This window comes from Eptesicus fuscus, chromosome 13 (genome assembly GCF_027574615.1).
Source record: "Eptesicus fuscus isolate TK198812 chromosome 13, DD_ASM_mEF_20220401, whole genome shotgun sequence".
Classification (NCBI taxonomy): Eukaryota; Metazoa; Chordata; class Mammalia; order Chiroptera; family Vespertilionidae; genus Eptesicus; species Eptesicus fuscus.
In genome coordinates, this window is record NC_072485.1 from 79348891 (window position 1) to 79480308 (window position 131418).

Below are 131418 nucleotides of genomic sequence, written 5' to 3' on the forward strand. Positions count from 1 at the left end.
GGTCATTTATATACGCTGAAGGATAGGTATGTGAGGTTAATTATACCATTCTCTTTAATATTGAGTGTGTGTGGCCCTTAGCTCAGTGGATAGAGAGTCAGCCTGTGGACCAAAGGGTCCCCGGTTTGATCCGGTCAAGGGCATGTACCTTGGTCGCAGTCTCCTCCCAGGCGTGGGCCCTGGTCGGGGCTCCTGCAGGAGGCAGCCAATTGATGTGTATCTCTCACATTGATGTTTCTCTCTGTCTTTCCCTCTCTCTTCCACTCTCCACCACCACCCCCTCCCCCCTCGCAAATATCATAATGAAACATTATGTGTTTGAAAATGTTCATAATGATAAAGTTAAAATCTTTCTGCCGAGGAAAACAACAGCTACAGGCAATTTTACTGGTGAGTTTTACAAATCCTTTAAGGAACAGCTCTAGCCAGTTAGGCTCAGTGGATAGAGCGTCGGCCCTCGGACTGAAGGGTCCTGGGTTGGATTCCAGTCAAAGGCAAGTACCTCACTTGTAGGCTCGATCCCTGGTCCTGGTGGTCGGGGTGCATGTGGGAGGCAACCAATCAATGTGCATCTCTCACATCGATGTTTCTCTCCCCCTCCCTTCCACTTTCTCACTCTCTCTAAAAATCAATGGAAAAATATCCTATCCTCGGGTGAGGATTTACAACAACAACAAAATCTTTTAAGGAACAAAGTATTCCAAACTTACGTGGACTTTTCCAGAGAATAGAAAAGGGGGTATTTTTCTTCAAATCATTCTATGAGGCTGATACAACTTTGATACCAAAATTAGACAAGGCCAGGACAAATAAAGGGAAACTACAGCCATTTCATTTACAAAGAGAGTTGCAAAATCCTCTCCTAAATATCAGTGAATCAAATTCAACAATATGATAACACCATGAGCAAGTTAAGTTTATCCCAAAATACAGGATGGTTTACTATTAGGAAATCTATGTCATACTCTACATTAACAGATAAAGGAGAAAAATCTTATGACCTTCTCTATAGATGCAGGAAAAGCATTTGATAAAAACCAACACTGATTTCTCATAACCATTCTTAGTAAATGAAGAGTAGAAAGGAGCTTCCTTTTTTAAAAAAATATATTTTATTGATTTTAGAGAGGAAGGGAGAGGGGGGAGAGAGAGAGAGAAACATCAATGATGAGAGAGAATCGTTCATTGGCTGCCGCTGCCTTCTGCACGCCCCCTACTGGGGATCGAGCCCACAACCCAGGCATGTGCCCTTGGCCAGAATCGAACCTGGGACCCCTCAGCCTGCATACCGACTCTCTATCCATTCAGCCAAACCAGCTAGAGCAGAAAGGAGCTTCCTTAACTTGACAATGGATATGTACCAAAAATTACAAATAGCCTAAGAACAAGAACTGCAAAAATACGTTCTGTTTCAGTAATCACATTATTGGTGATAGAGTTGGTATTGTTATTCCGAGAGTGTTTTGTGTATAGTGTGAGGTAGATCAAATGAATAACTGATTAGTATCACTGATAATTTATATTCTTTGGTAAAGAGTACATAAAATTTACCATTTTAACCACTTTAAGTGTACAGTTCAGTGGCATTAGTACATTCACATTGTTGAGCAACTATCATCATTATCTCCAGAATCTTTTCATTATTCCCCAACATAAACTCGGTATCCATTACACACTAACTCCCCATTCTTGCTATCCTAGCCATCAGTAGCCATTATTCTACTTTCTGCCTCTGTGAATTTGACTCTGTACCTCATATAAGTAGGATATACAATGTCCGCCCATTTGCACCTGGCTTACTGCACTTAGAATGTATTCAAGGTTTGTCCTTGTAGTAGCATGTATCAGAATTTCATTCATTTAAAAAAATATATATTTTTTTATTGATTTCAGAGAGGAAGGGAGAGGAAGAGGAAAAGGTAGAAACATCAATGATGAGAATCATTGATCGGCTGCCTCCTGCATGCCCCTCACTGGGGATTAAGCCCACAACCTGGGCATGTGCCCTGACCAGGAATTGAACCCTGACCTCCCGGTTCATAGATTGATACTCAACCACTGAGCCATGCTGGCCGGGCTCATTCTTTAAAATATATATATTTCAGAGAGGAAGGAAGAGGGAGAGAGAGATAGAAACATCAATGATGAGAGGGAATCATTGACCAGCTGCCTCCTGCACACCCAACCGAGGATGGAGCCTGCAACCCTATTATCTGACCAGGAATTGAACATGACCTCCTGGTTCATAGGTCAAGGCTCAACTACTAAGTCACTCTGGCCAGGATGTTGAGCATTTTTTCATGTGCTTATTTATTGGCCCTTTTATTATCTTCTTTGGAGAAATGTCTACTCAAGTCCATTGCCCATTGTTTGAATTGGGTTATTTGGCTTTTGTTGTTAAGTTTTAGGAGTTACTTATATATTATGAATTTGATCCTTATCAGATATGTGATTTGTAAACATCTTCTACCATTCTGTGGGTGGCTTTTTTACTGTTTAAAGCTTCCTTGATGCAAAAAAGTTTTAAATATTGATGAAGTCCAATTTATTTTGTTAACCCTCATCCGAGGATATTTTTCCCATTGCTTTTCACAGAGAATGGAAAGGAGGGAGGGAGGGGGAAAAAGATAGAAGAGAGAGAGAAACATTGATGGGAGAGAGACATATCAATTGGTTGCCTCCCAAAAGTGCCTGTCAGGGGCCAGGGATGGGTATCAGGGATGGAACCTGCAACCCAGGTATGTGCTTTTGATGGAAATCAAACCCACGACCCTTTGGTTTGCTGTCCCAGACTCTAACCACTGAGTGACACTGGCCAAGGCCACAGGATCTATCTCTCTCTCTTTAAAAACTAACCCTCACCTGAGGATATTTTTCCATTGATTTTCAGAGAATGGAAGAGAGAGGGAAAGAAATATTGATGTGAGAGAAACACAATTGGTTGCCTCCTACAAGCGCCCCTCCCAGGGCCGGGGCCCAGGAGGAGCCTGCTGCTTAAGTGTGTGCCCTGGACTGGAATCTAACCTGGGACTCTTTGAGCCAAACCAGCCAGGGCTCACAGGGTGTCTCTTAATCACACGGCTTATAATAGCAAAAGACTAGAAACCGAAATGGCCATCCTCAGGATGAACAGGTAATCGGTGGCTTATTCACACAACAGCACAGTAAACAGCCATAAAACGTGTATGAACTATGAAACACATGAAACTTAGTAATATGTTGAATTAAAAAAATAAGTAACAAAGACCAAAAATAATATACTCTTCATAAAAGTTCAAAACTAAGCAAAATCAAACAACTTCTTGTGTAGGCATGCATATGTAAGCACGTACAGCAAATACAGACTTCTGGGTGGTGGTGCCCTGGACAGCGGATAAGGAGCGGATGCACAGGTGCAGAGCACATGGTAGCTATACTAGGAAGTCCTGGTGGTATTCTATACCTGTGGTATTCAGCCCTTGGGTTTGGCAGTGGGTACAAGGGAATTCTTTTTTTTTTTTAAATTTCTTTATTGATTAAGGTGTCACATATTTGTCCTCATCCCCCCATTCCCATCCCACACCCCTCCCCACGGATGCCCCAACCCCCTGTTGAACTTAACCATTGGTTAGGCTCAAGGGGAATTCGATTTATTGATTTAAATTCTAAATATATGTTATTTTTTTATTTTTTAAAAATATATTTTATTGATTTCAGAGAGGAAGGGAGAGGGAGAAAGAAATATAAACATCAATGATGAGAGAGAATCATTGATCGGCTGCCGCCTGCACGCCCCCCACCTGGGACTGAGCCCCCAACCCAGGCATGTGCCCGTGACTGGAATTGAACCTGGGACCCTTCAGTCCGCAGGCCACGCTCTATCCACTGAGCCGAACCAGCGAGGGCTTTATGAACTTTTACGGAGGATCATGCAAGGGTCAATGATGATTGCGCGTCATTAAGCAAAGGTTGTAATTAACCTCTTCTGTTCACCTGAAGCCGGCGCCTCAGAAAAGTAAACTGACTTGACTACCCCGGGCCAGCCACGTGAGAAACTGAAACGAGTGGGAGGGTGGTAACTGTTTTCACTTTTCTCTTCCTGTTTTTTCAGGGCCTGAGAAAGCAACTCAGAATTTCCAATCTTTTCCAATTCCCACATGATTCCCTAATTTAGAACGAATTCATAGCAAATAAAGTCTTTTTCCATCTGGGGAAGACTCCGCCGCCCGCCCGGGAGCCTCCTGCCTCCGGGCTGAGGAACGGCCCGGCGCGGCGGCGCTCCCGCGGAGCCTCCACCCGCTCCAGCACTGACGCCGCCGGGGCTCCGGGGAGGACCCCCGTCGGGGTCACATGACAACCACTTAGTGGAGACGCTCCGGCCAACTTCTGTCCCGGACCGGAGGCGCTGGGAGCGGCAGGGGCGGCGGTACCTTGTGGGTCAAGCGGCCCAATTGGGGGTCCCGGCCCTTCTTAGGTGCAGGCGTCGGGCTGCAGTAACGAGGCCCCGGGGATACCCCACCTGGGCGCCTCCGGCCACCCAGTGCCCCGGGGGCTGGCAGTGTGATGTGCCCCAAACCCGTGCTTGAGCGGCGAGGCTACGACCCCTGGGCCCTCGGGGGCGGACGCGGCGCGGAGCTTCGGTCGCCCCTCGCGCGTAGCATCTCCCCGCAACCCCCCATCCGAGCAGGGCCAGGCGGAGAGGCCCCCCCGCCCCCCGCGGCAGCGAGGTCGGGGCGGGGGGGAGGTTAACTGCTTCTGCGGCGGCAGACAGACACCTTCCCGCGGTGAGGTAACCGAGCGGGCTCGGCGCTCGGCTCTGCGGTCGGAGCAGCCTGCGCCTTTCCCTGCAGGGCGGGCGGCCGCAGCCCAGCAACCCTGGCTGGGCTCCAGGCCCGCCCGGCCCGGGGTGACATCATCAACTCCCCGAGCGGCAGGAGGGGGCCCCGAAATCCCCTAAAAACATTGTGAGTAATCGCCGGGCCCGCCCTCCAGGCGGGGCGCAGACCGAGGAGCGAGCCGAACCCGGCCGCCCCGCCAGCGGCCTGCGGACCAGAAGCCCCCGGGCCCCGGCGCGGCGCGCACTCGCCCCGGCCCCGGCGTCGCGCAGCCTCTCGGAGCCGGGCGCGCCGGCGGCCTCCCGCGCGGAGCGGCGGCGGTGGGACGCAGCGCGCAGGCGCGGCCAGTTCCCGGCAGTGACGCGGCGGCGGGCGCGCGCGGCGCATTTCCGCCTCTGGCGAATGGCTCTGCTGTAGCGCGCGCCGCGGGCCCAGCTGCGACCCCGGCCCCGCCCCCGGGCTCCCGGGACCCCGGCCATGGACGGTGAGGGCGCGCCCTGACCCCGGGGGATGGCCGTGCGGAGCCGCGGGGACCGCGGCGGGAACCTCCGCGCCGCCTTCCGCCCCTTCCTGCGCGGAGGGGCCGTGCGGGAGCGGCCGCCGGAGGTGCCGTGGGGCGGGGCAGGCGCTGGGGGGCTGACTCACTTGCCCTCCTGGGTGGACGGGACCTGGACTCAGTAGGTGGCGGAAGGGGGTCTTTGACTCAGTTTCCCCCCAGACTCCGGGGGCAGTTCCGAGTTCGTGTCCCTGTTAGGGGAGAATGTGCCTGACTCAGTTTCCTCTTAGGATCCCGGGTGGGAGGTGCCGCCCCGTCGTTTTCCTTAGGAAAGTAGAAGAGGCCCTGCCTGACTCAGTTTCCCCGAGGAAGGGGAGAACGCCATCCCGGGGTCCCTAGGACACAGGTGTTCCTGGCTCCTTTCCCACCCCTGAGTTTCGCTCAGGTTCCAGGGAGCAGGCCCTGACTCAGTTTCCCTGGGAGGCCCTCCCTGGTGGAGCTGGGAAGGGGCTTGTGCTGACCCTTTTCTCCCTCCCCTTTCAGACCTGTTCCCCCTCATCTTCCCCTCCGGTAAGTGGACCTTCTTTCCTCCCTGAGCTGCCCAGCGTTGGGGCCGGCGGGGCGCCGCCTGATGGGGGCTGTGTGTCCGCAGAGCCCGCCCAGGCCCCCGGCCCCTACGTGGAGATCATCGAGCAGCCCAAGCAGCGGGGCATGCGCTTCCGCTACAAGTGCGAGGGCCGCTCGGCGGGCAGTATCCCCGGCGAGAGGAGCACAGATACCACCAAGACCCACCCCACCATTAAGGTCAGCAGGGCCTGCAGGGCCTGGGTCGGTGGGGAAGGTTTGCCTCCCGGCCCCGTGGAATCCGTGTCTGGCATTCCTGAGCCTCCAGCGTGCTCTCTGTGCTTTGGACAGATCAATGGCTACACGGGGCCAGGGACGGTTCGCATCTCCCTGGTCACCAAGGACCCCCCGCACCGGCCTCACCCCCACGAGCTGGTAGGGAAAGACTGTCGGGATGGCTTCTATGAGGCTGAGCTCTGCCCGGACCGCTGCATCCACAGGTGAGCTCCCCCAGGCCCGCAGGGCTTCAGGGTGAGGTGGGAGGACAAGGGGAGGGCCAGTGTCACTGTTGTTACAGGGTTCCTTCTTTCTGGACACGGGGCAGAATTCTTACTGCTGCTCTGTCCCCAGCTCTGCAGGCAGATTGCCTTTGTCTTGAAATGATGTGTATGTCTACTCTCTGAAGCAGATCAACTTCACTGCAGCGCAAGTGGGAAGCCATATCAGATGGGGCTGGGTCCCTAATTACCTCTGACCCTAACCCGTGTGGCTGGAACCTCTCTTTCTCACTAGAAAGAAAACCACAGAACCAACAGTCTCCCCTGGAGCTTACATACCAGTGGACAGAGACAGGCTGTAAATAAAAATATAAATAATAAGCAAAATACTGTTGGAGAGTAATAATCTAACGATGAAGATGAAACGGGAATAAGTCGGGAGAATAGCCTGGGGTGGGGAGGCGAGGGAGCTGGTCTCATTGCTTTGAACTGGGAGGTCAGGAAGGCCTCCTCCAGGTCAGATGAAGGTGAGCTGGAGCAGGGAGGCACGGAGAGGACCTTCCGCGCAGAATGAACAAGTGCAGAGGCCTTGAAGTGGGAATGAGGTTAGCGTGTTTGGAGAACAGAAAAGCCACTGTGACTGAGGGTAGGGAGCTGGCAGGGGCTGTGGCTAGGGCCAGATCACAGGCAGAGGGTCTTGTCAGCCAGAGTAAGGAGTGGGCTTCATTGCAGCACAGTGGGAAGCCATTCCAGAGGGTTAAGCATGGAGTGGTGGTCTGGTGAGGAGATAGGGAAGGAAGGGACAGACTGGGTGAGGCAGGGTTGCCCAGGCGCTGCTGGAGACAGTGCGACTGATGCCTGGGGGAACTCAGCTTCCAGAACCTGGGGATCCAATGTGTGAAGAAGCGGGACCTGGAGCAGGCCATCAGTCAGCGCATCCAGACCAACAACAACCCCTTCCAAGGTGAGGGCTGAGGGGGTGAAGGCCTGGGCCCGCCTGGTGCACCCCCACCCTCTGTCACCCTCCCAAGGCCACGTCCCTGCATCTCCCTCATTGGCCAAGACTCACAGTACAGATGGAATCTTGCTGGCCATTCGGTCCCTCCCATTTTACCACTGGGGAAACAGACCCAGAGAGGGGACATGACAGCCAGGGTCACACAGGTCAGTGATGGGTCTAGAACCTTCTCTTCCTCCTCTAGGACGCCTCCTGTTTCACACACCCTCAAACAGCCCTTCCTAGCCCAGAGCTCCCTGCCCCCCCCACTGCCCCGGCTCTCCTGACCAGCCGTTTCTCTGGCAGTTCCCATAGAAGAGCAGCGCGGAGACTACGACCTGAACGCTGTGCGGCTCTGCTTCCAGGTGACAGTGCGGGACCCATCAGGCAGGCCCCTCCGCCTGTCACCTGTCCTCTCGCATCCCATCTTTGACAACCGTGAGTGGCCAGGGAGTGCAGGAAGGGAGAGGAATGGGCCTGTGAGGAGAAGGAATTGGTGGTTATGGCCTGCGAGGGGCACTTTGGCTTCGTTCGGTCACCTGGCCTTTTCATCATCTCTCTGTGTCCAGTCCTGCTGGCCCGGGAGACAAGGCAGAGAAGACCCCGCTGCCCTGTTGTGTAGCTTCCCGGCCGGCAGGGAGTTAGATGTAAGGGTGGCGTGCCCAGAACTGTAGTAATGACTCCAGGAAATGAACTCCCAGAAGCAAGACAATGTTAGAAAGTAATAATTCAATGATGAAAGCTGACAGGAAGTTCACAGATCAATTGGGCTGACACTGATTAACTGCAGTCTTTAATTAAATAACCAAAAGGATGAATGAAAACAAATGGGGCTCTTGCCCTGGCCGGTATTGCTCAGTGGTTGGGCATTGTCCCATGCACCAAAAGGTTACCAGTTTGATTGCTGGTCCGGGCACATGCCTGGGTTGCTGGCTTGATTCCCGGTGGGGGGCGTGCAGGAGGCAGCCTATTCATGTTATGTCCTCACATTGATGTTTCTCTCTCCCTCTCTTATCTAAAAATCAACAGAACTATTCTAAAAAAAAAATAAAAGGGCTCTAGGCCCTAAGGACAGGAAACTAGAATGAACGGGGGCGGGGGAGGGGGGCGGTTCAGGAGGGAAGGGTTCATTGCCAAAGTGGGTGTAATAAACTGGGCCTTGAAGTCAGGTGGAGAAAGGAGGTGTGGCCAGACTGGTTCGCACTGGACTGTAAGCTCCATGAGGGCAGACATGCTTTGGTTTGAGTCGTCGCATTCATGCCTAGCAGAGTGCTGGGCACATAGGAGGGGCCAGTGGAGAAATGGGTGCTGAATTGGTTGGGGTGAGGAGCCAGTGGGAATGGTTGAACCGTGGCTGGAAAGGTGTGGTCAGCAAGCTCTGCAGAATCCTGACTTTGGGATGGACCAGGATGTTGCATCCTCTGTAGGCCAGTCCTGGAGACCTCTGTTGGTTCAGGGCTTTCTTTCTTGTTCCCACCCCCCAGGCGCCCCCAACACAGCAGAGCTCAAGATCTGCCGAGTGAACCGAAACTCTGGGAGCTGCCTCGGGGGGGACGAGATCTTCCTGCTGTGTGACAAGGTGCAGAAAGGTACATTCCAGGAAGCAGGGCAAGGCTCTGGAGCAGGGGTGAGGGGCAGGACTGAGCAGAGATGGAAAGTCAGGGAACTGGCTTTAAACGCTCCCCCCACCACCTCGGGGGAGCCTATGAGTATCTCGGGGAACAAGCATCAGCGATGGGGCGGGCGGCGGGCTGTGGGTGAGGCGAGCACACCAGCCCACACTGCCACTCCGTCTCGCGCAGAGGACATCGAAGTGTACTTCACGGGACCAGGCTGGGAGGCCCGCGGCTCCTTTTCACAAGCCGATGTACACCGACAAGTGGCCATTGTGTTCCGGACGCCTCCCTATGCGGACCCCACCCTGCAGGCCCCCGTGCGCGTCTCCATGCAGCTGCGGCGGCCTTCCGATCGGGAGCTCAGCGAGCCCATGGAATTCCAGTACTTGCCAGACACAGGTACACAGACACAGCGGGGGAGGGTGACTCAGCCGAGGAGAGCGAGGCCAGGCTGGATGTGTGGGGCTGTAGTTGAATCTAAAGCTGGAGCTGGGTGGGATTTACACAGTAATCACATTCTCTCTTGCCTTGCTTAATAATAACAATATTCAAGACTATTGAGCTCTTTTTACACTCCTGCCTCTATTTCAAGCATATCAGTGCATCACCTGATTTTATTCTCAGGAACTTTTTGAGGTAGGAGATAGCATCTGATTTGCCTGAGGTCACACAGATAGTGAACCAGAGTCAGCAACTGAACGCAGGCTTCTGGCTCCAGGGTCCTTTTGCCACGCTGTGTCTCTTGTCACTGTCACACAGCCATGGTTTCGTCAAGGCTTTCGTGCATCTCACCACAGTAGGAACAGCCAGAATGATCCTCTCTTCAGTGCCCCTCATCTAGCCTGTTTTCTTCCCTAGGAGCTTGGAAAGCAACCCCCAAACCAGCCAGCAATTCATTCCATAAATAATTATTGAGGGCCCACTTGATGCCAGGGCCTGTGCCAGGTATTGTGAACACAAAGATGGCTAAGACGTGGTCCCTGACCTCAGAGGTTCAGTCACATGAGGAAGACATGCAAACAGAGTGACTTGTGAAACGGAGGGAGGTGTGTGCTGGAGGCAGCAACATGGAGGAGGTGGCACTGAGATTGGAGAAAGACAGAAGCAGCTCCCCAGGCAGGTGGACCAGCGCCGGGAAGGGCAGGTGTTGGAGCATGCGCAGCGTTTGGGGCAGCTTTGTGGTGGGAGGTGACACTGGGCAGCGAGCAGGCCCAGGCAGGAGAGCCTTGAATGCTAGGCTTTAGACATTCACCCAGGGTTTCGTCCTGAAGGCAGTGGGCAGCCACCGAAGGTTTTTAAGCAGAGAAGTGACGTGAGCAGATCTGGAAGCTCACCCTGGCAACAGTGAGGAGAGGATCTGAGAGGGAGAGACTGGAGGATGGAGGCCATGCCGGAAGGTGTCACGGTAGTCCAGGAAGAGAAGACTCGGCGTGAGCCTTGCAGAGGGAATGGCAGCACGCTATCGTACGCTGCTGTCCTCCTCTGTTACCCAGCAGCCCCACGGCCCTTTCTGAGTTTCACACCAAGCTCGTCCCGCCTCAGGACCTTGTTCTCGCTGTTGCCTCCGAAGGGCTTGGCCCCGGATCTTCATGTGATGGGCTTGCCCCAGTGCTTTCCTGCCATCTCTAAGCTAGACTCCCTGACCTCACCTTTGGGACTGTTGACGTCACCCGGTGTCTTCCTTGGTGCTCTTATCACTTGTGTTTGGTTGTTTCCCTGCCTCTCTGTCACCAGGATGTCAACTCGTAGGAGCAGGAACCTTGTCTGGTTACTCAGGGCTATATCCGCAGTGGCTAGGATGGAGCCTGGCACATAGTAGGTGGTTGGTAAATAAATGTCAAGTTAATGAAAGGTGTGAGTGAGTGAGAGGAAGATGTTGAGGATGATTCCAAGATTTCTAGATTTGGTGACAGGGCAGACAGGTGGGGAGGGAACACGGGAGGAGAAAGGTTTCTGAGGAGAGATGATGAGGCTGGCTCTGGACTGATGGTGCTGAGTACTTCGGAGTTACCCAGTTGCTGCTATAGCTAGAAAGACAGTTCTGAAAGCTCTAGACTCAGCTAGCAAGCCAGCAGAGAAGATGCCTCTGGAAGCCGTAAGCAAGCCTGCCATGCCGCAGCTGTCCCAGAGCACAAGGAGGTCACCGCCAGGCCTGGATCGAGGCTGGAGATGAGCTAGGAGTGAGCAGTGCCAGGAAGAGGATAAGCTGAGATTAGGGCCTCATGAGGACCCTGTTCTCCCAGACCGGGGTCCCTTTACTTGGAGGCACTCCTGTGCCCTTCAGAGGAGACAGACGCAGACAGCAGAGACCTCAGAAAGCTGTGGGATTCTTAGAGTCTCTGAGTGTCATGCAGCTTGTCTCACTGACCGGGAAGGTTTGGAGAAAGGGTTTCAGGGAAGCTTGGCTCATCGCCTTCCTCCCAAGGGCCCTTTGAGGGCTTGGGGGTCTAGCTGAGAAGAACAAGACTCATTTCTTCCCGTTACTTTCCCAGACGATCGTCACCGGATTGAGGAGAAACGCAAAAGGACATATGAGACCTTCAAGAGCATCATGAAGAAGAGTCCTTTCAATGGTGAGATGGGGGCTGGGGAGAGTTAGAGAGAAGGCATGGGTGGGGGAGTGGAGACCCTGGGGGCCAAGAACTGACCCAGACTTGCTCCACAGGACCCACCGACCCCCGGCCTCCTCCCCGGCGCATTGCCGTGCCTTCCCGCAGCTCAACTTCCGTCCCTAAGCCAGGTAACGATTTCCTATTGTCGCACTGGAATTAGAGGCTCAAATCTGTTCAGCCTGTGGCTCACACACCCGCTGGGAGAGAACAGAGCGGTCCGCCTCATCCGCAGGTGTCTGAAGACTGCTGTGTGTTGGGCTCATGTTTCTCAGGGCGTGAAGCCTAATTATCTCTGCCAGAGGCATCTGGAGAGGGTAAAGATGCAGATTCCGGGCCGTTACACATCTGGGATCAGAAGCTTTGGAAGTGTGGTCAGGAACCAGCTACTTCCTGGGGACGCTAACGCACAGAGCGGTCTGAGAACCACTGTGCCAGTTAGAAACTCCATATTGGATACCTGGGGATCCAGAGTTAAAAAGCCCACAGTCTCTGCCTTCAGCTCTCAGTTGAATTAGGGAAACAAAAATCACGTCTAAAGTAGCAAAATGTATGTGCTGGTGTGTGGCTCAAAAAAGAGTGGTGTCCTGCTTCAGGCCACACTTACTGGATACTCCTTGGGCCCATGCCTCCTGGGGCTTGGCTTTTCAGCTCTAAGATGACACTTTACCAGCCGACTTCTGAAAGCATCCCTTCCTCTGAAAGGCTGGGAGAGCTTTCAGCTGGAGTGGATAGGGCTCCAAGGAGGTGGGGCTGGAACTGGACCCCCAGCCTAGTCAGATTGGGTGAAGGGTGCTGGCAGTGGGTGAAGGGAGGGGTTGGTCCTGGGCATACTGATGGGCTGGGATACAGGGGACGGGGTGGGTCTCAGGCTTCCTCTGACCCTTGTCTGTCTGTCTCTCTTCCAGCTCCCCAGCCCTATCCCTTTACGCCATCCCTCAGCACCATCAACTTTGAGGAGTTTTCCCCCATGGTCTTCTCTTCTGAGCAGATCCCAAACCAGCCCTCAGCCTTGGCACCAGCCCCTCCCTCAGCCATGGCACCAGCCCCTCCCTCAGCCATGGCACCAGCCCCTCCCTCAGCCATGGCACCAGCTCTGGTTCAGACCCCAGCCCCTGTCCAAATCCTAGGCTCCAGCCTTGCTCAGGCTGTGGCCCCGCCTGCCCCCAAGCACACCCAGGCAGGGGATGGGACACTGACGGAGGCCCTGCTGCAGCTGCAGTTTGATGCTGATGAAGACCTGGGGGCCCTGCTGGGCAATAACACTGACCCAGCCGTGTTCACGGACCTGGCATCCGTCGACAACTCTGAGTTTCAGCAGATGCTGAACCAGGGTGTCTCTATGGCCCCCCACACAGCGGAGCCCATGCTGATGGAGTACCCTGAGGCTATAACACGCCTGATGACAGGGTCTCAGAATCCCCCTGACCCAGCTCCTGCTCCCCTGGGGGCCTCTGGCCTCTCCAACGGCCTCCTCTCAGGGGATGAAGACTTTTCCTCCATCGCAGACATGGACTTCTCAGCCCTACTGAGTCAAATCAGCTCCTAAGTGGGTGACTCCTGCCTTGCCCAGAGCACTGGGTTGCAGGAGATTGAAGCCCTCCCAAAGCAAGCACTTACGGATTCTGGGGGGAGGGGTGTTCCAACTGCCCCCAACTTCTTTGGGTGATGTCTTCGTGGTGGTGGGGGGTTGCATTTTATTCTTTCATTGGCAGTATCTATCTCTCACTTTGGAGGTGCTTAAGCAGAAGCATTAACTTCTCTGGAAATGGAGTTGGGAGGACTCAGACCCTTCCCTTGTCCTGATGTTCAGCTCCTCTCTCTAGGAAATTCTGGAGGCTCCCATCCCCACCCTCCAGCTTCTAGTACTCTCCTAGAGAGAGGGACAGGCTGGAGCTATGCCTTGGAGGCCACAAAGCCTTATTATCAAGTGTCTTCCTCAAATCATGGATTCATTTACACTTGAGCCAAAATGATGCCCCTGTTACCAGCTTTTCTGTGGTGCTGGCATTTCCCTTGTGCCTAACACCAGCATTTGAGGGGCTGGACTTCCTGCCCTGCCAAGGTCTCTGCCGGCTCGTGCTTTGCTCAGCTGTGGCTGAGGAGACTGGTGGGACAGCTCTGGCCCTCTCCTCTCCATGATCCAGGGAGGTTAGGTCTGAGACTTTTCTGTTCCCCTTTTTTTAAGTGCCTTAATAGAAGGGCGAGTTGTTTGGAGAGTGGGGGGGAGGGCAGGCTGGCAGCTCTCCAGTCAACAGGCTCAGTTTTTACTGAAGAATCAAAGCAGTTGGACTCTTGCTTTTACTCTGAACTAATAAATTTGTTGCCAAGCCTATCAGAGGTTTGCCTTCTTTCATCACACTCGTGCTGGTCACGTCAGACCGGGCATTGGTGATACAGACTTGGATGAATATTTAGTCACTGGGGAGCTTGCCCTCTGAGGATGCCCTTGGAAACCCCTAGTCACTGTCCAGTGGATGAAAGGCAGCTAAGATGGGTGGGGTTGTCAGCGTAGTGAAAGCCTCGTAGGGCCTATTGGCTGTGGGGAACTTCAGCTCGTGGATAAACAGGAAGGTGGGTTTCAAAGGGACCAGCCAGCATCTGTAGGTGAGCAGGGTAAGAACGGTGTGGAAAGGCTCAATGGGGCCAGGCTGTAGAAGATCAAGAACGCTGGACTAAGGTATGGCCTTCATCTTTGGGGTGGCCAAGGGAGAGAGCGTATCTGTGGGGGAAGTAAGTGCCAGGTAAAGGTCTGTGGTTTGATAGCCTGTTCTGCTAGGACCAAGGACCTAAGAAATGTTAACTCCGCAGCCCCACGGGGCCTAAACAAAGCCAGGCCACGACCCAAAGGGCTAGAGCACAGGCATTTCCGGTTTGTCCCGACGCATGCGCAGTAAAGCAGAATTCCGGCGCTAGGGGCCCGGCCGCGAGGACCAGCCTTTCTGAGTGCGCACGCGCACATGTAGTAGCCTGTGACCGGAAGCCAGGTAACGCGCTTGGGGAAAATCCCTGTCCTGTAGCAGATGACGTCTGTGTTCCGGGTTTTGCGCTGTTGCAGGAGGGTGAAGGCGGCGGCAAGCGATTTATCAGTGGGACTTGCTACAGCAGCTAGCGAGGCCCGTGGGAACACCGTAGACGCTGGGCGCAGGGGCGGCGGAATGTTGTGAAACCGGAAAATGTCTAGCGTGGACCTCGCTGCAGCCTCTTGGTCAGGGGGCGGGGTCTGCGGCGGGGCCTGAAACTGGGTGAGCTACTCAGGGGTCAGCACCAACTGCACTTCCGTGCGAGGGGCGGGACCTGACCGTAGTGGCCGGGTCAAGACCCGGGCGAACCTGCCAGGCAGCCCTCGGGGAGGCGGGGCCTTGTCTGGTGAGAAGGCTAACCCTAAACTGAGGAAGTGGATGGCGGGGCAGGAGCTGCCCGAAATTTGGCCAACCTGAGGCTTAGAGGGATCCTCCAGCCACGCCTCGTTTCGCTCTTCTTGGCATTCCCAGCGTCCGGCAGTGTCCTCCCGTGACCCCCGGAAACCCTTCCCACACTTCCTGAGTGACCTCATCCTGTTCTGGGCGCACCAGCCCCAAATCCTTATCTCCAGCCTAGACCTCTCTTCTGCGTGCCGGTCCACTGGACATCTCACACCGACGTCCCTCTCCAAAGAGCCTGTTTCAAATGACCAGAGCTGTCCCCAGCCTACTCTCCCCAGCTCAGCGATGCGCCTGTCCTCCTCCAGGGGCTACCACTGCGGATGCTGCATGTTCTCCCCAAGCCCAGGTCCTGGCAAGTCTGCCTACTTCTCCCCATCTCCACCCCTATCACGCCTAGTTTAGGCTTCCACTACCTCCCACCACGGCTGCTGCTACAGCCTCCTCCCTGGCTTTGCTTTCCCTGCAGCCAAATCTCGCCTCATTAGTCTCATTTTGAACATCTGTCAACGACATGGCCAGATCTGTGTTCGGCAGACACACACCCAGAGAGCGACCAGCGCCTTCCACGCGGCCCCGGGAGGGCTGCTCAGTATAGCCCACTCGGGTAAGAGCTGGAAGTGTTGGGAACTGCTAGTCCAGGATCCCTAGTGCACCCTTCACAGCTCTTTCTGGTTCAGCTCCAGCCTCTCGCCCTGACGCCAGTCCGATAGTCCCCAGACTGGTGCTACCCGGAATGCCTTCAGCTCAGCCTTCACAACCCAGCCCTCACATTGCCTTCCCATGAAGCCTGACACCCTGATGCTGTGACTCAAAGCCTCGCCATCAGCCAAAGCCTAGTTAATGGATGGACAGAGCCGGTCTCAGCAGGGTGAGCCTCAGCCAGCCAGCAGGAGCGGGGCAGGCATGTGATACTGGGCAAGTCAGTGCCCTGTTGGGGCCTCAGATCCAGAAAATGGGTTTAGATGAAATTCAAGTTTGGACCTGCTCGTGGGAAAGGGCCTAGGCTGGTGAGGGGGACATCGGCTGGTGAGGAGAGAAGTAGGTCAAGGACTGATTTCCTCCAGGACATAGAAATACCTTCCAGGCAGCTGAGGCACAGACACTGCCACTCTGGAACTGGGCCCTGTACGCTCTGGCCCTTCGGGAGGGGGAGTAGGGAGTGCCAGGCTTGGGAGCTCGGTGACTAGAGAGGAAAGGAGGGGCCTGCATGGGGGAGGTGAGCGGGGGGAGGGCCTTGCAAGGTGAAAAGGGGGTGGTCAGGCTCCTTGACCCCTAAACTCCATCTCTTCCCTGTCCTGCAGATCCACCCTCTGCCCCTGATCGCAGCCCATCAGCTTTGGTTCCAGGGCAGGGACCTGGCTGGGCCTCGTTTGGACAACTGAGCAGAGCAGGTGTGGGGTGTGGCCACGTGCCTCCCCACAGACCAAATGAATGTTCATGGAAGAGAAGCCAAAGATGGCCGCGCATCAGAGACCCCTCAGTGAGCGCCAGCCCAGCCCTGTCCCCTGGGCCTGCCTTTCTGACAGGTCCTGGGAGCTCGGCTGGGGTCTCTGAGGGCAAAACCCCTCCCCCTGTCATGACCATCAAACACAAACAACACAAACTGCAGTGGCTTCTTTAATCCCTGAAGTCCCCTTTTCTCACAGAATATTTACAAACAGGCACGGGGCAGGGGAAACTTCGCCACCAGTACTGGGCTGGGGAGTGGGGGCAGTGCTAAGATGCGCCTGTGCGCAGGGCGAGTTCCTGAGGGGGCCCAGGGCCCGGTGCGGCCCCGCGCCCTGAAGGACCTGGGCGGTGCCGAGCAGGTCCACAGCCAGGCTGAGGCTGGGCCGAGCGGCTCAGGCCAAGTCCGTGGTGGGCGAGCCCAGGTGCTTGGAGGCCAGGAGCAGGCGGTTGTTGTTCCGCAGGCTGCGAACCTCCTCCTCCAGGGCCGCCCTGTCCGCCTTCTCCTAGGGGGGTGGGGCGAGGCCGCCCGAGTCAGAATGGGGGCCCCTTTCCTGTGGCAGCCCTGCGATTTCCCCGCAAACCCAGCCACCCTGTCACCTTCTGCAGGTCCTCCTGCAGCTTCCTGAGCAGGGACTCCAGGTGAGAGACCTTCTCGGACAGGCTCCTGGGTTCTGGCCTGAGGACATGGGGGTCAAGACTCAGCTGGACTGAGGCAGAGGTCAGTACCACAGCTGGCCCCAGGCCCACCGGAGAGGGCCCCCAGTCTCCTCAGACATATGTGTATGCTTAAGTCCACTGAACGGGCACAGATGGTGGTCACATAGACATGGTGAAGGGGCCAGATCAGGGTGGGGAGCCTTACTCAGCATCAGGTTTGGGGGTTCCCCTGGCATCTCCACTCTCTGGGATGGGCTGTCCTGTGGGGAAAGAGGAACAGCAGGTCGGTAAAGGAAGTAAGAGCCCCATCCTGGCTCCTCCCCACAGCACTCACCCTCAGTGGCCTCACCCTCCCGGGACAGCGACTCCAGGATGGTGTTGCAAGTGGAGGCGATCTCCGAGATGGACTGCCACTCGTCCTCCAGAGTCTCCGCGCCCGCCTCCGACATGACTGGGCACAGGAGGCGGGCTCAGCCAGGGAAGCCCAGGCCCGCCGCCCGCCGCCGCCCTGTGCCCGCCGCCGCCCTGTGCCCGCCCTGCTCCACACTCACTTTTGCTGATGGAGTTTCGAAGAGACAAGGTCCGTGGCAGGAAGGAGGCCCTCATCTCTGGGGCCGGGTCGCCTCTGTCCTCATCGCCATTGGGGCTGGCCGGCCCATCCTGAGGGGCAGAAATGGGCATGGACGCAGGGACGCCCACCATCACCACTGTGCCCGCCCCTGCTTGCGGGGCTCCAGCGCCTTGTTTCTGCTCACCTGGGTGGGGGGTGTCTCCCTGCCAGCACCCGGAGGTGACGGCTTGGCCGTGGCTGCCAGGAGGAGGTCTGGGGTGGTGTTGGGCAGGACTGGGGCCTCATCTGACAGGGAGCTGGGGAGAGCAAGGAGAGCTCGGCACTAGAAGCCGCACCCACGGTCCTTGCTGGCAGAGGCCGGCCTGCGCAGCCTCACTGGGCGGGGAGGGAACGAGGGAGGGCAGAGGGGGCGCACCTGCAGGGCGATGGCGAGTGCTGGCTGTGCAGGAACTCGGTCCTCTCCTCGGCTAGGTCTCCGGGCCCCGGCGGGCCGCTGCCGTCACTCAGGCACACGTGCAGCAGCTGCTGCGTGGTGGGCATCAGGGCCACTTCAGGCGCCTCTTCCTGCACTGGCCCTGGGGCCCCGCGCCTGCCGGGCTCCTGCAGAGACAGCCTGTACAGCTCCGAGAAGCTCCTGGGGAGGAGGGGCAGCTTTAGCTAGGAGCACCCCGTCCCCAGCACCCTGCATCCCCAGCCCACCCCTGCCGTCGAGACTCACTTCCAGGAGAGCTCTCCACTCGCCCTCACAAGGAAAAATGTTAGCCTGGCTACAGGCCGTGTTCCCAGACCTAGATTCAACCCGCAGTGCTGCCCCTGAGTATCCAGGGCAAGTCCCTCTGTCCCCCTCTCCACCTGGGAAACGGGATAATAGTCCTGACCTCACACCTTGCTGTGAGGATTTAGATAATAACACAGGTATGCCCGGCTGGTGTTGCTCAGTGGTTGAGCGTCAACCAATGAGCCAAATGAACCAGGAGGTCACGGTTCGACCTCGGTCAGGGCACATGCCTGGTCGCAGGCTGGATCCCCAGTGTGGGGCGTGCAGGAGGCAGACGATCAATGATTCTCATCACTGATGTTTCTCTCTCTCTCTCCCTCTCTGAAATCAATAAAAATATATTTTAAAAAGATAACACAGGTAACTCATTTAGCATAGAGATCCAAAAGCTACTTTGTGGGGACAAACCCGGCCTCGGCCTTTTCTCTTTCAGGTGTGCCTGTTCCTTTACTAATGCAAGCCAAGAAGAGTGGAAAGAAATCAGAACATTTCATGACACGTGAAACTCATAAAGTTCAAATGTCAGTGTCTATAAATAAAGCTTCAGAACTCACTTACTCCCTTCACTCTAGTGACACAAGGCCCCGCGCGGCGGCAGCTGCCCCGCCCTCCCACCTTCCCGCAGCCGTGCCGGCGCCCTGACCTGCGGGGCCGGCCGCTCTCATCCGGGGGCAGGACGGTGATGCAGACCTTGGGCGCGGAGCGCAGCCGCTGAGCCGCGGCCTCGGGGCCAAGGTTGGGCAGCGTCTGGCCGCACACGCGCAGCAGGCGCGCCCCGGGCCGCAGCCCCGCCGTCTCCGCGAACGTGAAGCGCTCCACGTGCGTGACGAAGCCCTCGGCGTCCACTTCGAAGCCCAGGCGGCCCTGGCCGTCGCGGGGCAGCGCGAGCTCGCGGGTCTCGCAGCCGCGGCTCACCAGCTGGGGCGGAGCGAGGCATCACCGGGGCGATCGGAGGAGGGGTCGCCCCAGCGCCAGCCCCGGGAACCTCGTCCAAGGCCACACAGACCTCCCCCGGGGCCCTCCACCCGACAGAGGAGGGCTCGTGGCTCGGAGACTAGGGTCCCCCCGCTAGGACCCCGCAGGTCCGGCGTGGCCAGACGGGGGCCGGGACTGCCCAGAGCCGCTCCCACAGCGGGCTCCGCCCCGACGCGCGGAGGCTGCGGCTGCGAGCGCCCCGGCGCCCCGCCCTTCCCTGGGTCTCACCTGCAGGCGCGCCACCACCTCGCCCACGGCTTGCTCAGGGGGGCCGTCGAACCGCAGGGTGATCGCCTCCCCGCGGCCGTGGTACAGATCGAGCTGCTGCTCGGAGAAGGTCCAGGCCAGCACGTCGCGACAGGCGCAGTTAAAGACGACCCGGCCGTCGCGGGGCGCCACCAGCACCAGCGCCTCGGCCGAGATGCCCAGCAGGCAGGGCACCTCGGGGTGGTCGGGGCTGCCTGCCTGGGCCCCGGCCGCGCCCCGCGCCCCGGGCGCCGCGCGCACTCCCCACACCAGCGCGCCGGCCGCCTGCAGCTCGGCCCCCGCGCCCCGAGGGGACGCCCGCCGCCTCACGCCCAGGGAGGGCAGGCCAAAGCGGGAAGCTGAGTCCAGCGACGTGGTGGTCACCTCATTGGTGGCCAGGTCCTGCAGGTACTGCTGGCGCGTGCGCGTGGCCATGGTGTGGAACTGGCGTGCGTGGCCCGCCGCCTGCTCGCCATTGAGCGCCTTGGCCAGCAGGAAGGCCCGGAAGTCGGCATTGGCCGCGAAAGGGCCTCCACCTAGGGGCAGAACCGGACCAAAGGCTGGGGTGTCCTGGGTGCGGCTCACAGCCACCCTACGGGGAGGAAGACGGTAGTCAGGGGCAACAGGAAGGATCCAGGGAGGCTTGCCCGGGGCAGGACTGGGGCGGCCGGAGCACCCACCTGTAGGAGGTGTGCGGGGTGCAGGGCGCCTGGGCCCGCACCACCAGGAACACGTGCTGGAAGTGCGAGCGGATGGTGCTGGGGCAGAAGGCCTTGCTGCCCGGCTCCTGGAACACGATGGTCACGATGTTGTTGCCGATGTGGCGCTTCCGCAGGAGCTGCGGGTCAGATGGTGGGGGGTGAGGGGGGCCTGTCTGCCCCGTCCCTCCTCATGCAAGCAGGGCAGAGCCTGGGCACCCCCCCCTTAGAGGAGCGTTAGCAGCCGGGAGGGTTGTTGGAGGTCAACAGAGCTCAAGCCAAGGCTCAAAGATTGCCATCCCCACAGCACCCCTCCCTGGCTCCCCGGAAGCCCCTGACACCCCCACCCCAGCCTCTCACACCTGCTGCTGATTATTGGGGGTGTAAGGCAGCATCGTGGACACGTGGAACATGATCTCGTGGTCCTGGTACACGGTGTAGAGCGAGTGCGTGCCTGTGGAGTCGGCTGGGACAGAGGGAGGAAGGGTGATCTGGGCGACGTGCCTACCATCCCTGCCTGGCGTCAGGAGCCTCTGTGCCCCAACCAGCAGGTGGAACCCCTTCATGCCACCAGCCCATGGCCAGGCCACGAGGTTTTCAGCCTTGGCGGCTCCCTTCCCCCTTCCCCTACAGGTTCCAGCCGCCAGCCTGGAGTCAGGTTGGGGTGTTGACAGAATGAAGACAGAAATAAGAAATGGCCCGCGAAGAGGGAGGCAGGACAGATGTCCTAGGAGAGGACAGAGAGAGAATGGAAGGCAGGAGGTGCTCAATAAAAACCCCTCCCGGGGGCCTGGGGGCCCTTCTCGCCAGGAGGCAGGCGCACTCGGAGTGGGATATGCGTGTTTGATGGAGGGGTGGTGCCTCCAGACCACCGTGGCCCCGCTCCGGCAGTGGGCACCAGGGCCTTGGAGACAGTCCCAGCCCCTCCTCCCAGCCCAGGGGTTTGCCTCTGCAGCCCCTGACCCATGTCCCAGCTCCCCAAAGACCCTCCATTCCTGGTCCCACCCCTAGGACAATACAGTGGTTCTCACCAAGGCATCCTGCCCCTCAGCACGCGTCTGCCCCCACCCTCCACCTCCACCCCCAGCTTCCTGGGTCTCAGAGGATATTGTTCCATTGATTTTTTTTTTTTTTTTAGAGAGAGTGGAAGGGAGAGGGAGAAGGAGAGAGAGAGAAACATCGATGTGAGAGAGACACATTGATTGGTTGCCTCCCACATGCCCTCTAACAGGGCCGGGGACTGAGCCTGCAACCGAGGTAGGTGCCCTTGACCAGAGTCAAACCCGGGACCCTTCAGCCCACAGGCTGATGCTCTATCCACTGAGCCAAACTGGCCAGGGCTGGGTCTCACTTTTGGTGTCCAGCTGGGCCCGGTAGCTCTCAAAGCCTTTGAGCCGCACCACGTCGCCCAGCAGGGTGAGGAACTGCATGAAGGCGGGTCCTGCCTCCTGGTTGTTGTACATCTCCTCTTCCGAGCCCTGGCCCGCCCGGCAGTACAGGATGCCCACCTTGCGCTGGAAGCTCAGCTGGGGGGCAGGGAAGGCACAGGCAGAAGACACAGGCCTCAGTCCCTCCCAGTCCCCCCACACCGGGTCTTGGGGAATGGATGGGACGCTGGCCTGGAGGCTGGGCTGCCTTGATGCCCCATCAAGTGGGTTTTGTTTGTCTGCCCCAGCGCTCAGGAGGGTGGAGCAGGTCCCAGGTGGGACAGGTCGGGGAGGGGGTTGGTTCTCCTGTGTCCACAGCGGAGATGATTCATGGAAAGGATCCTAAATACGGTGCCCTCGTCTCGAGATAGATTCACATCCTCCTCATCTCAGAGCTAGCCTGCCCCCTGCTCCCTCAAACCCCAGGCACCCCACCCCAGCCCCTGGAGGCCTTGCGTCCCATACCACCTCTGCTCCTTTCCCTCTGGGGTGAACTGCACAACTCAGGGCACTGTGGCCCCATACGAACAAGACCCGTTCCCCTTCAGCTCTGGCCTCCCCTCTTCATGCTAATCCTGTCTATACCATGGTCCCCACTTTAATTTCACCCCCCAACTCCTGCAGCCCCACTCCCACCCCAGCTCCTAACCCCCAACTCCCTCCCCAATCCATCAGATCTTCAAGCACAGGCTCTCATGTGCTGGGTCTGGGCCGGGCCCAGGTATCTGCATTTCTAACAAGCGCCCAGGTGATGTGGATGCTGCTGGTCTAGATCTGGTGTGTAGAGGCCGGGCCCCAGATGGCCGCTGATAGCCTCTCTGAAAAGCCAGCTTCGCGGGGGTTCCATTCCTGTCCAGGATCAAGGTCAGGGCTAGGTGTATGAGAGCTGGGCAGGCTGGGTTCAGACCAGGTCTAGCGATAGGGCTGGGGGTGCCCGGCCACTCACCACTTGCTCGTCCAGCGTGAGCAGCGTGCGTGGCACCTTCGGTGAGGCTGAGCCCAGGCGCAGGCAGGTCAGGCTCAGCCTGGGCGCCACGTGCTCCAGAAGCTTCCTCGGGGACAGGCCCCTCGGGGGCCCCGGGGGCAGCACCTCCTCCGAGATGGTGCCACGGAGGGTCCGGAGCTGAGGAGGAAGTGCAGGGCGCTCAGGACACATACAGGTTGTTGAGGATGACATCCGCGGTCTGACCCATGACCCTGGCCCACCTGCGTGGTCCGCACGATGATCCGGTAGCTGTGCAGAGTGCCCCCGCCGCTGCCCTCCTTCTCCTCCCGCCGCAGGCTCACTGCCACCGGACCCAGCGCCTCGTCCAGTCCGAAGAAGTTCTGGTGTTCTGAGGGGGCCCAGGCAGTTGGATGACTAGTCCTGCCGCCCGCCCAGCAGTCCCACCCTCGCTGGACCACCCATCACTAAGTCCCTCTTAGGCCCCATCTCACCACCTAGTGCCGACCCTAGACTAAGCCCCCCCCCCCAAGCCCACCCACGTTCTACCAAGCCCAGCGCCTGCCCCTCGACACCAGGCCCTAAGCCCCGCCACCTCTGCATCCCCGTCCTCGCACACCTTGTCTCAGACTGAGGGGCCCAATGCCGGCCTTCTCCTCCTAGAGCCGGCCGTGACCCTGCCCACCACCTCACATTCTCCAGGATGTGAGGGACCCTCCCTTCTGGACACAGACAAGGATCAGGCTCTGGTTTGCGTGTGTTTTCAGGCCTCAGTTTTCACCTCTCAGAAATGTAGATAGGAAATCTCTCCCCAGCCCAGAGGAGGCTGAGGCTGAACCAGATGGAAGCGGAGGGGCGTGCCTGGCTGTGGTGGAGGCTGGGGTTGGCCGGAGGGAGGTGGTTAAAGCCGGGCCCAGCCCAGCGGCCCTGGCCCAGGGGCAGAGCCTAACCCTTCGTCTGGCCAGGGGCTCGACAGGGAAAGGCCAGCTCCCGAGTCTCACGGTGCGCGTCGCAGGGACAGGGAGCGTGCCCGCCCCGCGGCCGGCCCTCACCTTTGTTGTAGAAGTACTTGCGGTAGTAGCCGGCGCCCAGGTCCGCGTGCTCCAGGCTGTAGGCTGAGGTTCGGTTCTGTGGCTCCTCCAGGACCGACACGGCTGCGTTGGGCAGTGCAGGAGGCACAGGCGGGGACACGGGTCCACCCAGGCCCAGCTCACCCTCACCCCCGAGCTCACTCACAAAGCCGGGCGCCTCCAGCAGCAGGTCTGAGCGGGCAGTCCGGTCCTCAGCCGAGGCCAGGGTCCCAGAGCCGGGCTCCGTGTGGCCCCCCGCCCCCCGAGGCCGCGGAGCCCAGTCGAAGAGCAGGCTCTGCACGTCATAGTGGGCGAACCAGCGGGGCTCAGGCACTGGCGGGAAGGAGGGCTCTGGCTCCTCGGCTGGCAGCCCCAGCAGTGCCAGTGGGTCAGTGAAGAGGCGCGTGGGGACCACAGCAGGGCGGCCGGCCTCCTCGTGGCTGTGGGCACGGGCTCGGGGGCTGGCCGGCGTGGGGGGCCGGGCCTCGCCTGCGTCACTGCCGCTGCGCAGGAGGGGGCCCCGGGTTGGCCTTGGCTCGAAGGTATGTGGTGTCAGCGGCGGCCGTGCTGGCTGGCGCAGCTTCCGGGCGAAGAGGTCATCGGTGGGTGCAGGGGCCGTGCCCCGCCGAGGGCTCCCAGCGCCGCCGGCCCACATGGGCATGCAGCGGGCCTGGCTTTCCCGGGGCCCGGCCGCATTGGCGGGCACGGCGATGCTGGATGCTGGGTTCCCAGCCGGCAGGCCGGTTCCTGCCCTGAGGGAGGAGGGGGCTGCTCAGACGGGACTGGGGAGAAAACAGGAACCCAGGTTTCCAGCCTGGTCCTCCACCACGCGGGTTGGCTTCCGGCCCCCTCTGAGACCATCAAAGCCGCTTCCGCTTTCCTGGCCACTTCCTCTGCCTTGGGCTAAGGTTTCCAGCCCCCTCCTCCAGCTTAGTGCTGGGCAGGGCCAGGGCTGGGCTGTCGGGGCCTTGGCCCTGAGGATTGGGAGCCTGGGTAGCCCCGAGGCTGCCAGTGCGCCCCAGTTCCCACTCACACACCTCGGCTTTGGCCTGGGCCCAGACCGAGGTCCCCACCAAGGCCTGGCCCAACTGGACAGATGATTTGTCTCGGCCGGGACGGGAAACCCATGCGGCCAGTGGTGTCTGGGTCCTGCCCACTTGACAAAGGGAGGACGTCCTGTCCCCAGAGACTTTCCTCCCTGCCCTTCCCACTTCCTCTGGGGTCCCTGAGGAGGTGAGCACCCAGAGGCCAGGTCTCAGTGCCCTGGCCCTCACGGCCTCAAAACCTCAAGGATACAGGGGTCCCCAGGGGCACTGGCAGGGCAGCAGGAACGACAAGAGGACTTCCTTTGGCACAGGAAGTGGCCCCAACTCTGGGCCCAGCCCCCTGCCCAGCCCCACATCCTGAGGAAGGTGGTGGGGTCACACCAGCTCAGTCATGGGACCCAAGTCACACTGGCCTGAAGGACAGGCCTGGCTCAACCTCTTGCAGGCTACTGTGGCCATGCCTGGGGCAGGGGAGTGAGTCACAATGACTGGGCCCCTTTTCTGGAACTGAGACCCTTGGGGATCTCTGCCTGCCTGGCCTCACTGACGCTGACAGGGAGGTCTGAACCCAGGTGACAGAGTCCAACTGAAGTCCCGATAAGGGGATGCTCTTGCCTGAAGCAATTTCGTGTCAGAGCTAGGATTTGAGCCTGGGTCTGTCCACTTCCAGGGCCTAAACAGTGCCGTACCCGCCCACTCCTGTCCCTGTGTGTATAGTGTGGGGCAGATGGGGGGTTGGGCCGAGGCTCAAGATCTCACAGGATGTCAGACTGAGACACCCCAGGCCCCAGGGACCTGCTAGGTGCGGAAATGTGTGGAGGCCAGGGGCAGGTGCAAAGGGCGGTGTGTGAACCCAGGATGGAGGTGGCCACTAGAAGTGCAGGCATCTGCTAGCGCTGTGGTCGGCAAACTGCGGCTCGCGAGCCACATGCGGCTCTTTGGCCCCTTGACTGTGGCTCTTCCACAAAATACCACGGCCTGGGCGAGTCTATTTTGAAGAAGTGGTGTTAGAAGAAGTTTAAGTTTTAAAAATTTGGCTCTCAAAAGAAATTTCAGCCCTGACCGGTTTGGCTCAGTGGACAGAGCGTTGGCCTTCGGACTGAAGGGTCCTGGGTTCGATTCTGGTCCAGGGAATGTACCTTGGTTGCGGGCACATCCCCAGTAGGGGATGTGCAGGAGGCAGCTGATTGATGTTTCTCTCTCATCGATGTTTCTAACTCTCTATCCCTTTCCCTTCCTCTCTGTAAAAATCAATAAAATATATATATTTTTTTAAAAATTTCAATTGTTGTACTGTTGATATTTGGCTCTGTTGATTAATGAGTTTGCCGACCGCTGTGCTAGTGGGTCTGTATACATCATCCAATAACATTGTGTGGGACTGGGCGAGGGGAGGGTTGGGGCAGGGGCTCTGTGCACCCCTCAGCTAGTTCCAAAACCAAGCCAGGGGAGGTCTCCAAGGCTGAGTGTCTCCCTCCTTCTAAGACAAGCTCTGACGCTGACCCTGAGCCTGTTCTCCAATCCCTAAAATGGGGTTAACCAATCCCATCCCTTTTCAACACTTTGGGGAGACTGGAGGGTGAAGAAAGTAAAGCTGGCCATGTGTTAGGTGTGCAGAGGCAGATGCAGGCCCGGCTCCATGTGCCAAGCTCTTGGGCCTGGACTGTGTTGTGTGGTGAGAGCGAGGGGACAGAGGGAGGGGTCGGTGCAAGCCCTGCTCTGTGTGAGCTGAGCTCCGGGTGTACAAGCCATGGGCTGCTCTCGCTCTGGCCCAGTGCCAGGCTCTGGCCGTGCCTTGGGGGGTGTTCTTGGGCTCTGCCCCCCACCCAGCAGCTTCACACAGGGTCCATTGAGGCCGGGACATTCCTCCCCGCCTGTGTCACTGGGGAAGGGGGGCTGGCCCCGCCCCCACAGATCCGGAAGGCCCGGCTGCCCCAGGAGAAGGCGCTGGATGCTTCCCAGCACATCTGGAGGTCACGACCCTACTTCTGCTGCCAGGGGGTGCGACAGATGTTTCCTCCCAGGCCTGGCCCTGGACTCGGGGCGGTGTGCAAAGGCTAGGGAGGAGGCCACCCAGGGAGAAGGGGAGCCCCAAAACAGGGGAGCCCTGCAGACAGCCAGCAGCAGGGGCAGCTGCAAGTGCCACCGAGAGAAGTCAGGGGGCGGCCGCATCCACTCCTTCGCATACTCGCACACTGGCCGGTGAGGCAGTCAAGCAGAGGTCAGAGTGGGGACCTGGGAGCCGGAGGCAAGGGACTAGACATGCCGACTCGGGACTGGAGCTGGAGCCCAGAGGGAGGTTGGGAAGCTACAGGCAGCCAAGGCGGCGAGGGCCCCCCTCCCACACACACAGCACCCGAGCCCACGCCAGTCCACGTTCTTCCCTCCAGCCCGACCGCGGTGACTCCATTCCCCCGCGCCCGCTGGTACCTCTGGGGCTCCCGCCCTGCGGCCGCCTCCCGCGCTGGGGTCCCACTGCCGGCTCTCCAGCTACCGCTCCAGGCGCCGGCTCCGCCTGGGGGCGGGGCCACACAGGGGGCGGGGCCACACGCGGGGGCGGGGCCGGCCCAGGAGCTGGCTGGGGAGGGACGCGCTGGCCAGAGCTAGGCCCAGCCCAGCAAGCTGCCCGGTTCTCCAGGCCCGGGCTAAGCCGCACAAGCAAGTATACCTGCCCCCAGGCCAACTGGGAGGGCTAGGGCAGGACACCTGGTGTGCAGCTCTCCCAGGCACAAAACAGGTGCCCAGGAACAGACTACTGCTGCCCGAGCACTTGCTAAGCGCAGGGTCCTGCTCTACACACACTCATTTGTCCTTAAAACACCGTAGACAGGTGTCATCTTCTTTATAGCGGGAGAAATTTAGTTCAGAGGAAGGTCTTGGCCACATAAGGCCAATTATCAGGGCTGATAATTGTAGGAGCCAGCCCCTGTAACGAAGTCTTCAAATGTCATTCAGGTGAGAAGAAATGAAATGAAACGGATTTTAGATCAGGCTTGAAAAGGGAATAGGCTTGTAAGGAGGGGACCCAGGCCTACTTGAACCCCACCTTGGTCTTCTGAACTTTCTCACCCGCCAGCCTTTATACTCCTCTTCATGCTCACTCGCTCTGACCTGGTCAACTCTACCTTCCACCCAACCATTCCCAGACAGAAGCAGAAACCACCAACCAAAATCAAAAATAGTGTTATTAATTCTGGTGTCTCCGAAGCACGGAAGAAAAAAAAAGAGAAAGAAACCACCCTTCCCACATTTCAGCCCCAGGTCCAGGCCACGGGGCTGCCCCTGCAGGCAGTGCAGGCCCAGAGGCCGAGTCAGTCCTGGCCACAGGCTTGAAGCGGGACCAGCCCATGGGTTTGGCTCTTAGGGCCTGGCTGGGAGGCTGCCTGCCTCAGTTTGGGGAGTCCAGGCCCTGGACGAGGGATGAGAGGTCAGGGGTCAAGGTAAGAGTTCTGGGCCACTTAGTTCTGGTGCTCTGGCTAAGGCAACCAGAGGTCAGGGTTCAGATGTGGATGGAAGCCAAAACCATTCAGTCCTGTGGTCCAGCAGAGAGGGCCAGAGGCCATGGTCCAAGTTACTGAATCCTGGGCGGGGATCCAGAGAAGAGTGGGGCATTCAGTATTGATGGTCCAGCAGGGGCTGGGCGGCTGGGCTCTCACGCTCCTCGGAAGGGGCAGGCCAGTCACCCGGGGCCCCCGTGGGTGTGCCACTCTCAGGAGCACTGCTGTCCAAGCAAGGAATGTCCTGCGCTGCTCTGGGGGGTGAGGCATCGGTGCTGACATCCAGGCTGAAGCTGAGGTCTAGGGGCGCCTGCGGGAGGGGAGATAGGTTGGTAGAAGACCTGAGCTGCCCAGAACCCACCCCTCCCACAGGATCCTTACCTGAGATTTGGGGGTGCCTCCTTTGGGGCTCCCTGAGGCTGGCTCCCCCTCGGATCCCCCTAGCCCCTTCCGACCTCCCAAGCTCCACTTCCCACTGGGACCTTCAGAATAGAGGAGACCAGGGCCAGGGGGCCTTGAGGGCCGGGGACCCTCAGTGGGGGCAGGTGAAGCGGGGGGCTGTCCAGGGAGCCGAGGGGGTGGCCATTGCAGCAGAGGAGGGGGGCGGCCATCACCAGAACTGCTAAGGGAGGGCCTCGGGCCCCAGCCAGCACCTGGTGGGAGGAGTTGGTCGCCACTGCCTGTGGAAGACAGATAAGAGGGCAGAGGCTCAGCTAGGCTGTCCCCTCACTTACTGGTTCAGCCTGGCCTCGCTGGCTCACCTGCTGTGTTCTCAGGTGTGGGGTGTGCCAAGGGGGGGTTATTGCTGAGGGAGGTCAAGCCACCGCCTCCACCACAGTCTGAGTCGTCTACGTTTCCGCCACTATTGCAGCCGGCACCACAGCCCTTATGAAGCCTGGAGGGGGGAGGCGAAGAAGTTGGTGGAAAGGCCAGAGACCTCACAAACGGAAGTTCTCAGTTCAGGACAAGTCTCCTAACATTCCTGAGCCCTGGGGTGCTGTCTCTAAGAGATTTTGCCATCTGCTTTACAGGATCTTTTCAGGAAGGCATTACCAATGGCTCTTAAGGCTAAAGGCCGCCTTCAGCTGGGGGTAGGGTGGAGCCAAGTCAGCTCTGGGAAGGGTCAGCTCTCGGCTCCATCCTGGCTCCAGCACTTCCTCCCGAGACCCTGGAGGAAGTGGCTTCATCTCTCTGAGCCTCAGCTTCCTGCCCCATGAACCCAGCCTCCCAGGCTGGGGCGGCGGTGAGGGCTCACCTTTCCCAGCTTTGCAGAAGCCAGCGGGCAATGGCGCCCAGGCTGACGGGGCCACCCCACAGCGCCCGCAGCTGGGGGTGGCTGCCAGCCAGTGAGGTGGTGAGGGGCGACACGTAGATGGGGTAGCCGAGTGGTTGGTCGCAGGAGGAATTGATCATGTTGCGGAGCGCCTGTTTGGCGTTCTGGATGCTGCCGCGCTCCGGGTTGCGGTTGCGCAGGAACACCAGCTCCTGCTGCTGCCCAGCCCACAGGCCGCGCACACACTCTCGGTTCACCTGCGGGCGGCCACAGGGAGGGTCAGGGGGCTGCGGCAGGACAGGGCGGGGCGGGTGGGCGGGCGATCCCCACCTTGATGACGCGGAAGCTGAGGTGGCGCCGGTTGAGCATGATGATCTTGTACTCGTCAGAGGCGTCATCCAGGACGTGGCGCAGCGCCAGCAGCGAGGGCGTGTTGCTTAGGATGGCGCTGCGCCAGGCCGGGTCGCCCTCATGCGAGATGACCAGCCGCTCCTCGTTGGCTGCGATGGCGTCATACAGGGCAGCGGGCTCCTCATACTCATCTGGGGACGTGAAGTGGTCCTGGGGGAGGACCAGAGGGCTGGGGTCAGGGGCCCCTGACCTGAGGGGCTTCACCCCCACCTGCCCACTCTGCCTGGGCACGCCTCTCCCCACCTGGTGAAGCTTGAGGGCCATGCGAACCCCAGGTGCCACCACGCGGTGGAGCAGGTCCATGTCCGCAAAGACCCACTCGTCTCTCGGGGAGGTGATGCGGAAGTCCCCCTTGAACAGGGCGTGCAGGCCGTAGAGGAAGGGCTCCAGGCTGGAAAGGAGCGAGGAGGTGAGCGCCCAGGTTTCTTAGCTCCGGCTCCACGCGCAGCGGTCTAAGCTGAGGCCGTTCTTCACGCTGGGCCTCAGTTTCCTCGTCTGGACAAGGAGGTCAGTTTCTGCCCAGGCCCCTCACAGGGTGGTGAGGAACAGACAGGTCACGACTATGGGGTGCCTTGCCCACAAGAGAGCCACACTGAAGGAAGACCAGAGGGGATTCCTGGTGGCCTCTGGCCTGGAACTCTTCATGGATGGGGTGGAGGGGAGTGACAGACCCCCCGGACCTGTGGGCACTCACCTGGCAGACATGCTGTGAGAGGCTGTCCCCAGGGCCCGGCGGCCCAGCACACAGAGGCCAAAACACAGAGTGACCAGCGGCGAGTTCCAATCCTGATCCACGGGCTGTGGCACAAGGACCCCCATCCCCAGAGCCCAGCTCAGACCTGGGACAGGGAACCTGGGTTGGGGTTGGGGCTGGGACCCAGGCCAAGGGAGGCTGAGGGTGAGAGGAAGCCCCCGGAGCGGAGAAGGCAGCCCAGGGTAGGGGTGGCCAGACCTGGCTGCGCCGGGAGGCGCAGTACTGGATCCACTCCAGGTGCACCGCGCAGAAGGAGGGCAGCGAGAGGCCGGAGAGGCGCAGGTCATAGTCCTCGTCCACGCTCAGGGAGAAGGTGGGGTCCGAGTCAGCATAGCCGGGCGCCCGCACAGGCCGCAGGGCTGCCGAGATGCCCTCATGGCTCAGCCACGCCTCCAGCTTGGGCGAGCGGCTCACGTAGTAGATGATGCTCTGAGAGGAGACGCAGGCGTCAGGGCTGGGCCAGTGTCGGGGCAGTGCCTTAGCCCTGGCCGGGCACTGCTGCAGGAGAGTCGGGGTACAGGGGCTTCTCCCGGACACTGAGCCGGGGCCTGCGTCCTGGGACGCTCATCCATGTCCCACCCCAGCTTCCTGAAGCCACACGGGCAAGTCTGCTCTCCCCTGGGCCACGGAGGGGCTCGAGAAAGCGGACGGCAAGCACCCCTCCTTAGAGCGGCCCTGGAGGGTCCTGCACTGTGGCAAATGCTTCAGAAGATGCCCCATCTGTGAGGGAAACTGAGGCTCGGACAAACCACAGACCTGCCTAAGTTTACACAGCAGGGCTGACTGAGGTGTGATGGGATCCCAGGACCTTTAATCTCACGATGCCATGGGGTCCAGATCTCAGAAGCCTGGGAAGGCCAGGCTGAGTTAGGGGGGCTGCCTACAGGCCAGTGGGGCCGGCGCAGGTCTCTTAGGCAGCTGAAGCGTGACAGCCATAGGACCTACCCTCAGAAAAAAATCATCCTGTAAGGAACTGGTGGACATTGAAATTGGGTCTCAAAAGAACTGTTGGTCCAGAAAGAAACTCACTACAGACTGATTCATTTGCCTGTCAGCATAACTATTATTGTTCGTCTCACATTCAGTTCTTATAAGTACATCTCTAGTGACACATGATCTCGCTCATCTAGGGGAAATGATGAACAACACAGACTGAGGAACAAGAACAGAACCAGAAACAAGGAGGCATCGATCGGACTATCGGGCCTCAGAGGGAGGATAGGGGAGGGTGGGGGGAGGGGGGAGAGATCAACCAAAGGACTTATGTGCATGCATATGAGCCTAACCAATGGTTAAGTTCAACAGGAGGTTGGGGCATCTGTGGGGAGGGGTGTGGGATGGGAATGGGGGGATGAGGACAAATATGTGACACCTTAATCAATAAAGAAATTTTAAAAAAAGAAAAAAAGAAAAAAAAATCATCCTGGGCCCAAAGTCAGGGCCTGCCGGACCCCTCAAGAGACTGCTGGCTTCTAAGCAGGGTTTGGGCAAATGGAGAGGAGCTTTTGGAAGCCACGGCTATGAGTGGGGCCCCATCAGCTCCCAGTACATGGCAGCTGGAATGGAAGCAGCGCCAGGTCACTGGGCTGTGGGGGAGAGGTGGGGCAGTCTGGAGAGGGCTGGGCTGCCCCCTTCGCAAGAGGAAGGGCTACCAGGAGCCTAATGGGTGAGCAGGGGCAGCATGGCGAGGAGGTCACTTTGGGCTCCAGGCAGACCAGTTCCTGACTGACCATCTCCACAGTCTAGGCCACCACAGCCTCCAAGAACCAAAACACGGAGCCCTTGGGAATGCGGGGAGGGGCTGGCCGGGCACAGTAAGTGCTGCCCACCTGCCCTCAATGCTACTGCCCCAGGCGAGCCTTCCGAAGGAGGGTGCTGGGGCTGGCATCCAGCCTGCACACACTCGGGAGGCCTCTGCTTCCCTCGAGCACAACAGGCTCCCCACAATCCGGAACCGGTACCGGGGTGCTCCCGGCCAGTGAGCAGCCTCTGGGCAGCACCGCGGCTGTACCTTGACATAGTAGGTGATGAGGATCTTGCGGAGGTCGAAGACCTGCAGCATGGAGGCTGCGTTGTTGTCGCTGATGCTGTAGCCCTCCAGGACGTACTTGCTGGCTGTCACCTCCCAGGCCAGCCAGCGCTGCCCGAAGGCAGCATTGAAGGACAGGACCCGTGGCAGGTGGCCAGGCTCACAGCAGCAGCAGCCCTCGTCCTCCTCCACGCCCTCTGTGATGGCCTCCACCTCACGCTGCTGGCAGTATGTACCTGTGGGGAGAGGTGCCCCTTCAGAGGACCCCCAGGCACCCTGCCTGCCTCCTCCCCAGCGAGTGCGCAGGTGTGGCCCCAATCACCCTCCAAACGGGGATGCTGTGTGCGTAAGTTAACAAATAGGCCCCTTTCTCCTGACTCCAAGGGCCACAGTGGGGTGGGAGTGGAGGGCACAGGGCCCTGGTCCCTCATTTAGAGACAGACTGAAGCTCAAAGAGAAGTGGCTTTGCTCAGGTTCATGAGCTGTGCTGAGAGCCCTGTGCACCGTTAGGGTATCCAGTGTGGACGTCCTACTGTGGGTAAGCTAGTTCACCCACAGGGGTTATGTGTGGCACCCAACCTGGGCCAAGCCCACGGCCATGGAGCAGGCCAGCAGGCACTGGCAGGAGAACTCAGAGCTCCAGGCCCAAGCCTTCACCACGCAGCCCATTCAGTCACGACAGCCCCAAAGTCCAGGCAGGGCCAGAGCTTGGCCAAAGGAGACCCTGCCACCCCACTGCTCAGACTGGCAAAGCCAGGAAGGAAGAGTGCCTTGCTCAAGGTCACCCGGAAAACCAGGGCAGAGCTGGACTGGCATCCAGCCTGCACACACTATGAAATGGCATCCTGCGTCAGGCCAGGCCCAGCAGCTCACCCCGGAACTCAAGGCCACGCAGCTGGAAGGTGACGAGGCCATTGCCAACCTCGATGAGGTGCACCAGGGCATTGAGGTAGTCGGAGGCCAGGACGAAGCAGTCGCCGGGGCCGTAGTTGCCCCAGCGGCCCAGCACCAGGTCCCCACACAGCGTGTGCTGCAGCGAGCGTGTCAAGTGCTCATAGAAGATGGAGTTGAGGTTGTTGTCGTCAGCGCCTGGGACCCAGGACAGACAGACAAGTGGACAAAGTGACAGGTAAGCGAGGCTCCTCCTCAGGAGACCCATCGGAAAGCCCCCTGAATGGCTGAGTACACACCGGGGTTCCGGTCCAGCTGTGTGACCAGGCGGGTGTTGGAATGATCCACACGTTTAGTGCTGTTCGGAGAGAGCGACAACACAGTGGGCGCAGAGGCGGCGGCTCGGATGGCAATCCCCATCGGCCCACCCTCACGTCCCGCTGAGCCCACCCCCCATGCCTGGGCAGAGGCCATGACAGCACCGTTACTCAGGAGGAGGCTGAGATTCAGGGGCAGGAGAACTCACCCAGGACCACACGCCAAGAAGCCCAGGGTGTGAGCCCGAGGCCTTGGCGTGGCCTGGGTTTTGCCCTCATCGGACCAACCACCTGAAGCCCACTATGCCCGGGCACTCAGCCCCGCTGCAGGGCCCCAGCTGGCCTCCCTCCCAGAAACCTGCCCTGTCTCGGGCAGCAGCCCCTTCCTCCCAGGGGCCCCCTGAGTAAGGTGCCGGTCTCCCTGGAGACTCACTTGTAGTCGCGCTCCCAGAACTTCAGGGGCCGCGCATAGGACATGATGAAGACAGCGCTGCCCAGCAGGGGGTTAAGGGGCGTGGAGAAGAGCGCTGAGAGCAGGGCCTGAACGAACAGCATGGCCGAGTCTGGGCACGAGTCAAGGAGGTGGCCAGGACATTGGACCCTCCCCGCCCCCCTCACCCCCCCTTAACCCCTGCCAATCCATCCTGTACACCCCCATCCTAAGCCATGGTCTTCTCTGCACACCCCCACCCAGGCAGCGGGCGGTAGGCCGGGTACGTGGCACGGCGAAGGGCTGGGCAAAAGCGTGGAAAGCCGAGCCCCAGGTGATCTGCCAGGGTGCGATGTAGGTCAGCACAAAGCGCAGCTTGTACAGCAGGTCCCACAGCTGGCAGGGTCAGAGGGGAGAAGGTCAAACATGAGGTCACTCACAGAGCGGGGTCTACCAAGTGCCCACTCAGAGCCTCGGGGCACCCCACTGGCTGCCCACATGGTCGTCAAGCTCAAGTTCACTCCCAGCCCTTTCTCTCTGGACCTGGCTCCAAGCACTTGTTACCATTAGCAACCACACTGAGGGGCATTTAATTCGTCCAACCACTCGAGGAGCTTTCCATTGCAGGCTCCCTTCACAGATGGGAGAGCTGAGGTTCAGAGGACGAAGAGCAGGTACAGGACTAGCTCAGGCCATCCCTCTGTCAGTGATGAGCTGGGCCTCGACTATGGTACCAAAAGGCAAGACACAGGCCCAGGCCTGCCCTCAGAGGAGACAGGCTGGCTCTCCGTTACCATGGGCCAGACCAGAAAACCAGATCAGAACGCCCAGTGAGCGAGAAAAGGCTCGGGCCTACGGGGCGGCACGACTGCAGGACCCAGGGCAGAGCCAGGACCAGTCCGTTGTTCACTGTGAGCCCAACCCACTGGGGAGTCCTGCAGCTGGCAGAGAGGGTTTTTTTGTTGTTGTTTTGTTCTAATTCTTCTTTAAAAAAATATATTTTTATTGATTTTAGAGAGGAAGGGAGAGGAATAGAGAGACAGAAACATCAATGATGAAAGAGAATCATGGATTGGCTGCCTCCTGCACGCCCCCCACTGGGGATCGAGCCCACAACCCAGGCATGTGCCCCTGGCCGGAATCGAACCCAGGACTCTTCAGTCTGCAGGCTGATGCTCTATCCACTGAGCCAAACCGGCCAGGGCTAGAGAGAGGTTTATACACATCCAGGTCCTAGGGGCTTCTGCAACTCAGCTCTTACGCTCTATCCACTGAGCCAAACCGGTCAGGGCTACAACTCAGCTCTTAACTGGGCTCCAGGACTGTTGCTGGCCAAGGGGCAGAGCTCAGAGGTTGGTGTCCTGAGAACAAGGCCAAGACCTATCTACTGCTTACAAGGAAGGTGGTCAAGTATCGTGATTCAGAGAAAGACCGGGATTCAAATCCTGGGTGGTGCCCAGCCAGTGTGGCTCAGTGGTTGAGCATTGACCTATGAACCAAGAGGTCTTGGGTTCGATTTCCAGTCAGGGCATATGCCCAGGTTGCAGGCTCAATCCCTAGTGTGGGGCGTGCAGGAGACAGCCAGTCAACGCTACTCTCTTTCTATCCCTCTCCCTTTCTCTCCAAAATCAATAAAATATATATATATATATAAATATGAAACACAAATCCTAGTTGGCCACCAATTCTCTTGGGGACCTGAAGCAAGTCACTTAACCTCTGTAGACCATACCTTCCTCTCTGCCCCTCAAGAAGCTCCGGGGAAGGCCCGCAGCGGGGCTGATGTGGGACAGCAGCTAGAGGGGCGCAGGCCCCTGGGGAGTCGCCGCCCAACCCCGCCCTGAGGCAGAAGAGCTCTGCTCCTGCCGCACAGCCGAGCCCGCAGTGCAGCCACTGGCTCACCTTGCTGCAGAGCAGGGACATGAGGAAGTAGTCGAGCAGAAAGCCCTGGGAGAGGCGCGGGTAGTCAAAGTGGAAGAGCAGGACGGTGAAGGCCAGGGTCAGGTACTGCTGGGGCGGACAGCAGAAGGCAGAGCGCAGCAACTTCAGCCCAGCCACGGTCATCAGCAGCGCCCGGCAGCTATGGGTGAGGGGCAGGCACTGTATTAGCTGCCTGGCGGGGTTGGGGTCGGGGTGGGGGGGGGGGGGAGGCTCAGGAGACAGTGGCTGTGCTGCCTGGGCTCTGTTGGGCTGGCCCTGCTCTTTTGGGCCAATGACACCCAGTCTCTTCCCTCTTAGGGTCCCCCTCTTTAGACCTATTTGGGAGACACACTGCTTTCCAGGAGGCTGCTGCTCATCGGACAGCGAGTGAGGAGCTGGGTCCCCTTTAGCTTGCTGGGCACTGAGTAGGTCTCATTTCCTCTCTGGGCTTCGGTTTCCCGTGCATCACATGGGACTGCGGGTGGTGGGATGGGGCGTCCTCACTAGAGGCAGAACTTGTCCGGGTGGCTGACCACCGTGTGGGCGTCCACCGTGAGGGCGTTGAGCACCACGGCGGGGTAAAGCAGGTACTTCTCCACACACTGCAGGCCGGCGTACAGCTTCTCAAACCACATCACCTGGGCAGCGCCTGCAACGAGGCGCCATCGTCAGCACCCGGCCCTCCACCCTTCCCTCCCGCCGCACGGCCAGGACCGGTGTGCCTCGGAGGAAACCCGGGGGAGGAAGACCGTAGGATGTGGTGTTCCGGGTCCCTAGAGACTCAGTGGGGGAGGCGGGTGATCTTGGGCACGCCAACAGAGGTGAGGCGGCCTGGGCAGGGCGCACCTGAGGGGAGGTGCTCTAAGGCCTGACAAGGGCTTCCCAGATGCCCACTACAGCCAGGGCAGGTGGGTGAGGCCAAGTACACAGTGACCCTGAGCTCTAGGGCCCTTCTGAAGGGGCACTGCCACTTGGCTCGAGCTAATTATAGCCACATGGAAATGCTGGCCCAGGGCTAAATCTCCCATCGTTTTATAAAAACAAGGCCCGTGGACCTTTGTAGAACAAATCCAGACGTTTAAATACAGGCTCCAGAGAGTTTGTTGCCCCGCCCAAGTGAAAACGTGCACCAGGCAGATTTAGTCCGCTGGTAAGCAGCTGGTGATTCTGGACAAGAGATCTCTTCAAGGCCCTGGACTTCTCCCATCTCCTTGGAGAGCAGGCAGGGGAGGGCACAGCCGGGCCAAGCGGGGCCCAGCGGCAGGAGAGGGCACCAGGAGAGGGCACCGAGGGCCGTGAAGCAGACGGGCAGCCCAGGAGGAGGCTGCCCCCTGCCGGCACTCTGAGCCGAGAGGACCACACTGGGATCAGCCAGGAAGTCAGGGCAGGGGTGGGGGTGGGGTGGAGGGGTCCCAGCACAAAGGCGGGCACTCACCCCGCACTTCGTACTGGCTGTACTCCAGCGGCTTCAGCACAGGCTGCGACAGGCAGAACCAGGGCAGCTGTTTGCGGAGTTGTGGCAGCAGGTAATGTGTGAAGAAGCCCACGGCCCCAGCCAGTGCATACAGCACGAACCCCAGCACTGACTGCAAGAGGGAGAGGCCAGCAGCTCAGCCAAGGGGAGTGAGGCGAGGGGCCACAGGGGGCCTTGGGCACAGGCTGGGTAGGGGCCGAGGGGACGTGAGGCCACGGCTGCTCAGGGCCCTCAGGTCAAGTGGGCTCCTGCAAGAACCAAGGGGGAGGGGGTGGCCTCGCCACACAAACCTTCAGGGCAATGAAGACGGTGCTGGCGCTGATGGCAAAGGTGAGCACGGCGATCACCACACACATCACCAGGTCAGAGTGCAGGACCTCGCGCTGCAGGGCCAGGAGAAACCAGCTTGGGTGCCCGCCACCCAGTGGCTGACAACACCCTCTCTCAGCCCCCTGCCCCAATACTAGAGCCCTACACTCGGGCCCCTCACCACGGACTGGCGCATCTTGTCTGGCAGTGGGTCTGGGGGCTCGGCCCGGGCTGTCTCCAAGCTCCGCTCCTCCAGCTCAGGGAAGAGCTTGCTTCGGATCAGAGACCTGGGGGGTGAGAAGAATCAGGTACCCAGGTCTGGAGAGAGCCCCCTCCTCCCACAGGCCCCAAGGTCAGTAGGTGACAGGCACATGCACAGACCCACAGACCGCCCCCCAACCCTTGCCATGCAGACACACATACAAACACACATGTGTGCACATAGACTGCACATGCAGGCACCCACCAGAGCACGGTGGGGTCACTGCTCTGTCGGCTCAGGTGGTAGGACAGTGCCACCAGGAGGCCACAGAAGACCGAGAAGAGGACTGGGACGTGCTGCTCTGGCCAAGGAGTCTGGGGAGAGAAGGCATGCTGGTCAGGGGCGGGGGGGAGGAGGTGAGGTGGGAGGAGGGGATGCCACCCCCCACGGGAGAAGCCATTGCTGAGCTAAGCCCAATACACAGCCCTGTCCCGACAACACCTGGGCCTCAGCGTGCCCTCCGCCCCACAGTCATCGCTACCTTGATGGCCCCGAGGCAGAAGCCGTAGAGCAGGGCAGCCGCCAGCAGGCTGCGGGAGAGGCTGAAGACTGCAGTGAGTGGGCTGGTGGCGGCTGCGAGGTAAGAAACAGCAGCTAAAGCCCTACTCCCACCTGCTGGCACCCCACCTCACCCTCGCCCCGCTGCCCCTCAACTCCCGGAGGCTAACCTCCCTGGGACTCCATCCCTACCCCCTTCTGTCCCCCCAGCCCTGAGAGGCCTCCAGAGCTTCTGGCATTTTTAGGTTTAAACCACTTGCCTGGGGAGGGGAGGGGAGGGGAGAGGAGGGGAGGGGAGGGGAGGGAAGGGGAACAGACAGGCTCTTCGAACCCATGGTGCCTTCCTGGGCCCCACCCTGCCCCCCAACCTCCAAGCCACCTGTGGGCACCGTACCTGTGCCCCCAAAGCCGTGCATATCTATCTGCTCCAGCAGGTACATGAGGCAGGTGTTGACTTGGGGCAGGAGGCCCAGGAGAAAGACGAATGGGAAGCACAAGGTGAACACTGGTGGGAGGGGAAGTGAGGACCAGTCAGCCTGGAGGCTGGCCCTAGGTCCACCCTTGAGGCTTTGCTCCCCGGGACCACTGCACCCAGTCTCACCAGTGGCCACGTCACGGGCACAGAAGAAGAAGGAGGCGGAGAAGAGCGTGAGGCCGTAGAGGGAGACGGGCGGGAAGGGCTGAGCCGAGCCGAGGGCGTCCAGCAGCCAGATGAGCAGACAGCAGATGCAGAAGTAGACGGGCCGGCTGTATGCGATCACCCAGTTGTGGCCCTGGGAAGTGGGCCTGTGAGGAGCTGGGCTTCCCCCACTGACCACCCTGCACGCATGTGCACACATCATGCACGTACATGCACTCTCAGGTGCCCCAGGCCTGGCCCTGGACCAAAGACAGAAAGCCTGGCAGGGGAGGGGCAGAAGGACGGGGGATCTGGGGCTAGCCGAACCCGCCCCACCCGGTCTCAGCCCCGCCCAGGACCAGCCTCCTGGCACAGGGGCTGCTCCTCCAGGACTCACGTGCATGGGAGATGCCGCATCAGGCTGGACACTCTGGAAGAGATGGGAGTGACATTGCATCGAGAGCCAGCACCCTTAGGGGGACAGAGGCCCCAGGAGCCGCTGGGTTCTACCACTGGGCTGTTATGAGTGACCAGGGAAGGACCCTAAACTGAGCCCCAGTTCTCCCATTTGTAAGATGGGGGCTGGCTATAGGGGATTTAGGCATCTTGCCTTCTAGCTAGCTCACCTCCCTCAAGACAGGCCATGGGAAGGAGGTGCTGGGAAGGAGGTGCCGGGAAGAGGGGGGAAGGAGCCGGCCTGACCTTCAGCAGGGAGTACTGGCAGGAGGCGATGACCAGGCAGAACTGGAAGACCCAGATGTCGGTGAAGAAGCCCTTGAGCAGCAGCAGGTAGCCTAGGAAGGCGACCAGGCTGCTCAGGCCGACACCAAGGACGTTCTCCAGCAGCCCCCGGGTCCTGGGGAGACAGCGGGTCAGGTCACACAACCTCCTCACCTCTAATGGGGCAACAAGGGCGGGGGGCGCCGAACCTGACCACAAAGGCCCCTCTCTGGGCCCGTGCCCATGCCAGTCCTCATCCTCTGACCTCTGAGGGCCGTGGCCAGGTTGCACCTGCTCCGGGAAGCCACCTTGTGTCCCAATCTGTGTCCCCTCTAGAGACTGAGGGCTCCAGGTGCCACCACTCGTGGGACCTGCCCATCTCCCGCTAAGGCATGCCACACTGACACAGGCAGTGCCCAGCACACACTGGTCACAGCCTGGGGAAACCCAGAACACAGGAAGCCAGGACGTGGGTCCGAGGCCGAAATTGTCCACACAGACAACAAAAGTCATCTGACTTTCTGGGCCTGTTTCCCCTGAGAAATGGGGTGACAAATAGTTTGTCAGCTTTTTTAGGCAACAGGACTCAACTTACCCAAATATACTATAGAAACAAATAAAACAAGAGACTAAAGAGGAAGTTTGTTTTGAGCAGAGCTTTGGGAGAGAGTATTACCCACTTGGCCATCCCTTTGTGTCCCAGGGGAACCCAAAGAAACCCCACTGCAGACTCGTCTTCGGTGCCCCCTCAGTGACCCCCAGCAGTCAGGTTCTCTGATGCCATGACAGCCTCCACATGTACAAGGTCTGGAAGAGACTGGGGGCTAACCGGCGGGCACTCACCGGTCCAGCAGGGCCAGCAGGGCGAGACGCTCGTAGCGCACAGACGTCCAGTGGCCAGGAAAAAGCCAGTACTTATAGCTGTGCTGGGCTCGGGGCGGTGCCTCCTCCATCAGTGTCTGCTCCTGGGATTCGTGCAGGGAGTCCTGGTCCAGCAGGTCAAACTGCAGTCCCCACAGCCGCGGCCATCAGCCCCTCGCCCTCTACATGGTCCATCCCCCCTCCACCCCTCCACCTCCCACTGGGCACACTGTACTGGTCGACCATTTCCTCCAGCACAGAAAGTCCCCAACTTCTAGCAGCCCCGTGACCTGCCCTGACTCTCCACTGCAAGGGCCTCCTCGTTGCTCCAGGTTCCCAGGACATGGCTCCCTGCCTGCCCGGGACTAGCTCCTGTATCTGTCTGTCTCCTCCACTCGGGCAGCAGCTCCTGCCTCTTCCTGGGCTCAATGAAATTCACCTTGTCCTTCAGGACCCGGTGTGAATGCTGCTCATCTCCCAGACAGAGCCATCGAGGTCACTTTGACTAGCCACCCTGGCGCACACAGAACACCGGCCTCGGACAGACCTGGCGCCAATGTCACTGCTATCACCTCTTTGACTTGTGTTCTTCATTCAACAAGTACGTATAGGGCACAGCTTTGGGCCTGGCTCCGTGCTGGGCCCGGGACGTAACGGAGAGCCAGGAACACACAGCCCGCCCTTGGAGGTGCCTGTCGGCTGTGCAAGGACAACGCTGCTACCGCAATGGAAGTGAAGGAGAACGTGTGCCTCACGTAGAGGCACCTGGGGCTTCTGCGCGATGCCCATGGTCTACCCGTGGGCCTGGCTGTTAGAGGCCTGGGTGCTCCTTTTTTTTTCTTTTTTAAAAAAATATATTTTATTGATTTTTTTACAGAGAGGAAGGAAGAGGGATAGAGAGTTAGAAATATCAATGAGAGAGAAACATCGATCAGCTGCCTCCTGCACATCCCCTACTGGGGATGTGCCCACAACCCAAGGTACATGCCCTTGACCGGAATCGAACCCGGGACCCCTCAGTCCACAGGTCGACGCTCTATCCACTGAGCCAAACCAGCCAGGGTTGGGTGCTCCTTTTATCACTACTCTTTAAACTCTGAATCTATGTTCCACGCATGCTTAGTACTTCCAGCACTGGCTGACCCTGCAAATTACTGTCCTAATCAGGACACTTTTAGGAGTAAAAGAGAGCACTGTAACTGCCGAGATGACAAGCAGGAACAGTGTCCCCAAGCTATCCCACGTGTCAGGTGCCCAGGCAGGGAGCAGCAGTTACCGTCTAGTAAGTTAGTTAAACTGCCCCTTCTGTAGGTATCACTGCTAACACCCGTCATCTCCACTCACTATGGGTCCCTCCAGGATTAAGAAGATACTCCATGCCCAGCCGGCGTGGCACAATGGTTGAGCATCAACCTATGAACCAGGAGGTCATGGTTCGATTCCCGGTCAAGGCATATGCCTGGGTTGTGGGCTCAATCCCCAGTGTGGGGCATGCAGGAGGCAGCTGATCAATGATTCTCTCTCATCATTGGTGTTTCTCTCTCTCTCTCTCTCTCCCTCCTTTCCTCTCTGAAATCAGTAAAAATATATTTAAAAAAAAAAAAAAGAAGATACTCCAGCTGCATTTGCTGAATAAGCAGCTCCCTGAACCATTCAGATTAAGGCAAATCCTGTGCCAGCCACCAAAGGCCAGAACAGACACCTCAAGGCCCCTGGACCCCTAACTCAGCCGCCTGTCCCTCCTGGTAGCTGGGGGAGGGCTTGGTGGTCTCCCCAACCCCACTGCCCCCTCCTACAGGTCCTTGACCGATCCTGATAGCTCACCTCCGGGATCTCCAGGGGCACTCGGCGCACCTGCATGCCCTGCAGAACCACGGGCCTCGGCTGCAGCAGGTTCAGGCCACCGGCCACCTCGGGGACATCAGCCGAGTGGAAGCTGGAGGAATGTGAGTGGCGGTCCCTGTGGAAACCACAGCCATGTGGGTCAGGGCCATTGGCACAGGGCGGGGTTGAGGCCAACACCAGGCCATAACTGGAGGGGCTGCTCAGATCAGAAAAAGAACAGAATAGGGGGTTCCGGAGGGGGCAGGTGGCCCTGGGTTCCTGGAAGACCCTGGGAGCCTCCTGCTTAGAAGTATCACAGTCAGGGACCCAATAGATCCTTGTAGGCCTGCCCTTCACTGCCCCCACCTGGAGGTTCTGAACTGCCCCTTCCCCAACCCAGTGAACGGAGACATGGGGAGACACGCAGAGCCACCTCCACCCCCCACCTGGGCCTCCAGTTCAGCCTTGGAGAGAACACTTCCCAGAAAGGGCAGCCCAGCTGCGGGCCCAGGAGAGCTCACACTTGGGAGACTCACCAGGTCCCATTGGCTGCCTGATCGCCCTGCTGCCCTACGGGGTTTTCGTAGCCGCCTCCAGCCAGCCCGAAGGTGTAGGAACGCCGCACGCCTGGAGCAGGGGTGTGGGGCATTTGACAACATGTCAGAGATAGGAGCACCAAGGCCTTCGAGAACTCTGTGCTATGTCCCTCTACCCAGCCCCTGAGGACAAGAGCAGGAGAAGGGAGGGCCTGCCGGTCAAGAGCCTGGGCCCTGCACTCAGGCACCCGGGTGTGGATCCCAGTCTACCACTGACTTCGCCTCTGACTTCAGGCTGCGCCTCAGTTTCCTCATCAGCAGACCGGGCATAAGGAGACCATCCACACCTCAGAGAGGCCGCAGGTGGCGATGCAGGTAAGGCGCTCAGCAGAGGGCCAGAGGTTAGGAGGTGCCTGACAGCGAACACTGCTGCTGGGCTGACAAGACCCTCAGCAGGAGAAAGAGGGGGCACTGGGCTGGCTGGAGTCAGAGGCTGGGCCTACAGGGCTCTCAGGACTCAGGGAGGGGCTCACCGCTCTCATCGTAGAAGTAGTGCACAGCCCCCTCCGAGGTGTCATCGAAGGTGCAGGCCTCGTGCACGTTGGCGCCAGCCCGAGTGAGCAGCAACGACGAAGCGAAGTGCAGGGCGGAGGGCAGCGTCAGGGCCCGGGAGTGGGAGGAAGCCCGGCCCCGCTGAGCCTCGTGCAGGCTGCTGGGGAGGGCCAGCCGGGGGTCAGCACCACCCAGAGCCAGCTGGCCCCTGGCCCCACCGCCCTCCGACCAGTGGCAGGTGCTCACCTCGGGGGCGAGCCCATGACAGATGCTGGAGGAGTGGGGTTACTGCCTGCGTTGTGGCGCCTCCGGATCGCCTGGGTCCGCCTCACATTGCTCGAGTGGTCCCGCTTTCCAGTCTCCTCAGCTGCTGCCAAGAGAGACCCCCGAGCATAAGTGACAGTGGCTTAGACAGAGCTGGGGGGGTGGGGGGGCAGGCACTCCTGCCTGGAGATAAGGTCAGGCCTAGTCCAACCATGCCCTGGCTCTAGGCCCCAGTGAGGTCACCAACCACTCATGCCGTTTCCCCATCTGAAAGGAAGGACAGTATGTCTGCCCTGCCCCACTGGTGGCCCCGGATGACGGATGTGATGCCGAGTCCTCAGGGGCAGAGGTTTCAGGTACGAACCGCAGCACCGAGGGCAAGGTGCCGAGGTCTCTGCCTGTCTCCTCATGGCTGCAGCCCTGCTTACCTGAGGGGTTTGGCAGACAATGTCACTCAAGCGCTGAGTTCACGTCCATCTGCTGCCTGAGACAGGCTGAGCTGCTGACCAGGCCCACTCCAGCCTGCCCCTCGCCCGAACCCAAGCCTCTAGCTGGCTCACCTCCCGCCCCGCCCTGGAGCTGACACTCACCGCCGCCCACAGCGCCTTCCTCCTGCAGCTCCCCCCGCCAACCAGGTTGGTTGGCAGCAGGTCCCCGGTGGGCCTCAGCAGACAGCACAGTGGGCTCCCCAGCAGCCAGCTCCACCCCTGCCTGGGCCTCCAGCTCAGCCTTGGAGCCAGCCAGGGGGGCCCTCAAGACATCACCCCCCGCCCCATCCATGCTCAGCACACGGGCATGTGTTTTGGCGCTGGCAGTACTAGGCGTCCGCTGGGTCCCATAGGGCCGCTTCGGGGGCACAGCAGTCCCTTCCTCAGCCCCGTGAGGGGCCCGTCGCTTCCGGGGACCCCCTGCCGCGCCCCGGGAGCTCTCCGGGGAATAGCAGGAAGAAGAGGAGCTGTCGGTACTGTAGCGGCGCTGAGATCTGAGACTGGAGGCCGGGCTCAGTTCACTGCCCTCGCTGGTGTCTTCATCTTCAAAGAAGCCCCCACCTTCCAGCAGGGGCCTCCGAGGGGCGTGGCCAGGTGGGGAGTGTCTTCGCACCGGCGGCCGCCGTTTGCTAGGCCGCAGCAGGGCCAGGTCCTTGGGCCGCACAACCAGGAGCGGCTCAGCTGGGCCCGGCGGTGTCCCTGCTCCTATGACTGTGTCAAAAGAACGCAGTGTGTCATCTGAGGGGACTCCAGCATCTGGTGAGGCTGGCAGCTCAGCTTCAGAGGGTGGGTCTGTGTCGCTGCCCTCAGGGGCTTGCCCACCAGGGGGGCTGTCCAGGTGGGTGGAGTTGGTCTTCTCACTCTTAAAGCTGCTCAACGTCTCCCTGTCGGTGCCACTAAAGCAGGAATCTGAGGAGCCAGCTTTCTGGGTCATGGGCTCCCCTGAGCCCCGCCGGTCCAGGGGCTGGTAGCCACCCACTCCCCGACATTGTTCTCGTCGACTGCTGGTCCTCACCAGGGCCCGGTCAGGCCGAGACAGGGTCAGGAAGCTCTTGCTCAGCTCCTGGCTGAGGCTCCCCTTCAGTAGGGGACTCATGGGAGTGTCAGCAACACTGCTCCCACTCCAGGGGGCTCCATCTCCAGCCAGGGGAGAGCGTTCCGAAGAATCCGTACTGGGGAAAGAGGGGTCTGGGGCAGCCCCCAAGGGCGTCTGGGGAAGGTCTCCAACTGTCAAAAGAAAGGAAGGCAGAAGGTGAGTGAAGGACACATTGCAAAAGGAACTGGTGGCTAAGGGATCTAGGGCCCGTGCTTTCTCTGAGAGCCCAGCAGGGGTAGGACCCTGAGGAGGCCCCATCCAGAACAAAGAAAGCACCAGGGAAGCAAAGTTGGGGTGACCCGAAGACAAGGTAGTCTTCCCCCAAGCCCCTGCCACACCAAGCCCACTCACTCAGTTTCTCCTGTGAGCTTAACTTTAGCATCTCTCGGTCGGCCGAGGTCACGATCACGTTGTTGCTGCCCTGCTCCCGCACCAGCTCCTTGATGTCTGCAACCGGGGCCCCAAAGGCGTCAGCAGGACCCCAGGGCAGCTGCCTGCCATCCCGTCCCACACCACCACCTTCAGCCCCGAGCAGCAGCCACCTACCTCTGAGGGGCCCAGAGTCCTCCATCCGGGGAAGCAACTCCTGAGCAGATGGAGAAAGATGTGAAGGAGCAAACAGGACAGGAAGTAAGCCCAGGACACACCCATGGTGGGGAGGGCTCCCAGGAGAGGAGCAGAGCCTGAAGGCTGGGATCACTCACCGAGACCTGGTTGAAGCCAAACACGGAATGCTGGGAGCTACAACGTACTGGGGGGGTGGAACTCACTTTCCGAAACACTGTCATCTCCACTCCAGGGTCCCTGAAAGTGGAAAAGAGCGTCCGCTATGAGCTAACCTACCCTCTTCACACAGCACTTCGTCTGCCATCGCCATCTCTTCTCCAGCACTCCCTCACAATTCCAGGCCAACCACAGAGCCAGTGCTGCCCACTCACGGAGCCAATGTTCCCTAGGCCCCTCCTCCATCCTCCAATGCTCAGGCCCAGGCACCAAGAAGCCTTCAATCCCCGACAGCGCCCCGCCCCGCCCACCTGAGCAGATTGCTGTCCCCCTGGGCAGGCTCCTCCTCCTGCTCCCCCATGGTAGAGTTGCGCTTCTCCACAATCTCGCCCTGGTCGAACATGGCATGCAGCCGATAGTTCACAGTCTTGATGGTAGTGAAGATGACAGCCACCACGAGGCAGTACACACCGGCCACCATCAAGCTGGGGGGCAGGACCTGGAGATGTCAGCAGGAGCAAGTCAGGTCCCTTCTCAACAGCCCGACCACCACAGCATGGCTAGGATCCACAAATTCCCAAGAAGCTCTGCCATCCCTCAGTGAAACAAGCGAAATACCTCACCAGGGGTCCTGTCTCCTAACTCAAGAAATTACATGAGGTGCTCAAGGTCACCCAGCCCAGCAAAGGAAGAATTTGACTCCTTCTCCACACGATCCGGAGATTCCTCTGTCCGCACCCCGGCACCCAGGGCGCAGTCCCGAATCCCTGCCAGGCTGCCACCCTCGGTGACATCTGCCTTCACTTTTGACGGCGGGAGTTACAGGTAGGTGGTGGCAGTGTCTCACCATGTACAGCAGGAAGGGGAAGGTAAGCAGGAAGATCCAGACGTAGAGGTGGAAGCAGTTGGAGAAGGTGCTCTGGTGCGGGTCGAAGAACCAACCGCCGGTGAGCGAGGCCCACACCCCCTGGCGCAGTATCTGTAACACCTGCGACCCCATGGCCCCGCCACTGCTGCGCGCGCCCCCCTCCTGGGACCCTCATGGGGGCGGCCCCCGGCCCATGCCCCGCCTGGCGCCCGAAGGCCCCGGGGCTGGCCGCGCTCACGCCATGGCCTCCCCCGGCAAGGAAGAGGGGTCCGCGAGGCGAGGTTGCGGGCAGGGGGCGGGGCCGGTCGGGGCAGTCAGCGGAGCCAGGCCAGGGCGCGGCGGGGGAGCCGCATCAGGGGCGGGGCCTGGGCCCCCACCCCCGACCCAGAACTGCTCCGAGAGGCCGAACCGGCGAGCAGGCGCGGGGTACGGGCCGGGCACCCGTCGGCGGCATCCAGAGGTGGGCGTGGGGTGGGTGCTCCGGAGATGCAGACGACGGCTCCCCGGCTCCGGTCCGGGAGAGCCCCGGGACCCTGAGGTCCACTTCCGGGGTCACAGGTCACTCGCTTCGGGATCCACACTCGCCCCGCTCCGGCAGGCGCCGGCCCAAGGGGGAGGCCGGAAGAAGGTGCCGCGAGCCGCCAGCCTGCAGTGGCGCATGCGCCCGACAGGCCCAGTTGGGACCCGGAAAAGGAAAATCTGACGGCATGAATGCGCAAGCGCGAGAAGTCGTTGGAGCGCCGAGAAGCCGGGAGCCCTTTGGGCGTGCGCAGAGTCCAAGTCTAAGGGCGGAGAATCCAAAGGGTAGAAGCGCTTGGGCGCATGCGCACACCTAGGCGTTGTCAACCAAGCGAAAACCACCACTGATGGAACTACAGGTGCTCTGGTGTGGGTCAAAGAACCAACCGGCAGTGAGCGAGACCCGTCCCCCCGGCGCAGGATCTGTTAATTGGCGCAAAGCTCTCCCAATGCCCTTTGGCTCAGTGGATAGAGCGTCGGCCTGCGGACTGAAGGGTCCCAGTTCCAATTCTGGCCAAGGGCACATGCCTGAGTTGCGGGCTCCATCCCCAGTAGGAGATGTTTCTCTCTCCCTCTCCCTTCCTCTCTGAAATCAGTAAAGAAATATATTTTTTAAAAAGCTCTTCCAATGAAGGAGGTAGGGAAATGGATGGAGGCGTGGACTCCTCAGGGCTACAGCGATATTTCAGCTCCACTGGAGCACCTCCCTCTAGGTCAGCCCCTTTCAGGGCTGGACCTCAAACGTCAAAAGCATCTGTGGACTGGAGCTGCCTCTACTTCCGGGTCAGAGCTCAGATTTGGAGTGTAGAGAGCGACACTCCAGAGCAGGCGGGAGTAGTCGAAATAGGATAGCGTCGTTTTTCTTAAAGTGACAGGCTTGATCAAGGCAATTGGGGTCAACACTGTGGCGGAGGGCGACTTAACGATTCTGACTCCAATCACTGGGCTAAGTTCAGGACAGGTCTCAGGTTTCTGCCTACTTGGGAAGAGGCATGAAGAAGCGAATAGCTTCCCTGGTGAGGGGAAGACGAGCGCCTTAGACAACCCGTTCCAAGAATTTGAGGTGCAGCCAGTTCTGTCCTCCTCCAACCTCCCCCACCCCCGCCCCACTAGCTCTGCAGAGCTAGCCCCCGTTTCAGACATGAGAATGAGGCGCAGAGAGGATGGGTCACAACGTCGGAGCCGAGACCAGACTCGGGTTTACTCCACTTCCAAGCCAGGTTCTTAACTGACGCTGATGCAGAGGGCGGGGTGGCCCATCCTTATCAGACACAGCTTCGACCGGGGTCGGGTCTACCCTTCCCTCCTCCTGTCTCTTCTCCACCGCGACCCGGGAACTCCCCTGCTTCGTCTCCCACAGCCTCCGGTCCGGGAGCGGTGCTACCAGCTCGCGTCATCTGATGCTGTTTCCTGCAGGAGGGAGAAGAGCGGAAAAAAGTGAAACTCCACCCTCCACCTCTGCCTCCCGCCCCCGGGGCCAAAGTACAAAGGGAGGAGGAAGAAGGGAACGGGGGTTGGAGCCGTCGGGCCGAGGGAGCTGGGCCAGGAAGGGGCAGCTCGGCCCAGCTAGGGACGCTCCAGCCACCCCTGCGCGAAAAGACCCAACCGGAGTCCGGCCGCTGCCCCGCACCGGCTCCTCCTTCCACTTGGCGGGCGCCGGAGCCAGGCTCCCGGGACTGCTGAGGGACGCCCAGGCCCTTCTGAGCTGGCAATGGTGAGACGCCGGAGACCCCGGGGTCCCACCCCCCGAGCCTGACCACACCGCCTCGGCTGGCCCTCCTCAGCAAGCCCGAGATGCGGCGGGCCAGGAGGCGACACTCCTGGCTCCCCAGAGAGGCGTGGGTCTGGGGCTGAGGGCCAGGGCCCGCATGCCCAGGTTCCAGGACTAGGGCCTCCGCAGCCAGCAGGGGTGGAGACCAGGGGCACCCAGGGAAGGTCCCCCACACGCCCCGACGCCAGCTCCCAGCCATGGAGCCCTTGAAGAACCTCTTCCTCAAGAGCCCGCTGGGTTCGTGGAACGGCGGTGGCAGTGGGGGCGGCGGTGGCGGCGGCGGAAGCTGGCCAGAGGGGTCCCCGAAAGCGGCGGCGTATGCCAACCCCGTGTGGACAGCCTTGTTTGACTACGAGCCCAATGGGCAGGACGAGCTGGCCCTGCGGAAGGGTGACCGTGTGGAGGTGCTGTCCCGGGATGCAGCTATCTCCGGCGACGAGGGCTGGTGGGCGGGCCAGGTAGGCGGCCAGGTAGGCATCTTCCCGTCCAACTATGTGTCTCGGGGCGGCCCGCCCCCCTGTGAGGTGGCCAGCTTCCAGGAGCTGCGGCTAGAGGAGGTGATCGGCATTGGTGGCTTCGGCAAGGTCTACCGCGGGAGCTGGCGAGGTGAGCTGGTGGCTGTGAAGGCAGCTCGACAGGACCCCGATGAGGACATCAGTGTGACAGCTGAGAGTGTGCGCCAGGAGGCCCGGCTTTTCGCCATGCTGGCACACCCCAACATCATTGCCCTCAAGGCGGTGTGCCTTGAGGAGCCCAACCTGTGCCTGGTGATGGAGTACGCCGCTGGTGGTCCCCTCAGCCGGGCCCTGGCTGGGCGGCGTGTACCCCCCCACGTGCTGGTCAACTGGGCCGTGCAAATTGCCCGTGGGATGCACTACCTGCATTGTGAGGCCCTGGTGCCCGTCATCCACCGAGACCTCAAGTCCAACAACAGTGAGTTTTGGGGAGCAGGGTTGGAGGGGGGCATGGCCCAAGCACACACATACTGCCACCTCTCGGCTGAACCCGCCTGGGGTTACCTGGCCTCTGAAGGGAACCCGGCTCCCAGCCCTCTCCCGGATGGCTCTGTGGTACTAGAGGCGGGAGCTCTTGCCCGAGGGGAGTCCCAGTTGACTGGGATGCCCACTGCCCCCATGCAGGAGCACCAGGCACCAGAGCCCCTCAGGCCCCAGCCGAGAAGTGCTTGACCCCAGATTCCAGCAGCTAAAACACTGGGACCGCTCAGGTGGGCCACAATGATCCTGCCTAACGATGGCGCCTCAAGGTAGCAGATCACTGGCTGCGGGCACTCACCTTCCTGTCCCCTAAAATTCACACTGGCGCTGTTGGCTCTCTCCTCTCCCCTCCTCTTGTGATGGGCAGGTACTCCAGCACAGAGATCTCCGAGGGGAGAGCCTGGTGGTCGTGGGCTGCAGTTCCGGCCCTCCCCCTCCCCCTGGCTGCATGGCCTCTAGGTGGTTATTTCAACTCAGAGCCTCAATTTCAGACTCTGTAAAAAGGGAGTAACGGGGAGGGGAAAATGGCTTAACAGTCTTGGCAAGCCCTGGTGTCTGCTGCCAGCACACAGTAGGTCCTCAGTCGTGGACATTTGGGGATTGGATCACCAACGGGGCCTCGCCTGGAATCAGCCCTTGGGGTGGGTGTGGTGGGACTAGGCCTCCATCCTCAGCCATTTGGGATTGCACACTGCTCAGCAGGGACCCAAAACAAGGAGTGACAAGCTCAGAGCGCTTCAAGCAGGCAAGCTTCACACCGGCCAAAGGCAGTCAGCATTCAGAGAGGCGCCCCATTGAATGTCCAGCAGGGCCTGACAAGAGCAAAGGCCAGGAGGCAGTACCCAGCACAATAGTGGGGGGACACAGGGCTGGGCCTGGGGAGGCCCAGGGTGTAGGCTGTAGAGCAAAAGGAAGCGCAGGAGGGGCAGTGGGATTACTGGAGAGGCATGGGCAGCTCTCGCAGGGGTGAGATGTATATTTTGAGCCTCCTGGCCTGGGTGGACCATGGACAAGGGACCTGGAGGGAGAACGCCAGGCCCTGGGGATATCCAAGTCCTTGCCAGGGCCAGAGGGGGGCAGGGGATGTCTGCCAGCCACCCACCCCCTCCTGTCATCTGTAGTAGGGGGCAGTTCCCACCTCTCGGCCTCGCTTCTCGGTTCTAGCCATCTAGGACCCCCCACTCCCAGCCCAGCCTGAGGGGGATTCCCCGAAGGCCCCAGGGGGAGGGGACTCCATCTTCTGTTTTTCCTCCAGTTTTCTTTCCAGAAAAAATGGAACAATAGCCCAGGCCCCTGCTCCCCACCCTCCCCACCGCTTCCTGCATTTCCTGCTGCCCCTGAGCCAGCTTCCTGCCCCTGCTCCAGCCTCTGCTCCCTCCCCAGTCCAGCTGCCTACAGGGGAGGAAAGAGCTGGGGGTGGGGGGCTTGTGGGAGAGGAAGGAGCCAGGGATTGCACCCCCACTCCCCTCCAGTTCCCCTGCTTCTCTCTCAGAGTCTGGGTGGTGGTGGTAAAGGGCAGGCAGGGTGCCCTCAGCCTCCCTGAGCCTGGCCTCCCACCTTGCAGACCCCAGTCCTAGGCCTGAGGTACTGTCTGCGGGATTGGGGCGGGGGAGTCCCTGAACTGGGGGGGCGCAGGCAGGAAACAATGGCGTGATTTTCCTGGACAATAGGGGCCTTGTGAGGAAGCCTGGCGGGGAGTGGAGGGGGAATTCTCCAGGCCCACGAGTCACAGGACTGACCAGCCAGCCCGGCCTGGGGCTGACCTCCCCCAATTCTCCCCCAAAGGACCCCCCCAGTTGGAGACCTGTGCCAGGCCCCCAGAAAGGAGAAGTAGAGACCATGGGAGGGAAGCGGAAGAGGTGTGAGCGGCCTAGGCCACTCCCGAGCCCCACAGAGGCCAGCCTGGGAGGGGGCTGGGGCCAGGGAGCCCTAAGAGGGCACTGAGAGGGGGGTCTCTAGCTCTCTCTCTTCCGGATGGCCCCTGACCACCCGTTCCCAAGGTCTACATCAGACATCAGAAGAGCAACTCGGGTTGGGACAAATTCAAAGCACTTGGAGAAAAACAGGAGGTGCCGGGGAGAGGACGAGACATTGAAGTTGTCAGGTCAAGCCGGGGGTGGGAGGTGGCAGACAGGCCGCCCGTACAAAGAAGTCCTGAGACTTTGGGTGAATTATCCGCGTCTCAGATTAGCTGGCTGACAAGGAGCGGCTGGCCTGCCGGCCTGAGACACTGGTACAGAAGGTGCTTCACTGGTCTGTGAGGCCTCACCTGTGGCTAGAGACTCAGCCAGGAAGCAGCAAGGGCTGGTCTTCAAGAGGATGGGTGGGTCCTGGCACCAGAGGAGACAGGAGTCCCTTCCCAACCCCGGCACACAGACCCTTTGGCTGGTCCCACTCCAGCCACCTGCCCCCAGCCTGTTGCAGTCCTTGGGAATGAGCTCCTGGAGGGTTTACTAAATGGTCCAGTTCTGAGCCTCCAGCAGCCAAGCCAGAGTAATAGAGGGTGGAGAAGAGAGAGTCTGCAGAGAGATGTGAGTGAGTGACAGAGGCTTCAGCACAACTGGCATTCAGCATGTTCATGCTGGGGGCCAGACCCTGTGCTAAGGCTTTCAAAAGTGGGATCTCATGACAACCCTCCTCGGCTTTATTAACTGCTCAGGACTCAGCCCCAGGCGGGCTCAGAGGAGAGGGGAGATTGTAGGACTTTCTCTGAATTAGGAGAAATGGCAAGAAGATTTGCCGGGCCTGCTGGGATGATGAAGGTGGTTGTTGAGGGGCTGTGGACCTCAGGTAGGCCAGCTGATGGGCAGCTGAACTGACTTCTGGCCTAGAGGTCAAATGTGGGAGATGCCAATGGGTGGCTGGCACCTGGGAGAGCCAGAACAGTCTGAGAGCAGTGGGCAGAGAGGCCAGGCCCTGAGGGAACACCTGCACTGAGAGGGCTGAGGGCAGGGGAGGCCCTGAAGGAAACACAAGCTGTCAGAGGCCCCAGGAGTCAAGGACATTGGGGAAGGGTTGGGGAGCCAGATGCCCCACAAGGCCCAGAGAGCTCGGCCAGAGCAGGATCAGGAGTTGTGGCTTTTAGGCCTGGAAAAGTGAGTACCCTGGTTCTGCCACCTTTTCTGAGAAGTCTCCTCTGACTCACTGGGCTGCGTTAGGTGCTGGGGCCCGCCCCTGACCGAGGGCACGCTGGCACTCCACCCCAAGTACCCTGTGCTGCCCCCGTTATGAAGCTGCCACCTGGGCAGGAGAGCGGAGGTGTGCTCTGGAAGGACACAGACTCAGAAATGTCGTGGCTTGGAGGGCACTCCTCTGCAGTGCAGTTTTCTACAACCAGGAGAGCAGAGAGGCCCTTCCAGAGCCGGGGTGGTTCTGTTACTTTGTCCTCTAAAACGCCTCTCGTTTGAGCCATGTTTTTCCTGATGAGAGGTTTGCAAGTTGCTGCTTCTCTCTGTACAGATATGGTGGCCCCATTTGGGTCAAAGCCATGAGCCCCTGCCAAGTCTAACCATCCACTCCTACATTTATCCCAAGCTCCTCCTTTCTGGGCAAGAACCATCATCTTCTCAGACCCCTCCCTTTCTCTCCACATCCAGCTGCGTTAGGAGTTATCTTTTGGAGTCTCGCTCCCTTGGGAGTGGCTGCACCGGCCACACTGCGATACGGGCACCAGGGGTCTGTGGCGCCTGTTGGGCTTCCTTTCTCTCCCAAGGGCTCCCTCCTGCTCCCCACCCCAAGGGAGGTTCTGATTCACACTCCTGCTTTAGCAAAATGATAAGACACAGGTTTCTCTTGAAATTAAGGCCATCGGGGCTAAGAGGCTGCTATATTGCTAGTTTCCATTCAATGCAGTATTAGGAGAAAGTTATAGGCCTGGCTTTGGAACCACACAGACTAGGTTGGAATCTCTGTTTAATTTGTTTAGGACCTTAGCCGAGTCATTGCCTTGCTCAGTTTCTTCATCTGTAACATGGGGATAATGATGCCTACCTCGCAACGTTTTTGTGTGTGACTGCTAGAACTGAGTGTAAAATGCATGGCTTATCCTGGGGAACATTTCCCAGTATTGTTATTTTTGTCTGATTCCATCCCAGCCCCAGCAGCGAGCTCTCCTTCCTGGGCAAGATCACCCCCATGCCCCCAGTACCCAGCTAGATGTCTGTCAGAGGGCAGTTAGCTCCTCCCTTGTCCCTCCCACCTGAGCCTGGAGCAACCACAGTCCTGCCTCTCTCTTCCCCAGTTCTGCTGCTGCAGCCCATTGAGGGTGATGACATGGAGCACAAGACCCTGAAGATCACGGACTTCGGCCTGGCCCGAGAGTGGCACAAAACCACACAAATGAGTGCCGCCGGCACCTATGCCTGGATGGCTCCTGAGGTCATCAAGGCTTCCACCTTCTCTAAGGGCAGCGATGTCTGGAGGTGCGGCCTGGATGGAGGCTGGACAGGGCCAGCTGTGGGGCTGCAGCGGGGAGATGTGGCTGCCAAGATCTAGGGCTGGGCAGACAGGTGGAGCTCAGGGGGAGGGACCCAAGCCATTTAGTTCCTGGTTGCTTTGGGGTGAAATAGCAATGAGGAGAGAGGACACACCCTTCTCTCTCCCACAGCTTTGGGGTGCTACTGTGGGAATTGCTGACTGGAGAGGTGCCCTACCGTGGCATCGACTGCCTTGCTGTAGCCTACGGAGTGGCTGTTAACAAGCTCACACTGCCCATCCCATCCACCTGCCCCGAGCCCTTCGCACAGCTCATGGCCGGTAAGGGGACGGTGCGGGAGGGTGAGGGACAGCCCCTCCACCCACAGACCTCTTCTTATTCTGTCCCCCCTCCATGCTGTGTCCCCAGATTGTTGGGCGCAGGACCCGCACCGCAGGCCCGACTTCGCCTCCATCCTGCAGCAGTTGGAGGCGCTGGAGGCCCAGGTCCTGCGGGAAATGCCGCGGGACTCCTTCCATTCCATGCAGGAAGGCTGGAAGCGTGAGATCCAAGGCCTTTTCGACGAGCTGCGGGCCAAGGAAAAGGTGGGAGGAGTCAGTGTCCCGGGGTTGGAAGGAGACACTCGGGTCTCCTTTGGGCGGAGAGTTGGGGCGGGCGCCAGGGCCCTACCGGCCTGACCCCACCGTCCCCACTGTCCCGGGCACAGGAACTACTGAGCCGCGAGGAGGAGCTGACCCGCGCGGCGCGTGAGCAGCGTTCCCAGGCCGAGCAGCTGCGGCGGCGCGAACACCTGCTGGCTCAGTGGGAGCTGGAGGTGTTCGAGCGCGAGCTGACGCTGCTGTTGCAGCAGGTGGACCGCGAGCGGCCGCACGTGCGCCGCCGCCGCGGCACCTTCAAGCGCAGCAAGCTCCGCGCGCGCGACGGCGGCGAGCGCATCAGTATGCCACTCGGTAAGGGGCGGGTCCGGCGGCGGGGGCGGGGTCAGGCCTTCGCGCTGATTGGTTCGGGGAGTTAGTGGGTGGGCCCGTGAGCTGAAGGCTGGTCGGGGTTGGAACTCGGCGTGTTTGTGGGCGGGTCCTGGCGGGAATATTTGCATGTCGGCCTGAGAGTGGCTGCAGCGGGGAAGGGGCAGGAATCCTGGAAGTTCGGGAAGGCCGAGGGGCGGGGCGGGGCGGCGGCCGCCTCTGGGAAGCTCGGGCTCTGTCGCTCTCCTCCGGGTGCTGGAGTCCAGGCAGGCGATCCGCTTTCCCTACTGAGAGCCCGGGGCCCAGGAGGGCAGTAAACCGGCCCCAGTCACATTCCCATCGCGCCAGGCCCGGTCCCCGCACTGCCTACGAGCTGGTTGGGATCTTGGCTCTCCTTCACCACGAACTGGCCCTGCTTCCTTCCCAAACCCAGACTTCAAACACCGAATCACTGTGCAGGCCTCGCCCGGCCTGGACCGGAGGAGAAACGTCTTCGAGGTCGGAGCTGGGGACTCCCCCACCTTTCCCCGGTTTCGGGCCATCCAGTGTAAGAAACCTCACCTCTTTCTGTCCTTGCTCCACCTCTTCTCTTTCTGTCAAACCTGATCCTCGGCCGTGGGTCCCGGCCCCAGTCTCCCTCCCCTGTCAGTCTAGACTGGCACCTTCGAGTTCCCCAAGCAGCATTTGTTTTACTAACTTTTAAAACGTCAAACAGTTGTATGATACTAGAATTTTCTAATTTTATGAGTCCGCATTTTTCTAAACATTTTGCTAATATTGACTTAATTCCTCGCAATAACTTTGTGAGGGAGCTGTCCTTTTAAGTTTTATAAGTAAGGGAAGTGAAAAAAGTAACGTGCCTAACATTACACAGCTAATAATAGAGCAGAATTCAAACCCAGGTCGATTTCTGCGGTGACTGTAGGACTAGATGAGATGCCCCCCAACCCCTGCTGCCTACCCCAGGACCCAAACCCACCTACGAAGCCCCAATTCTATTAAGTTCTCTGTGGCCCAAAGCCCACCCAGGGATGGATTGGAGCCGGCCTGCTCCATCCTCTAACATGTTACCCCGGAGCCCGGTTCTTATGATGGGAGAGCACAAGGATCAGAGCCTTGCCCTCAGCTCAGACTCCATTGGTTTTCCCTCCACAGTGGAGCCTGCAGAACCAGGCCAGGCATGGGGCCGCCAGTCCCCCCGACGTCAGGAGGACTCAAGCAATGGAGAACGCCGAGCATGCTGGGCCTGGGGTCCCAGTTCCCCCAAGCCTGGGGAAGCCCAGAATGGAAGGTGAGTGCCTGAGTGCCCCCAACTCCAGTATTATCTGCCTTCCAACAGTCCTGAGACTCACAAAGCACAACTCCCTTCCCTTCCTGTAACCAGGAGAAGGTCCCGCATGGACGAAGCCACCTGGTACCTGGATTCAGATGATTCCTCCCCCTTAGGATCTCCTTCCACACCCCCAACACTCAATGGTGAGTGGCCTTGTTGCCCAGCAGAAGGCTTTTTGCTGTACTCTCTACCGTGGGGAGACTATCAGAAGCCAGCAGGCACAGCAAAGCGAGCCCTAGAACCCAGTTTTGAACTGTAGGCCCACAACTGAGCTGGATAAAGCCCAACCTCAGGGAGCCCAGAGTCTGAAGAGGGCTCTTTCCTGGCTCTCTGGTCCCCCTGGCAGGCCTGGCCTGGAAGAGGGCACTTCCCTGGCCCCAAGGCAGTCACTGTGCCCTCAGCAGGCTCTAGGGAGGGCGGGAAGATGGAATGGTTACCTGAAAGGACATCACCTGCCCCAGCCCAGCCACCGGCTGAGCACTGGGTTCCCCTAGCCAAGCCGCACTCCAGTCGCCCACAAGAGTACATGACCTTAACCTCCCAGCCCCTGCAAGAATGTCTTTCCACTCCAGTTCAGTTCATTTCTGACACTGTTTGCCTGGAATGAGTTACCTGGACCCCACAGGTTAAGGGCTCAGTCCCTCAAGACTGCTCCCACTTCCGATGCCACTGGCAAGTCCAGGTTGTCACCTGTGTTTCTGACCGACTGGCTATCCATTGGAGGTTCCCACAAGCCCTCCTCGGGTTTGATAATTTGCTAGAGCATCTCACAGAACTCGGGAAAAGGTTACTTCCTGGATTACCGGTTTATTATAAAGGATCAGCTCAAGAACAGCCAGATGAAAGAGATGCATAGGGCAAGGGACATGGGCAGGGGCGTGGGCACCAACACCCTCTCCGCATGCACCACTTTCCCTGGAAGTTCTCCGAGCCCCTTCCGCCGGGGTTTTTATAGAGGCTTCATGAAGTGGATATGATGGATCGATGAAAACATCGTGACTGAACTCAATCTCCAGCCCCTCCCCTCTCCTCCCTGGAAAGTTCCAACTCTAATGATGTGGCTGGTTCCTCTGGCGACCAGACCCCTATCCCTAAGGGCTTTCCAAAAGTCACCCCATCAATGTGAACTCAGGAGTGGGCAAAGGGGCTTGTTATGGATTTTAAAAGGTGCTCCTTTTACCTTTGTCACTCTGTCACTTAGAAAATTCCCAGGGTTTTAGGAGCTCTGTGCCTGGAATGAGAGGAAGACCAAGTATATATTTCTTATTACAAATCACAATGCCAGCGTCACAGAGGAGGCGACATCTGAGCTGGGTCTTGATGGGTGGGAAAGGTGTGCTGGGCAGAGGGAATGGTGTGTGCGCAGACGTGGGGCTCACCAGACCTGAGCAAAGGAAGTCTGGCTGGAACTCAGAGCAGGGCTGAGAGCCAGGCAGTGACAGGAGAGCACTAGGCCTGCACTTCCTGGGTCTGTGAAGCCCAGTGCAGCCCTGACAATGGAAGTTTATCAGCAGAAGTTTGTTGAGTGAATGAGTGAGCAAAGCTGGAAAAATAAGCAGGCACCCGTTAAGGAAGAGCCTGAAAATGATGGGAGTTTTTATGCAACTGAGACCTGTCTTCAGAGGCAGAGAGACTGGGTAAGGGTTGTGGCTGAGAACAGGGACACTCCCCCCCCCCCCCAAAAAAAAAATACCACCAAGGTCTGATTCAAAGTAGAAGCTCATTTCCCCCAGTTTTATTCTTTCTCTTGACACCCGCCCAGTGCTCCACTCCAGGCAGGCCCACGGTACGCTTGGCCCAAAGAGAAAGGGGAGGTGGAGGGGCAAGGCTGGGAAGACTTTGAAAGCCCAGCCAAGGAGCCTGGACTTCCTTCTAGGGGCCATGGAGAGCCATGGCAGGTTCTAGAGCCAAGGAGGGCCGGACAGAATTGGGGTTGGACAGGTCCCCGAGGCCCACGCCTAGGACACAGATGTCCTGAAACCCAGAGCAGAAAGGTTGGGAAGTGGTGGAGAGCAAAGGCTCTGTTGCCCCTGCCTAGAGTGAGGCCTGCTCCACCCCATGGTGGCTGTGCAGCCTTAGACAAGCCCTTAACCTCTCTGATCCTGGGACTCTTTCGGAATGAGATCAGTCAACGTCATTCCCTAAACCAGTGATGGGCAACCTTTTGAGCTTGGTGTGTCAAACTTGGCCAAAAAACTGAGCATAACTCGGGTAGTGTGTCACTTTGAGGAAAAACACATTATTTCGCAAATGTTTCATCCTCGGCATGCAGCCGCCTCAGTGGCCGCGTGTCATCAGAAATGGCTACGCGTGTCAGTGCTGACACGCGTGTCATAGGTTCGCCATCACTGCCCTAAACCATTCAGCTGGGGCCTGGCACAAACAGCGGGCCTCTCTGAACCTGTTTCCTCATTCCTGGAAGAGGGACAGTGATGCGTGTCTCTTGGGGCTGTTGTGCACATTGGAGTTCACCTGCTGCCCCAGATAAGCTACCCCCGAAGTGGGGACAGGCAGGCAGAAGGACCAGGCTCTGCCCATCCAGGAAGAATGTGGGCGGAGGGCTCAGGCCCTAATCCTGTCCCCGGGGCCCTGCAGGTGCTCCTGGCGGCCATTGAGGATCTGGCCAATGCTTGCCTCCTGGTGACCCCTTTTCCTCCTCCTACACCCCCATCTCTGGCTCCAGGGCACCTGGCTGCCTCCCAGGCTTTGCCCTTGCTGCTGCTTTGGCCCGCACAGCCTCCCCCGCCCCCACTTCTGAAAGACCTGGATGTGTGCGATGGGGGAGGCACAATGGGCGGGGTCAGGGGAGATGTTAACTCAGTCCTCACACCAGGGCCAAGGAGGGATCCCAGAGCACCCCACCTGAAGATCCCCTAACTATGCCCCTCCCTCGCCACCAGGTAACCCCCCACGGCCGAGCCCAGAGCCTGAGGAGCCCCGGCGGCCGGCCCCGGCTGAACGCAGCAGCGGCTCTGGGACCCCCAAGCTGATCCAGCGTGCACTGCTGCGCGGCACTGCCCTGCTCGCCTCGCTGGGCCTCGGCCGTGACCTGCAGCCGCGTGGGGAGCCCCAGCCAACGCCCCCCACCCTGTCTCCCAGCCCTTCCTCACTCCCCTCCCGGCTCATCCGCTCTTCCCCCAAGACGCCTGAAGCCCCCACTTCCCGGTTGAGCCCCGACGCCCCAGGCCCACCCACCCCTGCGCCCCTGCTGCTGGAGCTGGGTGTCCCTGCAGGCCAGCCTTCGGCCAAGAGTCCCAGACGCGAGGAAGGGAGGCGCGGTGAGTGGCCCCGTGCAGGCCTCCTGCCCGGTGACGGAGGGAGGGAGGGCTGGTGGGGACATGCAGGGCAGTAGGGCCAGGCCCCCTAGTCTCCACGGGGCCCCACACTTGGGCGCTGGGCCCCACACCTGGGCTCTGGGCACGCTTGAAAGGAACTGAATTCCAAGTTCAGTCACCAGTGCTCAGGAGTGGAGCGGGGCCCGCCAGGCTGGTTGTGGAATAAAAGGAATAATGGTGACAACAGTGATGGCAGACGCCTGCTAGTTGCCTGCGTGCGCCAGGTCACAGAGGTTGTCTCAGGTGGGGACAAGGAACCCTGTGAATAGCTGCTCCTGTTAGACCCATCTTTTTTTTTTTTTTTTTAATATATTTTATTGACTTTTTACAGAGAAGAAAGGAGAGGGACAGAGAGCTAGAAACATCGATGAGAGAGAAACATCGACCAGCTGCCTCTTGCACACCCCCTACCAGAGATGTGCCCGCAACCAATGTACATGCCCTTGACCGGAATTGAACCTGGGACCTTTCAGTCCGCAGACCGATGCTCTATCCACTGAGCCAAACCGGTTTCGGCTAGACCCATCTTTAAGTGAGGAAATTGAAGGCACAGGGAGAGCAAGGGACTTGCGGCTCCCACTACCCAGCGGAAGGGCTGGGATCCAGGCCCAGGCCGCCTGCTCCAGAGGCCTGGCTCCTCACTGCATTACAAACAGGCTCCATGGAGCATGAGGGGCCGTGAAGTGATGAGTCAGGGAGCTCGCTGTGCAGATGGGAGAACAGGCCCAGAGCAGGGCATGCCTCCTGGGAACCCAAGAGTAGGTGCTGCCTGACCCCCTGCTCCTCTCCCACTCTTCACAGGAAGCACTGTTTCACCCCCGCCAGGGATATCCCGCTCTGCTCCTGGCACCCCCGGTACCCCACGCTCACCGCCCCTGGGCCTCATCAGCCGACCTCGGCCCTCACCCCTTCGCAGCCGCATTGACCCATGGAGCTTCGTGTCAGCTGGACCGCGGCCTTCGCCCCTGCCCTCGCCACAGCCTGCGCCCCGCCGGGCGCCCTGGACCTTGTTCCCAGACTCAGACCCTTTCTGGGACTCTCCACCTGCCAACCCCTTCCGGGGGGGGCCTCAGGACTGTAGGGCGCAGACCAAAGACATGGGTGCCCAGGCCCCATGGATGCCGGAGGCGGGGCCATGAGTGGACCGGCTGCTCCCCACGCTCCAGCTGCCCCCGAGGAGCCACAGCATACACTGGAACAGGAGCCGGGCCAGCCCCTGTCGCTGCCCTGGCTTCCCCCAGGGACCCGCCCCCTTTGGGGGTCAGGAACACTACACTGCACAGGAAGCCTTCACACTGGATGGGGGGCCTGCACCCCCCGCATACCTGCAACCTGTGGGTCCCCCGACTTAACCTGCCCCACTGGGGCCTGACACTGTACCCAGCTGGTTGGGAGGACCATAGCCTGTCTCAGGGAATTGCCCCCAGGGGTAGCGCAGGGAGGAGGGGAGGTGCGAGGGAGAGGGGCCGGCCTCAGCTGTCACCAGCACTTTTGACCAAGTCCTGCTACTGTGGCCCCTGCCCCAGGGCTTAGTGCCTGAATCCCCCTGCCCTGGGGGTCATCTAGGGCCAGGGTTCTCTAGGTGCCTTCCTGCTGCCCCGGCCAGGGTTGGGGCCTTGGCCTCAGGATCCAATGAAGCCAAATAAACTCCCCAAGCTATCTCCCCAAGCACAGCCTGTCACCGTTCTTGGAAGTAACCAGGGATCCAACCCATCACACGATGCTGGGGACTCCATGCCCCCAGCAGACGGGCAGTCGGCCTGGGCCTGGGCTGGTGCCGTGCACCACACCCCTCTCCTGGGATCAGGTCCACCGGCTTCAGTCAGGCATTCAAGGCCCTTGTCAGCCTCCCTGGCACCCACACAGACTGGCCTCACCCACCTCCTCACCCTTGCCAGGCTCTTCCCGCCATTGCAGGTGACCACAGAGAGGTCCTGCTGCCGGAAGGCCCCTGCCTAGCCTCTGCGGCCAGTTCGTGTGCCCTCCCCTGGGGCTCGGCCATGCTGCTCCCAACCCGGGCAGCTCGCTGACCTCAGAAACACAGCCCTCCGGGCAGCATTTTGGAGGTTTGTCCTGACTGTCTGACTGTCTATCCCGGGGTCTGGACACAGGAGTGACCTACCCTGGCACCTGGTTCCACTCACACTTTCCTTACTACCATGGGGTTCTGAGGTTTATGGGAGTCCCAGTCTGGGCTCCCCTCCCCTTCATGGTCCATGGCAGCCAGGCTCACTGTCCACTCTCTCCAGTGTTCGGGGTCGGGGGGTGGTTACCAGGAAGGACTTGGAATGGAGACCTGACAGCACCATCTGTCCCAAGTGCTCTGTGTCCTCAACGCCTTGCCACCCTCGTCCCCACCAGACCCCTCCCAATCCCATATTCCTGTCCCACTCGGCTGCCCAGGCCACTACCTTCCGTCCAGGATGCATACAGTAATGCCCCCCTCGGTCTCCGGGCCACATGTGTCCTCAAGGCCCTGTGTCCTTACCCTCACAGCCCGTCCTCTCTCACCCCAGCTCTCCCACCTTGACCAGCCTCTTCTATCCCCAGCTGAACGGTCGCTCCTACAGGAACCTTCCCAGCGGGAGCCCCTGCCTGCCCCAGAGCTCCCGCCCATTGCCCAGGGGTTTCCTTCAGGGAGCGGAGGACCATGTGAACCGCATGCTTCCTTGCCAACAGGTTTCTTGTGTGAACACCAGGAAGGAAGGGACGTGTGTCTGTCCTCTCCCGCTGTGTCCTCGGGATCCAAGCCAGGGCTGAGTGGACGGGGGGTGTGTGACCGAGTGGTCGTGCCCCTGGGTAAGCCACTGCCATGTGGTTTTAAGCCAGTCATTTACCTCTCCGGGCCTCGCCTTCCTCCACCTGGTCCTCGCCACCCAGCTTTGGGGAACTGGGCAAATAATGGCCGTAGAAACTGGGAGGAGTGATCCAGCTCATCTCCGAGCCTGGGCTGCCTCCTCCCTCCCATTCACTCACCCCAGCGGGTCCCAGGCTTCCCTCACTCTCAGCCACCCACACAGCACCTCCTCCCGGCCCCACCTGCCTCCCTCCCAGTTGCCTGAGGTGGAGCAGCCAGCCTCCAGGACACCTCAGACGCCCAGGCAGCACACCATGGGGGCGCTGCGGCCCTGGGCTCGATATGGGCTGCTGATGGCGGCTCACCTGCTGGCTCTGGGCCTTGGGGCTGCGGTGCTCCAGGCCCTGGAGGGGCCCCCAGCACGCCGGCTCCAGGCCCAGCTCAGGGCCGAGCTGGCCACTTTCCAGGCGGAGTACGGGGCATGCTTGCCAACCGGGGCCCTGGAGGAGCTGCTGGGCACCGCCCTGGCAGCCCAGGCCCATGGGATCTCCAGCCTGGGCAATGTCTCAAAGGCTGGGAACTGGGATCTGCCCTCAGCCCTGCTCTTCACCGCCAGCATCCTCACCACCACGGGTAAGGCTGCCAGGTGGCTGGGCAGAAGGGCGCCTCCTAATTCCTGGGGTCCCTGGGGGTACAACCCTTCCCCCAGCTCCAAAGTGCCAGACAGAGCCCAGGCCCTATTAGGCCTGACATCACAGCTGGGTTTCTCCACACCAACACACCCCAACTGGTGCCTCAACTTCAGCTGCCAGGAGGGGTGTGGCCTCCCCAGCCCCACCCCAAGGCACACTTTGAGACCCAGGAGAGGTGCCCAGACCCCATGGACCTGCAGCAAGGCAGGGAACCCATCACGGGATGGACTCTTGGGTGGAGGGAAGTGGAGTGGACCTGGGAGTACAGATGAGCAGCAATGACTCCGGAGGGAACGTGAGGGAAGGCTCCTTGGTGAGAAGTCTTGACGGGATGTTAGCCAAGGCACAGATCTGAGGGATGGAGGAGTTCCTGGCAGAGGGAACAGCATGTGCGAGGGGCTGAAGAAATAAAGCCACGGGACACACAGCCCTGGCTTTTTTGGTTGGTGTTTTTTTGTCAGCAAAGTCTCTAAATATTTTTTTTATTCATCAGTTTTCCAACTTCGGTTGGAAAAATCAGGAAACCTATTTGCATTGAGCCAGGATTCCTGCGGGGCACAGCTGGCAGGAGCGGAACGGGCCTGCCCTTCTGGGCAGAGCACAGGCTCTCCAGGGCACCTGTCCCCACCACTCCCTTTTGTCTCCTGGTCCCACCACTGCCTGGCTCCTCCAAGCTCTGGACTAGCTGGTCCTGTCCTCCCGCTCTCTCATCTCCCTGCTTTCCACACGCTGTTCTGGCGCTGAGGCCCTTTCTCAGGCAGCGGCCTCTTCTGCAGCTCTTCCTAGGGAGAGCCTTGACAGATTTCCCTGCCTGTCTCCCCCAGCGCATGGCAGGGCCTGAGCAGACCCAGATTCCAGCGCAAGGCCCAGCACGCAGGATAACGCGAAACCCCTTTGGGGAATGAAAGGGTGGGTGATGCCCTGCCCAGTGGGTGCAGAAGTATCGGTCAAGGGCAGAGCTGAGGTTCTTAGAAAGCCAGGCTCCCTCTGGGGCAGGACAGCAATTCTCAGAATTGTCGCAGCTACAAGAGGGCAGATGTCTCTTAATTTTCCATTTTCCAGAAAATAAAAGAGTAGTCCAAAGAGGTGAAGGGACTTGCCCAAGGCTCTCCGGTTGATGAGGAGCAGAGCCAGAGCCTGAGCCGGAGCGGTTCCAGCAGTTTCAGCCACTAGAGGGCAGCCTTCCACTGAGGCTTGTTGGGGGAAGTGGGGACCCTAGCAGGCGTTGCACACAAGGACTCATTGCCCACCATCTTTCTCCTGTTCAGGTTATGGCCACATGGCCCCACTATCAGCAGGTGGAAAGGCCTTCTGTGTGGTCTACGCGGCCCTGGGGCTGCCAGCTTCCCTAGCCCTTGTGGCCACACTGCGCCACGGCCTGCTGCCTCTGCTCAGCTGCCCGGTGGCCTGGGCAGCTGTCCGCTGGCAGCTGACCCCAGCCGGGGCCGCGTTGCTGCAGGCACTTGGACTGGGCCTGCTAGTGGCTGGTACCTTCGTGCTGCTGCCAGCGCTGTTGCTATGGGGTCTGCAGGGCAGCTACAGCCTGCTGGAGGCCATCTACTTCTGCTTCGGCTCACTCAGCACCATCGGCCTGGGGGACCTGCTGCCTGGTCGTGGCCGTGACCTGAATCCAGTGCTTTACCACCTTGGCCAGATCGCACTTCTTGGTGAGTTCAGCTGCCAAGAAGCACCCAGTGGGAGGAGAGGAGCCTGGACTACAACTCCCATACACCACTGGGGGAGGCTGAGCCTCACAGGTGTAGGGAATTGTGAGTGGCATCAGGTACCAGGGTGGGTCACCAGGCTAGAGCAGTGGTCGGCAAACTCATTAGTCAACAGAGTGGCAAACCTCAGCTCGCGAGCCACATGTGGCTCGCGAGCCGCAGTTTGCCGACCACTGGTCTAGAGGGTGGGCAGAGAGCATCGTCGGCATCCCCAAAGCTGCCCCAGAACCTTTTCTCCCCAGGTTACTTGCTCCTGGGGCTCCTGGCCATGCTGCTGGCAGTGGAGACGTTCTCGGAGCTGCCCCAGGTCCGTGCCTTGGTGAAGTTCTTTGGGTCCAGTGGCCCTTTGACTGCTGAGGACCAGGGTGGCATCCTGGGTCAGGATGAACTGGCTCTGAGCACCCTGCCCCCCTCAGCTGCAGCCCCAGAACAGGCCCCGCCTGCTGACAGGTGTTAGGTGATGGAGTTAACTCCTTTCAGGTGAAGCCCGAGGAGGACTCTAGAGGTGAAGGGGAAGCGTGGATGTGGGAACTTCAGAGAATAAAATGTTAACAAAAAATAAAATGGCTGCCCTAGCTGCTTTGGCTCGGTGATAGAGCGTCAGCCTTTGGACTGAAGGGTCCCAGGTTCGATTCCAGTCAAGGGCACATGCCGGGTTGTGGGCCCAATCCCCAATGGGACGTGCAGGAGGCGGCCGATCGATGAGTCTCTCTCATCATTGATGTTTCTATCTCTCTCTCTCTCTCCCTCTCCTTCCTCTCTGAAATCAATAAAAATATATTTTTAAAAAAGAGTGAGACTTTAAAAAAATAAAATGGTCAACAATCCCAACTGTGTTTGTCTCTTCTTTGGAAATGGTTGTTGCCCACAGTCACCCCAAAGCCCCATCAGCCTTGGAAGGTCCCGCCTCCAATTGGCATCAGCGAAGCTCCAAGTCCGCACAGCCCCGTTTAGGATCGCAGACAACCTTATCGGCCTAAGCGCCAACCCCTTCCGTCCATTGAAAACCCCAGCTGCCCCGAGAGAGAGAACGAGGCGGTGCTGTGTGGCCTTGTCCAACTTTATTGCTCACCGGGAACAGGAAGCAGAGGAGGGCGGGCGCGGCAGTTCACAACCACCCCGCTCCCCTGGGGCTGGCCACCCGGGCCCTGCCGTCGAGGAGGGGCTCTGCGCGGCGCCCCGGGGACCCCCAGCCCCCGCGAACACACACACACACACACTCACACACACACAGACAAATAAATACGGCCCGAGGGCGCGCCGCTCCAGCCCCGCGGCACCCAAGGGCCGCCCGAGCCTCCCGGTAAAGGAGCGACAGCGGCCCCTACAGGCCGCGCGCGGCAGCCGAGAGGGCCGGGTCGTCGGGAGCGCACGGCGACCGGCCAGCGAGGGCTCCGGCGGCGGCTCAGCTCAGCACGCAGCGTTCGCGCCGGCTCAGCTGCCGGCTCAGCTTGCGGCGCCGCTGCTCCAGGCCGCGCTCCAGGCGCTCGTCCTCCTCCAGGGCGCTGGGCGGGGCGGGGGCGCGTCAGCCCGCGGGGCCATGCCCAGCGCCCGGGGTGCGTTCCCGGCCCTCCCCGCTCCCCCCGGCCACACTCACATCCGCTCCTTGTGGTCCAAGTCCCGGACCAGCTCGTCGCGCTGGTTCACCAGCGACACCAACTCCTCCAGCAAGAGCTGCTCTCGGTGCTGCTGCGCCGCCGTCTTCAGCCAGTCTGAGGGCGGAAGAGGCGGAGGGTCAGGAGGCACCGGCCGCGGCCCCGTCCTCGACCCCGGCCCCTCCGGCCCCGTCTCCCACCTTCGATGGCCAGCATGGCCCGTAGCTCCCGGCTCAGCAGCTCGAACCTCCGCTCCAAGTCCTGCTCCTCGATGCTGGGAGGCGAAGGTGACCGGTCAGGGGAAGGGGAACGGAGAGCCACTCCCTGGCCCCCATCCACCTCACCACCAGGTCTCCCGAGGACTGGGCCGAGGGCAGAGCTATCTCCTGGAGTCAGCCATCTCTTTTGTTCCAACTGTTCCCCAGTTGTTGGAAGTTTATATTGTCTCCTCCCATCCCCCACCCCTTTTATTTTATTTTTAATTATTGATTTGAGAGAGAGAGAAACATTGATATTTGTTGTTCCACTTACATATGCATTCATCGTTTGCTTCTTGTATGTGCCCTGACCAGAGATCAAACTTGCAACCTTGGCCTACGGGGATGACTTTCTAACCACTGCGCTACCCGGCCAGGGTGCCCCACCCCTTTTAAAAATATAAAACAGCCTTGTGTGTTGCTCAGTGGGTTAGAGCATCGCTCCCTGTACTGAATGGTCGTGGGTTCAATCCCAGTTGGGAGACATATGGGAGGCAACCGATGGATGTATCTCCCTCTCTCTCTCTCTCTCTCCCCCTTCCTCTCTTTCTCTAGAATCAATGAAAAAAAACAAACATTTCCTCTGGTGAGGATTTAAAAATAAATAAAATAATAAGCAACCCAGTGGGATTATTTGCATGAACATTACTCATAAACAGCAAGTATTAAATTAAGATTATTCTGAAAAATGATCCAAAATGCAGGACTCCAAAGGCGATTATTGCCAGAGTGGCTTCTCTGATGCCACTGGGGGAACCAGCTCAGGTCTCTCTGGGCCTCAGTTTTCCTGAAGGTAAAGGAACAGGGTCAAACTAGGGCCTCAGCCCCCCCCCCCCCGGTCTGTCTGCACCACATTTTTCTCTCATTAGTAAAATTAGCACCAATTTAAGAGGTACACACTTTAAACAGGAAATTGGGGGGCGGAGAGAGAATAAGATGGCTGAGCAATTTTTCACAAAGATCTTCATAGAAAGAAGAAAGCAGTGAGTCGCTCTAATCAAAGTAGCGAAGCTTCTCTGCTCTGTGGGCCGTGGGTGGGGTGGGGCCTGGAGCGAGGGGCCAGCACTCACAGCAGCTGCAGCTGGTCCTGCCGCCGGATGAGAGCGTTCTTCTTGTTGACCAGTGTGAACCACTCCTGGATCAGCACCTCCTCCTGCAGCTTGTTGGCACCTGAGCCCGGCCTGACAGTCACCAGGCTGCCCCTGAACCCGGGGGGGGGGGGGCGCTCCCTTATGGCATCCCAGAAGCCAGAGTGTGTGTCTCCAGCAAGCTGCTTCTGCTTCCCTGCTCAGGGCCTCAGGGTGCCCAGCTGTAAACGGGGTTGATGAACCCAGTCTTGCCTCCCCCCCACTCCTCCCCAGGTCAGGAAGGGCCGCAGGACTGGGCAGATCTGGTGGCATGTGTTGGGGAGTGGACTCTAGGTGCCTGGCCCACCTGATGCCATAAGGCTCCTCAGCTGCGTCTCCACCTCAGCTGCCCGCCCATCTATCTGCCTCTGCTCCTGTTCCAGGGCCTGCAGCTCTGCGCACACGTACTGACTTGTGTCCTGGAACCGTTGCTGGGGAAAAAGGGAGGGGGAACAGGGTGGATTCCGCCCAGGCCCTGCCTAGGAAGTGCCCACTCGTCAGCTCCTCCCCCCTCAGCCCACCTTACCAGCCCAGCCTCTTCCCCTGGGTTTGGGGATGGCTCCTCCAAGGGGGGACTGCCGCCTGCGGACAGAGACCAGACTAAGGCACCTCCAGCGGACACCTGCCCCCAAGAGGTCCCCAGTGCAGGATCAATGAGCAGCTTGGGTTGAGCTGGGTCCACCCCTTCAAAACTACTCACCAGAGGGCTGCTGTGGGGCTGGGGCTGGGGCTGTGGGTTGGCTGGGGGCAGGGCTCAGGCCTTCCTGTGGAGGAAGGGGACAGTGACGGCTTGGAGGGGTCCCCAACAATCCCACCCTGGACCCAGCCAGAGCCTTACACACGTAGGGAAGGACCCGCAATTCCATACCCTGCCCACCCAGCTGTGTCTCCAGTCCTGCCCACAGCGCCCCAACCTCTAGCTCCTCTAGGAAGAACGCCTCCTCAAAGGAAGGCGGCCTCCACCCCTGGCCCTGAGGCTCAGTCGATTCCCACTCTCTGAGCCTCACCTGGGTCCTCACAGAGTACTGGTGAGAGTCAGGGGTGAGAGGCTGTGAAGCGGCCAACTGGAGCCTCTCCTTCCCCCATTGCCCCCTCTTCCATGGCGCTCCCTCTCTCAGACCACCTCTGACTCCTGCCACCTAGTGCTGGCATCCCATCGTGGCCAGGGCCCAACACAGCGACAGAGCTGGCCTGATGTGGCCATCCTGAGCCAGCACCTCCACCTACTGACCAAAAGGGGGTGCTCTCCTGTTACCAATTTCTATGCCTAGAGCCAGCCCCACTTCACATATCACTCAGAACAGGAAAGCTGCCTGGAACTACCATTTTAGACTGGAAGGGCAGGACTGGCCCCTGATGTGCCCCGCCCCTGGCGACTCCCGGGGACTGACCTGGGGGCCCCCAACTTTCAGCTCAGCTGACAGCCAGGCTCCATTGATGGCTCCTGCTCTAAGTCACCCCACTGTCCACCCCTCTGAGAGGGAGCCCTAGACACCCCTTGCTCAGGTGCCATCCCTCTGGCCTGAGTCAGAGGTGGACTCCTCACCAGCCACTGCCCGTGCCCTGCCTGCTAACCACCCTAAGGCCACAACTGAAGGGTCTTCCTAACCCTCCACCTCTCCAGCCCCAGCCTCGTTGCCAAGGCCTTCCGGCAGCTGCAGCCTCAACTCCCACTACCCTGAACCCCACCCAGTCGCCACCCTCCCACCACCCTGCAGTCGTGGACTTCACTTCCCCAAGTAGCTTCCTCAGCCTGGAGTCAACTTGACTTTCATGACCGGGCTCATCCACCTCCTCCAGAAGCCCCTTCGGGCTGCCATACCGCTTTCTGCTTCCCTCTTTGCCCTTCATGCCTCCGGAAGCGCCCCCTGAGCCCCAGGCTGGGCCGATGCTTCCTCCATGGCCTCCTGGGCCTCCCCCATCATAGCCCCACCCCCCACCCCATCATGGCTGTTAGTTACCCAGGTCTCCCTGGCCAGAGGTAGCCCCTGCAGACAGGGTGGGGCCCAGAGAATGCACTCAGAGTACACTGATTAACATAAAACATTATTATTACATTATCATTAAAGAATAGCTGACATTGATTCAGCATTCTTACGCTGGGCACTGTGCATGTATTAGCTCCTTTAGTTCTCCCAACAACCCTGAGAGGCAGGGACGACTACTATCCCCACTTTACAGATGAGGAAACTGAGGGTCATAGATGAGGCTCATACGGAGCCTGGCCTAGGGCCCAGGGATGTCTAATCCAAAGGTTTGTTCCCAGCTTGGCCACTGATTTGCTGCTTGCCTCTAGGCTGGACAGAACCCCTGGGCCTGTCTGTGTTCTTGAATGTCAAATGGGAGGAAATCCCAGCCCTGTGTAACCTGGAGTTGCAGGCTCCAGACAGACACTGAGGGAAAACACAGGTCCCTTTTCAGAAAGCACCCTGCAGTGGGTTCCCAGGCCGCTCTGCAAAGAACTTCCATGCCTTTGCCTCTCATCGTCAGGAGAGCACAGAGGGGAGGTGGCTTTACCGGGGTCACACACCAGTCAATAGTGCTGGGCCCAAAAGAGGCCACCATGTAGGCCAGTGATGGCGAACCTATGACACGCGTGTCAGCACTGACACGCGTAGCCATTTCTGATGACACGCGGCCGCATGCCGAGGATGAAACGTTTGCTGCTCCTGAGGATGAAACATTTGCGACTAGAGTCTTGGAGTTAGTTTTTTCCTCAAAGTGACACACTACCCGAGTTATGCTCAGTTTTTTGGCGAAGTTTGACACACCAAGCTCAAAAGGTTGCCCATCACTGGGGTAGGAGTTCAGGCTCAGAAGCTGGGTTCACACCCTTTGCCTCTTTCCTCATCTCCCTGAGCCTCAATGTTCTCACCTGCAAAATGGGATCGTCATTCCTCCCTGGAAGGGGCATTGTGAGGAGTCAGTATGGGTGTGGAGGCAAGCCAGGCACACAGCAAGAGCTCAACCACCAGGCAGGCAGAGGCAGGGCAGTGGAGAAACCCCAACCTCAGCAGCAACTGAGCTTACTCACACCAGCCCTGGTGGGAATTCCAATACTTCCTCATGTCTGGCCCCAATTCCCCTTCCTGCACCCTTACGTACGGCCCCTGCTCCAGGAAGCCTTGCTGAACTGCCCCCGAGGCATGCTGCCCTCCTCACGGCATCGCTTCAGCCCCACCCCAGCTCCAAGGTGCCTGACTTCATCCTCCAGGACACTGGGAGTGCCCAAGGGTGAGGCCAGGCCTGGCATTCTCCCCCTGCACACAGAAGCACGGGGGATGGGAGCGGCCAATGAGGAGAAGTCCTCTCCAGTCCCACTGGTCCAATATCTCCTGTGGGACAAGAACAGGAAGAGGCCTGGCTTGGAAGGACCGGGTACTGAACTTGGGCCCAGAAGACTGTAGGATGACGTCTCCCCTTTATTTACTTTTTTATATTTTGATTAATTTCGGAGAGGAAGGGAGAGGGAGAGAGGATAGAAACATCACTGATGAGAGAGAATCACTGATTGGCTGCCTCCTGGTCCTTAGATAGACGCTCAACCACTGAGCTACGCCACTGGGAAGCCACTGACACTCACAAGGCTGTGTCCAGAGGCCAGCAGACTGGCTAGGCCGGGTGGCCGTGGCCCTCTGACTTCTGTCTATCACACCTCCTGTGGGTGCCTTTGGGCCCTCCCTGGCTCTCATCACGGGCTCAGTGCTGTGCCTCTGACCCTGCCCTCAAGGCTTCTGCTCCCCGGGCGGCCTCACCACCACCTGCAGACCTGACCCGAGAGGCCTGGCAGTTCCCCACACGAGACCTGAGCTTCCCTGCTGCCATGTTTTGGCTTGTGCGGGCCCCTCCACTTTAGAGCCACCCCTCCCATCCCACCCCCCAACCCCTCCACCCCGGGAAACCTGGCTGTCCTATCGGCCTGGCTCAGAAAAGGCTTCCCAGTGTATTCCCTCCTTTCCTTAGAACTCAGGAGCCATCCCCGGGCAGCTGGAGGCTGGAGTGGTCTGACCGCTGCTCCTGCCGTCACAGGCAGGAAAATGGAGTGGGCAGACCCCAGCTGGAAAGCCCACGGCCTGGACTTCAGTGGCTCGGAGTCCTTGTGCAAACCCCTGCCCTCTCTGGGACCATCTCCCCTTTAAGATCTGTAGTGACCACATGACACCCCGGCAGACTCTGACCTGAGACCTGCAGGGGATGAGAGTACAGGGGTGCCCAGCAGGGTCTCCAATCTCCAACCTCCCATTATCACAGAAAGGAGGAAATTGGTTTCCAGCATCTGGAGTTAAAGACCCAAGTAAGTCCGAGACTCTTGGTGTTGGGAGGCCCTGAATGGCCCTCTTGGGTATGGGAACCTTGCCCCCAGCTTGCAAGGCAGCGATGGATCGCTACGGGTTAACCCTGGGCCACCTGCAGGGGAAGAAAGGCCCAGCCCACTCTAAAGGCCACATGGCGCGCTGCCCTGCGTGCGGACAACGGAGCCTTCTGGGCCTTCCCTCTACAGCCCATGATTCCCCGAGCTGGGTGCCAAGACTTAAAGATCCACAGCATGTACCTAAGGCTGGCAGCCGGCCAGGGCTCTTCCCCGCAGTCGCTGTGGGCCGGGCGGTCCCTCTGATCAGAGAGTGCCTCCCCCAGCCCCGCTGAGTCCCCCACCCCCAAACCCCTCCCTCAAGCCAGCTCTGCCCTCGGGGCACCTCGGGATCCGCCCCTTAGCTCCCCATGACCCACACCGCGGGGAGCACTCACCGCAGCCGGGGCTCCGGAGTCGGGGTCCTCCACGGAGAAGGAGTTGCTGTTCCGCAGCCGCGAGCGCCTCTTCTTCAGCAGGTCGGCGTCCCGCACGTGGGAGAAGGAGCCGTGCGCGCGGGGCGGGGGCACCGGCCCGGCCTCCCCGTTCACCGATGACCGCCGCAGCCGCACGCCGCCTCCCGCGCCCGGGGCTCCGGCCCCGTTCACCAGCCCCTCGGCCGCGGGCACCGACGCTCGGGCTCCGGGGCCCTCAGCCGGGGCCTCCGCAGAGCGCGCCTCCTGGGCGGCCTCGGCCCCTCGGTCCTTGGAAGCCCCCTCGGGGGCTGCCCCTTCCCCGCGGCTCGCAGCCTCCTTGGGCTCCTCGGGCGACTCTGCCCGGTGCTCCCGCAGCCTCTGTGCCAGGCCACTGGCGTCCAGGTCGTCGGGCGGGCTGGACTGGGTGCTGGCTACGCGGTACGTGCCAGCCCGGCCACCGCCCTCCAGCTGCACCAGCTGCAGCTCCTGCCCCGTGCAGAAGGCGCGGATCTGGCACAGGTAAGTCATGACGATGAGCTTGTCGGGCACCGACAGCAGCACCATGTCCGCGGGCTCCAGCAGCCGCGACACGCCCAGGGCTGCGAAGCCATCGAAGGCCTAGGAACGGAGCGCTTGGGGTCAGCGGTGGCAGCCCGGTTGGCGGTGGTTGCCCAGCTACGCTGTGGCACCACCCTGGACCGCCCAGGGTCCCCACGACCCGCATGCCAAGGTTTGCCTAGCAACGCCTTCGCTCTCCTATTGGAGGAAGCGTAGCAACAGTGCAACGCTCGTGTAACTCAGCAACTGCACACGAAGGAGTGGTTTTGGAAAAACCAACTAGTGGAAATATGCTTTAAAACCCACACAGCTAAACTGTGGAAAATGAGCAATTTAAATGTTAAAAGACCAAAAGGGTAAAAGGTGGCAGAACTTCCAAAAGCCAAGGCTGGGGCCGCCAGCCCAGATTCCTCTCCTGCAGACATTGGGACCGCAATCTGGGACCCTCCTTCCCGCCAGGCCCTGCTCCCTCCCCGTCTCACCTGCTTGTTGTTCTGCTTGATGTTGAGTGGGTCAAGGGAGGCATAGTCACTGTGGAGAGAGCGCTGGTCAGAGGCTGGTTCACACTGCCCTCCCGGCAGGCTCCCCAGTGCATTCCTACCCCCTTTGGTGGCTCACATCTTGTCTGGGTAGAATCGGTGCAGGATGGCGCAGAAAGCCAAACCATTGCGCCAGGATGTAGTAAAGTTGGTGACTCGGACGCCACGGTAGCCGGCGGTGACTTCCTGGCACCACTCCAGCAGGGACTGGCTGGAGCTGACCAGGGCAGGTAGTGCCTGGGGACACGGGGATGGGCTTAGGGGATGTGAACATGTGCCCTCTGCCCTTGGGCATAAAACAGCCCCAGCTCTGGGTTTGTAGGAGTCACCAGAGACCACCGGCCACAGCCTTGGAGCCAGGCAAGAGTTTCCAGCTCTGGGGTTATCTACCAAAGTCACCTAAAAGATCAGTGGCCCCCAGGCAAGGTCAGAGGTCACAGCAGCCACACCTCAAGGTCAGCCCAGAAAAACCAGCTTAAGGATGTCCCACTCCATGCAGCCCAGGGAAGACAGGGTGGGGGAGCCAGGCTATCCTGAGAGAGGAAGGGGTGAGGGGGCTCCTTGAAGCTGAGCCCGCGCCACCCCACCCCAGTCGACCAGGTGGGTCCATGCAGAGCCGCCGTTAGCTCAGCCCCAGGTTAGTGGGAAGCAGAAGACTGGGCCCTCGGCAGCCCCCATCCCTACCTGGCTGCCGGGCAGCCTCCTGTCCTCTTCAGGCTCCTCTGGGGAAGAGGCCCCTGAGGGCCTGGGCACCCCAGCCCCTGCCCCACTGGCCACCTGCGTCTCAATCAGGCTGGCCTCAGCTTCTCTCCCCTTCTCGGTTCCCAAGACCCCAGCCTCTGCTTCCTGGGCCTCAAAAATACCAGATTGGTTCTCTGGAGAACCTAAAACTTCCATCTCTGCTTCACAGGCTCCCCAAACCCCAGGCTTGGCCTCTGAAATCCCCGAAACCCCAGCCTCCAACTCCTGGACCCTCAAAACTGCAGGCTCTGCCTCTGATCCCTGGGACCTTAAAACTCCATGCTTAGGAACTGGGGCCTTTAACGCCTCATACATGAAGCTCCCGCAGAGCCCAGTCTCTGCCTCCAGGACCCCAGGGACCTTTGAGTTCTCAGCTTCCAAAATGGTTCTTTCTGTCTGTTGAGTCCCCAGTCCCTCAGCCTCTGACATCCCAACCTCTGGCCCTGAGACCCCTGAATCCCCCACCTCTGTCTCCTGAGTCCCTGCTGTCTCAGTCCCCACCCCTGCGACCCCTGAACCTCCGGCTGCTACCTCCTGTGTCCCCAATATCTCAGCTTCTGTCTCAGTCTCCACCCCTGCGACCCCTGAACCTCCGGCTGCTACCTCCTGTGTCCCCAATATCGCAGCTTCTGTCTCAGCCATCACCCCTGGGACCCCTGAATCCCCAGCTGCTACCTCCTGGGTCCCCAATATCTCAGCTTCTGCTGTCTCAGTCCCCATCCCTGGGACCCCTGAACCCCCAGCTGCTACCTCTTGGGCCCCCAATATCTCAGCTTCTGTCTCAGCCACCACCCCTGGGACCCCTGAACCCCCAGCTGCTACCTCCTGGGCCCCCAATATCTCAGCTTCTGTCTCAGTCTGCATCCCTGGGACCCCTGAACCCTCTACCTCTGTTTCTATCTCGGGGATCCTTGAGCCCTCAGCTGTTTTCTCCTGGGTCCCCAGTATCTTTGCCTTTGTTGTCTCAGTCTCAAACCCTGGAACCTCAGAACCTCCTACTTCTGTTTCCTGGGTCCCTGATACCTCAGATTTTATTGCTGAGACCCCTGATCCTCCCACCTCTGTCTCCTTAGCCCCCAGTATTGCAGGCTCTGCTATCTCCGCTTCTATTCTCAGTACCCCTGAGCCCCCTGTTATCACCTGGGCCCCCAATATCTCAGTCTCTGCCATCCCAGTCTCTGTTCTCAGAACTCCTGAAGCCCCAGCCTCTGTTTTCTGGGTCTCCAGTTCCTCAGACTCTGCCATCCCAGCGGCTTCTGACTCAAGGACCCCTGAGCTTGCTGCCTCTGTCTCCTGGGCCTCTAACATCTCAGCTTCTGCTGTCCCGCTCTCTATCTTTGGGAACCCTGATCCCTCTGCTTCTGTCTCCTGGGTCCCCAGAACCTCTGATTCTGTCATCCCCAGCTCTGTTCCCAGGGCGCTCAAGACCCCAGTTTCTGCCTCCCAGACCCCCAGATCCCTAGACACTGCCCCCTGATCAGCTGTGGGTGGGGCTTCCTGGGACCTGCTCACCTGGGGCCTAGTGCTTGCTGCTCCAACAGAGGGGCCATGCTCCAGACCTGTCCCCCCAACACCAGAGGCCCCGCCCCTCACCTCTGCACCCTCTCTCTCCTGGCCTGCAGCAGCCCTGGACCCCTTGGAGTCACTGAGATGCCTGGAATGCCCTGCAGGTTCTGCTGGGGGTGAGCTCTGGACAGTAGGAGCCTCATCCTGGGTGCTGACCCCTGTCCTCCCCAGAGAGGCCCTCAGAGGAGCCTCAGGAGTTCCCTGCACCCTTGCCTCAGACATCGCCCCTGTAGCCTCTGGTCCCTTAGTGTCCACATGTCTCATGTTTGACCTCTGCTCAGCACCCACTTGACTAACTTCTGAACTCTCTTCAGCCTCCCCAGTTCTGACCTCTGACCTCTTAGTGTTCACTCCTCTGGGTCCTGACCCCTGCTCAGTGTCCACCCCACTGGCCTCTGGCCTGTCCCCAATGGTGCCTTCCTCAACCTTGACTTTCTGCTCTCCCAAAGAGTTTCTGCAGCCTCCATCCTCAATGCCTGAGCTTGGCCTGGCTCCCTGGGCCTCTGTCCCTTCCTGAGGGCTTGCCTGGGCCTGGGTCTCCCCAGCAGAACCCACTCCTGCTGGGGGAGCCTCTGAGGCTTTGGGGGCCTCATCTTTCCCTTGGGGGACTGAGGGCCAGGGGGCATCAGAGCCTTTCCGGAGCCGAGGGGCCGGGATGGGGGCCAAATCCTGGCCTGAATGTCTTGAGGACCTGAGGAGAGAGCAGGAGGGGGTGTTGGAGGAGTCATTTGGCCCCCCCACTCTCAGCCCCACCCCTCTTCCCCTCAGATTGCTGGGGTGCTGGAGAGGCAGGTTGGTAGAAAGAGTGCAGCTTCCTAATTGGTCAAGGCACAGGGGTGGGGCTGGTTCCAAAGCTCACCTTGTCTCCAGTGGGGTTCCGGGGGGCCTTGGGGCTTCAGGCCCCACCTGGCCCCCGACTACAGTAGCTGGTTCTGACCCCTGGCCCCGGGAGGCCCTGGCTGGGGGCGCAGGGACACTCACAGGGGCTGGGCCGGCATCCGCAGTACTAGGAGGGCTGGAAGCTGGGGAAGAAGGAAGGAGGGCGGTGCTGAGGCCTGGGCCCCCGTGACTGAGGTCCAGGCCCCATCCAGCCCCAGTCTGGGCCTCACCTGCCTGCCGGGGCTGTGCGCGGCCCTCCTCCTCCTCACAAAGCGTCTTCAGCTCTCGAGGGGGATCTGGGGAAGGGTTTGGAGGGGCAGGTTCAGCTCAAGGCAGAGCCCTGAAGGTGTGACCCCCTCCCTCCAACTAGAGCGCTGGGCCTACCTGGGAGCCGCCCCGGCCTCAGGGCGCCGCCCCTGCCTGCGAGAAGAGACAGGCCCGAGAATGCAGAGAAAAAGAGAGAACCAGGAGGACAGACAGAAAAAAAGCCTTAATAAGCTAAAGGGAGGGATAAGGAAGCTGGTGACGGGCAGAAGCGTGGGTGGTGAGGGTGGGCTGCAGCCCCTCTCTGCACCTTGGGCACAGTTATAGGACAAGTACAAGGTGGGGGAGGCACCTACTCAGGGGTGGAGAGGGCCAGGGGCACGGGGAACCCTGGGAACGCATCCTGCAGGACTCAGCCAAGGACCCAGGCCACCACAGGACCGGGGGCCACGTTTGGACAACCAGGGTTGCAGGGCAGGGCAGAGCTGCCTGGGCAATTGTGAGCTCCCGTCACCGGGCGGGCACAAGCTGCCCCTGCCCCACAGGGCAAGTGGCTACTATGGCCCACCCTCCCTCCGTCTTGGGGGTCAGTCCGCGGCCACGGCTGTCAGCCCACCTGGCTGGGGGGCATGAGCCCGAGCCTCGGGGGCCCCTGGACCATTAGCCTCCTCCTCGTCACTCTCAGCAAAGTCGTCCAAGTTGCCCACGTCACTAGGCTTCACGCTCATAAGGCTCGCCAGACTCTGCATGTCATCGTCCCTGGGGGTCAGAGGTCAGGAGTAAGGGTTGGCATCAGAGATTGAAAACTAGGGCCAAGGAGGGCGGGCAGACACTCACGTGGCGCGGCCCTCCCGCAGCAGCACCCCCGAGAGGGTGAGGCTCAACTCCGCATGTACCACCTTCACCGACTTGGCCTTCAGCCGCAGCCGCAGCGGGACCTGGGCAGGCACGGGCCCCGCGTGGCGGGCCAGGTCCACCTCGGCCGAGGCCAGCACCTTCCGCTGCCCCTTGGACTCCTGTGGGCCAGGGGGAGGGGCCGGAGGAATGAGTACAGCGCTGCCCCGGAGCCCCCAAGACCCCAGCCCCCAGCCCACCACTGGCACTCACATTTTCAATAACAAATGTCCACTCTTTGGCCTCATACTGGTCCACGTGGGGGTCCTGGGGAAAGGGGGCCCTGGTGAGCACAGGGGCTGCTGGGTAGGGGCAGGGCCGGGAGAAGAGCCTGTGCCGGCTCAGGGGGGGTTTGGTTGGGGCCTCCCCACGTGCTGGTCCATCCCGCCTGGGCTGCCCCCAGCACCTCCTGATCCCAGCTGTCTCTCCTCCTGCCTGTGGCAGGTCAACGTGATCTCCTCCAAGGAGACCGCCTGGCCACTCCTATTCTTGGTCTCACCAGTCTTTCCTGTTTGGAGTGACAGCCCAGCAGGGGACCCCCTGGCTGGACTCGCCAGCCCAGTCCCTCTATGTGGGGGAGACTCACCCGGTACAGGGTCACGGAGATGTCCACGTTCTCCGGCACCATCCACACCACGGTGCCCCGGTATGGGTTCTGGATGCCCGGCTGCCAGCTGTGGGCCTGCGACGAGCAGTCTGAGTCCTCCCCCAACCTTCACGCTTCCCCTCCCCCTTTGCCCTTGTCTTCGACCTTGACCGCATCTTTCTCTCCATTCTGTGGATTCTGATCCGAACCGGCGTCCACGACCCCATCCGCCCTCTCCCACTTTACCCACGCCCCCTCACTGGCCCCACCCCTAACCTGTATCCCCAGCTACCATCTCCCCCACCTTGGAGCAGATGCGTCGGTTCCGCCGGGTCCACACCACCACCAACTTATCCGGCTGCCTGGGAGGGGTGGGGGAGGGGAGGGGGGATGCTCAGTCAGGCTGACCTGCTTCTCCATCTCCTCCAGGGTCTTCCCTCTGCCCACATTCCCCTCCCCCAGGAGAGGGCATGGACAGCCCCTTATCTGAAGCCACAGGGAGCAGGGCGGGGCTGCTGAGGCAGGGTGGGGCCCAGGGCAGAAGGGCAAAGGCCCAGCGCAGGTCAGCGGGGATTATGAAGGCAGGGAGAAAGGGACCGGCACAGACAGATACAGAGAAACTCAGCGAGGGCCCTGCCGGAGGCACAGACCAGGCTCAGAGAAGCCCTTCACTCACACGCTGTTGCATCTTAGGGTCAGAGCAGATCAAAGCAGAACAACGAAGGTGGGGGAAGAGTGTGCATCGAGAAGAAAAAGACATTAACTGACTTCAGAGGCGGGAGAGGGGCGCGCAAGCACGTCGTGCCTGCACAGGGTCTCCTTAAGATTGGATGTGGGAGCAGAGGCATGAGTGGGGGAGGGATGGGCAGTGTGAGGGCTCCAGGTAGATTGGCAAGTGCAAGGTCCAAGTTTGGGGGGAGGCCCTGAGTCAGAGGAGGGGGCAGGGGTGAGAGGTGGTCAGAGGGTCAGAGGGTCCGCTTGTTTTCAGGCACCCTCCCGGGCCTTCTATGCCCAGCCCTTTGCTGGGCCCCGGGACCGGCCCGGAGCGTCAGCGTGCGTCCCACCTCTCACACCCAGAGCCCCGCCCCCAGCTTTGCAGGTGCCTGGCTCCTGTGAGGGGCCTCCAGGAAGACCTGCAGGTTCTATGTAAGCTGGCAGCACGTGCAGTGCAGACTCAGAGGGCGGGCAGAGATGTGAGGAGACAGACAAATGAAGAGGAGAGTCGCCGGTGCAGGCCCAGTCCCCGCACGGAGCTAACATGGCTGGGCCTTGGAGGAAGGGGCCCTGTGGGTTAGAGGGTCCAGCTGCTGCCCAGGAGGGTGGGGATGGTCGAGGGCAGCACGAGAGCCCACGCCAGGGCACTGGAGTTCACCCAGTTCACTGCCCCTCTGGAGCCGGAGCCAAGATAAATGGCTCACTCGTCAAACCCTGAGGATGCTGAGGCCTGGAGAGATTGGGGGGCCGGGAAAGGTCACGCAGTTGACCCTGGAGGCCTCTGGCCTGGAGCCAAGCTCCTTTCCCCAGCCCCAAACAGCAGGTGAGGCCGAGCAGGGGTATCCATGGGGCCTTCCCAGAAAGGGGAAGTGGACAGGGGTGCCTGGGGAGGGCGGGGCCTGGCCACACAGCCTGACTCAGGCTGGGCACGCCCTCCTGGGAGCTTGGACCTGGGCAGGGGCAGCTCCTAACCTGGCTCAGAAGCCCAGGGGCCCTGACTGCCCGCTGTGACTCACCTGCGCTGACACTGCCCACACCTTTGGCCTGCTCTCCGGGGCCACGTCTAGTATCCTCGGACCTTGCCCAGGGTGGCGGGTACAAGGCAGAAGCCAGAGGCCAGAGTTCCCTCCCCAGCCAGCCCCTGTCTGCTCTGGGCCTCGCTGAACGGGCTGGCCCAGCAAGACCAGGAATATGGCAGCTACCTAAGGGACCCCAAGTCCCTTCCTACCCCAGCAGCCCTTCCTCTTGGGAGCCTAAATTTAGCCTGGCGGGTAAGATCCCCTCAGCTGTGCCCTAATCCAGCCAAGGGAAGCTGACACCAGTGAACACATATATTTAGGGTGTGACGCAGGGGCCTAGGCAGCTGTGGAGAATGAGTTACCCCTGGGTCCTCTGGCAGTCCAGGCCGGGTCCTGCTCCCCCACATGTCTCCCCCACCCCACTACCTTGCCCTCTCCAGGCCTTCTCTTCCCCGACCCAGACCCACAACCTCCGAGGCCCCTTTAAGCCACTCCCGCCTCCCTCCTCATCCCTCCCAGTGCTCAGTTTCCCCTTTTAAGGACATTGTGGAGATGAATCCAGCCTCCCCGAGCCCAGTCTGGCTGGGGGGGGGGAGGGTGTTCTCTGGCTCAACAAGTGGGCAGGGAGGAGGGGACAGCATCCTTGTTCTGAGCTGGACTGAGGCCCATGAAGGCTGCGCCCCAGCCTGGCGCCGGCACCTCAAAGCTGGCCACCTTGAACCATCCTCCGGCCAAAAACATGAGGCTTCCCTTCCCCCAGCCCCGAGCGCAGCTGAGGGAAGTGTGGGCACAGACAGTCTCAGGCGGAAGTCCTGACTCCGCTCCCTCAAAGCTCCCACACCCCCCAACTCTAGGGGTCCCACAAGCTGCAAGGGTCCTTCTCAGTGTCTGTGCCTGGACAGCAGGGGCCGAGCCCGGGGGGGGGGGGGAGGGGGGGGAAGGGCCGGGGGGCACGTTGGTCCTTGCGCTGGGGACGGGGTTCTCTCAGGCTCCAAAGGCTGGATGGGGTCCCAGGCAGCCCGGGGTCCGGGCCCCCGTCCACTCACCATTTCTTGGTGCACTCCACCACCAGCTCGTGGTAACAGGCCACGAAATGGAACTTGGCGGCCCGTTTGCCCACGCGCTGCAGGCGCTTCCACACCGAGGTCATGGCCCCGCCGGCCGCTCCTCAGAACCCGGGCTCCCGCTGGCCCGCGACCGCTGGCCCCGCCCAGGTCCCCATGGCTCCCGGGGCTCCTAGCCGCGCCGCCCGCCCCGTCGGTGCGGAGGTCTGAGGCTCGGACCCGGGCCGCGGGCCGGCCTGCCGCCTGTGGGTCTGGCTGAGACGGCGGGGCCGGGGCGCGTCGGGTCCCTGGAGCGCGGAGCGGAGAGCGCGCCGTTTCCTGGAGCCGCACCCCCGTCGGAAGGCGGGCGGGGCTCCGGCGGGCGCGGGCGCGGGGCGGGGCGGCCGGGCTTCCGGGGCTTTTCACCGCGACCGGGCGGGGGGGGGGGGGGGGGGGGCGGGACTGCAGCGCCCGCTCGTTGCGCTCCGAGGCGGTGTGGACGCGCTTGCGGGGGAGCGGGTAACGGCACCCCGGCCCGAGCGCTGCCAGGGCCGCCGCCCACAGCCTGCGGGGTACGCACCGGCAGCCCCATTTCACAGGCTGGGAGACAGAGGCCCAGAAAAGGGAAGAGACTTGCTCAGGGTCACAGTGCGAGCCTGGACCAGAGCCGACGGTACTCGACGCCGGGGTGGCAGGAGGGGGAGTCAGGCGCCAGCCTGGGGGGCTCTGCCTGGGGGCGGCATCCACTTGCCAGGCAGAGCCTGCCTTCAGCCGTCAGTAGGAAGCCAGTCCCAACCCCCAACAAGCAGAGCTGGAGAGTCAAACCCCGACCTCCAAAAAGTGCGGGGCCCTGGGCAAAGCACTCCTCTCTGAGCCTCAGCGCCCCCCTGTTAAATAGGAGTAATTACAGTTCCGCCTTTCCCGGTGATTGAGAGGATGAAGCCTTGGACATTGGTTTGTGCTTGGAAACCTTACATTTCGTGAGATTTCAGTAAGGAGAATCCGTTATCGCTAACGGGAGTGTGTTTACTCTCCCGCCCCCAGGAAGTCGGCCTTGGGTGTCAGCCGCTGTTCACACCCAGATTAGAGCCGCATGGCCTACCGGTCCGCCCAGTATGGTAATGAGCCGCAGGTGTCAAGCCGAGTTAGAGAACTGTCCCGGGCAGCGCTCCCACCCTGCCAGGCCCGGAGCTCGGCCTGGCTTGTGCACGGACAGAGAGGCCTGGTGCTTGGTAAACACTCCGTTTACACAGGAGGCCTCGTCTGCCAGGAGTACCAGCTGAGCTGTCTCCAGGAGGCAAGAAACTGGGCGTGGGTCTGCGCAACCCCAAAGCCTAAGTGTGCGACTTTGAGGTCCTGTTCTCTCTTCTTGGCTCCGAAGTTGTGGGGTGATGCCCAGCCGGCATGGCTCAGTGGCTGAGCGTCAACCTATGAACCAGGAGGTCAGGGCACATGCCTGAGTTGTGGGCTCGATCCCCAATGTGGGGCGTGCAAGAGGCAACCGGTCAATATTTCTCATTTATGTTTCTCCTTCCTCTCTGAAATCAATAATATATATGTGTGTGTGTGTGTGTATATATATAAAGTTGTGGGGTGTTTGTGTGTGCATGAAGGCATGAGTACCAACTGTCCCCAAGTGTGCAGGCTCCTCTGGTGGGTTTGGCTCCCAGTCCCAGCAGAGTGGTCCTCCATTTCCTCTGTAAGTCTTTTAACTTACAACCTTCAAGGTCCCAAGTGCTGTGGGGCGGGGCCAGGCTGTCTGTATGAGACTGAGGAATGGGGGTGTCTGGGACCTTGTCTTATGCTCCAAAGCCTGGGGCACTGACCGCCATCTCTCCTTCAGGGCTTGCTTGGCTTCTGGGAGACCTGGGATGGCAACTTCACCCCCTTCTACCTCTGCAGCTCTTTCCTCCCACCCATAGGGCACTCACTAGATCCCAGGCTCTTCCCAGAAGCGCCTTCCCCTCTCCCTCCGAGGGGCCCCTTGGCCTGCGAGCTCTGGCCCACCCATTTCCTGTGCTGCTGCTGCTCCAACCCCGCCCCCACTCGACTCGGGGTGGAAAATTTCTCCTTAAGATGGGCGGCTCCTTCTCCTCCCCTCCAGGCCGGCCAGGAAGGCCCAAAGTGAGCGGGGGAAGGAGGTTGGGCTCCCAGGCCTCTGGCCAGAGAGGGGAAGTGACTCGCCCGCAGACACACAACCGCGAGGCCAGGCTGGGCCAACTTGGAAAGCGCCACAATCCGTCTGGGGGAGGATTCGCACCCCGCCGCCGCCAAACCTTTCTCACCCAGGCTCCCGGCGCCACCTGCCGGCGGAGCACGGGACCGCACTTGCCAAAAACACCGCTATCTTCCCGCCCCAGAACCAAGCAGTCAGAACACTGGAACGCTGAGAGTATTTATTTATCTATGCGCCCAGGGGGCTGGCCCCTAAACTTAAATATCCTGCACAGAGTCTTGGCCCTCCAGGCTGTGGGCGGGTGCAAGATTGGGTCCTGGAGCCCTTGTCGAGGGCAGTGGAACCAGGGACCAGAGGTGGCATGCCCCTGAGCCAGCAGCTGCCAACAGCAGCAGCAGGTGAAAAGGAGATGGGGGCCAGACACGCATCCCAATCCCAGAGATACCGAGGGAGAGCGACGTGCTTTGGGCCCGCTGACAGACGAAGGCTGGCTAAGCTGAGGTGCATACATGTGCCAAGGGCAGAGGCTGTAGCCCAGGCGCCTGCCCCAGTGCCAGCACCTCCAGGGGACCCAGGCCTTGCCCTCCTGTGGAGTGAGGTGGTATGGGGGAAAGCAGGCACTATAGTCTGAGTACTTGTGGAGGGTAAGTTTCTGAGCCTTTTGCATGGGTACATGCCCCCCGCCCCCCAGCTCTTCAGAGGTTGATATGGAAGGCATCTTGCAGCCACTGGTCACGGGCATTGTGCGTCTGGGGCACAGTGAGGGGAGGTGGGTCTGGGGGCAGGCTGGCATCAGGCGGTTCGTCGTCATCAGATAGGCCAGCATCAGGCGGGTAGGAGCTGTCCGAATGCAGGGACGATGACAGGTCCTGGCACAGGCTCAAGTCTTGGCACAGGTGCTTGTAGTCCTGGATAGACTCGTACAGGCCCCACAGCTGGCACAGCAGGGACATGTCCAACTGCCGCAACCCCACCTGCAAAAGACTGAGGGTGGGCTGGGGTTGGGGTCCAGGCCACCCTCAGCCCCGCCACAGCCCTCGCCATCTTCCCACACTTTCTAAGTACTCATGTCTGTGGACATAGACACCACCTGCAAGCTGTGACTCTAGCAAGTCACTAACCCTTCTCTGTAAGGACGGAATGAAATACGAGTAAAGCGTTTAAAAACACATGGAACTACTGCCATAAACGGTAACTGTAATTACTGTTACCATATCCCTTCTGACCCAGCCGGCTCCTGCTTGTCCTCTGAGACCCAGGCCGCGCTGGTTCCGCGCTCTGCACCCCACCCCACCTCGGGACCCTCCTATTCGGCAGCAGCACCCACCCTCTCCCACCCAAACCCCCTGGCCCGGGCCCAGCCACTCACCATCTCTTTGCGCAGCGCCGCTAAAGCCGAGTCGAGGTTGACAGGGCGCCGCGGGCCGGGGGCACCGGCGGCAGGTCCGGCGTTGGCAGCGCTCGTGGCGCCGCGGGGCCCTTCAGGGACACGGGCCGCTCGGCTCAGCTCGTCGTGGATGCGGCTGCGCTGGCTGTAGACGCGCTCCAGCTCCCGCCACGAGCCGCCGCTCGCGTTAAGGAGACCGCTGAGGCCGCGCGGCAGCGGCGGGAGTCCGGCCAGGGCGCAGCCCGTGCCGCCCGGCGCCTCGGCCGAAGGCAACCCATTCATGGCTGGGCCGGCGCGGACGACGAGGCCGACTCCTACCCTCCAACGTTCCGCCCGGGCTGCCGCCCTCGGGGCCCGCACCCCGGGGCCCCACCGGCCGAGCCCAGCCGCCGCCCGCAGGCCGCGCTTTGTTCCTACCCAGACGCCCCGACTCCGCCCCTGGCCCACCCCCTCCGCATGGGCGGGGCCTCTCTTAAAAGGGCAACGGCGGCGGGCCCAACCCCTCCCCCTGTGCCGGAAAGCTGAGTAAAGGGAATGGGTGACAGGGGAGACAGGAAAGTGGGGAGGGAAGAGACCAGAAGCGGCGGCCACGGTTCATTCACAGTCCTTCATGCCCCCCCAACACTGTTTAATGATCCTGTCCAATTACACTCCCAAGGAAAAGGATCTAAAAGGGGGGGTCCGGAGGCTGGGGTCCTGATGCCTTGTGAGTGTCTGAGTACCCGGGCTGGGCAGGGAAGAAGCTACCAAGGGGACTGGGATCCCTGTCTCACTGAAGGGTGGAGGAGGAGCACTGGGTGGCTCAGAGGCCCACCCCTCCTGTTCCTGACTTTGAGGAGGCAACTATCAGAGTCCTCTCCCTCCCCATCACCCCCCCCCCCCCACCCCGAGTGGGGAAACTGAGCAGAAACAAGCCCAACTCATGTCTCGGGACAGCAAGGAGATTAGATGGTGGGAGGGAGCGAGACCAAAAGCAGGAAAAAGGTGCGTGCCGCTGGGGCTAACATGCACACTCGGAACCACGGGAAGAACAAACCACACGAGAGGAACAGCTGTTTTTCTGCGGGTTTTTCTCAAGCGGGTCTCAGTGTTGCAGCTGCTGCAGGCTTTGCAGGGCTTCAGCACAAGCCCGGATGAGGCTGCACAGCTGGATGCTGGCCTCCAGGGAGGTGCTAGAGCCCAGTTCGGCGGAGGCCCAGGTCAGCTTCCGCAGGAGGGCCTCCTGTGTGCTGGCCATGACGTCTGCATTTGGGGGCACAGCAGGAGGGGCCGGCCCCTGGGCTGCCTTGAGCCCTGCTGCGGCTCCCTCACAGTGCTCTGGACGGGGTACTGGGGGCTGAGGGGCGGGCCGAGAGCCTGAGCGGGGGTCCAGGGCAGAGGTGAGCTGGTGCTCCCGAGCTTGGGAGAGGGCAGCCTGGGCATTCAGAGCTAAAAGAGGAGAAACCGAGTAGAATGGTCAGGATGCCTGGCCCACCTCGGCCCTGAGCCACCTCCTAACTCTCTACTGCTCTGCTCTTCATGTGCTTCAGAGGTGTTCCCTGCCACTCTACAGGGCATCTCATTCCTTTTCTTTTCCTATCCTATTTACTTATGTCCTGGAGTCATCTGTCTCTTCAGGACTATGCCTCATGGAGCTGGGGCCCTCCCTGTGTCTGGCACACAGGAAGTGCTCATCGCTCTTACTGAATGAATGCTCCTTTATAGAGCTAAGAGGAGAAAGCGCCTCACCTCCGTCCCACTCAAGGACGCCACTGTCACCTCCCAGCCCACTGTCCCCAGGGTTCTAGCATCACGCTTGTCCACCAAGCACGCGCAGCCCCTCACCCGGATTATCTTTATCCACGTCCGAATCCAGCTCCTGACAAGCCACGCAGTAGATCTGCCGCTGTTTGTTTTGGAGGAGGATCGTCTATGGGTCAGAAAGCACAGGGGCTGGGGTGAGACGCCAGGCCACAGGGACCGGAGAGGAGAGGCTGGGGAAGGGCCGTGCGGCCTGGTCTGTGCCCCACCCCTGCTCCCACATTCCGAGTCCCTCCTCACCCCACAGTCCGCGCACGTGTCGCCCAGCATGCGGTAGCCACGCAGCAGGTAATCGCCCATGAGCGAGGAGATGCGATTCTGCCGCTCCCGCCGAGCTTGCAGCACCTTCGTTTCCGCTTCGGTCGGAGGCTCCCAGGAGAAATCGTCGACTTCTGGGGAAAGAAAGGCACAAGGGACCTGGTGCTGTCGCCGAACAGGTGGCCTCCCGGACCCCGCAGCCGCGGACCCCGCAGCTCAAGTCCTCACCTGCACCGTTCAGGGCCATGTTGCCGTTGTCGCCGCTCGGCTCAATGGAAGTGACGCACAGGCGGAGCGCCTGTCTCCGGCTCCTCCCCCTCCGGGTGGGGCGGGGGACGAGGGCGGAAATGACGCCCAGAGGCTTCCCGGACGTCGCGACGCCCCGAGTGAGGCGTGTCTGCCGCAGCCCACCCAGCGCCGCTCGGGACCCAGCGGGACCCAGGAGGAGGGACTCCGCTCCGCTCGCAGCGCACGGGAGTGACTGCGCAGGCGCCGTTCTGCGCGCCGGCCCCGCCTCCCCGGGGGGTTCCCTTTCCGCACCGGCCGGACCCTTGACGGGCGCGGCCGTGGCGTCGTCACTACGACACCCTCGCTAATGGCACACGGGCCCTGGCTCGCGCGTGGAGCCTTTTCAGGCCTCAGTACTGATCACTTCAACCTGCAAGGCGGGCCAGCAAGACCATCCTCACTTTCTACACCGTTCAGCCTGTTTGCATGTTTGGTGCCTCCGTCTCTCCAGCCCCTACCGACCCTAAGGCCTGGGACTGATAACAGAGTCAGCTCCTAACTTTTTTGGAAGTTAAGCCCTCAAAAAGCCTGGTGCTTAAAAACACTGCACTGGGCATGCGCAGTTCCGGGAGCGGCCACAGCTGAGGAATGCTTGCTGGAGAGGGAGGGTGAAGGGCTTGTTTTTTCGGTAACCATTATGCTTTTCTTGGGTGGGTTGCTATTAAAATGACTCGTGCTCCCTAACATTGGTCTTGGGGATTGTTTGCTATTTTCTCTGTCCTTTTCCATACACATCCTCTCCCTTTTTAGGTTTGGCGAAGCCAGATGGGGCAGGCAGTGGACTCCAGATGCACAGCCCGTCCCATAATCTCATCTGCAACCTCCTCCTTTGGTTAGACAGCACATGCTTCTGCAATATAACCTGAAGGTTGAGTGCCCTCCCAGCTTCATCTTCTTAGACTCTTTGGAGCAGCCATTTTGCCCTAGCCAGTTGCTCAGTGGTTAGAGCATTGACTTGTGTACTGAAGGGTCCCTGGTTCGATTCCTGTCAAGAGCACGTACCTCAGTTGCAGGCTGCATCCTGGCCCCCACACCCTGCATTCAGGAGGCGAACAACTGATGTGTTTCTCTCATACTGATGTTTCTCTTTGTCTCCCTTCCACTCTCTCCAAGAATCAATGGAAAAATATCCTCAGGTGAGGATTAACAAAAATAAAAAAATGGAACTGCCATTTTCTGGTCCTTGCTGCCTCTTGCTTACTTGGAGAGCCTGAGCCCTCTTCACTCTCTCCCTCTCCTGGCAGCGTCCCTGACTCGGGACCTGGCCTCTCGTCAGTCCTGCCAAGCTGACTAGACGGATTCTTGGATTCTAACCTGTATGCATAGACCTTCCAGGTCCTCGCTGTCTTCGGCTCCCAGCCTCACCCTGAATTCTTCAATGCACCTTCTGTGTCATCGTCATGGCCAATATCCATTCAACAGCCTGTCTGCCTGGCACCAACGAAGACCCTTACACTCATCCTCCCACTTAGTCCCTTTCATTTCCTCCTTATGGGGTGGTACTACAGTTATCCCCATTTTACAGAGCAGGAAACTGTAATTCTTTTAAAATAGAAATCAAATCATGTCACTATTTTGCTTAAAACCTTCTGGCATCTCCCTATCACATTTAGATGAAAATCCAAAGTCCTTACTATGGTCTCCAAGGTCCTACAAACCTGGCCCTCAGCCCTCTCATCTCCCACCCTCCCTGCATTCTTTCTCTCCCACCACTCGAGGGGGTTCCCATCCCCTTTCTCCATTGAGGGCCCCTCCCTGCCTCAAGTTCTACAGGAGCTGGACCAGGCACAGGCCTAGAAGCAGGCAGGCCCAGGTTTGATCCTGCATCTGCTGCTTCCTGGCTGTCACCTGGAGTGGTTGACCTCACCTCTCTGGACTTCAATTCCTCAATCTGCCAAACAGGCATTGTACCGGCTGAGCAGGGCAGCTCCAGCTGGAAGGCAGTGTGGCTGAGGCTGCTGAGTCATGAAGTCCCAAATGTGAAATAGATAATGTCAGTAATAGCCCTGCCGCCATAGAGGGCTTTGCACGGCAATGTTTTCCGCTAACTGGGGAAACAGATCACAGCTGATCAAACCATGTAGCGACTCTAGAGCGCTCTGCAGATGTCCGGAATCAAGCTGTTGATCGACCTTGCACTGCCCAGATGGTCTCCATCATTGTACCAGGCATGGCAGCATGCCAACCATCACTGAGTGGGCACAAAGTAAAGGACTCTATACTTCTGAGTCCTTCCCAGTCCTTGACGGGTGGGCACATTAAAGGTCCCAGAAGTGCTGGTGTTAAAGCCAACTTACAGCAGTCACGCTCGGCAGACCAGTTGCCTGGGAAGCAGTGAACTTGGGCTCGTTCATACCCTTCCCTCACCGAATAATTTAGCACACCCTCTTGTGAGCAGCCCAACACCTGTGGCACTGTTGCCATGGCAGTGGTGAGGCCCGTTCCTGAGTGACAGCACACACAATGGTGGCATTTTCACACACAGCTCAATACAGTCCCCCCTTCACTGCCTCACATGGCAGCAAGTGGCTTACGCTGCATAGCTGTGGCTCTGAAAAATCCTAACTTACGTTGTTGTATTTTCACACCAACAGTTTCTGAAAAGGGGTCGAGTTTCCTTTTGTTTTGTCACTGCAACGTGAATTGATATGACATCGCTGTGAAACAGGCAAGGGCCAGATGATGCAGTGATAAAAATAATAATACTCGCCGAAACCGGTTTGGCTCAGTGGATAGAGCGTCAGCCTGTGGACTCAAGGGTCCCAGGTTTGATTCAGGTCAAAGGCATGTACCTTGGTTGCGGGCACATGCCCAGTAGGGGGTGTGCAAGAGGCAGCTGATCGATGTTTCTCTCTCATCGATGTTTCTAACTCTCTATCCTCTCTCTTCCTCTCTGTAAAAAATCAATAAAATATATTTTTTAAAAATATATATAAAAATAATAATAATACTCAACTTTTGGTGTATTTTTCTTTGGGCTGGGCACTGTGCTAAGAGTTTTTCATGAATTCTCTCATTTAATCCTTAGGACAATGCTATGAGTTAGATCTTATCATTATCCCCAATTTGCAGGTGGGGAAGCTGAGGCTTGGATGGGTTAAGCAATTTATCCACGGGCACCCTGCTGGGACGTGGCAGGGCTGGGCTCCACCCAGGCAGCCCACGCCTGCAGCCTAATTCTCACCAGTGGGCTTTGCCTGCATTTGAAAGGTGGAGACGAGGGTCGGGGCTGAAGATCCTCTCTGATTTATCAGGAGTGAAGATAGCCCGCCGGCATGGCTCAGTGGTTGAGCGTCGACCTATGAACCAGGGTGTTACGGGCTCAATCCCCAGTGTGGGGCGTGCAGGAGGCAGCCAATCAATGATTCTCTCTCATCATTTTTTTTTAATATATTTTATTGATTTTTTACAGAGAGGAAGAGAGAAGGATAGAGAGTTAGAAACATAGATGAGAGAGAAACATCGATCAGCTGCCTCTTGCACACCCCCTACTGGGATGTGCCAGCAACCAAGGTACATGCCCTTGACCGGAATCGAACCCGGGACCTTTGAGTCCGAAGGCCGACGCTCTATCCACTGAGCCAAACCGGTTTCGGCTCATCATTGATGTTTCTATCTCTCTCTCCCTCTCCCTTCCTCTCTGAAATCAATAAAAAAAATATTTTTTTAAAAGAGTGAAGATAGGTTCATTTCATTTCCCAAGCCCATCGCTCAGTGCCCTTCATCACAGTATCTGGCACATCAGACGGACTCAGTGACAGCCACGTTCAGAGAAGTGTCATGGGAGACACAGGTGAAAGGACAGAGCAGGACAGCACAAAATGTACTGTACCCTCCATAACACAGGCTTCACGGGCAGCCTGTCCCCTGCGGCCTCTGACATTTCCAGCCCTCATCTTCAGAACGGATGTGCAGTCCCCAGCTACCCACCCCCAGTGCCTAGAAGCTTCCTCAAATCATTCAGAAATCAGAGAAGAGGCACAGAGCCGGCAACGGTCAGCTCTTTTAACGGTACAGCTCCTCCCGCCGCCAGCCCATCCTGGCTCCCAGGCCCAGATAACAGTGAAAAGAATGTGCGTGCTGAGTACTCATTATGTGGCCGGCATCTACTGGGGACTTCCTAAATGTAAGCGCATTTGATTCTCTGCTTTTAAAATGAGGAAATGGAGGCATAGAGAAGTTGAGAGATGTTCCCAGTTCACATAGCTGGTACAGGATGCAGCCAGGAAAAATCAGTGCCAGAAAACAACCGCTGTGCTATGCCGCCTCCTGAAACCTAACTTCCCTTACGCAGGCGGCGGCTGCCCTGTCCAGCCAACTCCCCTACCGAGGCTTTGGGAGCCTGGGTTTGAGTCCTGGCTCTCCAGGTGACCAACTGGGTCACTTCAGCCAAGTCCCTTGCCTCTCCTGGGCTTCAAGAACCCCTCTGCATAAGGAACCCTTCCCTCACATTTAAGCAGTCCAATCCGCCCCTGGGCCCTTTGTCCCACGCCAGCAAAGCCCTTCATTGCCCTCGGGCCCACGCACCTAATTGAGGACATACGTGGGACCCCCTCAGGAGCCCTGTGTAGGTTTTGGGTCAGGAAGACCTGAGCTCAGGCCCCACATCTTTTTTTTAAATATATATATATACAGCTGCACACCCCGCATCGGGAATGTGCCCGCAACCAAGGCACATGCTCTTGACCGGAATCAAACCTGGGACCCTTCAGTCTGCAGGCCGACGCTCTATCCACTGAGCCAAACCGGTTTCGGCAAGGCCCCACATCTTATCACCCAATGGCCTGCGTCTGATGGTTGCATCTCGAAGAGCCACGGTTTCCCGTGTAGAGCGGCTGGGAGGATGAGACACGGTGACCGTGTGAAATACACAGCAAATGCTGGGTGCTCCTGTGGCCTCGCTCCGTTCAGTCAGCAAACCTCAGCAGCCTCTGGGTGCGGCCCTGCGCTAAGATCTGGAGTTCGGGAGGCCATCGTGGGAGGTCAGGGGGACAGACAGTGAGCAAGCAGTCAAACTCATAACGTTTCAAGCTGTGACCCAGACGGCCAGCATGGCTGTTTTAGAAAAAGACACACAGAGACACCCCCCAAAGGCAGAAAGCCAACAGCAATCACTCCGGCAAAGGACTGAGCTCAGCACCTTTTTTAATTTTTTTTAAATCCTCACCCGAGGATATTTTTCCATTGATTTTTAGAGAGAGTGGAAGGAAGAGGGAAAGACAGAGAGAAATATCAATGTGAGAGAAACAGGATTGGTTGCCTCCTGTAGGAGCCCAGAACAGGGCCCGGGCCGGGGAGGAGCCTGCAACTGAGGTACGTGCCCTTGACAGGAATGGAACCTGGGACCCTTCAGTCTGCAGGCCGACACTCTATCCACTGAGCCAAACTTTGTAGGTACAGGTGAGCAATGAGAAGCCATTGGAGGTTTGTTTTTTTAATATATATATATATATATATATATATATTATATATATATATTGATTGATTGATTGATTTTAGAGAGGAAGGGAGAGGCAGGGAGAGATAGAAACATCCATGCTGAGAGAGAATCATGGATTGGCTGCCTCCTGCACTCCCCTCACTGGGGATTGAGCCCGCAACCCAGGCATGTGCCCTGACCAGGAATCGAACCATGGACCTCCTGGTTCATAGGTCGACGCTAAACCACTGAGCCGTGCTAGCCGGGCCGTGGGAGGTTTTTAAATCAGAGTAGTAGTATGGCTGGAATCAAGGCAACTCTGGCACCAGGTGGAGGAGGGACAGACCGGAGCAGGTGGACGTGGTGGAGGGGAGACCTGTGAGGCAGCAGAAAGGATCTGGATGACCACAGAGGTCATGGTCTCCTTGGACTTAGAGGAGAACATACATCTTGGAGGCATGACAACGTGCCGTAGATTCTAGGAAGGTGGGGTGGCTGGGGGGTGGCACAGATGAGGATAGAAAAGGTGGCTGAGCCAAAGACAGCATGTGTGGACTGTCGCAGTCTGCCTGCAGATCCACGGTGCATCCTGGTCTCCCTGCTCCGTGCACAGGCTAGTGTGTGCTGTATCCACCCAGGCCCTCCTGGGAGGCCCGACTGGCCAGGCGCAGACTAGGTAATGCCACCTCCCCAGCTCCCTCCCTGCGGCTGCAGGGCACAGGCACTGCGGTCTCTGCTGGGGGTCTCTGGTGCGGGTCTCTCTCTGCTGATCCCCAGTAGGGGGTGTGCAGGAGGCTCTCTCACCCATGTTTCTATCTCTCTATCCATCTCCCTTACTTTCTCTTTAAAATCAACAAAAGCAGCCCTGGCTGGTTTGGCTCAGTGGATAGAGCGTCTGCCTGTGGACTGAAGGGTCCCGGGTTCGATTCCGGTCAAGGGCATGTACCTTGGTTGTGGGCACATCCCCAGTAAGGAGTGTGCAGGAGGCAGCTGATCGATGTTTCTCTCTCATCGATGTTTCTAACTCTCTATCCCTTTCCCTTCCTCTCTGTAAAAAAACAATAAAATATATTTAAAAATAAAATCAATAAAAACATATTTTTAAAATGTTCAGCCATACACCTGGCAGGTGGTAAGCACTCAGTATTACTCCTGCCTCAGTGTGTGACCCGAGCCCTGGGGGCAGGTGGGGCTGCCCCTCCCACCCTCTCCTGCCCTGGGGACAGGGACAGCTCCTGTCCCTCCCCTGCAACACCAGCCTGAGCAGTTCAGGCAGGGACTCCAGGAAAGGTTTCCCTCCGTCCTCCCAAAACAACCCGAGTAAGTCTACCCTCACCGTGAAGGCCTGGGGCTCCTGGGACAGGTGTGCCGATCCCGAACCCCCGTCCTCAGTCACACTGCCATCCCTGCTGCCCAGCAGGAGAGGTTTGGTGCCACCCTGACTGGGTAGTGTCTTGCTCTGGATATACCCTGGTCACACCCACCCCCTGCTGAGTTCTGTGAGTCAGAGGCTGAATCCTGGGGTGCCCTGGCCAGGCCTTCCTCCTTATGGCCTGGGCCCCAGGACGCTGTAGCCCTCCAGGCCTCCCTTCCAGACCGGTGGACAGGCCTGGCTCCTCTCCAGCCTTGACCAAACTCAAGGCCTTGCCCCAGCCCCTGCCAACCCCTGCCCTGGGGCCCCTGGGCCCTCAGGCAGCACCCCCCTCCTCCCGGCTGTTAGCCTGGGAAGGGGGCCAGACCCTGAGCTCAGACCTTGGCGATTCCAGAGTGTCTGAGGCCCAGAGCCAGCCCCGCCAGCCCGGCCAGACATGCAGAAGGGGGAGGGGGTACAGGGTGGGCACCAGAAGCCATTTAAAGGGGGGGGGGGCTGGGTACTCTCCCTCCCTCCCGGAGCACACCCGACCCTCCCCCCTTCCCCTTCTGTCCTCATCCCCCGGTCTTGTTCCTTACTGGTCCATCCTCACTCCCTAGGTCCCTATTAAAAAAAAAGGGGGGGGGGGGTGCTGACAGGAAAGCTGGTTTCCAGCTTTGTTCTTCCAGCTCCTTTTCAGGGACCCCTCACCGAGCCCCTGGCCAAAGGAGAGTGCACCAGTGCAGCGGGGAAGCGGCGGGGTGACAGGACCCCCACACGTGCGAGGGGCTGGCGTGAGGCCTGGGCTCCAGCCGCACCTGGACTCCCCTCCGCGCAGGACCCGGGCCACGCGGCTCCTCCGCCCCAGCCTCGGTTTCCCGCTTCGAAGGGGCGGGCAGCGGTCTGGGCCGGCCCCCCGCCCCGCCCCGCCCCGAGGAATCCGGTGGCCCGGCCGCCGGCCCAGGTGAGGGCCCTCTGGACCGGGCCCAGCGCGGCGGTTCCGGCGGGGCGGGCATCTGGGGTGGGGACCGCCCCCAGCCTCCACTCGCCCGCACCTCCTCGCTCCTCCAGGCGGGAGCGGCGACGCTTTAAGCCGAAGAAAAAACTGTCTCCCTGGCCGGGGGCCAGCGCCCCAGCCCCCTCGCCGCGCGCAGCCGGGAAAACAACTGCTCACTTCTCCCCGCGCCCTGCCCGCCGCCCTGCCCGCCGCCCGGACTCCAGCCGCCCGGGAGGCGCGGAGCGGGCCGGCCGCCCTCGCTCCTCCTCCCGCCGCTCCTCGCCGCGGCCTCCTCGCGCCTGCCTCCGTCCAGGGCCTTCGCGGGCTCGGGCCCGGCTCGTGGCGGGGCTGCTGGCCGGGCGGTGGAAGTGTGGGGCTCCCCGCGTCCAGCCTCCATCTCCCGGCCCCTCCCGGCCCCCGCCGCGCCTGCCGTCCGCTCCCAGCGCGCTTCCTCCCGGCCCTCTCCCCGGGCTCCGGGCCGGCTGCCCGCCTCGGGGGCCGGGACCATCGCCCCCGTCCAGGCGCGCCGCCCGGGTCCTGCGGCCCCGGATGCCCGGGCCCCGAGGGGCTGCTGGCGGCTTGGCCCGTGAGATGCGCGGGGCGGGGGCGGGGGCGGCGGGGCTGCTGGCGCTGCTCCTGCTGCTGCTGCTGGGCCCCGGCGGCGGGGCCGAGGGGGGGCCGGCGGGAGAGCGGGGCGCCGGCGGGGGCGGGGCGCTGGCCCGCGAGCGCTTCAAGGTGGTCTTCGCGCCGGTGATCTGCAAGCGGACCTGCCTCAAGGGCCAGTGCCGGGACAGCTGTCAGCAGGGCTCCAACATGACGCTCATCGGAGAGAACGGCCACAGCACCGACACGCTCACGGGCTCCGGATTCCGCGTGGGTGAGGACCGGGCACGGGCTGGGGAGGCGGGCGAGGCCGGCCCGGGACACATGCGGGATACGTGGCAGAGGAGGCCGCAGTCACCGGGGCCGAGGGTGCAGAGAGCAGCTCTCTGGGGACCTGGGCCCCGGGGGCGGCAGGGGGCTGGGGGTGCCGGGGCCGGGGGCCGGGGCCAGAGTTGGGAGGGCTGCTTGGCTGCGGGACTTCGCAGCGCTGGGTTGGGGCCGAGGCCTGCGTAAGGTGTGGGGTCCTGGATGGCACAGACTCCAGGAAGGTGCTGGGTTCTGAGGAGTCAGGTCAGCACACGGGCTTTGACGGATGTGAGCTGGGGGCAGGAGACCTCAGAGAAGGGTAAATACGCCCCCAAGAAGCAGACTTGCTGGAGGAAACAGGAAAAGTCATTAAAAATGCCTCAAGTCAGGCCGCCAGGGGTAGGCACCTGCATTCTCGGGGGGAGGAGCTAAGGTCAGGGCTGGGCCGAGAGACTTAGGCCCCACAAGTGGGCTGCGGGGCTGGAGCAGGGGCTGCTTTGGTCCTCATCCCTGCTCTTCCTGGTGTCCCATCCGTGCCATTATGGAGGACATAAGCTCTAACCGCTCTGCCTCGAGGCCCTCGGTCTCCCTGCCAACCAAGCCCTCATGACCCCCCAGTTCCGCCTGCAGCCCACCCCTTCCCCAGCATCTCTCTTCAAAGGCCAGGCCTGGGGCTCAGCTCTCCTCCCCCGGGGCCTGCGGGCCAGGCGGAGGGAGGTGTCCCGGCAGTAATTACCTCCTGGACAGGGTAATTAGGCTGGGCCCAGGATGGCACTAGCAAAACAGCCCCTCTTACACATGCCTGTACTCAGACCACTCGCTGAGGGGGTTCACAGTTCTCACGAGGTGTGTGCATGCGTGTGCGTGCACATGGCAGACAGGCGCACACCTGAGCTTTGGTGTGGCGCACTGTGATTAAGTGCGTATTTCTTTGTGCTGTCCTCCTGGGTGCGTGTCTCAGTCACCGTGGGAGTGTCCATGTGAACCTGTGTTGGTGTCAGAACGAGTCTGAGACTGTGTGAGACAAGATGACTGTGCATGAGTGTATGTGGGCCAGACCTCCCAGGCCCCCTGGCCTTCCTGCCCAAGCTGCTGTCTCCATCCCTGCTGCCCACATCCCCCAGGCTTGGTGCCCAGGCCACAGTGGGCGGGTGTCACTGGGAGGTCACCCTCACCGCTATGGGTGACTCACTGGGAGGCAGGAAGGAGAGGATCCTGCCTCCCCCGGCCCCAGACACACCCCTTCTGCCCCGAAAGTCCCGGCCCCAAGAGACCAGGCAGGATGGCCTGGGCTGGGATGCTCTTGGCCAGGCCCTGATGGCCATGGACGTGAGCTGATCCTCTGAGGTCCTTCAGGTGTCCAGGAGAGCCGCACCCCACCTTCCCATCTGGAGAGTGAGGGCATCATGGGGTAGGCAGGAGAGGGGCTGGGTCCAGTGCGTGAGCTCAGGGCCCCAAGGCTGGATGTCGGGCTGGGATGTGAGTGTGTGTGATAGAGAGACCGAGGTCCCGTCCTCTCACTCAGTCACTCCGTCCATTCCCCCTGCACCTCGTCTGGAGCCCAGAGCTGAGGCAGACCTGGCCCCGCACTTCAAAGCACCTTTATTGTGTGGGAGACAGACATGACTGTAATGGCCAAGTCAAGTGCCAGGCAGAGCTGGAGCAGAGGGCGATAACTCAGGAGAGGGCACAGGGGGGGCTGGGATGTGAGGAGGAGAAATTGACACGGGAAGGATAAGATGGGAACGTACAGAGATGGGGGACCGGCTCTGAAGTGGAGGGAATAGCATGAATAAGTCCCTGGAGGCAGAGGATGTGGCTTCTTTGTAGTGGGAGTGAGTCCTGCGGAATGGGGTGGGTACGCATGGAAAATGCAGAGGGGATGGGCTGAAGGAGAGTTCGCTCTGGGTCAGCGAGAGCCTTAAATGTCCCAGCAAGGAAGCCAGCCTCGAGCAGGGGTGTGACTGTGCCAGGGCTTTGCTTGAGGTGGGGGAGGGGTAGGAGAGGGGTGCTGGGATGTGAACAGGCAGGAAAGAAGCAGGGAGCCAAGGAGTCTGTGGCAAGGCTCAAAGCAAGGGAGAGGCAGAGGGCGTGGGGAGGAGGGAAGATGGACTCATGAGGCTGCGCAGAGGCCAGAACTGCGGGGGGTGGGAGCAGGAGAGATGGGCCTCCAGGCTCGGCTATGAGTGGCCAGGGCAGGCAGGGCGTCCTGTGGTCTGAGGTCAGAAGAGGGGGCTGTCAGGATGATGATTTCTGACCGTGTCCCCTGGGGTGCAGGTGCCCAAGAGAGGTCCCAGGGAGCTGTAGCTACAGGTGTGGGCATTGCTGGCAGTGGTGAGGGGTGGGCCGGGGATGGCAAGGCAGAGGGAGGGAGAGGGACAGGCAGAGCCCAGGGAGGGCTGAGGCCTGAATCAAAGGAGACTGTAGGAGAGGAAGTGCCAGGTAGAGATCGCATCCCAGGAAAGGCAGAGGAAAGCCAGAGAGGGAAAGGCTGTTCCGTCACCATTTGCTACTACTGACTAAGTACCCTGTGTCAGGCACTGTGCTAAGCATTAAAAATAATAATTTTTTTTAAATTGATTTCAGAGAGGAAGGGAGAGGGAGAGATAGAAACATCAATGACGAGAATCATTGATGGGCTGCCTCCTGCACGCCCCCTACTGGGATTGAGCCCACAGCCTGAGCATGTGCCCTTGACCCTTCAGTCCACAGACTGACGCTCTATCCACTGAGCAGACCAGCTAGGGCTGTGCTAGCATTTGTTCAGGCATCACCTAATGTAATAGACACACATGCCTACAGATGAGGACACAGGCATAGGGAGAGGACGTAAGTTCTTAGGGCCACATAGCGGCACATGGCCTCCTAGCTAGGATTTACGTCCAAGACTTAAGGCTCAGAAGCCAACGTGGGTAGAAGGATGTTGGGGAACCTAGAGAGCGGTTTCTGTGTGTTTCTGATGTGTTACAAAAACCATGGATGTGGGTTCCCAAGGAGGACAGAGCCAGTGGGTGGCAAGGAAGTAGGAATGAGGGGGGAGACAGGATGTGGGTGAGGGACTGGGCCTGGGTGCGGGGTGCTGGGTGCTGGGGTGGGGCTGACTGAGCCCTGACCCATCTCCCTCCCCAGTGGTGTGCCCTCTGCCCTGCATGAATGGCGGCCAGTGCTCCTCCCGAAACCAGTGCCTGTGCCCTCCGGACTTCACGGGTCGCTTCTGCCAGGTGCCTGCCGGAGGAGCTGGCGGAGGCACGGGGGGCTCAGGCCCTGGCCTGGGCAGGACCGGAGCCCTGTCCACAGGCGCGCTGCCGCCCCTGGCTCCAGAGAGCGAGTCTGTGGCCAGCAAGCACGCCATCTACGCAGTCCAGGTGATCGCTGACCCGCCCGGGCCCGGGGAGGGGCCCCCTGCCCAGCATGCGGCCTTCCTGGTGCCCCTAGGGCCGGGACAGATCTCTGCAGAAGGTACCGGTGACAGGCAGACCCGGGAGGCCTGAGTGGGCGGGCGCTAGGGTGGCGGACCGGCAGAGGCTAGCCCTGGAGGGGCTCCTGGCTGCCCACCCCGAGGTGCTGTGCGGGGCAGTCCTGAGGCCACTGTGCCTCGCCCCCAGTGCAGGCCCCGCCCCCCGTGGTGAACGTGCGTGTCCACCACCCGCCTGAGGCCTCCGTCCAAGTTCACCGCATCGAGGGGCTGAATGCCGAGGGCCCAGGCCCCTCCCAGCACCTGCTGCCGCACCCCAAGCCCCAGCACCCCCGGCCACCCACCCAGAAGCCCCTAGGCCGCTGCTTCCAGGACACGCTGCCCAAGCAGCTCGTGAGTCTCTGCGGTCTCTCAGGCTGCCCTGACCCAACCCAAGGGGATTGCTCAAAACTGGGGGGTCTGCGGGGTGAGGGGGGAGGAAAAGAGCCTCAGGAGGGAGGGTGGTGGGGCTAGGCGCCCTGTGACCGGTCCATACCCCCCCCCCCCCAGTGTGGCAGCAATCCCCTCCCAGGCCTCACCAAGCAGGAGGACTGCTGCGGGAGCATCGGCACTGCCTGGGGCCAGAGCAAGTGCCACAAGTGCCCCCAGCTGCAGTGTGAGTGCTGGGCTCAGGCACGGGGCACACACACTCCTCCCCCCCCTCCCCACCCTCTGCCCCTGCAGCTTTGGTCACACCACCCATCCAATTCCTCTGCCCCTCCCTCTCCCCTCCCAGCAGTCCCTCAGTGCCCTCCCCTGCCACTCTCTCCTCTCTCTGCAGACACAGGGGTGCAGAAGCCAGGGCCTGTGCGTGGGGAAGTGGGCGCTGACTGCCCCCAGGGCTACAAGAGACTCAACAGCACCCACTGCCAGGGTAGGGCCGGCCAGGAGATTCTGTGGGCTGGAGGGCAGGCCAGTTGTCCCTGGGGGAGGTCCCAAGGTGCTGGAGGGAGGGGGTGGGGCTGGGCAGGACCTTGAGGTTCTTGGAGCAGCTTGCTGTCACCCTATGGCCCCAGACCAGAGGGACCAAACTCCCACTTACCACAGACATCAATGAGTGTGCAATGCCGGGCATGTGTCGCCATGGTGACTGCCTCAACAACCCTGGCTCCTATCGCTGCGTCTGCCCACCGGGCCATAGCTTGGGCCCCTCCCGCACACAGTGCATTGGTGAGACTGGGGGCTTGGGTTCCTGGGAGGTCACAAGGCATGGGCTAGAGGGGTAAGGCTACAAGCAGCAGGGTCAGAGGTCAGAATGGAGAAACAAGGCACAGAGAAGCGGCTAAGAATCATCTGAGATCTGGGGTTAGAGGTCACATGGGATCAGGGACTATATGGAGTCAGGGTCATATGAGACCATGGACTCGAGTAGGAGGGATAAAGTCTAGAGCAGCTAGAATTGGGTCAGCGGGTTCAGCAGTGGTCACAGAGGTTTCAGGAGTCACATGAGGTCAGAGTAACAGGTCCAGGGGTCACGTATATTCAGGGTCAAATGGGGTCAGGGGCCACATGAGGATCAAGCTGGCCAGAGAGGCAAAGTCTGGAGCGGCTGGGAGGAGGGATGTGGGCAGTGTTCAGGCCCAGATGCCCATGCCCATCACTCGCCCCTGCAGCAGACAAGCCAGAGGAGAAGAGCCTGTGTTTCCGCCTGGTGAGCCCCGAGCACCAGTGCCAGCACCCGCTGACCACGCGCCTCACCCGCCAGCTCTGCTGCTGCAGTGTGGGCAAGGCCTGGGGGGCGAGGTGCCAGCGCTGCCCAGCGGATGGCACCGGTGAGCCTGGGGGTCTGGGCTAGGGGGCTGCCCAGCTGTGTGCCTGTCCAGGAAATGCTCACTTCTCTGCCCCTTCTCTGGCCACAGCTGCCTTCAAGGAGATCTGTCCAGCTGGAAAGGGCTACCACATCCTCACTTCCCACCAGACACTCACCATTCAGGGCGAAAGCGACTTCTCCCTTTTCCTGCACCCCGACGGGCCCCCCAAGCCCCAGCAGCTGCCTGAGGGCCCCAGCCGGGGGCCTCCACCTGAGAACGCAGAGGAAGAGCGAGGTTTGGCTTGACCCTTTCTATCCTCTGACAGACACCGAACCCCTAGACCTGATCCCCTGACTCCTGATCCATGGACATGACCTCACAGTGTAACTTCCAACACCGAATCGCTGTCCTAACCACTGACCTCCAGAGCTGACCCTCTCACCCTAAGCAAGATTGTAATCCCAGGACTTAACCCCCGATCGACAGGACCTGAGGATCCATTGCCCTCCAGATCTAATCCTCTAACCCCACAACTCCTTTGATTTCCAGACCAGGCCATTGATTCAGCCCAAATGCTGACCCTGATCTGACCTTCTGACCCCTGACCTAGGGATCTGACCCTAGCTATAACCTCCTAAACCTTATTCTATAACCCAAGGACCTTGACCAACCAATCACTCTCCCTCTCTGTTCCCCTGACCTGTGCTGCAAGCACTCCATGACCCCAGGATCTAACCCTTGACCCAGAGACATGATTGTTGAACTCTTAGCGCCGTAACTACAAATACCCAACTTTGACCCCAGACTTGACTCCCTTCTCCAGCCCAGCACTTAATGGCCCCGTCTTCTTCCCTTTTAGGGGTGAGCACCGACTCAGTGAGTATGAGAACCTAGGCGGGAGGGACAGGGAGGCAAAGAAGACACAGCGGGCTCATGCTGCTGTCACCCGCAGCCAGGGATCGAGGAGCAGTCTGCACAGCAGAGCCACCCGACCGCCACCACATCTCCTGCCAGGCCCTACCCTGGTGAGACGGGCACTGAGGGGGCCAGTCCTCAAGGGCTGTCACTGCAGGGGGAAGGTCACAGCCTAGGTACCAGGGGGCGGTGAAGCTGGGTGTGAAGTCTCCAGCTGATGGCTATGGAGAGCGGGGCCCCTCTCCCCGCTCCTCCCCTCTGATGGCTGTGGAGAGCGGGGCCCTCTCCCCCCTCCTCCCCTCTGATGGCTGTGGAGAGCGGGGCTCTCTCCCCCCTCCTCCCCTCTGATGGCTGTGTGTCGCTGCCCCCAGAGCTCATCTCCCGGCCCTCGCCCTCCACCGTGCGCTGGTTCCTGCCCGACTTGCCCCCGTTAGAGATCGCCCCTACTCAGGTCACAGGTAAGACCCGTCCGCCTAGTCCATGCCCTGGGTAAGCCCTGCCCCTAGCTTAGTTCACCTCTGTTCCGCCCTCCCTCGGGCCAATCTGGAGCTATAACACTTATCTGGGGCTTACTGTGCACCAGGCATGGGGAACCCTCCAGGTGCAGCAGAGACCCCACTCTGCCATCAAATGATCTGGGTATTATGGTGACCAACCCAGTCTGAAAGCCTTTGTTCCTTCATTCAACAGATATTTATTAAGCACCTACTATGCGCCAGGCACTGTTTAAGTGCTGGGATACAGTAATAACCAAAACAGACCAAAATTCCCTGTCCTTGCAGAGGAGGCAGACAACAAACAGATTAATGAATAAAAATCTAGTCTGTCTCATAAATGCTATGGAAAAACAAATAAACCAGAGAAGAAGAAAGGAAATGTGGGGGTTGTGATAATATGTGGCAAGGAGAGATGACTTTCTGAGCAGGGCTTTAAAGATTGTTAGAAGTTAAAGAGGAGAAGGTTGGTGAAAAAACATTCCAAGTGAAGTGAAGTTTGGGCAAAGCCAATGGAAACATGAAGCTGGTGGAAGAGGGAGAAACCACACACAGATCAGTGTTTCTGAGCCAGAGCAGGGCCGGTACATGGAGCCTTGCTAAGAGGCTTGGGTTTGATCCCAAAGGCTGTGGGAAGTGTCTGCAGGGCTTTGGGCATCATAATTGCTAGCTATAGCTGAGCAATCGCCCTGGGCCGGGCACTGACTGAAGAGTTCTACATGCTAAATATCCTCTAGCCTCTCCTACTCTGTGAAGTGGGCACTGTTGGCCTCGTTTTCCAATGAGAAAGCTGAGGCTCAGAGAGGTTCAGTAACTTGCCCCAGGTCACACAGCTGAGCTAGATTCAAGCCCATGTTTTTGTGGATTCCAAAGCCAGAGGAGAGCTGTCAGCCTGATTGAAACCTGGAGGCTAGATTTGCTCCAGGGTGAGGGCTTGTGTGGATGATGGATGCCCCGGAGGCCTGCACTGACCAGGACAACCCAGTGACAGCCCTGGGACTCTGAGGAAGAGGCACCTGGGAGGGTTCTCAGAGGAGGGGATGTTAAGAACGCTTAGGAGCCCTGACCGGTTTGGCTCAGTGGATGGATCGTCGGCCTGTGGACTCAAGGGTCCCGGGTTCGATTCTGGCCGGGGGCATGTACCTTGGTTGCTAGCACATCCCCGGTGGGGGGGCTGCAGGAGGCGGCTGATCTATGTTTCTCTCTCATCGATGTTTCTAACTCTCTCTCTCTCTCTCCCTCTCCCCTTCTCTCTGTAAAAAATCAATGGAATATATTTAAAAAAAAACACGCTTAGGAGAGGCACAGCCTGCAAGAGCCCACTGGCCAGGTGTGTTTGGGGTAGGGCAGGGTTCAGCATCAAGGCCTGGGCTGCGTGGAGATGGGTACGGGGAAGGGTGTTAGGGGTAGGACCTGAAGGAGGAGGAGGAGGTGGGAGGTGGAAGTCCTGGGACTGGTGACAACGAGGGTGAGAGGGGTTCCTGGATCTGGCCCCTTATGCACAACATGGGGCAAGCCACAATTCCCAGGAACCCGAGCCTGCCTGCTTGGGAGGGGGAGGACATCAACCAGTGGGGGGCTAAGGTCCCTGAGGTAATGGGGGCTGAGGGTCACTGGGCTGGAGGATTTTGGTGTGACTAGGCTGCAGGGTTTAAAATATTGAGGTAACGGGGTCAGGGTACAGTGAGTGGGACAGGATATCAAAGGTTCTGAGTTGAGGAGATAGGGACGTCAGGGGCTGGGGTCGTGGTTTGGGGTTATCTGGGAAGGAGGTGTAGGAAATCCTAAGACTTGGAGTATGGGTGTGCAGGGACCGAGGTCACGCTGTGACCAGGCTCAGGTTCCCCAATCATTAGGAATGGGGGGGGGGGCGGGGGTGTATATCAAGGTCCCTACCGGGGACGCGGCAGAAAGTGAGAGCCCCTCCCCCACCCGCCCGCAGAGACCGACGACTGCCGGCTGAACCAGAACATCTGCGGCCACGGGGAGTGCATCCAGGGCCCCTCCGGCTACTCCTGCCATTGCAACCCGGGCTACCGGGCGCACCCGCAGCACCACTACTGCGTGGGTGAGCGGGGCGGGCGGGCGGCCGCGGGCGGCCCTGGCTCCCGACGCGGCTTTGACGCCTCTCCGCCCTTCTCAGACGTGAACGAGTGCGAGTCGGAGCCGTGCGGCACCGGCCGGGGCATCTGCATGAACACCGGCGGCTCCTACAACTGCCACTGCAACCGCGGCTACCGCCTGCACGTGGGCGCCGGGGGGCGCTCGTGCGTGGGTGAGGAAGGCGGGCGGCGGGGGGCGTGCACGGGGCGGGGGCTCCTCCCGACCCCGCCACCGCCGGTGCACTCAGCTCGCGCCCCCTTCCTTCCGCGCAGACCTGAACGAGTGCGCCAAGCCCCACCTGTGCGGCGACGGCGGCTTCTGCATCAACTTCCCGGGTCACTACAAGTGCAACTGCTACCCCGGCTACCGGCTCAAAGCCGCCCGCCCGCCTGTGTGCGAAGGTGGGGGAGCCGCCGTCAGGCCGGCCGGGCCCTCAGCTGCCCCGCGACCTGGGGTGGGAGCCTCTCTGAGGTCGGGGTCCGGGAGCCCCGAGGGGCCGGTGCGCCTTGTTGATCTGTGACGGACGGAGGAGGCCCCGAGCGCCCAGCCGGCCAGGTGGTTCCCACACGGCCCTCCTCTCTCCCCGCAGACATCGACGAGTGCCGAGATCCCAGCTCCTGCCCCGACGGCAAATGCGAGAACAAACCCGGGAGCTTCAAGTGCATCGCCTGCCAGCCGGGCTACCGCAGCCAGGGGGGCGGGGCCTGCCGCGGTGAGGGCGGGATCGGGCCGCCTTTTCGGGGAGAGGGCGGGGCTTCGAAGGCAATTGTGAGGGGGCCGTCTCGGAGCTGCTCCCGCGAGGGTCCGCGCTGGCTCCGGACGGGGCGGGGGCGGGGCTCGCGGCGGTGAGCGCCTCCTCCAGGGCGGGGCCTCCCGGGATCAGATGGTCCCCACCCCCACCCCCGGCGGCGGGGACCCCACGCCCGCACGATGCAGCGCGCCGTGGGGCGGGGTCCGAGACAAGCCTTCTTTGCCGCAGACGTGAACGAGTGCGCCGAGGGCAGCCCCTGCTCGCCCGGCTGGTGCGAGAACCTCCCGGGCTCCTTCCGCTGCACGTGCGCCCAGGGCTACGCGCCCGCCCCCGACGGCCGCAGTTGCCTGGGTGAGCCACAGCCCTGCCCGCGGCGCCGCCTGCCACCCACGCACGCGCCGAGGGCGGGGACTGGGTCACTGGGTCTCGGACGGGTGGGCAGGAGGTAACGAGTTCACCCCTCCGTTCACTGATCTGTTCGCTCGTTTCCTCGGAGAACCTGGCCGGGGAAGGGCCACCAGAATTTCCACGTAGGGAGGGTCTTAGGAGCGGCATTTGCAAAACACGTTCCTTAAATTAGAAGAAAAGAGATAAAAGAATGGAGGGGGTGGATAACTAATAGCCCCCATTGCACTAGTGTTTCTTACGCCCCAAGAAGCCGTTGGGGGACAGGAGGCACAGACAGCAGAGCACAGGGCTGCGGGCCTGGAAGGAGTGGGGGTGCTCTCGGGAAAGAGCAGGGGGCTGGGAGCAGGGGAGGCCTGAACCGTCTTAACAGATCCTAGGAATTAGCCAATAAAGGGGGTGAGGGGTAAAGCACTCCAGGCACAGGGACTCGGGGGTGGAAAACAGGGCAGCGTGCCGGGAGCTGTAAGGTACAAGCAGGAGCAGGGCTGAGGCTGGCTGGTGAGGGGCAGGTCCCCATCCCTTGCACCCCATCCCCCTGAGGCTGAGTCTCATCCTGAGGGTGAGAGGCACCTGGAGCATTTAAGGGAAGAATGGCAGGTTCACTAGTTGCTTCAGCGAGTTCCCTGACGCCCGTGGCTGGGCCGCGGGAACAGAGATGCTGGTGGCCGTGAGGAGAGTGGTGGCCTAGATGGTCATGAGCTGGTGCGATGTTAGAGGAAGGTTAACTGGATGTCCAGGTGAGGGAGAGGAGGGAGGGAGAGGAGGGAGGGAGGGGCCCTCCGGATTTCTAGTTGGGGTGACTCAGTGGGCGGTGCTTCTCACTGGGAGAGGGTCCCCAGGAGTGGGGCATGTTGGACGAGCTGAGTGGGTGGTCCCTGTGGGCCTCTCAGCTGGAGATGCCAGCAGAGGGTGGCCCTGCGGACTGGAAGCCTTGGGCCAGACACACCCACCCGGAACGGGGGCCGTGGGGGCTGTGGGGGCTGTGGGACTTGAGGGTGTGCATGCTCAGCCAAGGAGGGTGGGTCCCGTGAGGGGAGCTTGGCGGAGCCTGGGGGACACTGCCGCGTCGCTGGCAGGCAGGGGAATGGGAGCGGGGAGTGGGGGAGGAGGGGTGGTGGGATGGCCCAGGAGCACAGCTGAGAAGCTGGGTAGGGGAGGCTTCCAGGGAGAGGAGGGGGAGGAGCTAAATGCAAGAGAGGATCTTGTGAAGTTACTAACTGGTGACATAAGGTCCCTGTGGCCTTGGCAGAGGGCCTCTGTGGCATGATGGGAATCGGGAGATGCAGGTGGCACCAAGGAAGAGCAGGAGCTGGGGTCGCTGGGTGGGGTGCAGGGCTGGGGTGCAGGAAGGTGGGCCACGGGACAACAGGGGCAGCTGGGAGAGGAGCCATGGGTAGGAGGATCATCTCTTGCTCGGAGGGGAGCAAGAAGGAATGGATGGAGATAATGACTTTGGGAGGTTCAGAATCACCCTTCATTCCCCCAAGTAAACGTGAAGGGCCAGAGTTGAGTAGGGGACTTGGGAACAGTCAAGGTTTGGAACTGCCCTTGGGGCTTTCCGGAAGTCAAGGCTGGAGAGGAGGGGAGAGGGTGGCCATAGCCACACAGGACCCGGCCAGGGGGGAGGGCCATGGCCCCGTGTGCCCAGCTTGGTGGCTGGCTCGAGCCCCACTCAGCACTCAGATCCGGAGGCGGAGGGGCAGGCCGTGGCTCTGTCTTTGCCAGACCAGTGAAGCGAGGAGAGGTGGCCATGGGCCCCTGGGAAAGGGTGTAGGAGACCTGGAATGGCCGAGGCAGAGGGAAGGAAGCAGCCTCTGAGACAGATGCCCAAGGCGGGGCAGGTCCCAGCCTCTCGTCCCAAGAGTGAGCGGCTGCCTTTGAGGTGGTTACAAACCGAGGGATCAAGGTCAGAGGCTGGGCCTGGCCGTCCACATGGATGCTGGAAGCTTCCAGGATGAGGAGGAAGACAGAGGGAGAGGGACTAGGAAGGTGGGTGCTGACGGCCATAGAATAGAGAATGGAGGGTGGCATGGGGCCCGGGCACCTCCATGGCTGGAAGGAGTCTGGGGTGTGGGCAACATCATCTCCTACCGGAGAGGACTGGGGAGAAGCATGTTCCCAGGGGGGAGCCAGGTTCCCTAACTTACTGTGAGAAGGACAGACACACAGGAAGCATCACTGACATGGGGAGAAAGGGAGCCATGGCAGGTGGAGGAAAGGTAAGAGCAGAAGTGAGAGGAAGGCCGGGGCGGTATGGGAAGAGGGGCTGCAGGAAGATGCCTCTTGATGGTGAGGATGAGCGAAGGAGAGGAAGACCCACACTTTTCGGAACCAGACAGGGCCAGGGTCCCTGGCAGCACCTGACCTGGGCCCCAGGGCACGGGGTCCCGCTTGGAAGTGGGGTGAGGGTCCCATGCTTCTCTTGAGCTCTGCTGGCCTCAGCTCTTATCTCCAGGCCAAGGGCAGGAGTGGGAAAGGGTAGGAGAGGCCTGCGACACTGCCTCCATCCTGGCCCTCTAACCGCCGCCCCCCCCCCCCCATGCCCTGCAGATGTGGATGAGTGTGAGGCCGGGGACGTGTGTGACAATGGCATCTGTACCAACACGCCAGGCTCCTTTCAGTGTCAGTGTCTCTCTGGCTATCATCTGTCAAGGGACAGGAGCCGCTGTGAGGGTAAGGGGCGCCTACAGCTGGGGGGCTGGCCTGTTCCTCCCTCCCCCAGAACCTCCACTGCCCAGGCCCCAAGTCCAGGAGCTAACCATTCCCTGGCCTGGCCCCATCCTCATCCAAGGTGGGACGTGGCGTGTGGGCCACACCTGGGGTCTGCGGGAAGCCTAGGCAGCCTCGGGCTGTGTGAGGAGGCAGCCCCTGAGATTCCCCACCTCTTTGATCCCCTACAGACATTGATGAGTGTGACTTCCCTGCAGCCTGCATTGGGGGTGATTGCATCAACACCAATGGCTCCTACCGATGTCTCTGTCCCCAGGGGCACCGGCTGGTAGGCGGCAGGAAGTGCCAAGGTACGGGGGATTGGGTGTGAGCTGAGGAGGAATGGCAGGGAGCAGTGATCTCCTAGACACACTGTTGATCTGTCTGTCTTTTCGTCTATCCATCCACTCAGGCATCCTTCCACTCTTTTACTTAGAATAACAGTAACAATGACAGTAATTACGTGGTGCCTACCATGTGTCAAATCACCTTGACATGTATTCATCCAACAAGAGTTTACTGAGAACCTACTATTTCTTGAGCAATGGCCCAGGGCTCCCAGCTCGGGGAGGCTGACGTGTAAACTGATTCTTACCGTTCAGGGTGCTGGGTGCCAAAAGTGGTCTGAACTAGTGATTCATTGCAACGGAGTGCTGACATTGAATCAGAACCCGAAGCATGAATAGGACTCCCTAAAGCATAACTATGTTTCCTCTCTCTCCTCAGCAGAGAGAGAAGCATGGGATGGTATTCCAGACCCAAAGACCAGTGTTTGCAAAGCACAGAGATCTGGAAGGAGCTGGTTGTGTTTTCAGGAGAGAGTAGACCCCAGTACCCTAAACACAGAGTAGAGGTGTTGGTGGTTTTAAGGGTGATGGGACTTTAAGATATTGGGAGACCAAAATGAAAAGTTCTCAAATGCTGACCTGAGAGTTAGGACTTCATTCTGTTGTGAGTGGGACTGACCACCTGCTCACAATAGTTGCAAATTCTCTTTAGGATTCATAAAGTCTGTCTATGTTCACACATCTACCCACATGCAAACAGACGGGACAGGGCTTCCTGTTGTGTGTACTTTGAAATCAAAGTGGAAATTCAGGTTCTGAACTTGTGTGAGGCCCTTGAGGCACACCCCCAGGGGAAGGGGCTGGTTTCCCCCTGAGCTGCTCTTCCTGTCCCCCTCACTCCCTGAAGACATAGATGAGTGCAGCCAGGACCCGGGCCTGTGCCTTCCCCACGGGGCCTGTGAGAACCTGCAGGGCTCCTATGTCTGCGTCTGTGATGAGGGCTTCACGCCCACCCAGGACCAGCACGGCTGTGAGGGTGAGTGCCTCCCAGGTCCCTCTTCTGTCTGACCAGATGACTCCCCTGAGCTGCAGCTGGGGTTCAGAGATGCATCCTGGTCCCAGCCTCTGGAATTTGGGGAACAGGGAGACATTTCTTTTGCCTGGAAGAATCCAGTGGGGCCAGACCTGGCTTGAGGATGGAGGGTGGCCATCACTGGGTGGCTCTGGGGAGGCAGGGAGTGTGGGGGAGCAGAGGGATGAGGCTGGAGGGCCGTGTGGACAGGAAAATACAGCGTCCGCACCCTGAGCTGCCCGTTCCTCCCCTCAGAGGTGGAGCAGCCCCACCACAAGAAGGAGTGCTACCTTAACTTCGATGACACGGTGTTCTGCGACAGTGTGCTGGCCACCAACGTCACCCAGCAAGAGTGCTGCTGCTCGCTGGGGGCTGGCTGGGGAGACCACTGTGAGATCTATCCCTGCCCAGTCTACAGCTCAGGTCAGGAGCCAGCAGGCCCTTCCCCTTCCTAGACCCTGTTTCTTCGTTAGGAAAAGGATGGGGGGGAATGAAGCTGAGAGCTCCGAGGTGAAACGCAGACAGCACGCATGTGCTGCTCAATCCTGCCCCCTTCCTTCCGCTCTCATTCCGCAGCTGAGTTCCACAGCCTCTGCCCGGACGGGAAGGGCTACACCCAGGACAACAACATTGTCAACTACGGCATCCCAGCCCACCGCGGTGAGCGCCGCCCCCACCGCCACCGCCTGCCCCGCCCCTCCACCAAGCCCCGCCCCCCACTCACTGAGCGAGCTCTGCTCCGCTGGTCGGCCTGGCTCCCGGTCCCAGCTTGCCAGGCCTCAGTGGCCCCGCAGGTGGAGGCTGCTGTGCGCTCACGGTGTGCCACTCCGCAGACATCGACGAGTGCATATTGTTCGGGGCGGAGATCTGCAAGGAGGGCAAGTGCGTGAATACACAGCCCGGCTACGAGTGCTACTGCAAGCAGGGCTTCTACTACGACGGGAACCTGCTGGAGTGCGTGGGTGAGTGCGGACCGCCCGGCGGCCAGGAGACACGCATGACCCTGGGCCGGCTGCTCCCACCTGTTTCCTCCCTGCAGACGTGGACGAGTGCTTGGACGAGTCCAACTGCCGGAACGGAGTGTGTGAGAACACGCGAGGCGGCTACCGCTGCGCCTGCACGCCCCCGGCCGAGTACAGCCCTGCGCAGCGACAGTGCCTGAGCCCCGAGGAGATGGGTGAGGCCCGGCCTGCTGGCTGGGAAACAGGAGGAAGGCGGTGGCCTGGGATGAGCTGTGACACCTCCCCCCATCCATACCCCACTGTCCGTAGACGTGGACGAGTGTCAGGACCCCGCAGCCTGCCACCCTGGCCGCTGTGTCAACCTACCGGGTTCCTACCGCTGCGAGTGTCGCCCGCCCTGGGTGCCCGGGCCCTTTGGCCGAGACTGCCAGCTCCCCGAGAGCCCGGCTGGTGAGGGCGAGGGTCATGGGCCTGACTCCAGGGCCCTCTGCTGTGTGAAGCCTTGGGGCGCAGGTGGGTGGTCCTTGCTTCGGGCTTCTCCCTGACACGCCCCCTTCCGCAGAGCGTGTCCCGGAGCCGCGGGACGTGTGCTGGGCCCAGCGCGGAGAGGACGGCATGTGTGCGGGCCCCCTGGCTGGGCCCACCCTCACCTTTGAGGACTGTTGCTGTCGCCAGGGCCGCGGTTGGGGTGCCCAATGCCGCCCGTGCCCGCCGCGCGGAGCTGGTGAGCCGACCAGGGAAGGGTTGGCCCAGGGGGGAGGTGGGGCAGGAGCCGAGGTGCACTGACCACGCCGACCACTGACTGCCCCTCCCAGGATCTCAGTGCCCGACGTCGCAGAGTGAGAGCAATTCCTTCTGGGATGCGAGCCCCCTGCTGCTGGGGAAGCCGCCGCGCGGTGAGTGTGGGGCGGGGAGGAGGCGGGAGTCAAGGCCGTCACTGGGGGCGGCGTTGACGCCTGTGTCCTGCCGTCTGGCGCAGAGGAGGACAGCTCGGAGGAGGATTCGGACGAGTGTCGCTGCGTGAGCGGCCGCTGCGTGCTGCGGCCGGGCGGCGCCGTGTGCGAGTGTCCGGGTGGCTTCCAGCTTGACGCCTCCAGAGCGCGCTGCGTGGGTGAGCCGGGCGGGGCGGGGCCAGAGGCTGGCGGCGGGGCGGGGCCTTGTGTAGTCCTGCCTGGACCAGAAGCTCGGGCTGTGCGGTTCCGGTCCCCTCGCAAAGTCCACCTGTCACCCCACCTCCAGACATCGACGAGTGCCGAGAGTTGAACCAGCGCGGTCTGCTGTGCAAGAGCGAGCGCTGCGTCAACACCAGCGGCTCCTTCCGCTGTGTCTGCAAACCTGGCTACGCGCGCATCCGCCCGCACGGGGCCTGCGTGTCCCAGCGTCCCCAGCGTCGCCGCTGACACCACGTTCAACCGGGACCTCAGCGATCACCAAGCGGTTTCTGCCCGACACTGGGCGAGCTCAGCCTCTAGCTTCTGCCCGGACTCGGGGTCGGACCCAGGGACCCGCCAGGCCTGTAGACCCCTTCCAGAGCCCCGTGTCCCGAGGGTGCCCATCCGGCTCCACCTGGTTTACAGGTGGATGTTGGGTCTCGGGGCGCTGTCGGCCTTCCTCCCAGAGGGTGTTTCCTAGAAACTGATAAATCAGATCCTGCCTCTTTATTCTTGGCTTTTGAAGCAAATTGTATATTCACCTCCGTGGTAGGCATGGACTCTGCAGGGCAGTGCCAGACCCCAGCCTCCTCGGAGGGGCTAGACGGAGCCCGGCACAGGGGTGTGAAATAGAATTTATTGTGGCTCTGATTATGTACATGTGAGATGTGCCTGGCCGGGCTGGCCGGGCTGGCATGGTTTGTACAATAAATACATCCATGGGGCTGTTCCCCGTGGCCAGGAAGCACCCACACCAGCAGTTCAGTCCAGCTTCCGGGTCCCCAGCTTCATGGGGCCCTTGGCGGCCTTCTTCTCAGCACGTTTGGCTTCCATCTCCCGCCGACGTTCTTCCCGCTTCTTCCGGGCCAGCTCAGCCCTCACCTGCCCTGCAACAGGAAGGGGAGGCAGGCTGAGGGCCTGGGGACAAGCTGGGTCTGATTCCCAGCCAGGCCTGCTAGGGGGGTGAGGTGAGGACTGCCCTGGGGTGTCAGCCCTCCTCGGGGAGCACTCACGGCTCTCGGTCTCCAGGCCATCCCAGTTGTCATCACCCCACGAATCGGGTCTTGGCTGAAAAGGAAGCATGCACTGAATTGGAGACCAGCTCCCTGTGGAGGTCCTTCCCAGTCTGCACCCTCCCACCGGACTGGAGTTGAGGACCTGGGTGCCAGCCTCCCGACGTGCCAACAGGTCAGCAAAGGGGTCGCCTTTGTCACTGGGCTCTGGTCCACCCCAGTTATACTCGCTGGCCAGCTGTGTGCCCTCAGGGGGTGGCTCCTGGGGACTTGGCTCCTGCCAACCCTGCTCCCACGAGCCCTCAGCTTCCCAGCTGCTCCATTCCGACTCGGGGGATTTGTGGTCGGGGTTGCTGGTCTGCAGACGAGAAGTGGGAGGTAGCACCAGACAGGGAGGGCCAGGCGCAGCTTTCCATGCCGACACACACCGTCCCATGCAGCTCACCTGCCCGGGGCGGCTGGCTTGGCCCGCAGTACTCCAGTTGTCCTGCTGGGCTAATACAGACTCGGCCTCCTGCTACAGTGTGGGAAGGAGAGAAAGACCATAGGACCACCCCCCACCTCCAACCCAAAAGGGCCTTCAGCCCCTTCCTAGCCATGGGTTCCACCCTTCTTTCTTTCGCCTTCACCTCCTTTGCTCCTCAAGTCCTGCTTCCCATCTATAAGGTGCACACACTGAACCTGGCCTCCATCACTCTTCTAGGCTGGGAATGAGATCCAGAGTTCAACCCCCTCCCCAAGACTGCGGTCAGGCAGATGGGGAAACTGGGCCCAAAGCTCTACCCCCTTTCCTTCAGCAAAGCCCACTCCATCCTCAGCCTGTCCTGACCCCGTGCCCCAGGGAGGACTGGTCTGGAGCTAGGCCTGGGAGTGGCCTCTCCTTGCTGAGCACTGGGGCTAGCTGGGCACAGAAGTAGGTGGAGGGACAGGGACAGGTGAGAGGGAGGCTCAGTGGGCTGCTCCAACCCGTGCCCTCCGGCCTCTCACTGCCCGCCCTGCTCCCTGGAGGTGAGCGGGAGCTCCTCTGCCAGCTCCGGCCACAGTGGCCGCTCCATGATGTCTACTCACCAGGGATGCCGTGCAGGTGCGGACAGGCCTGAGACAAGCCAAGCCCACAGGAGCCCCTTGAATGGCAGCCTGTGGCCTTTAAGCTGGGGTCCCCCTGGGAGGCCCCCGCAGCCCCACTCACCTCCAAGCTGCCCCAGTCTTCGTCATCCCATCTGTCGGCAGGGCTGCTGTCCTCTGCTGTGTCCTTGCCCTCCTCTTGTGCCTCCCAGTGTCCTGAGGTAATGGGTGTGGGAGGGGCAGGGGCGGGAGCCGGGGCAGGAAGTCCTGGGAAGTAGAGACTCACTGAGTTCCCACACACTGGGGCCCAGAAAAGTCTCAGAACAGGGCAGAGGTTTCTGGGGGTGGGGGCAGAGTGTAGGGAGGGGAAGCTCACCAGGGGACTAGACCCAACCCTGTCCCCTATGTCACCACCCCAGGGGGAGTCAGACACGAATAGCTCCTGGGTACCAGCACCTCCAAGCCCTCTGCCACTGATGCAGCCGGTCTGGGACACTCACCTTCAGGCGTGGGTCTCTGGGAGACGTTGGGCTCACCCGGGGCAACCGTGGGGTGTGCACGGATCAGCTTGGAGGTGAGCGAGGAGACCCCTGTCACAGCCCATCCTGCCCAGCTGGCTGCGGCTCCTCCCATTCCAGGGCTGGAGGCGGCATGGACATCCTTCTCTGGGCAGTGACAGGAGAGAGAGACAGGTGTGGCACCTCAGCAGTCCATGGGGAGTGTGATGGGCAATAAGTGAAACAGGGCTCTAGAATGGGCACCCCTTCTCCAGCCTGCCTTCCCTCATCGGCAAGATGGGCGTGGGGATAGTATCAAGTCTGCTCTCTAGGGTTCTTCCAGCTTTCAGATACTCCAATGAGGTGGAAGGGGCCAAAACACGTGGTCGTCAAGGGTGTAGCAGGAGGGAACATGAGTGTGGGCCACTCACCCACTTCGGCCAGCTGGGTGGGGTCCTCTGACACAGACTCCAGTTTGGAAAGGAAACTTCGAATGGCCTTGAAGGCCTGTGGGGTAGCAAGGGGCAGAGCTGGGGCTTCCAGGGCTCCTGTGAGCCCAAGAGGCCAGCTAGGGCCCACATATCCCCCCGAACCCCAGCTCCAGGGCCAGGCCCCATTTGTGCCTCACCTGGTCCCGCACAGATTTCTCGGGATCCACAGTGAGGCCACAGAGCACAGGCAGGATTTTGTGGGCGCAGTCGTTCATCGAGTAGAGGTTGTGGGTGGCAGCGAAGCCCAGAACACCGGCAACCCGAGACGGTGCAAACGGGTCCTTGGTGGCCCGGCTAAAGGCGGAGGTGAGGACCCTGTGTCTGGTCTGGGTGGAGCAGGAGAGAGGGCCCCTGAGTGCAGGGTCAGTCCTGGGGCCCAGAACTGCCAGGCCTCACTTCCCAGACTGAGGCTCCCAGAGGCTAAAAAGTGGGTTAGTCACTAACAAGTGGGGGCGAATTTACTTAAAACTCTGGATCTTGGCTTCTCCTCCCAGATCACGACTACGGCCAAAGGTGACGGGCCGGAGCAGCCCTGCCCTGGGGTGGGGGTTGTGCCCCCTTCCCACCTGCCCCCCTGACCCAGTTCACTCATTCCCGTTAACTCTCTGGGCACGGCAGGTGTCTGCATTTACAAAACCTGGCTGAGAGGTTGCACATAGACTGTGGGGCCCAGCAGGCCTGGGTTCAGTTCCCAGATCCACCGACTGGCTGTGTGACCTGCACAACTCACTCCACCCTCAGACATCGGGGCTAGGAGGACCTAGGCCCTAGGTCTCTGGGAGGAAGATGGTCACAAACAAGGAGGCCTGGCCCCGGAGGAGACTGTGTTCCTGTGACAGTGACAGAGCTGACAGCTGTGCAGGGCACTCACACTGGCGCTGAGGTAGGAGCCGATTTTCCCCAGGCAGACAGTGGTGTTGCAGCGGATGGGGCCCTGCTCGTCCTTGGCCTGCAGCCGAGCGAAGTGCTTCATCAGCTCCATGTTGAGGTTGGCCTCGTTCAGCTTCGGGGCCAGGAGCAGCATGGACTGCAGGGCAGGGACAGTGGACATTGTGGGCCTGGGCAGGCCAAGGACCACATGCAGAAGGGCCTCCTGGGAGGGTACAGAGGCCACCGGGGCCCTGGGCACTGACCTGCCAAAGCCCTCCCAAACCTACCTCCCAACCTGGTCCTGTCCCCTACCCACAGTGCTGAGGAGGGGACCCCACTTCCCTTTCCCCTTTCAGCAAAACCTCCTGTCTGTCTGCACTCCGGTCTCCCACCTCTCATCTGCTCTCTCTGACATGCGTGCAACTCTACTCAGACTTTTCCCCCACACTCGCTACCAGTCGGCTCAGGTGGAGGGCACCAGTGGCCTCCATGCTGCTAAATCCAATGGCCAAGCTCCATCCTCACCCAACTCAACCCTCAGCAGCTCTGACACCCCGAGCTCTCCCTCCTCTTTGAAACTTTGGTCTCTGGTCTTCCAGAACACCACCCTGTCCTGGTTCCCCTCTGACCCCGCCAGCTGCTCCTTCCTGGCCTCCTTTTGCTGAGCTCTTACTGTTCAGACCCCAAGAACCACCCGTCAGGCCACTTGTTTTTCACACCTCCCCTCGGTGACCTCACCCTCCCAGGGCTCTGAATGCCCGTTAGCCGACAATGCCCAGATGCACACCTCTAGCCCAGACTCAGTCCCTAAACTGCACACGTGCATAGCCAGAGGGCATCTCCATTGGCTGTCTAACAGACATGACCAAGACTCGGCCCAACTCCTCCCGCACACCTGCCCCTCCCGGTCTTCTCAGTAAATGGAAACTCAACCTTCCAGCTGCTTCGGGCAGAAGCCTCGGAGCCTCGCTGACTCCATATCCAACCATCAGCAAACACCACAGATTTCACCTTCAGAATGTGGCCCCTTCTCTCTCCTGCTGCTACCACTCACATCTCAGCCTCTGTCGTCTCTCACCTGGGCCATTGCAAGAGGCCCTAACAGTACCTCAGCTTCTACCCTTGCTCTGAGAGTCAATTCTCCACACAACAACACAGCGGTTCTTTTCAAACAAGTCAGACCAGGTCAGTGCTTGGCTCCTGTTCCATCGAATGCATCAGCTCCCTGCCACTCCCTATGAGGCCCTGGCCCCTAACCCCACCAATCTCTCAGGGCCCACTCCCACACCCAGGCTCCTTCAGCCTCACTAAACCTCTTGCTGCTATTTCTATACTCCAGGCACTTGCCAGCCTCAGGACCTTTGCACATGCTGTTCCTTCTGCAGGAGGCACATTTCCTTCAGATCTCCATGTACCTCAATTCTTTACCTTCCCTTAAATGACACCTCCTTAGCAAGGTCTACCCTGACTACTGTTTGTAAAACCCTTCTCTTCACATTATATTACTTCCTAATGTAATACATATTTTTATTTACTTTTAAATATATTTTATTGATTTTTTTACAGAGAGGAAGGGAGAGGGACAGAGAGTTAGAAACATGGATGAGAGAGAAGCATCGATCAGCTGCCTCCTGCACACCCCTTACTGGGGATGTGCCAGCAACCAAGGTACATGCCCTTGACTGGAATCGAACCTGGGATCCTTCAGTCTCCAAGCCGACGCTCTATCCAGTGAGCCAAACCGGCTAGGGCTAATACATATTTTAAAATTCTGTTTATTGTCTACCAAGCCCATACCCCGTCCCCTCAAAGAAGCTCCATGAGAGCAGAGAGTCTGATCTGCCAGTGCTACCGTATCCCAGTGAGGTGCTCAGCCAGTGTCTATTGAACAGGGGACTATGGGCCATGCCCACCTCTCCCCCCACAGCTGTTCAGTTGCACCCATGGCCTGGATCCACATGCAGGATGGTGCCTGTCCGGCCCATAACCTTCTCAGACTCACAGGCCAAAATCAAGACTCTGTCCTGGGGTAAGCCCCCTCCAACCTTGGGAAACCAGGGTGGCCATACCTACCTTGACGGTCTGCTCCCGGATGGCAGGGTTGGTGTCCAGGAAGCCATGCACGACGTGGGGAAAGATCTGGGTATTGACTGTTGGCTCATCAAGGTACTGGATGAACTGCTCCATCTGGCCAAGTGGGAAGTGGGAAAACTCAGTCAGTCCCTCCAGCCCCCACCACAGCCATGGGATCACTCTTGGCTTGGTTTCTCCACCTGGCAGGCACTGGCCAGCCAAGTGGTCTCCTGAGCCCCCACCTGGAATCTGGCCTCAAGCTAATGTGGAGAGTGAGAAGAGGCCAGGAGGATGCTGGGAAGAGCTAGGGACTGGGAGTTGGAGCGCTTGGACTCTGGTCCTCCTCAGCAAGCCAACTGTGTCACGCCCCCTCTCAGACTCCCCACTACCTCTTTTGTAAAAGGGGGTATAATCCCCAACCAGACAAGGGTGTGAGGCGGGCTGGTACATTTTCTTTTACTGTTTTTATTGATTTTTAGAGAGAGAGGAAGGGAGAGATAGAAACGTTGATGAGAGAGCCCGCAACCCAAGCATGTGTCCTGACTGGGAATCAAACCAGCAACCTCTTGGTTCATGGGTTGACGCTCAACCTCTGAGCCACACTGGCTGAGTGAGGGCTGGTACCTTTGTCAGCTGGAGAGGGAATGACACCGGAGAGCCACCAGGTATTTCCTAGTTCACAGGGGCCCCCATCCTCGATCTCATCAACCTTGTCTGGTGCTCCCAGCTGCCCTGGGGTTGGCAGGAGACATTGTCCCTGCTCTAGAGGGCTAAAGTGCATGCGCATCCCAGTGAGGTGCTCAGCCAGTGTCTACTGAACAGACGCTGGAGGTGGGAGTGTTTGAGCCCTGCAGCCAGGGCCGGGGGCAGTCCCAGAGCTGCCAATGAGCCCTGTGATGACCTCGACTCCAGAGAGCACAGCCTCACTGGTCCCTTACCTGCATGTATGTTTGGGAAGGGGTTTCTAGGGTGCCAGGGCAGGGCCTCCAGTCACCTGCCTGCGGCTGGTGGTGAGGCAGGGGCCTCCCCAGCAACCTAGGTGGCGTCTGGGTAGAGGGGAAGGGGCTGGCGGGGCTACCTGCTGTAGGAGGCGGATGCGCATGGCCCGATCAGTGGACGAGAACATCTTGACCACGACAGGGATGATCTTCTGCTGATACTCCTCAGCACTGAGGAACTTGCCCACCTGAGGGAAGGAGCAGAAGGGCTCAGCTGCAGCCACAGAACGGGAGCTGTCACGAGGCTTATGTCACTCCTGCTGCTCTCCCAGGGTGGGAACGGAGTGATGGCGGGGGGCGGGGGGCAGTCACGTCCTCAGCAGCCACTCTGCCCTGTTCCATTTCAGTCAGCCCTGCCCTTGACCTTTCTGGGTCAGCTCTCAGGAGGCTGACGGAAGTGCGGTGCCCCTCCCCATCCTCAGGTACCTACAAGCCAAATGCACACACAACTCTGCCTGCAACTTCTGGGGGTTCCCAGTGATACAGGACTTGCTCGCTGTCTTCCCTACTTCCTGCACGCCAAGTCCGTTCAGGAGAAAGGGTTCTGGGCAGAACAGGAAAAGGCAGGTGCCCAGTTAAGGGCAGACTGGGGTCTGAGGAAGGGGATGAGGACCTAGCCCACAGAAGGAGATCACGTGGTCACGAGGGAGGATGGAGTGAGGTGGGAACCAGGATGGGATCACAGGTCAGATAGGAGAACTGTCTTGGTGACATGGAGGAAGGACTGAGGGCTCTGAAGCAAGGGGTCTTTGGAGAACGAATGTTGGAGGCACAGGGTTTCCCCTCCCCAAAGGCCAATAGTCCCCTCAGCCTCCCTGACATTGGCCGGCAGGAAGCCACTCCTCATATGGGCTTGGGCCTGCCCTAACCAGCTCCTCATTTGGGCTTGGCGCCTGCCCGTCCCTAGAACGGCCCCCAGGCCGGCCCCCACAATGGGGCCTTCTCTTTTGTGGTTCTGACCCACTAGCCAGCCTTTGGCCCACAGTCCCTGAGCTTTTAGCCTTGCGGTCCCCCCTCACTGAGGCCCCTGACCCGCTCACCTTGAAGAGGGGGGTGAGGACCACAGCCCCCGCATTCCCAAACTCGAAGGCAGTCAGCAGCTGGGGCAGCACCTTGTGCCGGCAGAAATCCTCGGGGAACGAGTCTAGGCTCTTGCTCAGCTCTTGGAAGAACTTTTGCTTCTCAGCCGGCTCTTTGATCTGCAGGAGTGAGGACAGGACAGGATGCAGGAGGAAGAAAGCAGCCTGGTCATGGCCCCCCCCCAGGCACAGGCAAGGACAGGGGGTCACCCCAGCCTGAAGAACTTAAGCTTGTGAGTCCAACTGCCTGGGTTCAAATCCCAGGTCTCCCATTTATCAGCATGTGACCTTGGGCAAGGTTCCTGCGTCTGTAAAATGGGAAAATAACTATACCACCTCCCAGGGTTGTTCTGAGGATTCAACCAGAAAATGCCACAACTGCCAGCACAGTGCCTGGCACATCCGAGAATCAGTCATTCTCATCACTGCCACCTGACCTGTTGCTAGAAAAGCAGCCACTGTGGGGATCGGGCCCTCTATCAGTGTTGCCTCTACTCACAACAACCCAAAATGTACCACTAACCCCATCACACAGATGAGGAAACTGAGACTCAGAGAGGTGAAGAGGCTTACCCCATTCCCCTGACCCTGGTTGGGTTGGGCACAGCTGCGATCCCACACGTGGGAAGACAGGGCTTAGTTTACCCCCAGACCTGGTCCTTCCACTCACTGAGCCCCAGGAGCCAGGCTGTCAACTGAGTTTCCTTTAGTCCTAACCCCTCAGAGGCCATAATATCCACAACTCGTATTTCTTGAGGACAGACTACATGCCAGGCAGGGTTATATACTAAAACCTTTACACAGATGAAATAATCCTCCTCACAACTTTATAAAGCTACCAACATAATCCACATTTAATCCAACAAGGAAGCACCCTGTCCAGTGTGGCTCAGTTGGCTGAGTGTTGTTCCATGCACCAGAAGGTCAAGGTTCAATTCCTGATCAGAGCACATACCCAGGTTACAGGTTCGATCCCTGGTCAAGGTGCATATGGGAGGCAACTGATCAATGTCTCTCTCAAATCAATAAAAATATTTTTAAGTCAAAATTTTATTTTTTCATTTATTTACTTTTGTTAATCTTCACCTGAGGGATGTTTTTTTTCCACTGATTTTTAGAGAGAGTGAAAGGGAAGGTGGGAGGGGGAGAGAAACATCAATGTGAGAGAGACACATCGATTGGTTACCTCCTGCATGTGCCCCGACCAGGCTGGGGATCGAACCTGCAACTCTTTGGTACATGGGTCAACATTCTACCACTGAGCCACACCAGCCAAGGCATTAATCCCCCTACCCCTCAAATTTTTTTTAAAATCGAACAAGGAAGCTGAAGCACAGAGCGGGAAAGGAGCTTGTCCAAAGTCACACGCTAAGAATCCGTCAGGGGAGGGTTTGACTCAACAGCCTGGGACCCCGGTTGTGCTGCACCCGGTGCTGTCATTCCATTCACAAACGAGGAGGCTAAGGCTCAAGGTCAGCTGCCAAGACTCGAACCCAGTCCTGCATGACTGCAAGGTTCCCGTGCTCCTGCTGGACCCTCCCCCCACAGCCACTGCCGAGCCCAGGAGAGGTGGTCTCGGTGGGGATGAGGAGGACCTGATTGGCTCTCGAGGGGCTCGACCAGCTTGGGAGGCAGGCTTGGTGCTCTGACAGCAGGGTTCTGGGGGAGCCAAGGCCCCGAGAAAGGCCAAACCACATGCAAGGTGGCACATCCGGTCACGGCGGGGCTCTCCCCACCGTCCGCCACCTGGACACTGCCACCGCCTTCTACTGGCCGGAAACAGCCCTTTCCTCTGGAGTCCATTCCAAGGAGAAGGGCAGCCCAGCAGAGCCAGCCATGTGAGAAGAACTCCATGTAACAGTTCCTGCTGCCCCACGCTGCCCAGGAGGCACAGGACTCAGTGTTTCCAGCGCCTCTTCAACGTGCAGCTCAGGGCCTCCATCCCCCATCAGGCCGGTGAAAGTGCTGGCCACGCCTCCCCACTCCAGCTTCTCAGGCACCTCTGTGCCCCCACACAGCGGTCAGAGCAGCTGTCCAGAGCACAGCCTCTCGCCTTCATTCCTGACAACGCTATGGGCCAGCAGACAGTACTGCCACCCCCATCAGACAAAGAAACTGAGGTTCAAAGAGGTTAAGCCGAAGGCTCCCTGCTCACCACTTTCCATTTGCTGTTCCCTCTGCCTGGAATGCTCTTCCCCAGTTACCATCCCACCCTGCGTTCACACACTTCAGGTCTCACTTCAACCATCCCCTGGGAGAGCCCTTCCCTGAGCACCTGCCCTGCTGTTCTCCTCCCTGGCGCTCATCCCTCCCAGGGAACACAGGCTTCCTCATGTGTGTTTCCTGTCCCTCTTCTCCAGCCAGAGTTCCCAAGGAGGGACCTGAGAGCCGGGATCTCAGTCTGACTCCTTCCTCCACCTCCTGCCCACACTGCAGCCCAGCACAGGCGCGGCACCCATCAGGGACAGAGCCAGCAGGTACGAGTGGAGTTAAGGGCTAGGAACAGTCACTATGCACCTACTGTGTGCCAGGCACCATACTATGCACCTTACACTCACTGAATCCTCACCACACCCTTCTAGAAGGTACTGTTATTAGGACTGAGCTTTAGCCAAGGGAGATCACACAACAAATGAGAGCAGCAGCCAGGGTTTGAACTCAGAGACCAGCTGCACAGCCCATTGTGGTCTCCAAAGATCTAATTATGAGGGAGCCTGCAAAGTGGGGAGGGGACGGGGTGAGGAATGCAGGCCCAAAGCCCAGGGTGGGGGTGCTCACCTGAATCTCTTCCAGGAACAGGTTGGTCTCCACAAAGCGGTTGTTCATAAACCCCCCAGGCGCCCGGCAGTTCTGCAGGAAGCGGGCAGGGTTGGGACGCATCTTGGGGTTGGCTCCAACCAGCTCGCAATAATGGGGCACCAGCGATTTGGGGATCTGTGGGAGCAGGTCAGTGTCAGGCAGGGCTGGCTGGCTGGCAGGGAGGGGGTGGGGAGGACCAGACAGACACTCACCTTCCCGGGGTTGCGCAGGGCAGCGGCCCGAGGGAGGGGCCCGTTGAAGACTTCCCAGATGAGGCAGCCCAAGCGCCACATGTCGGCTGACCTGAGACAGTGACCAGAGCTGCTGAAGGCCCTGCCACCTGCTAGCACCGGCCTCCAACTGCCTTGGGCACCAGGCACACACTGCATGGCAGACCCTGGGCTGTGTCCCTCAGCGGATCCTCCCCGATCAGCCCCAATAAGCAGGTCTCATTAGCCCATTTGACAGATTTTTAAAATGAGGCTCAGAGAAACAAGCCTCATTTTTTGTGTGCATCTGTCTCAGGGCACACAGCTTTGGAATTCAGAACTGCCTAACCCCAAAGCCTGTGTCTCTCTTGCCCCCACCTCCCACCCTCCCCACCCCCGAGGGCAGCACGGGCCAGGGGAGTGCATGCCAGCCAGTCTGGGGGTCCCGAGGCGGCAGGGACTTCCAGAACAGAGCAGCGTGGGGCACCCACCACTTCTCTCTGGCGGCTCTGCCACTGCTATCAGCCAACTCCGGAGGGTCATACTGCTCAAGCTCGGGGATCCCCTTGCAGGGGGGTGCCCCGCCATTGCCCTGGGCCGAGTACATGTAGTCCAGGCCCCCGAGCTTCCACTCGCCGGCGCGGTCCACAAACACAGCGGCCATGCAGACGTTGTTGTGGATGAGGCTGCAGTCGTTGACCAGGAAGCTGAGGGCTTTCTGGGGGCAGAAGGAGCCATTACAGCCCAGTACCTGCAGCCCCCACCCCTGCTCCCATGGCCGTGCCCCCACCTCACCACAATCTGGTGCAGCCCCCAGCTCAGCTCCAGCTCCTTGGGGCCACCAGCCTCTGCTCGGGTCTTGAGGTACACGCCCAGCGGAGTCACGGCCTCTGTCACTACGTGGAGGCATTTGTCTGTCTGAGAGGGGACACGGGGATATTAGCGCAGGAGAGGGGAGAGACAGGACAGGGAGGGAGATGGAAAATGGGGATCAAATCCCGGGTGCTGAGACGGAAGGAGGGGCAGAGATGGGGCAGCAAGTACCTCCAGCCCATCGATGTAGGCCAGAATGTTGGGGTGCCGGAGCGTTTTGAGGCGCTTGAAGGCAGCTTTGGCCACCTGGGTCTGCTCTTCGGCGCCAGGCTTCACGTCGTACACGAAGATGGACACCGGGCTGCCTGTGGCCTGGGGGAGGGCACAGGGGCCTCAGGGTGTGGGCCGGGCCGCGCTGACCACTCGGCTCCCAGGCGGCCCCCAGAGCGGCCGAAGGGAACCGCCGGCCAGGTCTCTCCCCAGGTCAGTCCTTAGACACGGAGCCGGGACCAAGTGACCCCGGTTCCGTCCGCCTGTCAGTCCTCGGTCCTTCCTCCCGCCACGTCGGCACTGCCCGTCCCCCTCCCGCGGCCCGTTGTCCCGGCGGCTCCGCAGCCACGTCAGGCGGGACGCGACGCGGCGGGCCGGCGGCGCTGACTAGGCGAGACCGAGGTCCGCCGCGGCCTGCGGAGCGCGGGGCCGCGCTCACCTTCTTGCGGCCGCGGTGCAGGGCCCAGGGCCCCGGCGGGCTGCCCTCGGCAGGTTCCGGGCTGAGCTCGAACGGGAAATCCCGGACCGGGTCCCGGACAAAGAACCACATCGTCCCCGCCGCCGCGGGCTCGGGCGCCTCTACTCCGGGTCCTCGGCAGCCCGAGCCGGGGCGGGGCGGGGCCTGTGCGGGCGGGGGCGGGGCCTGTGCCGGGGGGCGGGACAGAGAGGCTGCGGGGGGCGGGGCACGTGGGCGGGGCAGAGGGACTAACAGGGGGCGGAGCACTGGGGCGGGGCGGGGAAGCCGTGCGGGGGCGGGGCACGTGGGCGGGGCAGAGGGACTAACAGGGGGCGGAGCACTTGGGCGGGGCGGGGAAGCCGTGCGGGGGCGGGGTCAGGGGCGGGCCGGAGGGACCTTGGGGGCGGGGCCGGGGCGGAGCAGAGGGTGTGGAGCGGGGGCGTGTCGGGGGCTTGACATGTGGGCGGGGCTAGGTCGGAGGGCGCCGGGCGCCCGCTCACCCGGCAGGGCCAGGCACCAGCTGCGTGGCGCTGGAGGTCACCCAAAGTCTCCAATCCTCTGTGTCCTATCGTCTGAAATGTGGTGGTAACAGAGTCCACTTCCCAGCCTTACTACAAGGATGGAAGGGACAGGAAGGGGAAACCGAGGCGCAGAGGAGAGATGGGGAGACAGATGAAGAGGAAGTCGACAGACCAGAAGGGATGCAGAGATCAGTGATACTCCTCTCCTTTCATGAGAGAAACATTTTCATTTACTAAATTGATAAGAAGTTGTAAAATCCTTTAGTTTTGTGTATGCAAGTAGCATTCTGCCCTCACAGCACGAGAGTTGAATGAGGAGGAATTCGGGACTGCAGGCGCTCTGGCAGAAGCAACTAGCACAGCTGTAGTGAAGGACAAGTGTGCAATACCTGGTTAACACTTTGCTCTGGAATTCCACTTCTAGAGATGTGTCCTGCACAAACCCTCATTCAAGTATGCAAAGATTCAAACTAAGTTCCATAGTTGGATTACAGAGCCAGACTTGCAGGTATCCCAGCTCAGCTGTTTATGAATTGCTCAACCTTGGCCAAGTTACTTTCTCTCTTTGAACCTCAGTTTTCTCACCTATAAAATGGGTGGAATAATCGTATCTGCTCTGTAGGTGTGGTTGTCTGAATAATGTCCACTCAAAGATGTCCACCTCTTCATCCCTGGGAGCTGTGGATTGTGTTACCTTACACAGTCAAAGGGAAAAGGGACTTTGCTGTTCTGATTAAGTTAAGGGTCTAGAGAGGGGGAGATGATGCTGGATTATGCAGGTCATAAGGCAGAAGCCTAGGAGACATACATGGGAACAAGAAGGTGGAGTGATGGGAGGAAGGGGCCATGAGCCAAGGAATGCTGGTGGCCTCTAGAAGCTGGAAAAAGAAACGGAAACCATCTTCTCTGCAGCCCTCAGAAGGGACACAGCCCTGGTGTCTCCGGCGTTTGGACTCTGGCATCCAGAACCGTTTTAAGCCACTGAACTTGTGGTAATTAGTTACAGTAGCCATAGGAAACCAATACAGGAGGCATGTTTCCTGTATGCTGAGGATGCGTGAGTTCACGTGTGTGAGGGCTTCAGTGTTTAGCACATGGTGAGTGATCGATAAATGACAGCCCTCGTGTGGATCCCAGGACTGCTTGTAATAATGGGAAAGGGGATAATCCAAATGCCCACCGGCAGTGCAGCGGTTGGAAACTCACTCGCTCCACTGTGGGTGGAACCACAGCAACAGTTAGCAAGAGAGGCTGCCCTGAGGCCCCGAGGGGGGCGTGCTCATGATCGCCACATCACAGCTGCCTTCCCACTCTCCCTGCATCATCACTCCTGATCCTCCTAACAATATGCGGGCTCTGTTTCAATCTGAGAAACCACAAAGTAACTTGGGCATGGGAAGTCTAATATAAAGAATTATTGCCCAACTGGCGTGGCTCAGTGGTTGAGCATCGACCCATGAACCAAGAGTTCACCGGTTCGATTCCCAGTCAGGGCACAGGCCCGGGTTGTAGGCTGGATGCCCAATAGGTTCAGGAGGCAGCTGATTGATGTTTCTATCTCTCTATCCCTCTCGCTTCCTCTCTCTCTCTAAAATCAATAAAAACATTTATTTTTAATTTAAAGAATTATTAACGATAACAGGAGACTGGAGTAACAAGGGATTGTCTAGAAAGAAGTAAAGAGATGCCCTAACTGGTTTGGCTCAGTGGATAGAGCGTCGGCCTACGAACTGAAAGGTCCCAGGTTCGATTCTGGTCAAGGGCACATGCCTGGTTTGCGGGCTGGATCCCCAGTGGGGGGCATACAGGAGGCAGCGAATCAATGATTCTCTCTCATCATTGATGTTTCTATCTCCTTCTCTCTGAAATCAATAAAAGTATAACAACAACATCTCGCCCCTGTCTGCCCAGGAGATTGATACCTGCCTGCTGGCCCCACGGAACTTGCTGAAAGCTGTCCTTTAGGGTGCTGAGAAGAGACCCTCCACTCCTCCCAGGGTGCGGTGGGTCCTGCTGGTAGCTGCCCCCTGCTGGAGCTGAGAGGAGCCCCTCAAAAGCAGACGCAAAACCTCTTCCTCAAGAAACGCTGTCCGCGCCCTCTACTGGCAAAACGGAACATCGTGCCAGCTGGCAAAGGGAAAATACTTCAAGGACCCAGATCCATTTCACAGAGAACTCAGAGCTGAGAGCCACTGCGGACGGAACCAGGCCCCAGAGGGAAGCAGCGCTACCAGGGCCAGGATTTGCTGTGCTCTACAAAGCATTTAGGAAGCTGCCTGCGCCCAGCTGTGGTGGCTCAGTGGTTGAGCATTGGGCTATGAACCAGGAGGTCACAGGTTCGATTCCTGGTCAGGGCACAGACTGGGTTGTGGGCTCGATCCCAGTGTGCAGGAGGCAGCTCTCTTCCTCTCTGAAATCGATAAAAAAATCTCTTTTTTTAAAAAGAAGACAGGTTGCAAAATAAGCCGTGTTCCATCCCCACGGTAATAACTCCACTAACCATGAACGTGCACAGGCATCCTCTCCCGCCTGGAGGAAGACACGCCAAATGCCAGTGGTTCCCTCCAGAACCCGGGGATCCCTGCTATCATATTAGGTTGGACAGTATGAAATTGCTGTGTTTGGAGTTAAAAATAGTGAAATAACTGGCAATTTCATACAGTTCAGCATCATATTTATATCTGATGTAATGAGAGTAAATTACTTTTATAAACAATAAAGGATATATAGGTATATGTATACTAACACACATACATGTATGTATACATATTTACTTATACACACAATAAATGTGTGTGTGTAGTATGTATGTATGTATCTTTTGGAAAGTCCTCCCTCCAGCTGTCTTTTGCCTGTGGTGGGACCTTTTCCTCCCAAACAATAGAAACTTTGAAGCTAACAGAGTTCAAGACTTCAGGGGAAATATGTGCTCAACACACTGCATGCTCCCAAGAGCGACTTGCTAATGGCCCACGCTCTGGTTCTGGACAACCCACCTTATGAAAAACTGTCATTTGTGTCCTTTCACTTATCTTAAAAGATTTAAGTCAAGCCCTGACCGGTTTGGCTCAGAGGATAGAGCGTCGGCCTGCGGACTGAGGGGTCCCAGGTTCGATTCCCGTCAAGGACATGTACCTTGGTTGCGGGCACATCCCCAGTAGGAGGTGTGCAGGAGGCAGCTGATCGATGTTTCTCTCTCATCGATGTTTCTAACTCTCTATCCCTCTCCCTTCCTCTCTGTAAAAAATTAATAAAAATATATATTTTTAAAAAGATTTAAGTCATGAAACAGAGGAACTGCTATTAAACAACGGTGGAGCTCGTGTGGCAGTTAACCAGATGTCATTTTAGAAAGTATGTGAATCGTGCTTCAGCTGAAATCTAAATATTCAGAGTTAAAGAAAACATTTCCATGTCTGCACAAACATGAGAATGACTTTAAGGTAAAGTTACTTTGCCTCCATACGATTGGCTTTCACAAAAACAAAAGGTTGACTCTGGCCTGTTGTGGTAGGCAGGATAATGAACCCCAACGTCCATATTCGAATTCTCAGCACGTGTGAATGTTATGTGACAAAGGGGTGATTAAGGTTAGAGCAGTGGTCGGCAAACTGCGGCTCTTTGGCCCCTTGAGTGTGGCTCTTCCACAAAATACCATGTGCGGGCGCGCACATACAGCGCGATTGAAACTTCGTGGCCCATGTGCAGAAGTCGGTTTTCGGCTCTCAAAAGACATTTCAGTCGTTGGACTGTTGATATTTGGCTCTGTGACTAATGAGTTTGCCAACCACGGGGTTAGAGTATCCAAGATTATCCAGGTGGGCCTGCACCACAATCCTCAGTCCTTGAAGTGAAAAAGATCCAACAGGGCAGAGTATACAGGGGAGAGCAGAAGCAGGTTAATAGTAATAATACAGTAATTAATAAATAACAATACAAGAGTAAACTGTTGTGCATACTCACAACTTCCTCTCTCTAAAATCAATAAATTTTTTAAAATAAAATTCACATGGAATTACAAGGAATTCAGCATAGCCAAAACAATCTTGAAAAAGAACAGAGTTGCCCTAACCAGTTTGGCTCAGTGGATAGAGCGTCGGCCTGCGGACTCAAGGGTCCCAGGTTCGATTCCGGTCAAGGGCATGTACCTTGGTTGGGGCACATCCCCAGTAGGGGGTGTGCAGGAGGCAGCTGATCGATGTTTCTAACTCTCTATCCCTCCCCCATCCTCTCTGTAAAAAAATCAATAAAATCTATTTTTAAAAAAGAAAGAAAAAGAACAGAGTTGAAGGACTTACTCCAAAGCAGTAGTAATCAAGACAGTGTGGTACTGACATAGGATAAACATATAGAGACACAGACTAGAATTAGGGGTGCTGTACTATCTTGACTGTGGTGGAGGTTACACGGTACATACATGTATAAGAACTCAGCAACCTGTACACTTACAAGACATGAATTGTATTGTATGTAAACAATACGGATGGTTTGTTTTAAAGAACACGCCTCCTGATCCAAAGAGTAAAGCCAAACAGCAGCCTCACAAGCACAGCTTCAGCATCACCCAGCCCGAGGAGTTCCCGCGCTCCCACGGCAGACTGAGGGGTAGGACCCCGTGCCGATGTCTCTGCTTCTGGCTTCCCTGGTAACACTTGTTTACAGATAAAAACCTTCCCCAACAGGTGATTCCTGGGGGGAGACTTGGAAGGAGCCCCTGGTTTGAGGGGGGCGGGAAGCCAGGAGGTGGGCACGGGCAGGCCGAGGAAGGCCCCTGGGTCGGCCATGGAGGTTGACCATCTGGAAGAAAAAGGCTGCCCAGGAGGGTGGCACCATCAGATCTGTCAGCACATGCTCAGGGGCAGCCTGGAGGAGGACCGGGCGGAGGGGAGCACCGAGGGGACAGTGGGGGGGTGTGGGTGTCGCCGAGGGAGCCTGGCTGGGCCAGCGCAGAGGTGGGGCAGGGCAGAGCTGTGCAGGGGGAGGGGGGGCCAGCAGAGGACGGGGCAGAGGGCGGG

General features: G+C 59.7%; 10 protein-coding genes, 1 long non-coding RNA gene and 1 other non-coding gene across 31 annotated transcripts; 6 read left to right on the top strand and 6 right to left on the bottom strand.

Moving 5' to 3' along the window:
• The first annotated feature begins 4993 nt into the window (after positions 1–4993).
• On the top strand, positions 4994–13928 carry RELA (RELA proto-oncogene, NF-kB subunit). 3 transcript variants are annotated; one of them, XM_054724953.1, is made up of 11 exons: positions 4994–5298; positions 5854–5880; positions 5963–6114; positions 6226–6374; positions 7244–7335; positions 7675–7806; positions 8853–8957; positions 9171–9383; positions 11477–11557; positions 11650–11724; positions 12502–13928. In XM_054724953.1, exons 1-11 carry the CDS (start codon positions 5292–5294, stop codon positions 13140–13142), a joined length of 1674 nt encoding a protein of 557 aa, XP_054580928.1. In that variant the 5' UTR covers positions 4994–5291; the 3' UTR covers positions 13143–13928. The 3 variants fall into 3 exon arrangements, with proteins under 3 accessions (XP_054580928.1, XP_054580930.1, XP_054580929.1); XM_054724955.1 differs by lacking the exon at positions 4994–5298 and adding an exon at positions 5357–5420; XM_054724954.1 differs by lacking the exons at positions 4994–5298; positions 5854–5880; positions 5963–6114; positions 6226–6374; positions 7244–7335 and adding an exon at positions 7367–7535.
• Positions 13929–15377: 1449 nt separating this feature from the next.
• On the top strand, positions 15378–17515 carry LOC129151143 (uncharacterized). 4 transcript variants are annotated; one of them, XR_008557918.1, is made up of 4 exons: positions 15378–15622; positions 15696–15886; positions 17074–17185; positions 17452–17515. It is a non-coding gene; the product is annotated as an uncharacterized LOC129151143 (long non-coding RNA). The 4 variants fall into 4 exon arrangements; XR_008557916.1 differs by having other exon boundaries at positions 15378–15886; XR_008557919.1 differs by lacking the exons at positions 15378–15622; positions 15696–15886 and adding an exon at positions 16416–16498 and having other exon boundaries at positions 17053–17185.
• On the bottom strand, positions 16627–27340 carry SIPA1 (signal-induced proliferation-associated 1). 4 transcript variants are annotated; one of them, XM_054725047.1, is made up of 16 exons: positions 27309–27340; positions 23815–24584; positions 23026–23153; positions 22766–22942; positions 21744–21918; positions 20755–20858; positions 20375–20532; positions 19677–20286; positions 19117–19391; positions 18111–18329; positions 17880–17991; positions 17676–17784; positions 17459–17575; positions 17330–17384; positions 17065–17143; positions 16762–16970 (listed from the first exon to the last, which is right to left on the bottom strand). In XM_054725047.1, exons 2-16 carry the CDS (start codon positions 24491–24493, stop codon positions 16860–16862), a joined length of 3108 nt encoding a protein of 1035 aa, XP_054581022.1. In that variant the 5' UTR covers positions 24494–24584; positions 27309–27340; the 3' UTR covers positions 16762–16859. The 4 variants fall into 4 exon arrangements, with proteins under 4 accessions (XP_054581019.1, XP_054581020.1, XP_054581022.1 ...); XM_054725044.1 differs by having other exon boundaries at positions 16627–16970; positions 17330–17575; XM_054725045.1 differs by having other exon boundaries at positions 16627–16970; positions 17330–17575; positions 23815–24579; positions 27309–27323.
• Positions 27341–28045: 705 nt separating this feature from the next.
• On the bottom strand, positions 28046–48129 carry PCNX3 (pecanex 3). 6 transcript variants are annotated; one of them, XM_028153878.2, is made up of 35 exons: positions 47474–48129; positions 46938–47125; positions 46608–46707; positions 46450–46489; positions 46255–46350; positions 44910–46034; positions 44302–44422; positions 44037–44215; positions 43504–43594; positions 42968–43103; positions 41126–41286; positions 40265–40418; positions 39960–39992; positions 39545–39716; positions 39338–39448; positions 38927–39018; positions 38650–38759; positions 38365–38470; positions 38165–38257; positions 37836–37986; positions 36905–37049; positions 36383–36560; positions 34768–34876; positions 34484–34613; positions 34033–34091; positions 33716–33931; positions 32825–33078; positions 31012–31242; positions 30754–30857; positions 30303–30450; positions 29979–30209; positions 29631–29905; positions 29137–29270; positions 28757–29055; positions 28046–28685 (listed from the first exon to the last, which is right to left on the bottom strand). In XM_028153878.2, the coding sequence occupies exons 1-35, from the start codon at positions 47624–47626 to the stop codon at positions 28491–28493; spliced, it is 6120 nt and encodes a 2039-aa protein (XP_028009679.1). In that variant the 5' UTR covers positions 47627–48129; the 3' UTR covers positions 28046–28490. The 6 variants fall into 6 exon arrangements, with proteins under 6 accessions (XP_028009679.1, XP_028009680.1, XP_008145174.1 ...); XM_028153879.2 differs by having other exon boundaries at positions 44037–44212; positions 44302–44425; XM_008146952.3 differs by having other exon boundaries at positions 41126–41247; positions 44302–44425.
• Positions 47524–62422, top strand: MAP3K11 (mitogen-activated protein kinase kinase kinase 11). 2 transcript variants are annotated; one of them, XM_008146953.3, is made up of 11 exons: positions 47524–47573; positions 49374–50717; positions 55020–55200; positions 55386–55534; positions 55623–55798; positions 55921–56164; positions 56613–56726; positions 57335–57470; positions 57564–57655; positions 60413–60790; positions 61649–62422. In XM_008146953.3, the coding sequence occupies exons 2-11, from the start codon at positions 49982–49984 to the stop codon at positions 61984–61986; spliced, it is 2544 nt and encodes an 847-aa protein (XP_008145175.2). In that variant the 5' UTR covers positions 47524–47573; positions 49374–49981; the 3' UTR covers positions 61987–62422. The 2 variants fall into 2 exon arrangements, with proteins under 2 accessions (XP_008145175.2, XP_054580636.1); XM_054724661.1 differs by having other exon boundaries at positions 61673–62422.
• Positions 62423–63400: 978 nt separating this feature from the next.
• On the top strand, positions 63401–66865 carry KCNK7 (potassium two pore domain channel subfamily K member 7). Of its 2 annotated transcripts, XM_008147045.3 has the most exons (3): positions 63401–64277; positions 65605–66003; positions 66303–66865. In XM_008147045.3, the coding sequence occupies exons 1-3, from the start codon at positions 63749–63751 to the stop codon at positions 66515–66517; spliced, it is 1143 nt and encodes a 380-aa protein (XP_008145267.2). In that variant the 5' UTR covers positions 63401–63748; the 3' UTR covers positions 66518–66865. The 2 variants fall into 2 exon arrangements, with proteins under 2 accessions (XP_008145267.2, XP_054580637.1); XM_054724662.1 differs by having other exon boundaries at positions 65605–66370.
• A 243-nt stretch (positions 66866–67108) lies between these two features.
• On the bottom strand, positions 67109–82942 carry EHBP1L1 (EH domain binding protein 1 like 1). 4 transcript variants are annotated; one of them, XM_054724655.1, is made up of 20 exons: positions 82610–82942; positions 80135–80192; positions 79831–79926; positions 79458–79511; positions 79188–79366; positions 78967–79109; positions 78471–78506; positions 78317–78382; positions 78067–78229; positions 75585–77898; positions 74980–75137; positions 74844–74892; positions 73786–74421; positions 69740–69803; positions 69566–69621; positions 69347–69470; positions 68983–69082; positions 67856–67929; positions 67658–67772; positions 67109–67565 (listed from the first exon to the last, which is right to left on the bottom strand). In XM_054724655.1, the coding sequence occupies exons 1-20, from the start codon at positions 82711–82713 to the stop codon at positions 67466–67468; spliced, it is 4689 nt and encodes a 1562-aa protein (XP_054580630.1). In that variant the 5' UTR covers positions 82714–82942; the 3' UTR covers positions 67109–67465. The 4 variants fall into 4 exon arrangements, with proteins under 4 accessions (XP_054580630.1, XP_054580631.1, XP_054580632.1 ...); XM_054724656.1 differs by lacking the exon at positions 78471–78506; XM_054724657.1 differs by lacking the exon at positions 75585–77898 and having other exon boundaries at positions 78189–78229.
• Positions 82943–84988: 2046 nt separating this feature from the next.
• On the bottom strand, positions 84989–87029 carry FAM89B (family with sequence similarity 89 member B). The gene is made up of 2 exons (XM_008146954.3): positions 86152–87029; positions 84989–85756 (listed from the first exon to the last, which is right to left on the bottom strand). The coding sequence occupies exons 1-2, from the start codon at positions 86449–86451 to the stop codon at positions 85478–85480; spliced, it is 579 nt and encodes a 192-aa protein (XP_008145176.2). The 5' UTR covers positions 86452–87029; the 3' UTR covers positions 84989–85477.
• Positions 87030–87222: 193 nt separating this feature from the next.
• ZNRD2 (zinc ribbon domain containing 2) lies at positions 87223–88555 on the bottom strand. Its single transcript, XM_008146957.3, has 4 exons — positions 88456–88555; positions 88210–88361; positions 87994–88078; positions 87223–87597 (listed from the first exon to the last, which is right to left on the bottom strand). Exons 1-4 carry the CDS (start codon positions 88472–88474, stop codon positions 87254–87256), a joined length of 600 nt encoding a protein of 199 aa, XP_008145179.1. The 5' UTR covers positions 88475–88555; the 3' UTR covers positions 87223–87253.
• A 7791-nt stretch (positions 88556–96346) lies between these two features.
• Positions 96347–114002, top strand: LTBP3 (latent transforming growth factor beta binding protein 3). 2 transcript variants are annotated; one of them, XM_054724659.1, is made up of 29 exons: positions 96348–97159; positions 100321–100650; positions 100797–100999; positions 101156–101261; positions 101427–101519; positions 101693–101815; positions 102259–102417; positions 102505–102690; positions 103256–103272; positions 103349–103421; positions 103683–103769; positions 105103–105135; positions 105748–105873; positions 105949–106080; positions 106181–106309; positions 106498–106620; positions 106888–107010; positions 109618–109740; positions 109968–110087; positions 110971–111099; positions 111391–111558; positions 111712–111795; positions 111969–112097; positions 112175–112312; positions 112407–112547; positions 112660–112821; positions 112913–112993; positions 113077–113208; positions 113337–114002. In XM_054724659.1, the coding sequence occupies exons 1-29, from the start codon at positions 96832–96834 to the stop codon at positions 113495–113497; spliced, it is 3939 nt and encodes a 1312-aa protein (XP_054580634.1). In that variant the 5' UTR covers positions 96348–96831; the 3' UTR covers positions 113498–114002. The 2 variants fall into 2 exon arrangements, with proteins under 2 accessions (XP_054580635.1, XP_054580634.1); XM_054724660.1 differs by lacking the exon at positions 112407–112547 and having other exon boundaries at positions 96347–97159.
• On the bottom strand, positions 113866–126036 carry SCYL1 (SCY1 like pseudokinase 1). Its single transcript, XM_008146959.3, has 18 exons — positions 125865–126036; positions 125387–125527; positions 125138–125260; positions 124834–125060; positions 124346–124436; positions 124113–124268; positions 121296–121454; positions 120336–120443; positions 119258–119371; positions 117186–117341; positions 116452–116640; positions 116255–116330; positions 115827–115991; positions 115451–115593; positions 114707–114778; positions 114407–114619; positions 114262–114316; positions 113866–114135 (listed from the first exon to the last, which is right to left on the bottom strand). Exons 1-18 carry the CDS (start codon positions 125973–125975, stop codon positions 114011–114013), a joined length of 2424 nt encoding a protein of 807 aa, XP_008145181.2. The 5' UTR covers positions 125976–126036; the 3' UTR covers positions 113866–114010.
• Positions 126037–128683: 2647 nt separating this feature from the next.
• TRNAH-AUG (transfer RNA histidin (anticodon AUG)) lies at positions 128684–128760 on the top strand. The gene has a single exon. It is a non-coding gene; the product is annotated as a tRNA-His (tRNA).
• The last annotated feature ends 2658 nt before the right edge of the window (positions 128761–131418 follow it).

Excerpts from the sequence above, each read along its gene's own strand:
- ZNRD2 (XM_008146957.3), bottom strand. Across the intron at positions 88,079-88,209 it reads ACACGTGCGCGGACTGTGGG|ACGATCCTCCTCCAAAACAA; the intron begins GTGAGGAGGGAC and ends TCTGACCCATAG. Across the intron at positions 87,598-87,993 it reads CGTGGATAAAGATAATCCGG|CTCTGAATGCCCAGGCTGCC; the intron begins GTGAGGGGCTGC and ends CTCCTCTTTTAG.
- PCNX3 (XM_054724654.1), bottom strand. The coding sequence starts at position 47,626 with ATGGGGTCGCAGGTGTTACAGATACTGCGCCAGGGGGTGTGGGCCTCG. Across the intron at positions 44,216-44,301 it reads GTCATGGGCTCGCCCCCGAG|CAGCCTGCACGAGGCTCAGC; the intron begins GTGAGCACCTGC and ends GGCCCTCCCCAG. Across the intron at positions 40,419-41,125 it reads CTGCTGGCCCTGCTGGACCG|GACCCGGGGGCTGCTGGAGA; the intron begins GTGAGTGCCCGC and ends CTGTCTCCCCAG.
- KCNK7 (XM_054724662.1), top strand. The coding sequence starts at position 63,749 with ATGGCCGTAGAAACTGGGAGGAGTGATCCAGCTCATCTCCGAGCCTGG. Across the intron at positions 64,278-65,604 it reads CAGCATCCTCACCACCACGG|GTTATGGCCACATGGCCCCA; the intron begins GTAAGGCTGCCA and ends TCTCCTGTTCAG.
- RELA (XM_054724953.1), top strand. Across the intron at positions 6,115-6,225 it reads AGACCCACCCCACCATTAAG|ATCAATGGCTACACGGGGCC; the intron begins GTCAGCAGGGCC and ends TGCTTTGGACAG. Across the intron at positions 7,807-8,852 it reads GCATCCCATCTTTGACAACC|GCGCCCCCAACACAGCAGAG; the intron begins GTGAGTGGCCAG and ends CCCACCCCCCAG.
- SCYL1 (XM_008146959.3), bottom strand. The coding sequence starts at position 125,975 with ATGTGGTTCTTTGTCCGGGACCCGGTCCGGGATTTCCCGTTCGAGCTC. Across the intron at positions 124,269-124,345 it reads CCCTGCGCAACCCCGGGAAG|ATCCCCAAATCGCTGGTGCC; the intron begins GTGAGTGTCTGT and ends CTGCTCCCACAG. Across the intron at positions 121,455-124,112 it reads TGTTCCTGGAAGAGATTCAG|ATCAAAGAGCCGGCTGAGAA; the intron begins GTGAGCACCCCC and ends TCACTCCTGCAG.
- EHBP1L1 (XM_054724655.1), bottom strand. The coding sequence starts at position 82,713 with ATGACCTCGGTGTGGAAGCGCCTGCAGCGCGTGGGCAAACGGGCCGCC. Across the intron at positions 80,193-82,609 it reads GTGGAGTGCACCAAGAAATG|GCAGCCGGATAAGTTGGTGG; the intron begins GTGAGTGGACGG and ends CACCCCTCCCAG. Across the intron at positions 69,083-69,346 it reads GAGGAGCCTTATGGCATCAG|GTGCCAACAAGCTGCAGGAG; the intron begins GTGGGCCAGGCA and ends GGCCGGGCTCAG.
- FAM89B (XM_008146954.3), bottom strand. The coding sequence starts at position 86,451 with ATGAATGGGTTGCCTTCGGCCGAGGCGCCGGGCGGCACGGGCTGCGCC. Across the intron at positions 85,757-86,151 it reads CGGCGCTGCGCAAAGAGATG|GTGGGGTTGCGGCAGTTGGA; the intron begins GTGAGTGGCTGG and ends AGTCTTTTGCAG.
- LTBP3 (XM_054724659.1), top strand. The coding sequence starts at position 96,832 with ATGCCCGGGCCCCGAGGGGCTGCTGGCGGCTTGGCCCGTGAGATGCGC. Across the intron at positions 101,262-101,426 it reads CAAGTGCCCCCAGCTGCAGT|ACACAGGGGTGCAGAAGCCA; the intron begins GTGAGTGCTGGG and ends CTCTCTCTGCAG. Across the intron at positions 103,770-105,102 it reads CGCCCCTACTCAGGTCACAG|GAGAGGCACAGCCTGCAAGA; the intron begins GTAAGACCCGTC and ends AAACACGCTTAG.
- SIPA1 (XM_054725044.1), bottom strand. The coding sequence starts at position 24,493 with ATGCCCATGTGGGCCGGCGGCGCTGGGAGCCCTCGGCGGGGCACGGCC. Across the intron at positions 20,859-21,743 it reads GGCCCAGCTGGACACCAAAA|CCGACTCCACAGGCACGCAC; the intron begins GTGAGACCCAGC and ends CCTCTGTCCCAG. Across the intron at positions 17,576-17,675 it reads TCGAAACTCCATCAGCAAAA|TCATGTCGGAGGCGGGCGCG; the intron begins GTGAGTGTGGAG and ends TCCTGTGCCCAG.
- MAP3K11 (XM_008146953.3), top strand. The coding sequence starts at position 49,982 with ATGGAGCCCTTGAAGAACCTCTTCCTCAAGAGCCCGCTGGGTTCGTGG. Across the intron at positions 55,799-55,920 it reads AGCTGCGGGCCAAGGAAAAG|GAACTACTGAGCCGCGAGGA; the intron begins GTGGGAGGAGTC and ends TCCCGGGCACAG. Across the intron at positions 57,471-57,563 it reads GGGGAAGCCCAGAATGGAAG|GAGAAGGTCCCGCATGGACG; the intron begins GTGAGTGCCTGA and ends TCCTGTAACCAG.